Source organism: Mytilus trossulus, chromosome 12 (assembly GCF_036588685.1).
Source record: "Mytilus trossulus isolate FHL-02 chromosome 12, PNRI_Mtr1.1.1.hap1, whole genome shotgun sequence".
Classification (NCBI taxonomy): Eukaryota; Metazoa; Mollusca; class Bivalvia; order Mytilida; family Mytilidae; genus Mytilus; species Mytilus trossulus.
The window spans coordinates 8,971,838-9,099,905 of record NC_086384.1 but is presented as its reverse complement, the minus strand read 5'-3'; the positions used below and the strand labels follow the sequence as shown (position 1 = coordinate 9,099,905).

Below are 128,068 nucleotides of genomic sequence, written 5' to 3'. Positions count from 1 at the left end.
ATAGATGACGTTCTTTCACTAAACAATTCAAAATTTGGTGACTATGTGAAACGCATCTATCCCATCGAATTGGAGATAAAGGATACTACAGATACAGTTAGGTCGGCTTCATATCTTGACTTACATCTAGAAATTGACAATGAGGGTCAGACAAAACTTTACGACAAAAGAGATGATTTCAGCTTTCCAATTGTGAACTTTCCATTTCTAAGTAGCAACATTCCAGCAGCACCTGCATACGTGGTATATATCTCCCAATTGATACGATATTCCCGTGCTTGCATTTCCTATCATGATTTTCTTGATAGAGGGTTACTGCTCACAAGGAAGCTATTAAACCAAGATTTCCAAATGTTGAAGTTGAAATCATCCCTTCGTAAATTTTACGGACGCCATCACGAGTTGGTTGACCGTTATGGAATAACCGTTTCACAAATGATATCGGATATGTTCCTTACGTTGTAACTACAATCCCCTTCCCTTTCATGAATTTGACCTACCGAATTAGACTATTTACCGGATTTGTAATCACATAAGCAACACGACGGGTGCCGCATGTGGAACAGGATCTGCTTACCCTTCCGGATCATATGAGATCACCCCTAGTTTTTGGTGGGGTTCGTGTTGTTTATTCTTTAGTTTTCTTTGTTGTGTACTATTGTTTTTCTGTTTGTCTTTTTCATTTTTAGCCATGGCGTTGTCAGTTTGTTTTAGATTTATGAGTTTGACTGTCCCTTTGGTATCTTTCGTCCCTCTTTTCCTTTACACCAGTGTTCTACATTTTACCGCATTGTACGATGTGCATTTAACTAAATTTGTTAAATCTTTGATAATTTATGTTAAATTCAGGATTCTTTTTTAGACGAAACGCGCATCTGGCGTAAATATAATTTGTTTATCCTGATATCTATGATGACAAAAACTTACATGTATTTCAAAAAAAGTTAACTAAAAGTAATGACAACAGCATACACTTGCAAAGAACGTATTCAGTTATGAAAGTTTCATCCTGTTGTTTTCCCCTAAAAACCATAGTTGTTATCTTTCAGTGTAATTAAGGTCTGAAGCTGGCATGTTAGAAACTACTAGTAGTCCTTTGTTAATTTTATGTATAATTGACATTTATCTTAGTTTCTTTTGTTCCCTTTTCTGACATGGGACTTCTTATTAACTGAGTTTTTACTGTGCGTACAGATGTGTGTTTGTTTTGATTAGATATTAAAAAGCATATTTTGCGCCTGTCCCAATATAGGAGCCTCTTGTCTTTGTTTAATAGTTTTGTACAATTTTCAATTTTAGTTCATCTGCACAAGCACAACTTTGTTGAGGGGCAAGTTGATGCACGCTTCCGGGTGCGGGGTTTTCCTCGCTGTATTGAAGACCCATTTGTGGCTTTCGGCTGTTTTCTGCACTTTAGTCGGGTTGGTGTCTCTTTGAAATAATCCCCATTCCCATTCTCAATTGTATCACCATAAGACACATAGGATAGATGGCTTTCGGTTATATCTGTCATTTAATTGCTTTCTCATTGAAGTTTCCCTATGATTTCCTTCATTTACATCCATAGAAGACGCACAGGTTATATTTTCATTGTTGACTTTACTAGAAGGAATCAAGTGGACCATTTGGTTCTATCACTCTGGTGAGTTAAGCCTTTTTGCTTTTAATCATATTTGTTTTTAGTAAATCAAATAAATCAGATTGTTAGTGTTTTCGGTTTCAGCTTCATAAAAAGAACTTCTTACTTAGCCCCTCTTTTACATTTGTCATTTTGTGGCATGTTATAGTTAAAGTTTTTACTTATATGTCATTTGGTCTATGGTGGAGAATAGTCTTAATAACAATCATTCCTCATCCTCTTGGTTGTACATTCAATTGGACGGAAAAAGAAAACATAACAAATTCATAAAATATAATTTATTTAATTAGTCAATACCTCTAAAACAACTTGACCCACATTTATACTTAATGCATAGATTTGTTATCTAACAACTTTATTAATAAATTAATCTCATCAATAAAATACCACATGAATCATTTCTTAAAATACATTACATAAAATTGCCATGTTCCTCCTTAAGGATGTTTGCTGAGAAAGTTTTAAAATTTTTATAAATTTTAGTAACTCCTCTGCATTTTTCTGGGTTATGCACTGAAACGTTTTGTTCAGTAACCTCTTGATTTTTTACAAATTTAAACAGAAACATGTAAAATTATTTCTAACAAATATTTTCAAGTTTTTGTTATTTCTGCTTTTTAGGTCACACAGATTTATAATACAGTTTCTCAAAACTTTAATATGCAAAAAAAACCAGAGACATTTGTCATACAATTAAAATGTTCAATTGCTTGTATGCAAAATTAGGCATATGGACCTTCTTTTATTTATCCATAATAAAGATATATTACAAATGTGGGGGATAGGACCTTTATCGGGACTCCGGGATTGGGTGTTTTTAAGCTTGGGATTTCAGGATTCGGGAATTTCTTTATTCGAATTTTGTGACCTCCTGATTTCGTTTTTTTAAGCCCAGGATTTCGGGATTTTGTGTTTTTAAGCCAGGGATTCCTATCCCCCCTCACAAATTCTTTATTGAAAAAGATTTTAATTGCAAAGTTTCTATTTTCATCAGCAGACATCATTAAATAGGTGATTAAAAACTAGAAAGTCAGGAAAATTGTTCTTTTCAAGTTACAACATATATTCACCCTTGAATTTAAACTAATTAACTTCTTTGATAGGACTTGTTTCGCTTTTATAAAAAGTGAAAACTTGCTGTTTTAAGTTTGTTGGCCATGATAAATAATAAAGATTCATCTTATAAATTATAAAAGTTAATTACCATACCTAAAAAAACTTTAAAGTATGAAATATGCCAAAAACAGCATGAAATTAATTTGTGTAATATAAATAACCATTTGTCCAATATCTAATATCATATCAATTTTTATACAACTTGTGTCCATTAAATTGAAATTGTTCAAATATTTAATATACTATCAATCTCAATAGTTCTGTTTTACTTTAAAGTAATCATTTAAATTTTCAAGGGGGCAGGGCACTGCAAATATCTAATTATGTTAAAACATTTTGTAGTTTGCAGAAATCAAAAATTTAAATAGACAACAGGCTATTTGTCAACAATTACAGAACACAAAGGCGGATTAGAGGAGGGCCCCCTTTTTCTGGGAAAAAATTGTTTCATTATATAGAAAATCACCGACGCATGACCACTTATGAAAATTTCTGGATACACAAATGGGACATCTCAGCCCTTCTCTTAAACTTGTATGGTCATAAGAAGACATTGTCTCTCAGATCAACAAATTTTTGTTCATTGAAATTATAAAAATAATAACACACAAATATATATATAGATTCTTACACTGCAACAAGTGTATTACGATATTTCTCCACTCGAGACAGTTAAATTTTATTATTTTTCTCACACCGGTCAGGAAATGTGAAAATAGTACAAAAATTCGAGAAATATATATCCCTGTTTACACCAATAAGGTACACTATGTTGTTCAATATCTCCTAAATAAATCAATAAATAAAGTCAAAGTATTGCACAAATGTTAAAAAAAACAATAAAAAATAACAATTTATGGTTCAAAATAGTTGGTCAAGTTAACAAAAAACAATTGGAACAGAAAACAAGTAATCAATAAAGAAAGGGATTGTTTTACATAGAAAACTCTTGACAAAATTTGACAAAGGGTTTCATTTGGTAAAGCCATTGAAGGAGACATTAGAAAACAACAAAATATTGTAACCATGTTATGAATGAATGAGTATAATACCAAACCACCAATATATAAGCTGCTTCAGATAGATAATTATCAAAGGTACCAGGACTATAATTTAATATGCCAGACGCAGGTTTCGTCTACAGAAGACTCATCAGTGACGCTCAGATCAAAATAGTTATAAAGCCAAACAAGTATATAGTTGAAGAGCATTGAGTACTCAAAATTCCAAAATAAAATTGACCATATGTAAATGAATATCAAAATATCTGTTAACCTTTTTCGGATTGAAAAAATTCTATACGAGCCTATATCTGTATGAATATTGAGTTTTTACAAGAACCATCATAACAGACTAAATTTAAATTTTGCCTTTTGATTTTGGACTTTCCTTTTTGAATTTTCCTTGGAGTTCAGTAATTTTGTGTTTTTACTTTTAACTTTTATTTCGTATTTGAATATTCAAAATTAATCAATGAGATATAATTGAACATGTCAATGTGCACTCGATAAATCAATTTCTATCCGACACAGCTTATATTATGAATTCTAATGATTCTGGATCCGAGTAAACAGACAATCAAGTAAAAACATATATAAAACATAAGATAGTCATGTTTACTGTTCAAACACAAATGATATTTTTTCACTTTACATTTTACATACCATTAATCTTTAAATCTACCATACATGTATACTGATCAGTAGTCGGAACTACTTGATTTAGAAGTCTGATGAATAGAAAAGAAAATCACAATTAAAATTGCTTATTCTCAGCTATGTTTTTAGTCACATCAAAATTGAATTTTATAGAAAGAAAAAAAATAAGCTTATTCTAGTCACTTTTCGTTGATATCAGCAAATTAATTTTAAAGGAGGTGATAAAATTAAGAAATAAACAAAGATCCAATGACAGCTACATTGATCTTTAAGCCAATTAAACCTATTTTAATAGTTTCATAGTCAGTTTTTTTTATGAAGATTTAAATTTAAATGATGTAATGAATTTCTAATGATCTGGGATAAATACTGTTCTTTATATAGAGCAACAAAACACCACATTCATTTGAATATTAAACATTAAATATTTGCAAAAAATCCCCCATTTCACTTATGGTTCATATAAAATCAACAGTTAAATAGGAAGCTCCCAGTTGTAGTTCAATGAATGGGTAAGGGGGTATCTGCACGGAAGAATGTGAAATGAAATTGCAATTTCACGATAAACGAACAATTAAAAATGTCTTGCAAATTGATCTTTTTACTGATTTCAAAAAGCAGGGTGGATAACGAACACCTTTTCACGGCTGCATGTGAAATAAAAATGGCAATACATATTGCACGAAAATCACCCTTTACCACCCTCTTCATAGAGCAAAATCAAAATGATGCATCGAAATCATTACAATGGTAACATTATGATAAACTTTTTAAAAATCTTATACTATGAATATACAATAAATACTAATGTAAACATATTAAGACATTGATTGTGTAATGGAAGACTCATTAGAGTTTGGAATGTAAAATATTCCTTTGGCAGTTCGTGTTTTATACATGTACATTGTATCTTCATAACAAAAATAATTTAAGGAATATCAGGTCAAATCAAGTATAAAGACAAATGTACAAATAATATTATCATTGGGTTCATTTAAAGAAAATCATCTTTAAATATGTCTTAATTTGATCAAAGTTCTTTGATCTACAGAAATACGTCCCAAAATTATTCAAATTTTCAAGATTAATGATTGCAAATTTCAATTGTCATTATTTCAAAAATATTACTTCAAAAGTTTGTTTAGGTTTTAAGTTACAAAAATAGCCCAGTTTACATTATTTTAAAAACATTAAATCATACATTCAAACGATTGTACATGTACTGCAATGACTATAACCTAAAAATAAAATATACATTTAGAAGTCTTGCTGATAAAACTTTTACACATTTGAACAAATTAGACTTGGAAGGTAGAATAAAGTATTACAATTTTTAAATAAGTTTCATGGATTATAATATATCAAATATGACAATATCTTTTCATATTTCAAATTTTATAACATATCAAATAATATATTTGATCATAAGAATGTGTTCAAAATTTGTATAACAAAAGGATGGAAGTGAGTATTTAGATAAGAGTCATCCATAGAGATAAAAAAATCACTGTACATAAAGTACCCAAACCATAATTCACAACTTGATATAATTCAATAGGCTCAGATATACAGATTCCTGCACTACAACAAGTGTATTATGATATTTCTCTTCGCCAGGCTTGTGATTTAACAATCAATTTGACAATCTAACTGACAATAGTGGAGAAATATTGTAATACACGAGTGATAGTGTTGGAATCTGTTTCTCTGATGATTTTTATCCTTCGTTTTCAAAGATTTTCAAAAACTTGTGTTCTTTAATGCAACGTCATCAGGCATGGTTGCCCATTTTTCATGACGTCACAATAGGATAATTCAGAAAAAACAAAACATTTTTATGTCATAATCAAATTTCGACTTATCATTTGCAGAGAACAGATATTACACTAGTGAAGAGAAATATTTTTCTCACACCAATCAAGAAATGTGAAAATAGCACAAATAGTAGAGGAGTTATGTTCTAAGAAAATATTAAAACTTATGCACAGCCTAATAAAATACTTTGAAACACTATAACAAAAGTAAATTCACAACCCTGATCCTGTAGTAAAACGTCTTCTGACTATTACAAAATGTGTTTACATTTATCCTTCTTTAGTATATTATTATATTTGTGAAAAAGAAATATGACAACTTTATGTATTAGATTTTGATTGTTATTTGCATAACTTATTTCTTAAAGCACAATAGGAATTCATAAAATAGGAAGAAAAACAACTGTTCATCATTAATATTTTGATGGCAAAAAAATGTATGTAACATCTAATTTTTACCTATTTTAAAAACATAAAATTAAAATGCCCTTTTTCAACAAATGGTCCACATGAAGTAAAACAAATAAAATTATTCAACATTAATATCTCATTACTAAATTAGAAAGACAATTTTGTATAGTCGCCGTCACGTAAAATTGGCACCATGATTTTTGTCAAAATTTTCTAAAATATCAATCGCGTTTACTCGAGATCATGTTTTTCAATTAGCGGAATAAAAATCCAATCCAAATATATACTACTGTCCTACCTTTTATTGTGTTTGCACTGTATAATCCTGACCTTCACAAAATCCAGGATTACTTTGTATGGTGGAATCCGACATTGTTATTACCGGAAGTGTTGCCGTGGAGTCCACGTGCTCTCGATTTTTTGTGTCTCTCGGTGCTGTGCGTCATCTTCATGTAAAAAGCGCGGGAAATCGTATCATCAATGACAATGATATTACCAGAGAGTAACGAATGTTATGTAGTAAGGGATCCTCATAGAAACCAAGATGGCGGTTTTACAATGAAAACAATCTTGAAAAATGTGAAGGTCAGGATTATACAGTGCAAACACAATAAAAGGTAGGACAGTAGTATATATTTGGATTGGATTTTTATTCCGCTAATTGAAAAACATGATCTCGAGTAAACGCGATTGATATTTTAGAAAAATTTTGACAAAAATCATGGTGCCAATTTTACGTGACAGCGACTATAGTGTGATTTATTTTTATATAAAACTCATTAAAATATTGTAATTTCACCTCTAATACACTACCATAAAACAAATTATAACATTGTCTTTGTTTTAGACATAAATAAATTAAATCAAGATGATATTTGTTCCATTAAAATATCAAATTCTTTGATCTGCTATTAATGTCCTCGCGCAATGAAATTAATATTTAAATATTTGTATAAAAATCTGGAAATGTCCCACTTATTGAACTAAATTCGATAATTTAAAAACAAATTGCTTATAATATTGTGCTATTAATTTGCTCAGCAGTGATTAAATCATAATCAAATCAATCGCTCAGCAGTGATTAAATCATAATCAAATCAATCGCTCAGCAGTGATTAAATCATAATCAAATCAATCGCTCAGCAGTGATTAAATCGTAATCAAATCAATCGCTCAGCAGTGATTAAATCGTAATCAAACCAATCATCTTTTTAGTTGATAGAGTTAGAAGTCAAAGCAAGTGCTGGAATATTCTGCATTAAGACATCTTCCTCTTCACTGTAAGTCACCTGACCTACAGGCGGCCAATCAGATAACTCCAATTCTTTTAAAACAGATTTCTGATGGAGAGGGCCTAATTTTTCTGGTTTAATTTTATGTATCAGTTTTTTTGTTATTTTGTTGTCTGTGATTGCATACTGAAATAAAATAACAAAGCATTAAAAAAGATAAGTAACAAGTAAAAAAAAATACAAGTATTCAAACTTTTAACATTTCTGTTCAAATAAGTAAAATAGACCATTGCCCCTACATTTCTGGATGACTAACTTAAGTAATCTTTATTTAAATGTTCAATAGAACATAGATTTTAATGCAGCATCATCTATATGTTAACTAGCAAAATTACTTCTCTGAACAATTACTGTATATTCAGAAATTATTGCATGCATTAATTGTTGTGATTTTTATTTTTGCGATATTGAGAAAAATCCTATTCAAGTTATATGCTAAATTTCAAATGTGAGTTAAAATTATTGCAATTTTAACCCTTTTGCAATTTTCACAATAAAAAAACATTGCAATAATTTTTGAGTTTACAGTAACTGCAGTGAGTGAATCACGGGAATCAGAGAGCATTATCTGAACAATATGTACATTCTAAAGTAAATGAACATGCACACAATATAGGGCCTTGTATACAGAAAACATTAGAGCCAATACAGTAATCCACCTTAAATACTTATTATAATCACCCACTTTGAAATAGACCTGGTCAGAATGCTTAAAATACTGTTTTTATGAACCCTGAGAACATGATAAACTTAATACAGTAAATTCATAAATTATTTCGAGGTCTCTACTAATGTAAATGATGTAACTTGATGAGTATCACATTAAAAAGAACTCAGGTTCTTATATCTATAAAAAACATTTTAAAGCAGATTTCCCTGAAATCACGATTACCAGTCTCGCATTTGTGTGATTTCTTAAACAAGAATGTGTCCAAAGTACACGAATGCCCCACTCGCACTATCATTTTCCATGTTCAATGGACCATGAAATTGGATAAAAAATATAATAAGGCATTAAAATTAGAAAGATAATATCATAAGGAACATGTGTACTAAGTTTCAAGTTGATTGGACTTCAACTTCATCAAAAACTACCTTGACCAAAAACTTTAACCTGAAACATACACTTTCATTTTCTATGTTCAGTGGACCGTGAAATTGGGGTCAAAAGTTTAATTTGGTTTAAAAATTAGAAAGATCATATCATAAGGAACATGTGTACTAAGTTTCAAGTGGATTGGACTTCAACTTCATCAAAAACTACCTTGACCAAAAACTTCAACCTGAAGCGGGACAGACAGACGAACGGACGGACAGACAGACGGACGAACAGACAGACGGACGAACCCACAGACCAGAAAACATAATGCCCCTCTACTATCGTAGGTGGGGCATAAAAAGTACAATACATGTAGTAAATGCAAGCAATAATTTCTGAATTTACAGTACCCAAGTATGCTTGTAAAAGCTTAAAAAAAATCATTAATAGGGAAAACAAAAATTGTAAATATATGAAAGCTTGAACACCACTGTTCAGAGTATAAACCATATAATGTTACCTTTCCATAATTGTCCAAAAAATTGTACAATTGTCTGGTTAAAAACCCATGGATGTATATCTGTATTGTAAATTATTTTTAAAACATCAAGGATAAATATATGGGCCTTCCTAACTTTAAGGGTCACTATACTTTAAGAGTTAAATTTCATTTATGGTTATGGTTAGGTAAGGGGATGTTTTAGGTTAGGGTTAGGTTTTAGGGTTAGGACTAGGGTTAGGGTTAGGTTTTAGGGTTCGGGCTAGTGTTAGGGTAAGGTTTGGGGTTAAGAATAGTTTAGTATAACTCTTTATGGGTTGGGACCCCTAAAGTAAAAGACATTTCTATCCATGTTATATCATTGTATGCCTCTGTGCATACTGATGTTCAGATGAAACAGATCACTTTTGGTAAATAATTGATGTATAATAAGTATTCATAAATTGATCTTTAGCTTCTATTAGAACTTAACTTTCACATAGTTCGAAATCTAAAGCATGGTGAAAAATATTTAAAAGACAAATGGCTATAACTGAAAAGTTCAAAAGATTTGTGACAAAAAGGTGATTGTGTGGTGAGGTTGTATTATCTAATTTAGATCTCAACCCTCCCCTTGTGAATCTTCAATCTGTTGAAAACATCAGTTTTTCATGAAAAATTCAAAGAAAGATTCAGCGTTAATGCATGAAAGGAAGATGCAAAACATTTGTTAGCTACAGACCGTCAATTTAAGCTGAAATTTTAAGAACAATATTATAGTTTGACAACAAGACTAATAATTCACTCATACCTGAATACATGTACAACCAATGATATTTATTTTTTTAATGTTTAGTTTAATACTTCAATGCTTGTTTACAACTTACCTCAAATATGCCACATGAAATAAAGTGGATAACAGGAAATAAAAATAGAAACAGTCGGAACATAAATGGTTTCTCATCCAGAGGCATCACCTGTATAAAAAGAAATCATATTATTTCATTTCTTATTTTGAAAAAAAAATACCATAGAGATGGGAGTTCAAAGAATTTTTATAATAATATGTTGAATAAAGGGCTGCGCTTTAGCGCATGATACGCCTGTTGCTCTAAAAGATGGGCGTATAAGTTATTGTCCCAAAATTGGAAAATCCCCCTTTTTTAAGCATAAAAATTCACAACACGGAAATGTAAAATCTGAAATTTATAAAAATTGAAAGGTGCTTACATCAATAGATATAAACAATTCACCAAAGTTTCATGGACATTGGTAAAAGCCTTTTTGAGTTATTGTCCGAAGTGTTAAAAATCCCCCTTTTTTTATGAATAAAGCCCCATAAATCCAAAATTTAAAATCTGAAATTTATAAAAATTGAAAGGGAGCTTATGTCAATAGATATAAACAATTCACAAAAGTTTCATGGACATTGGTGAAAGCCTTTTTGAGTTATTGTCCGAAGTGTTGAAAATCCCCCCTTTTTTATGAATAAAGCCCCATAAATCCAAAACTTAAAATCTGAAATTAAAAAAAAACCGAAAGGGAGCTTACGTCAATAGATATAAACAATTCACTTAAGTTTCATGGAAATTGGTGAAAGTCATTTTGAGTTATTGTCCAAAGTGTGGACCACGGACGGACCACGGTATACCATAATACGTCCCGTCTAAAAGACGACGGGTGTATAAAAACCAATATCTGTAAAAATAAAACTTTTCAGTTTCAGTTTTGGTAAGGTTGATTCCTATGTTATGAATTGATTATAAAATTAATATATTGAAAAATTCATTCTTTTAATGTCATGATTATCAGCTTTCTAAACTTAATAATTTGCCCTTCAATGAATTGCAGATTCTATTTTTAATCATGTATTCAAATCTTTTAATACAGTGTATCAAGATAAAGATACATTTTGTAGTTGGGTTGTTATTATATTACCAAGATATGCATATTACTTATATATACTGCTTACAATCATTGAGCAACTGAGATGACCCAAGGCATTAGGTGGGGTTGTCTGCTCTGCCTTTAGTTTGTATGCAGTGTTTTGTAAACAGCTATTTGTCTTAACATTGTATTTCATTTTTTGTCATCTTCTTTTATTTATTTAAAAATCTCTTTTCCTGTTATGAGTTTTGTCTCTTCCTTCAGTATAGTCCAACATTTTTTAACAATGTCTATGAAAAATCATAATACTTACTGAAAAAAAGTTCAGTAGTGGTCGTTGTGGTAACAATAGTAGGAATGTCGAGAACGAAAATAAAAGCATCAACGTTATCAAGTATGGTACTGAAATAGAAATATAAATATCAACAATGCAATGTTAACTTAAAATTGAGAATGGAAATGGGGAATGTGTAACAACCCGACCATAGAAAAAAACAGCAGCAGAAGGTCACCAACAGGTCTTCAATGTAATATGTATTTGATACAAGATATGAACTATCCAGGTTTTCTACCTTCTGAAATATAAATCTTCACAAATAGTTAACTCTATTGTTATAGATTATCAATGCTATGTCTTGCATTGAGCAAAATTCATAAAAAGAAAAAAAAAGTCACTTAATATGAAAACAACTTAGACCCATGTACAAACAATTATGGCATTAAAGGGGATTTATTATGTTGGCTGAAAAGTTACTTATCGGGACGGTCTCAAAGAGTGGTTATGAAAGATTCACTATCCACATTGGGCTGTTTAAGAGCTGGTGTGCCCCAGGGGTCGGTACTTGGTCCATTATAATTTTTGATTTTCATAAATGACATTGCAGATGATCTAAGTGGGTTCAGTAGACTTTTTGCTGATGACACATCTATTGGCCATACTGCACCCGATGTTACATTTCTCAACACTTTAATAAATATTGATTTAGATAATTTACAAAATTGGTCTGAGAAGTGGATGCTAAAATTTAATCCTAATAAAACAGATATCATGATTTTTAATACTAAGAATATGCAGAACGTCCTTACTTTTGATTTTGGTGGAGTCTCAATAGCTCCTGTAGATACACATAAACATTTAGGTATTATTTTTAGTAGTGACTGTAAATGGAATAAACATGTTGATAAACTGATAGAGAAGACGTCAAAACAAGTAAATGTACTGAGGAAACTAAAATTTAGACTAAAAAGGGAATATCTTGAAAAGATTTATATGATTTTTATTCGTCCTATTTTGGAATATTCATCTGAAGTTTGGGATAACTGTGGGCAAATTAATTCCGAAAGGTTAGAAAAGATTCAGATTGAAGCTGCACGTGTAGTTACCGGTTTACCATGTTATGCTAGTATCAACTCTATTTATAGAGAGACGGGATGGGAGAAATTAAGTGTCAGAAGGGAAGTTAAAAAACTGACCATGTTTTATAAAATTGTAAATAATCAAACACCGGATTATTTACAAGTATTGGTTCCTCCGTATGTATCAGATACTAATAATTATAACCTGCGAAATAGACATAACATTAATATACCATTGCATCGTCTATCAGTTTATCAACAGTCTTTTTTTCCATCTTCTATTACATTGTGGAATAAATTAGATTTGCATATTCGTCAAATTCCTACTTTCTTTTCTTTCAAGTTACAATTGCAACAACTGTATTTTCATAATGTAAAACCTCCTAGGTACTATTTTTATGGAGATAGACTGCTATCTGTATTACATGCAAGGCTACGCAACAAGTGCAGTTCACTTAGCGCAGATTTAAACAAGGCCAATTTAGTACATGATGCATATTGTGCATGTGGGTACACTAGTGAAAGTGTTGAACACTATTTATTATATTGTAATAACTTTGCATCGCAAAGAAATGTTATGCTTACTGAACTGACCCACTTAGACATTCCTGTTACAATTGAATTGTTATTGTTTGGTAATGACAACTTAGATAAAAAAGACAATTTTGTAATATTTTCTGCAGTACATAAATAGATAAAAGAAACTCAACGTTTCTCACTCTGATAACAACCTTGCTGGTTATTGTTTTATTTACTAGTCTAAAGTACAGACGATGCATTGTTCGAATGATTGATTTATTGTTCATAACGGGTAACATAATGTTTCGCCTCAATGGATTTCAATTATTGAAGTTATAACAAAAACGATTCTTACATTAAATATACGTTCTTGTCATCCTTTTATCCGCATTTTTAACGTCAGAATTTAATGTCCGTATCACAATTATATATATTCACAATATTGCATGTTACTTTTACAACTTATACAGGTAAATATTATAGAAAGTCATTTAAAAACACACTAATAACAGTAGGTGTTTTCCCTTTAGACCGATCGTTTGGGTGTGTTTGATTATTTAAAAGAAGAACGTTTGATATTCATTGAGCTGTTTCTATTATTCTTTGTGTATAAATATTATAATAACAATAGTTGTGATTTATTTAATTATTTTTCATGCCTTCATGCTTATTAGAAAAATACAAATTTATGTTATGTGCTATATAAATATAATGTAAATATAATGTATATTCATGTATATTATGGAGAAGACGGAACTAAGTTGGAAAACTTGTGTCTAATCCATTTGTTTTCAACAATAAAATATGTTTAAACTAAACAAACAATTTCCCTGAATATATAACTGAAATCAACCATAAATCCACTTAATTTGAACTGAAAGAATTGAAAAAAAATATATGTTAAGTTCTTATAAAATATATAACTAGCTCTCTTTACCAATACTATGCAATGTAATGAAAATTTAGTTCAAAGTTCATGGATCATAATTCTATTTTCTCTGTATAATGCTGACTTATTTTTCCACACCTTATAAAAGATGGCAGACCAATAAAGACTACCTCCATTTCTCAGCAACCAATAGAGACAACTCCCCCCTTTATCTGATATTTGAAACCCTAAATAGCAGTTAGTAGATATAGGAAGATGTGGTGTGAGTGCCAATGAGACAACTCTCCATACAAATAACAATTTAAAAGGTAAACCATTATAGGTTAAAGTACGGCCTTCAACACGGAGCCTTGGTTCACAACGAACAACAAGCTATAAAGGGCCCCAAAATTACTAGTGTAAAACCATTCAAACGGGAAAACCAACGGTCTAATCTATATAAACAAAACTTACAATTAGTATATATAGGTTTTCTGAATGGAGGACCTTGTGAGAAACAGAATGCCACAGTTATATACTGATAGGAGGAAATGAGAAATATTGTAGTTGTTTCCCATGAATCTACATTATCAGCATCCTTACTTCCCTTCGACATCACAGATGGGTACCTAAAATTAGAAACATTTAACTACAAAACATTTCAAGGATGGCATTTTAATCTATATAAATATATCATAAAATTATGAAAGAAAAGTACGTGTTAGCAGCGATAATTTTTTAGTGGCACCTGAAAGTACATAGTATTTTCGTTATCTTCAAGATAATTTGACAAACTACCGATCTATGCATGTTATATGGCTTTGTAGTAGAATTAAATTCTCTGAAGATCTTTGGTGTACCACAAACACTTTGGTGTACCACAAACACTTTGGTGTACCACAAACACTAGTATCATCCAATAAATCATTATAAGTATATACATTTGAGCCAAATATTATAAAATATTGAAAACTTTTAGATTATTTGCACGAATCATTGCATGTTTCCTATTTAGAAAGGGGTGGCAAAACAAACGTTCTTTTTAAATCTTCTAAAATTTATTTGTATAAATAATTGACAAAACTTACCACTTTTGAGACTGAAGAAAGAAGAAAGCACTAAGTTGAAACAAAAGTACTAGCAATACTTGTCCAACTATAGAGATCAGGTTAGATAACTCTATCAGACTACTCTGTGGTTGCTGGGCAACCAAATGTCTATATGCACCAGTATATCCCACTGAAATGTAAAACATCATTATATTTGATGTCTTTGAAATGCTCAAATATATTTCAATAACTAACATCTATTATTGGCTTCGCCTCACCCGATATATATATATATATGACTGACCTGATAAATTCTCGTATTAGGACAATTGCACACTGTGTAACAACATGTAATATAATGCCTTTCTCACATCATTTTTCGAGTAAAAAAGTCAGGCTATAGTATATATTGAAACATTCAAAGATACTTCTTGAAGCCAAATACAGGATTTCTTTCTTCAGGAAAGAATATAAATCAAAACATGGTAATCACCTTTCTGTATTACTGAACTTTACCTAGTTATGATTTTTAAACCACCAAATTTCCACCTTTTGTTCTACATTCATACCAAATAAATGAATAAAACCCAATTATCATTTATATGAGACACAGAAAAACCATTGGTTCCATTTATATGAAAAACACAAAAAAATGTAATGACATGGTTATTGTGATACACCTTGACATGGTTATTGTGATACACCTTGACATGGTTATTGTGATACACCTTGACATGGTTATTGTGATACACCTTGACATGGTTATTGTGATACACCTTGACAAAATGTGAAGCCTTTTTAAACTCATTTACCACACTTGATTGACAAAACCTAAATATTATCAGACAAAAACTGCAAGAACATAGATCTTTTTTTAGAGTCTATCCTCATGCAACACTTATCAAGGGAAGGTTTGGGTGCTCACAAACCTGTTAAATCCTGTCACATTGTATATGCATCAGTTCAATGTCTGAAACCTGTATTTTAGTAGTTATTGTTGGTCACTTTCTGGTTGGTTGTTGTTTTGGTTTTTTTTGGGGTTTTTTTTTTGGGGGGGGGGGGGCGGTCACAATCAATCGTGCAGCTGTTTTTCTAACTTTATTTGTTTCACATTTTGTCATATATAGGCTTATGGCTTACTAAAAGGTACAGATTTGGTACATTTAGTTGTTAAAATCAACATCATTTGGTCAGGGTGGATAGTTGTTGAAATATTTATCATGCCACATCTAATTAATGTTGTTTTAGATAAAATCTGTGGCAAAGTGCTAAATTCAAGTGTTCATCCTCATTTAGTCAACCAATTATACTTTCTTTGAAGAGTACTTTAATGAGGATAAGGCCAGTAGAAGTACTGTGCCAATACTGTTATAAAAGTTTTGTAAGAACTTACTGAGTACTGCAATAGAGGTAGTTATGACTAGATCTATATATAGGAACTGCATGTCCGCTAAGTTACAGGAGTACTGCAAAAAAATATAAATACTTAGGCAACACAAATAGCTCATCACATATATTGCAGTTTCATAAATTCTAGTTCATGTTACAAAGTTGTTAAAATCTAGCTTACTTATGTTACCTTTAACTGGACAGTGAAGTGCATGTCTGACATCCAACCAAATTTTGTTGCATAATTTTTGTAATGTTTAAGAGTTCTTATGTTGAAAATGCATATAGCTTTGTGTGCTAGAAGTAAATCAAAATCAAAATCTAATTTCTATCATAGAAAAATTAAATACTTAGAAATACTTCTTTATTCTCTTGTACTATTTCTACATTATTCTTCAAGGGATTTAGGTTAATTAAATTATATATGCATCTACAAATAAAACTTTAAAAACAATATCAGTAAGATAATGCAATGCACAATATAGTATATAATATGCTTAGCAGCTGTTTTATAGGCATATAAAATTTAAATTAAAATTCATTGAATCTTAATTAAAGGGGTCTGCAATTTCATTTCATAATATTCCAATAATTGTACTCACATTGTAGAGTATTAAGACAGATATAAACTGGATAAAACTGTATAATGCCATGTACTTAAAACATCCAAAGGACGTGGCTAAGGCACACCTTCCTTCCCTGTAACAAATAATTTGTCATCATTAGTTAATAATCAATCTAAATAAATAATTTTCTTTGCAAAATATTCAAAAAAGAAAAAACAAGTGAAATATGAGTTACTGCTCACTGATGATACCCTAACCGCAAGTGGATAATATTAATAGTTTAAGAATATGTAAGTTTTTGGTAAACAGGAAGTTGGTGAGTGATGAATCTAAAAAGACCTAACACAGTAAAGATTGCACTTTGTAAATACAGCTGTTTCTCAAACAACGCCTCCTTTGGTGAGATTTAGAATATTCATAGAAAATTAATTTTGTTTACATACTGGTTCCCAGTTATGCTCTCTGTGTTCCACTTCATAAAGACATAACTTAGGAATGTTACCAATAAATATACATGTGCATATTGTTTACATTGAAATGTGTGGTAACCCATCATTCGAGGTAGGGGTGGTTAGGAAAATTAGTGTTTGTTTAAACTCTGAAAAGTTTTGGGCATATAAACGTTGAAAATATGCTGCACAGCCCTATATTTTGACCTTTGAAAAAATTGTAGTACATATGAACTTTCAATTCTAGGATAAGATTTTTTTCAAAACTTCATAGTAAAAGTGGCACAGTTTTAGCTGTAAAAAGAGTTCCTATGGGAAATTGCACTGTCAATATTTACATAAATGCCACCTATAGCTGACTATATAAACCCTGAAACCAATCCAAATTTCAGAAAGCCTTGAATCCTTGTTCCTTAGAAAAATGTGACAAAAATTTTCAACTTGGCTATTAAAATGTTACAAGAGTTTGGTAAGCAGGAACAAAAATATTCAAAGGACAGAAGGACAGACTGATGGACTGACGGACACACAGAGGTAAAACAGTACGGTATACCCTGTTTTAAGCATTCAAAGAATTAAAACAGAGGAAACTCATTGAAAATGAAATACAATGTCTTTTGCTCATTTTAATTCTTTCCTATTTTAGTCGACAAAACACACAATGATCGTCTTCCTCTTGTCCTTGGTGTACATAAGAGAAACTTTTTAAGACTCCTTATTTCTAATGTACAATTGCATCAACCTCAACACCTAATCTGTTAACAAGTTTTATTTACTATTCATTTACTATATTAGGTGCTGCCACCTACCTCATGACAGTAACTACACATTCTATATTTGGTATGTGTGATGTGAAAGGAGCTGCTACAGAAGCCTCAGCTTCTGATAGAGATATTCCAGCATGAGCAGCTTTCAGGGCCTAAAACAAAACAAAAGATGTTGCAGCTAGATTCATTCATTTACTTAGCAACTCACTGAATTTTTGAATAGTTGAGAAAAAGAAATCTGATACTTTTAAAGTAAATTGCATTAATTTACCTATGATTGCTTACATCCACTGCATTGAGAATTTGGTGGATAGTTGTCCCATTGGAAATCATACCACATCTTCTTATTTTCATATAGCATGTGAAGAATAAAAAACTAATTTATATTTTCACTGAAATTTGTTCTTATCAAATAGGATTGAGGTAAAAGTTCTACTTCGGTGTACATAAAAACATGGGAAATGCTTTATAAAAAGTCTATATAATTCATTATTTGCCTACCTCACAATCATTGGCTCCATCACCACACATTCCAACCTGGTACCTGTTAAAATATATTTAATCATTGAGGAAATATGCAATAAAGTGTAGTTTTCCACAACATTTCCAAAATAGCATACATGATACAGAAATCAAAATAATGAAGAATAAATTGAGTTCTTTTTTTAAACATTACACTACATTATCAGACTCTGAAATGGTCCCAAATCCAACCAATCACATAAATCACTTTCTACTTTTATAATTCAAACAAATTACATATATGTCACTCATTCCCCTTTAAGGTGGTATGGGAGTCTAAAATAAAAATGATAGAATTTGTTCATAGTTTACCAAAACGTAGTATCTATTGATATATGTTGAAAAATATAATAAAAATTATAGGTCACCACACATTTTCTCAAGCTACAGGATGTGACAAAATGACACATTTTGTATGGATAATACAGAAAAAACACCATTTTGTGATTAGAAACTAAACAAATTGATAGAAATACTTAAAGAAAAGATAGCTTTCAGACAATGCTTACAAGAAGGATTGTGCCTGATATTCATATGATGAAATCATCATCTTTTAATCAGTTTAATTGAAGTCTGGAGCTGGCATGTCAGTTAACTGCTAGAAGTCTGTTGTTATCTATGTATAATTGTCATTTTGTTTATTTTCTATTGTTTGAAATTAGTATGGCGTTCATTATCACTGAACTAGTATATATTTGTTTAGGGGCCAGCTGAAAGACACCTCCGGGTGTCGGGATTTCTCGTTACATTGGAGACCTGTTGGTGACCTTCTGCTGTTATTTTTTCTATGGTCGGGTTGTTGTCCCTTTGATACATTTCCCATTTCCATTCTCAATTTTATTTGAGAATATCAACAGAAAAAAATGGTCACCGTACGTTTTTTTCCGGCTAAAATACAAAATAGGAAAATTCCATGTAGAATCCTTCAGAAAATGCACTGTTTTAGAGTTACCTCCACTTAAAATGCCAATTAAAAAAAAAATACAAACAACCCAAAATAATCAACATTTGCAACAATATTAATATTTATAAGTTACATATTCTTATAAACTGCTTCTTTTAAATGAAAATTCACATTAAATATCTGCATTCCTGCATCAAATTTTGTCAACTTGATAGAAATTCTGGACCTTTGGTTCTCTGTTTTTTACAATCCAAGATGGAGGAAGACACCCATACCACCTGAAGGGGGCTCGCGGGTCTAAATCAACTTTTTTATTTAATATAAGATTTTGCTATATTTTTCTATAAATGAAATTTGTCTTATACTCAGTAGAGAAATGAAATAAAAAAAATGGGGTCACCGTTCATTTACGCTCACAATCTGCCTCCAAAAAAAGCATTAAAATATGTTGATGTCCTTTTTTTCAGTTGAACCAATAGGAGAGAAAGCGGTAATATCGAAATTAAAAAAGAACTTAATGACAGAAATCGCTTAAATATTACAATTATTTAGTTTATGTACAGCTTATTCAAAAACAACAATAAAACATAAAGGTCACCGATGAGATAAAAAAGATATCTCAACTGTAATGCCAAAAAATGGCATTTTTACACCAAAGGAAGATAATTTGGAGCTTTTTCAATGATATCAACATTTTAAAAGTCACCTCTAGCCAACACAAATCAATTTTTTGGAATGGTTTGTGTACCTTATGATAAAGTACCAACTACTTAAGGTAATTAATAAAAAATTTAATGAAAAATAAATGTTTATTTTTTTTCTGAAAATATTATACCCGCGAGCCTCCTTAAATACAAAATTTTCACTGAATTGCATTCTCATTAAATAAGAATTTTTAAACAACTCTTAATCAACAAACTTAGAATTTATATAAAAATTTCTTACTCAATTTCTTGCATTTTTTCAATAAGTTGACATTTCTGGTCAGGTGACATTCTACAGAAAACAGATCCTTTCACACAAATCTGTAATAAAATGCAACATCATTATAACACGTCTAACAGTTGTATGTTGGAATTTACAAAGAAATATCTTATTTGAAATTCCCTTTGAATGCATTTACACATTAATCTGGTGTCTAATAGTTCACCATCCTTATAATACTGCTTAGAGAGGCAGATAATTCAGCCAATTGATTTCTATGGAATAAAGAAAAGACCACACATATATTTATTTTATATCAAAACTTTCTACTCAATTTTCACTTCAATATTGACAAAGGAGTAGGTCCCGTAAGAACCGATTTTGGCCTCAAATTTCAGGTTCATCTGACGTAAGATTTTGACCACTTTTTAAACAGTTAAGTGTCTATTTCATTTGAATGAATTAGTTTATGTGAAAGATTTTAACTGATTTAGTCATTAAAATTGACCTGATTCAAGCTCAAATATGAAAAATCTAACAAATATGCCGAAAAATGTCACTTTTCAGATGTTTTTTGTCAAAAATGACAGTGATCCGTGTTCATCCTTAATCTTTATATATGTTATGTATTATCATAAAATACAACTTACATTTTAATATTAAGGATGAACACGAATGTGGCCACTTTCGTTTCACACGAAAACCGTCTAAAATTTAACTAAAATGCTAAAAATTGTGAAGATTTCAGTAATTTAGCATGACTAACTGGTGCTAATACCCGATATATGTGCATTGTATTGTAAAAAACAGCCCATATTTATGTAGCAGAAGCATTCTACTGTACAATAAATAACTGGAGGTTTACATTTTAACAATTTTGAACAACTGCTATATTTTGGGGCCAAAAGGGGGTCTAACTGGACCTACTCCTTTAAACTTTCCATTGGCCATATAAACATCTTCTACAAATCCAATGCAAACTATGTCAAAGTATTTCCACTTGTCACTTAAATTTCAAACTTGTTGAGCATTAAAGGTGTTTACAATTAAACTTTTGAGAGTGCAAAAAGAGCCTTGTGTATGAGATTAAGTGATAAGATCTGTTTTATTAATGATTTTTATACAATATGTAGACTATTTAATCTTTAACTTTTTCTAATGATCTGCATACAGAAGTATTCATTTATGTAATGTTATCAGCAATGGTCACCTTTTTGTTAGACTTCACAATAACAAATACATAGGAAGATAAAACAATTTGACGTCATTATTGGTGTTCAACTAATAAAGAACTGAGATCAAACTAACCACAGTATCTTTGATAAGATAGTCAACTGGTCGAAAACCTATAAATTGGCTACAAACTAGATAAATAATTACATACCCTAGGTATAAGATCTTTGAAGTAATCTGTAATAACTTTCCATGATTTCCCAGTAACAGCCAGGTGAGTTCTCTCCAGGTTTTCTCTCATATCTACTGACTGGTAACCCTATAATATACAAACCACATGCATGTCACCTTTTGACTTAGTTTGGATTTGAATGACAAATGAAACATGTATAACAAACACCCTTTACCCTGTCCACCTATCTCTTCTTGCTCCTTTTGAAGTTATTTTGTAATTTTGTACTTTCATCTTTATTTGTATCTTCTTAATGTATTAATGAACAGAGGTAAATAAACACTGCTTCAAATTTATGTCAACCACAATCATGTGTTTTATAAATGCCATATTATTCAAATATTTTAATATTTTGATAAACCATGCAACATAACATTTCATATTCACTTTTTTATACCATTCCATTTAGCTATTTTCTCTTTAAATCTGTTATCAATGAGGAGTCATTTTAACCACTTTCAACATAAAAGACAGATTAGATAATGGGAAATATCTGTCAAATATGATTTTTTTTTAATTTATAACTGAAAATATTTTTCATGCAAACAAACAAATATTAACAGAAAAAAAACTCATGTCGATTCAGAATTTTTTAACTGAAAGAAAACAAATCAACAATTAACTTACTTTATATATAATTCTGTATTCCTTTAGTAAGAAACCACTTATATAAGCAACATTATAAAAACGTTTGAAAAATTGCTAATTAATTCAAAATGGCTAGACATATCAACAAACTGAGATGAACTGATATTTATGCATCTTTATTGTCTGCTTTAAATAGTTCCTATTAAAATAACTTAAGCAGAAAACTTAACATTGAAAATTGCTAATTATTTGAAGCACTGGATTATGAACTAGCAGGCAGTACCTTGAAATGGTTGATAACTATACAAAATTTCATTGTCTATCATCATAATTCCCTATCTAACTAACTTAAGCCAGAAATTTAACGTTGTAAACTAATTAATTGAAAGTTAATGGATCATGACCTAAGGGAGAAGGGCCTTAAAATTGTCGTCAAACTGATATGTACTGATAGTAATGCATCAACATACAAAATATCAATAATATATCGCAAGTAGTTCCTACCAAACTAACTTAAGCAGAAAGCTTAACAATTGTTGTTGCTGTCAAGGACCATGATGTCACCTATGTCTAAACCTCCTGCAACTTCTGTCAAAGGCAAGACAAAATAGATACTAGGCTAGGGGTACATTAAATTCCTTAATTTTTTTTCTTAATAATATAGGAAAGAAAAAATATTTCATGATTAGCATAAAATCCTTCCTTTCTTAGTATATATAGTATATCTGTTCTCACCTGAGATTCCCCTTCTGGAATGTTATCCTGAACTGGATTCTCTAATGGTATCCATTCTATCCTAGCTGGTCCCCGACTGTCTGGTGGATGAGCATCAGCTATAACAACGTCATCACAAGGAGGTATCATACCACATGTCCTAGCCACACTCACAGCGGTCTGCATCATATCACCTGCAATTACAATTTACATACTGATTACTGAAATTATTCATCTTGAATGCATGCATATGTCTTCAAATACATATCATAACTGTGTAATATTATAATAGCAAAATCAATTTGCATTTGACAAACAATTTTTGTAATTTATTTTTTGACAACTACAATTGATTGTTTATTTCTTAAAATATCTACCACAATACCAAATCAATCAGTAGGTGATATAATTTTTTTTATGACACATGATACAAATATTGTTTTCTGTTTGATATTACATAATTATAAGCATAAGGGGCTTAATGTTTCGCCTGCTAAAATGTTTGTCAAAAAACATCTATTTGTCAATGCAATAGGACATCACAAGGTACCAGCAAATCTCTAAAAGGCTGTCTCAGATTAGGAAAGAGACATATGTTTGCTAATTATAAAAATTTATAAGTGTCCTAACAGGTGTCAAGTTCCTTAAAAGTCCAATTTTAAATCAAAATATACTTTTACTTTTTATTCCTCAACTTAAAACATACCTGTGATCATAACAGTCCTGATGTTAGCAGCATTTAGTATACCAATCACAGGTTTGGTTTCCTGTTTCAGTTTGTTTTGCATGAACAGGAGACCAGCAAATGTTAAACTGTGCTCCATTTTATCTCTGAAATTAGAAATGAAGTTATTAAGGTGGTACCCAACACTTTCACTAAAATTAATTTGGCTTGTTCAATTTTCATAAAATTTTGTCAAAGTATTACTTTTTACACTTTAGCAAAATTTAAAAAAAAATAAAACTAGAGGCTCTCAAGAGCCTGTATCACTCACCTGATTCTACTTAGGTTTTTGAAATCATATAAAAAGACAAAATTTAGCTACAAAGTAACAACACTTGGCCAGCACCTGATTAAGAAAGAAACATTTATGCTATGTTTGCTTTCATTCAATTCAGTGGTTCTCTAAAAGAAGACATTTGTATGTATTCCCCATAGGGTCCTATGCTAAACCAAGTCCCCTGCTGGAAGCCACCTTGGTTGATAGCTTGGCTACAAAGTAACAACACTTGGTCAGCATGTCATAAGGAACATTGCCATGTTTGGTTTCATTCCATTCAGTGGTTCTCTAAAAGAAATCATTTGTATGCATTTCCCATAGAGTCCTATGTTAAACTAAGTCCCCCGCTGGCGGCCATCTTGGATGACGGATCAGCTAAAAAGTAACAACACTTGGTCAGCACCTCCTAGGGAACATTCATGCCATGTTTGTTTTTATTCCATTCAGTGGTTCTCTAAAAGAAATCATTTGTATTCATTTCCCATAGGGTCCTATGTTAAACTAAGTCCCCCGCTGGCGGTAATCTTGGATGATGGATCAGCTACAAAGTACCAACACTTGGTCAGCACCTCATAGGGAACATTCATACCATGTTTGGTTTCATTCCATTCAGTGGTTCTCTAAAAGAAATCATTTGTATGCATTTCCCATAGGGTCCTATGTTAAACTAAGTCCCCCGCTGGCGGCCATCTTGGATGATGGATCAGCTACAAAGTAATAACATTTGGTCCGCCATGTTTGGTTTTATTCCATTCAGTGGTTCTCTAGAAGAAGTTCAAAATGTAAAAAGTTAACAACGAAGACGCCAGACAACAGACGAAACCGGACCACACCGGACGCCAAGTGATGAGAAAAAATTTGAACCAACCGTTTTGTCAGAAAAATTACACTGGTTATATAGCAATTTGACAAACACCAATTATGATCATTAAGAAGCTTAATATTCCTTTTACAACACAACATAAATAGAACGTTAAGCTGACTTCACAGAGTTATCTCCCTGAAGTGTTAGGTACCACCTTACATAAATCAAAATATTTTTTTTTGAAATTTAAAATTTTGAAAATAATTGACAATATACTTCAATATACATAAAAGATGATTCCCAGTGTACCCTATGCTGCCTAATGTAGTTAATGCAACACTTCTACCCTTTACTAAATTGATTGCTTTCTCTCCTGAATACATAATATGAGTAATACCTTGATATTCTCTGTGCCTGATGCCATGATAGTTTAGGGTCTAATTGTCTGTAAGCTAGAGCTATAATTCTGTAGCCTTGCACTGAGTATTGGTGTAATATTTCATGAAAATTATCAGGAACTACAAAATAAAATATATTCTTCTATTTAAGAAAAGTGAGGAAAAACCAAGACTGAGTTCTCACTCAAAAAATGTCCTAACATTTCAACCAAAATAGATATTTTTCAAAAAAATATTACCAACTAACTGTATGAGCGATTTTACCAAAATACCAAGATACCAAAAGATGTAAAAATGTCTGAAGTTTTATTGTTTATTTAGTCATAATATTCTTGAGTTTTGTTTTCATCATCTGATAAGTTAAACACAAATGCAAATTTTTACGATTTTAATTTGCTTAGAATGATAGCAAACTTTTCAAGATTTTTTTTTTCATTGTGTTTATCTCGTCAGAAAATTAAAATAAGCATGAATAATATCATAACCAAATAAACAAAAACTTCAGATATTTCTACATATTTTGGTATCTATATTTCATGTATTTAGAAAATTGCTCATACAGTTTTTTTGTAATAATTTTTTGAAAATTATCGATTTTTGTTGAAATGATAGGACTTTTTTTGACTGTGAACTCACTTTATATATTTGATAGTATAAAGCAAATATTGAATCATTATGGCAAAACTTTAACATGTAAACTATACATAACATTAACACTGATATTTAGATCAATCAATGATAACTTTAACAAACAAATCAGTAATCAAAGCATTGTCAGTGCTTTGATCCAGACATTTTTAAGCTAACAGTAGTCAGAACCTTTCTTTTATCTTGTTTTCAATTTTAATTTCTTTAAACAAGCTTCTGTAAGACATTTATTGATTGAGGATGAAGTTCTTTATACAAGCCTCTGTAAGACATTTATATTGAGACAATTATTACAACTTTGTATAAGTGATTTTAGTCCATAATGTTTTCACTTGTATTTAAAAAAACTTTTCTTTAAACTGAGAAACCAATGGACTGAAAGAAACTGACAACACAAGGATGATTAATTAGAAGTTAGAACATGTAATCTTAGCCATTATTAATTCAATAAAAACAAAAACAAAAATTCAAAAAGCATGTGAATCAACATTGATATCAATACACAATTATCATGTACCAAATTTTATTCAAAAAACTTACACAAGGATAAGATACTAATAAAACTCTTATCAACTGATTAAATTTGATATATTACTTTTTCACATTTATTAATCCGCGTTTTATGTTTCTGCAAATTGGCATTACCTTTCTGGAAAAAAAAGATAACGTTTCCGGAAAAAAAAGTTTACGTTTCCGCAAATAAATATCTTACTTTTCCGGAAAAAAAGTAACTATTCCGGAAAAATAAATTATTGCTCTTCCACAAATAATAATGAGGAATACCTGTTGATCAAAAGCAAAGCCATAATATAAAATAAATATTAAGTAAGTCAAAGGTCATCATAACATGCAAGTAAAATTCATCATTTAAATCTATGAAAACGTATGTTCAAAAGTCAGCACTAATCAGAAATATCTTGATACGAGTTCATAAGTCAGGTCTGTCAGAATATTTGTAGCCAACACGCCTTACAAAGTCCATGGTAGTACATTCACCGTTTACAAGTTTTGTATTTTGTTCGAGAAGGAAGTCCATCTTCTCCTTTTCACATTTCCAAACAAGTGCTTTTACAGTTAGAGATCTCATCTTTATATCAGATGTTGTTTGCAGTTTCAATAACACATCGTAAAATACAAGACAAATGTAGTTACTATTTTGACAACAATGTATCGAATAAACTCAGTTGGTAGAAGAATTTCGGACAGGATTTAAATGTGCCATCTTTGAAAATATCAGTCATTCCATTACATAGACATACCAAGTTTGATAAACATGAAAGTATAACGATTCCTGAATCAAAATCATTGACCAATTAAAAGTGAAAATAAGTTTCAGTTTTGTTAGTGTTCACAAATCTATTTGTCTTAATGTTTCGTGAATTTCTAATCTACATTTAGGTAATTTTGGAAACTGCTTTCGCCTGTCTCTGTATAAGGACATAGCAACATTTTCCAAGTCAATATATATTCAAATATTTTTAATTTACCAGGTTAATTTCCGGAAAAGTAATAAATACAAATTGCAGAAATGTTTACTTTAAATTTGCGGAAACGTAGCATTGGGACTTTGAAAAATTAGCGGAAATACAATACGCCCAATTAGTCAATAGTAATTTATAATAAAATTTTGATTTACAAAGAAACTGTATGCAAGTATATATCTAAAATAAAGTAGCTGTAGACCAACATTTTCTTCATTTAAGGACACATACCATGTCAAAAGTTGGCAGTTGATGATTAAAATAGGATACAAAAAGTTTCTGTAAGTCTAAAATTTTAAAAATTGTTTCATTATATGTCTTCAACTTATATTACTGAACTATCTCAAAAAAAGACATCGATCAAGCATTGCTGCATGAATCAATAAAATGTTATAAAATATCTAGTAAATGACTGCAACAGCTGTATTTGTTAGACTGATGATCGAATTTCACATCGCATCTAATAAGGCTAATAAGCTAACACTGAAAAATATATTAAAAGGTAGGAAATTAGCATTATCTTGTCCTATCAAATTTATTTATCATAGTTAGGTTTATATTTTTCAGAGGAAATATATATAGAGTTTTACAATAAGATTTTGAAATGAAGGATTATAAACAATGGCTTAAAGGAGTCAAAATGTTTACCTTGAAAAAAAACTGGCATAAGAGAGGGTTTAATTTTTTGAATTATAACAGGTTATAAAAAATACCAGAGAGATCAAATTGGAGTGTTCATTCCCACTAGTAGAATATTGCAACAAAAGCTATATTTTAAACTTACTTTCGAAATTCAACGTTCAATCCTTAAAATGTTCTGCTTATGGAAAGTGAGATTAAATTTTCAATGATAATTTTTTTTATTTTTCAATTAAATAATATTCAGCATCAGTGTGAGTAATGATTATAAGTCCCCCCACCAATCAGATTTAACATTTTTACAGTGAGGTATTATGCCAACAGAAGATGATGGATATTTTTCTGTTATCTATATTTCAACAACCATAAAAATATGCTTCCAGGGACATTTTTTTTTACATACTTAATTCGCATAGGATTTTTCAATAAAATGCTGAAAATATGCCAACTTTAATAAAATATTAATTACTTTTGAAGTCAATAATTCAAAATTTACAAAAATTATTTTTAATATTGTTGCCATGGTAACAAATATATCCAAATATAATGGATATTGTTAAATTTTGAGTTTACTTTGTAATATCAATTCGTTTCTAAGAAAAAACAATGAGATAAGGGGTAAATAACCTGAATGAAAACTTTTTTTTAAAAGTAATCATTTATTTCCTCATAGAAACAGAAGTATTTTCCATAGCAACCAAAGAAAATTATGATTAAATCATAAATTTAGAAAAAAAAATTTGGTGATAAACATTGAAAAATAAGTCCATGGTATGTTGAACCCCCTACTATAGACCTCAAATATCAAAAATTCTAGCTGTTCTTACCATGGGGTATAATGACAACGGAGTCAATTTTCCATATGGTATTTTGACCTCAAGTTCACTTTTCAAGGGGTTCAAATATTACGACACTAGAACAAAATTCAAATTTGATCTGTAACTCATCATGATCAAACTATGCACCAATTTTCAAGTTAATATCTTTAGGCATGACAAAAATAAATTATTTGAGTGAATTTTCTAAATCCAAGGACCATAACTCTGCACAAATTTATCAGACCAGAACAAAATTCAAACTTGATCTGTGACTTGTCATGATAAAACAATACAACAAATATTATTTTTAATGCAACAACCTTTGTAACGTTCACTTTGATTGGATACACGTCACTTATTTACATGGCATCAATTGACAATGCTTTGGTATGTACGCGCAAGCCCAGACAGCATATGTCAGATTTTAAATACATGTTTTAACGTTATTTTCTGTCAGTTTCATTAGAATGGAGATAACAATATTGTATTTTAAGCTCCGACTGCATCAATTAGGGATTTGATGGTCGCAAATACCTGTTTACTGTCTCCAAGAATGTGCACCAGTAAAATTAATTTGCGACCATCAAATCCACAATTGATGCCATCAGAGCTTAAAATCTAGAAATAATTCCTTCATGTCATGCTCTATGCTCATTTTAACATGGGTAGGCATTATATTTGTCGATATTTTACACTGAGCGTTAGCTTCTAGCTGGTGTATGGATTGTGAGGAATCATTATGTTCATACTGTGTTTCTAGCCACAAATCATTTAAAGGATTCAAGGATCATCATATTGTTGATATAAAATTCAGAGACTCCTATTCCATGTTTAACATGAAATGTGAAAAACATGGTAAAGAGCTGGAATATTACTGCACTCAGCACGAAGAAATGTGCTGTCGAGATTGTCTTGCTGATCATCACAAGGCTTGTACAAATACAATGTCACTAGAATCTGCTTCAGACGGAGTTCAAGAATCGTGTTTACTTTCAGATTTTATAGATCGCTTTGAACATATTTCTAAAACACATCAAATGATTGCTGATGACAGAGAAAAAGTTGCTACAGAAGTGATAAAAAAAGGAGAGGAAATTAAAAATAAATATCTCTTCATTAGAAATCAAGTTATCAACAAAATAAAACTATTAGAAAAAAAATGCAGTGAAAATGTAAATGATAAAATGGACATCATGACTGCCCAACTGAGGTCTCAGAAATTAGATGCTATCCGTTGTAAAGAAAAGAATGACTTACATTTAAAGGAAGTTCGTTTTATCAGTGACCATGGGTCAAATAAACAAGCCTTCATTATGGTTCATCATATGATTAAGTTCTTACAAGAAAGTGAAAATGAATTACAAACGAAAATGTCAGAACTGAAAAACAAGGACTTTACTTATAAAATCAAAGACAACATCATAGAGGCTTTCAACCCTTTTGGTCATTTAGCAGTAGAAGAAAGTTCATGTAAGATTGCCTACAGCCATTCTAAAGCACAGCAAGCTCAACGTCCAGTCTGACATGCATTAAAAAAAATCAGTTCTTAACATTCATTTATTGCAATAAAAAAACTTTAGAAGAACACATTTGTCGAAACTTATAACCTGTAACAAGTATACCGGTATAACCTTATAACTACTAATAAATGTTAATGACAAGGTAAAAAAAAAGATTTCACTGAACAAGTACACATTTTTGTTTGGGGGCCAGCTGAAGCCAACCTCCAAGGGCAGGATTTTCTCAATGTATTGAAGACCTATTTGTGGCCTTAAGCTTGGACTGTTTTCTTCTCTTTTGTAGGGTTGTTTTCTCTTTGAAACAATCCCTGTTTCCTTCCTCAATTTTATTTTGACAGTTATGGCCCGAGAACACAGTTATTTCGTAGTGCATTTCTTTTAGACAATAAATTCAAATTAAAAAAATCGCACCAGCTCTTTCTCAAAAAGATTTTTACAGTGTAGTGTACTACCAGTGAGACAAATAATATCAGAATTATAGAAACTTCTACCAGCTCTAACTCAAAATATTGACAATTCTGTGTTAAGGGGGTGTAAAAGTCAGTTTGACAGCTTCAGACGTGATAAAAATTGACCTTTTAGAACTGGACCAATTCACTACTTAACAGAAAGATTCAGCACCCAAATTTTTTTTGGACATGTAATAACATCCCCCTACTTTTTATTTCATGCATTTAATATCAAGAAATAAATTGGGAAAGTGTATCAAATAAAACATGCAAGTTATACTGTGAAAGTACTTTTATTCGTGGGGTACCAATTTTCGTGGATTTCGTGGATGACTTTATCAACGAATTTAAGTGTCCCACGAAATAAAACAACCAGTGTCCATTGAATCAAGTCATGGAAAGATCCATCGTTTGTTTATGTTACTGTTTTTTTTTAGGTATTATGTTTATGGCATAATTAACACCTTTGATGGTCTTTAATCTGTTGATCACTTTATCATTGGTTAATTAGTGTTATCACTACGATTTACACAGGTCAATGTTTACATTGCAATTTCCTAAATCCAGACTATTTGTAACCTTTGTTTCTTAAGGCTTGAATTTTTCATTTTTTTTTTAGGAAACTAAAATCCATGAATTTAAAAACCCACGAACATGTGAATATTGCTCAAACCACGAAAATTGATACCCACGAATTAAAGTACTTTCACAGTACACTGTTTACACTAGGGACTATATTCGTAGACAACACAAGAGTGCACACGCTGAAATGTCTCGCCGTCTTTACTAATCATTGATATGATTTTAATAGTCCTAAGTATAAAGCTTTATTAAAAACTGTCACATAACCAAGATAACTAAACAAAGACCAATGAACCATGAAAATGAGGTCAAGGTCAGATAAACCATGCCAGGCAGACATGTACAGCTAACAATGCTTACATACAACAAATATAGTAGACCTATTACTTATATAAAAATAGACCAAAACACAAAAAATCTAACACTGAGCAATGAACCATGAATTTAAGGTCGAGGTCATGTTAAACGTGTGCGACTGACATATAGATCATAAAATACTTCCATACACCAAATATAGTTGACCTATGGCATATAGTATTAGATAAAAAGACCAAAACTCAAAAACTTAACTTTGACAACTCGACCATGAAAATAAGGTCAAGGTCAGATGAAATCTGCCCGCTAGACATGTGCACCTTACAATCATTCCATACAACAAATATAGTAGATCCATTGCATTAAGTATGAGAAAAACAGACCAAAACACAAAAACCTAAATATAACCACTCGACCATGAAAATGAGGTCAAGGTCAGATGACATCTGCCCGCTAGACATGTTATAATTACAATCATTCCATACAACAAATATAGTAGATCTATTGCATAAAGTATGAGAAAAACAGACCAAAACACAAAAACTTAACTATAACCACTGAACCATGAAAATGAGGTCAAGGTCAGATGACACCTGCCAGTTGGACATGTACACCTTACAGTCCTTCCATACACCTAATATACAAGCCCTATTGCTTATAGTATCTGAGATATGGACTTGACCACCAAAACTTAACCTTGTTCACTGATCCATGAAATGAGGTCGAGGTCAAGTGAAAACTGTCTGACGGGCATGAGGACCTTGCAAGGTACGCACATATCAAATATAGTAATCCTATTACTTATAATAAGAGAGAATACAACATTACAAAAAATCTGAACTTTATTTTCAAGTGGTCACTGAACCATGAAAATGAGGTCAAGGACATTGAACATGTGACTGACGGAAACTTGGTAACATGAGGCATCTATTTACAAAGTATGAAGCCTCCAGGTCTTCCAGCTTCTAAAATATAAAGCTTTTAAGGAGTTAGCTAATGCCGCCGCCGCTGCCAGATCACTATCCCTATGTCGAGCTTTCTGCAAAAAAAGTTGCAGGCTCGACAAAAACTGGGTTCATTTTAGTATTGAGATTTGGATGTTTATTTTTGACGTATAAATTAAATATCTTCAACTGTCAAAATTATTCCTAAAAATTTGAAATTTGGCAAAAATTTGAAATTTGGCAAAAATTTGATTTTTAATGCTCTTGAATATTAGATATTAAGTATTAAAAGTATCTGCATACTCATTTTATATATCAGATGTATTGTAATTATTCCAAAGTCAAATTTAAATGAGCCTATGCCTGAAAATAGAGATTTTCCAATTCAGGGAAGCCTTATACAAATATGCATTTTTCTCAGCCAATTTGATTTTTTTGTAGTTTTTTAAGCCTGTATTATTTTTTCATACATATTAAATGTACTTTAAATGTATAGAAAAGTTACAAAAAGTATACCACATGAGTATAACATGGTCTTGGACCATGTAGTACTGAGAATTATTTAGAGTCGATTTAGGCGGTAGTCCATATTGACATATAAAAATGCACACAGAAGCTATCAGAAGTGAAAATGTGTTACTTTTTGCACATTTCTATGCTAAGGTGTTATGATACTGTATTACAAGAAGTCTAATTGCAAAAGGACTCTTGCATTTATATTTTTTGAAAGACAATATGGTCTGACAGCCAGTTTTTTTCACTTTTCACTGGAAAACTTGCATTTAGTTTTATTCTTTTTAGGCATAAATTTGAACCACTTACTATCATACAGGAAAAAAATAAGGTAGCCTATAAAGGAGAAAGGTGTACTGAATATAGTAAAGTGCCTGTTTTACAGATTTAGTGAAATATTTGTGATGACTACAGATTTGATGTACAAAGTGCTTCACATTTTACATACATTAATTAGGCCGTTTAACCAGGACCATGAATACAAAATATGCTGCACTTTTTTTCTGTGATAATCTACTTTTCTCTATATTCAGAGTTCACAAATGGTTAATTAAATTTGATTTAAGCATAGAAACACAAATATCAGGAACAAACCAGATGCTCTGCAGGGCGCAGCTTTATACGACCGCAGAGGTTGAACCCTGAACGGTTGGGGAAAGTATGGACACAACACTCAAGCTTGATTCAGCTTTAAATTTGGATTGTGTTTAAATAGTTGACACAGTATAGGTTTCTGACACAGAATGAATATGGTCTAATTAATGAACTTAAATTTTTTTTTGCCTTTGATCAATTCACTTTGCTGTTGAATATTAATCCTCTCAAAATAATGTTTGAAGAAATTTTCTTTTTATTTATGAAATCTGAAATGAGAAAAATGGACCCACCCCAAAAAAAAATTTCACACCCCCTTTCCCTTATTCCAAAACTGATCTCACTTCAAATTTCTAATGGAGTTTGCAACAATAACTGCTCATTTAAATACATCATCAAATATTAAAATGTAAAAAAAAGGGCTTGTTATCACTGAATGGTAAAGATTGTTTTAATTTATCAGTTGGTAGTAAAAGTAAAAATACATTGTATAGTGTATAAAACAATGATTTAAGTTGATTCAACTACTATTCTGGACAAAGAAAGATAACTCAAATTTTCAAAGAATATTGAAAATATTTTGCTATTGCACAAATATCTATTCTGGACAAAGAAAGATAACACCGATTGAAAATTGATTGTGCAATTAGATATTTCTTCCTATTGTGCAATACTGTCAATTGAAGATTTCTTGCTATTGAATGAAACTGCGCAATTGAAAATTTCTTGCTATTGCACAATACTGTGCAATTGAAAATTTATTGCTATTGCACAATACTTAATATAATGATTTTGAATCCTGATTTGGACCAACTTGAAAACTTTGCCCATAATCAAAAATCTAAGTACATGTTTAGATTCAGCATATCAAAGAAGCCCAAGAATTTAATTTTTGTTAAAATCAAACTAAGTTTAATTTTGGACCCTTTGGACCTTAATGAAGACCAATTTGAAAACTGGACCAAAAATTAAGAATCTACATACACAGTTAGATTTGGCATATCAAAGAACCCCAAAGATTTAATTTTTGTCGAAATCAAACAAAGTTTAATTTTGGACCCTGATCTGGACCAACTTGAAAACTGGGCCGATAATCAAAAATCTAAGTACATTTTTAGAGAACCCCAAGGAATCAATTTTTGTTAAAATCAAACTAAGTTTAATTTTGGACCCTTTGGACCTTAATGTACCGATAGACCAATTTGAAAACGGGACCAAAATTTAAGAATCTACATACACAGTTAGATTTGACATGTCAAAGAACCCAAATTATTCCATTTTTGATGAAATCAAACAAAAGTTTAGTTTTGGACCCTTTGGGCCCCTTCTTCCCAAACTGTTGGGACCAAAACTCCCAAAATCAATTCCAACCTTCCTTTTATGGTCATAAACCTTATGTTTAAATTTCATAGATTTCTATTAACTTATACTAAAGTAATGGTGTGAAAACCAAGAAAAATGCTTATTTGGGCCCCTTTTTAGCCCCTAATTCCTAAACTGTTGGGATCTCAACTCCCAAAATCAATCCCAACCTTCCTTTTGTGTTCATAAACCTTGTGTTTAAATTTCATTGATTTCTATACATTAATACTACAGTTATTGTGCAAAAACCAAGAATAATGCTTATTTGGGCCCTTTTTTGGCCCCTTATTCCTAAACAGTTAGAAATAAAACTCCCAAAATCAATCCCAACCTGCCTATAGTGGTCATAAACCTTGTGTCAAATTTTATAGATTTCTATTTACTTAAACTGAAGTTACTGTGCGAAAACCAAGAAAATGCTTATTTGGGCCCTTTTTGGCCCCTAATTCCTAAAACGTTGGGACCAAAACTCCCAAAATCAATACCAACCTTCCTTTTATGGTCATAAACATTGTGTTTAAATTTCATAGATTTCTATTTACTTTTACTAAAGTTATAGTGCGAAAACTAAAAGTATTCGGACGACGACGCAGACGACGACGCCAACGTGATAGCAATATACGACGAAAAAAATTTCAAATTTTGCGGTCCTATAAAAAGCTGTCAGTTAGAAAGTCAGCATGCCTCTTAGGCATAAAATGTAAACTGCTTTAATATGCTTATTATAGCCGTAGAATGCCAAAATGGCACATTTTAACAGAATTTCTGTAAACCAAAGATGTAAATCCTTTATTTTTTTTTAGTTTGACAAACTGAAACCAGCAAATCATTCAGGAAAGTTTCCAAAGTACAGAATCTAGATTTCAGGAATCCATCTCTTAGGCCCGGGAACACAGTTATTTCTTCTTCAGTTATGCTCTTTCTCAAAAAGATTTTTTCAGTGTAGTGTACTACCAGTGAGACAAATAATATCAAAATTATAGAAACTTCTACCAGCTCTAACTCAAAATATTGACAATTCTGTGTTAAGAGGGTGTTAATGTCAGTTTGGCAGCTTCAGATGTGATAAAAATTGACCTTTTAGAACTGGACCAATTCACTACTTAACAGAAAGATTCAGCACCCAAATTTTTTTGACAAGTAATAACATCCCCCTTCTTATTATTTCATGCATTTAATATCAAGAAATAAATTGGGAAAGTGTATCAAATAAAATATGCGAGTTATACAGTGTTTACACTAGGGTTAATATTCGTAGACAACGAAAACCAAAGGACGATAACTGTGTCCTTGGACCTATTATAATTCAAAATGATAATCCCAAAAAATGTTATCAGGATTAGATTGAAATTATTGATTTATAAAATTTATTATTTGAGTGAATTTCTAAATTCAAGGACCTATAATCAAATTTGGCATTAAAATAAGAAAGATTATACTATAGGGAATATATGTACTAAGTTTCAAGTTGATTGGACTTCAATTTTATCAAAAACTACCTTGACCAAAAACTTTAACCTGAAATTCCCACTTTCATTTTCTATGTTCAGTGGACTGTGAAATTGGGGTCAAAAGTCTAATTTGGCTTTAAAATTATAAAGATCATATCATAAGCAACAAGTGTAATAAGTTTCAAGTTGATTGGACTTCAGCTTCATCAAAAACTTTAACCTGAAACTCAGACTTTCATTTTTTTATGTTCAGTGGACCGTGAAATTGGGGTCAAAAGTCTAAATTGGCTTTAAAATTATAAAGATCATATCATAAGCAACAAGTGTACTAAGTTTCAAGTTGATTGGACTTCAGCTTCATCAAAAACTACCTTGACCAAAAACTTTAACCTGAAGAGACACACAGCTGGACAAACGGTCGAATTGACGCATAGACGAACGAACGGAGCCACAGACCAGTAAACATAATGCCCCTCTACTATCGTAGGTGGGGCAAAAAAATAAATTATTTTTTAGATATTGTCAGTTGTTAATTTTTTTTTCTTCAAAAAAAAACTAATAGCTCAATCTGAGTGGCAAAAAAAAGCAATTCATGATGTCAAATTTCTTTGAAGATTATAAGAATCCTTGAGAAAAGATAAAATTGATGTATATAGACAGAGTGGTGTTCAAGGTTCAGTGTCAATTTTAATACAAAATAGATAAAGGAAGATGTGGTATGGTTGCGGATGAGACAACTCTCTATCCACATAACAATTTTAAAAGTAAACCATTATAGGTCAAGGTAAGGCCTTCAACATGGACCCTTGGCTCACACCGAACAGCAAGCTATAAAGGGCCCCAAAATTATTATTGTAAAACCATTCAAACAGGAAAACCAATGGTCTAATCTATATAACAATACCTGTTTCTGGATCACAAAGGGAGGTAACTTTCTCTGGAGCACCTTTACAATACAGAACCATGTGATCATCGTCAATCTTCCTCGTTATGACACTCATTCTTTGTAGAGACGAGGAAAATGTAAACTGTCGGATGATACCAATCTCATAATCAGACTGAAAATATACAAATATAATTTTATCCAGATTTCAAAAATATTGCATTTATCATTTTTTTCAGTCATACCTATATACCCTTTTGACACTTTCCACTTTCAATACTGTGGATTCATTTATTTTTGCACTTTTGTGCTGACATGAATTATCATTGATATGGTTATATTTATAAATTAACTATTTACAAAATTTAGATTTTTTGAAATACTAAGGCATTTCTACCTCAGGCAATGATTACCTTAGCTGGATTTGGAAAAACTTTTAGGAATTTTGGTCCTCAATGCTCTTCAACTTCCTACTTTATTTGGCCTTTTAAACTTTTTTTGATTCGAGCGTCACTGATGAGTCTTTTGTAGACGAAACGCGCGTCTGGCGTATATATAAAATTTAGTCCTGGTATCTGTGTTGAGTTTATTTTTGAGGATACAGGATTTTTTCAGAGTACTTAATTTCATGGTCTTTGTTCTTACTCCTTAATGATGTGTGCTTAGAAAAGAAACGGCAATAAAACAATTTCAAAGTCTTTGATTAAACATGAACAGGGATAGAATCTCTAATATTCTGCACTTTCCAAAAGACCACTGTTGGGGTTACACTAATAACAGAATTTATTACAGCTTTTCTATAAAAGCATGCAAAGCAAACCTTTGATCAACTTGCTTGCTATGTTTGTTTTGGTGTTTGTAAGCTATAGGTAGTCTGTTTCAGTCTGTTAACTATATACTGGGATTTGATTGGACTATATAAACTAACTTCATTCAAAGGGTAATTTCCACATTGTATGTCAATTTTTATTGTCCAATCAAATCCCAGTATATAGTTAACAGACTAAAACACAGCCTAGCTATTGTTTGCAACCATTCAAGCAAGTGGATCAAAGTTTTGTTTTGCATGCTTTTATAGAAAAGCTGCAATATAAATATGTCACTACAAAGATATTAAACTTAATTATCTTTATTCTTATAATCGAATCTATATCATTTTTGAATCATAAATTATTGTGAGGAGAGTAGAAAAAGTCTTTAAAGTAAAGATTTTTTAATGACAAGAGTTGAGTTGTCCTATAAATTACCCTTAATGCATTTTAATACCTTCAAAGAATAACATGTTAAGAAGCATGATAACTGATAGCTCAAGTGCTTGGAAAAGTGTTGACATCAATTATATTTGGTAGTGCATGAAATATTACTGTTCAACATAAAAGGTGGACCTTTCAGTTTTTTTAGCCAAATTTTAGAAATATTTTATACAAATATATCATGCTTACAAGGGGTATTTGCCAAAAATACCGGTTGAGAGGTAAAAATTTCCAGAGCAGTTAGGCGAGGGAAATTTGATTACCTCCAAACCGGTATTTTGGGCAAATACCCCTTGTAAGCATGATATAATTGTTTAATTCCACCGAATGTTCCACCTCAAAAAATTTATTATAATCAGGTATCATATGAAATTTTGACTTGAATGTATAATTTTTGTATACACTGCAGCTGTGCTATTTGCGCAGTCAAATTGCATTGACCGTATGATTATTTATTATCATATTACATTTTTATGTACAGTCACTGTCAGACTGTATATATATCTCCCTTTTTATGATAAAAAGCTGATTCTCGGCTGACTACTACCCTTTGTTCATCAGTTTCAGTGAAGCGTAATACAAGTGAATTCCAGTTTTGTGTGTCCGGTTGACAATTCGTTTCTTTTCAGTTTTATTTATGACGTCATTTCCGGTATTTTTACGTTATTCACTCCAAATTCAATATAAATGATGCTTTTTATCCTAAATATTTCATCTGGAACCATATATCTAGAATGACCATGAATTTGTCATATTAGAATAGAAATAATTCATTGAGTTATTCAGGTCTCAGACAGGGTAAATACTGTGACATTCCCGGCTAAAGAGTTTATATCCCTTAAGCCGGGAATGTCACAGTATATACCCTTTCTGAGACCTGAATTACACATATATACCCCTGACTTAATGTTATAAACAAGTGCAGATATTTGTTGACAACACATAAATAAGTTGCAAAACCCAACCTGATATGTTCGGCATACGTGAAGGATTTTCTAATTTGCTGTGAACATAATTTTATCGTGTATGTAATAATTTATTATAACACTTTTAACATTAAATTGGGTGATTTTGTATCAAATGTATTATTGACTGAAGCACGTCATTATTTTCCCTCTGTAAGCCTCTGACAGTCTGATAGCTTCCGTCACATAGTTAGGTGTTATGATGACGTTTTTGAGGTTCCAATTAGGGATAAAAACGTCGTATATACCCTGGCAGTTTTCTGAATATATACTGACATCTCTGTGTTGTTATCCAATCACAAACCTCGACACATTTGTAATCCGTAATATAAAATAATATTTGATATAAGACAACAATTAATCAGAGACAGACCAAATGGTGTAGAAACATATTGATTGAACCTTTAATTCTGCAAATTAAAGAAATTTTGAAATATTTATGATTTCAGGGTAAACTGATCCAATTTAAATCAATGATGCAATACCTGACATAAAGGTTGTTTATACCATGTGAATATAAAAGTGTGGAGGTGTGGTATTGATTGCCAATGAAACAACTATACACAAGTAAGAGCTAAAATGAAGTTGAATTAGGTTATTAAATGCCAGAGTACAAACTTAAACAATGATACAAAATGTTTACATAAAAAAAAAAAAAAATTGAGGCTGCACATTCCTAAAATAAAAGGAAACTCATTCATTTCACAATTGAAATTTTAATAGTTATCATGGCATTCTTGTATATCAAAGTAGCAATTGTCTTCTAGATATGATAAGATTACATTTTGCACAATGTAAAAAAGCTTTCAGCCATGCAATTATATTTTGTTTTGCAGTGCATTATCTAATTTGTAAAATTTATTACTTTTTTTTAAATATTCAACTGTTCTACAAATTTGTATTTTGCATGTTGATATATACACACATTAGAGATGTGTTTGCAATTGTTTTGAATGTTGTCTTGCTTGAGGTGTAATACCACCAAATCATGGTACGTCACATCCGGTTGCATACAAAAGTAGGCCTAAAAAAATATTCCCTTAAATTTGACAGTTGTAGAAAATTAACCCTGCATTTCAATGCACTTAAATTTTTCTGAGTCGTAAATATGTATGTTGGATGTCTGAAAGCATCCTTCTTTTTTTATTTGATGGTCTTATAAAATATTTTGGAACGTTGAGGTTACATAGCTACCAAAGCAGGTAACCAGTAAATAATAGTGTAAAAATTGGGTTGTTTACTTCCGGTGATGATTATTTTCTTATATGCAATGAAATGTTGTGTGAAATTTTCACTGTATCACTGGAAAGGATTAAACTTTACACATGCAAAGTATTTCTTTGGTTGAAATAAAGGTAAATACTGTACAATTTTTTTAAAAGTACCAATTTAACAAAGACTAATAGGGAAAAATCAATGGTGGTATTACACCTTGAAGCTCATCGTTCAATGTGTTTTGTAAATATTGGTAAAAAAGCAAATCCCAAGCTATTTTTTTACTTTTTGTTCATCAAGTAATAGCCATTTCATATCACATTTGCCAATGCAGAGTCCTACTTTTGAAAACCATTGTTTAACTTTAGAGGTGCTTAAAGGGGGTTTCATGAACTACTATTGAACAGATATATGTTGTTTTGTAAGGTTGTATATAGTAAAACACACTGCAAATTAATGACATCTTGATGCTATGCAAAAATGAAATCTACAATTTGTGTAACTTATCAGAAATCTGTGAACTATTGAACTTTAAAAAAATTCACCTGTTCTTTTAATGGAATTAGTCAGGAACAAAGTGAAAAAGATATTAGATATATTTTATTAAGTCCCTAATTCCTAAACTGCTGAAAAAGTTGAAGGTGAAGATGTTTATGTTCTTAATAGCAAATGCATTTATTACAACTGCATTCTAGCTAATGATGCAAGGAAACATTAGCATAGTTAATTCAAAATGCTTCTGTAGAAATAAAAGAACTCAGCAGATTTTAGAAAATTTAGTTGCAAATTGACTACTTACTTTTTGCTATAAAACATTAAAAAATTAATGTAACTTTTTATAAACAAAAGTTTGAAATATAAATATATCATGCAAACATATAGATGATCTTATGTAAATGAAGAATAAATGGCTTCTTGAAATAAAAAATAAAATATATTTAAGCAATGCAAAGAAATATAAATTTTACTTAAAGCCATTAAGAGTAAAACAATTTTGTTAATAATCCATCTTAATCTTTAAAAAGAAATTCATAATAAATTTACATCAAACCATAACAAACCTCTTTAGCGTTAGTCAAGAACGTATCCTTTGTACATGGTTTTACAACAGTTGGCATGATGGTATCAAACTTACTGGTATCCCTGCCTGGTTCTTCTAAAATCTACAAAACATCAATGAAATGAAATTACAAGAGAATTGGTTGGTGACAAATTCAGACAAAAGTTCACTAATCTGTTCTTTATCTTAATTCTTCTGTACTTGTGAAATAATTCTTGGAGAAATCATATCATATTTGTGGACACCACCACCAACAGAATGTAGGATTGCTCTGGTTTTTTTGCAACAAATATTGCAGGCTCGACTAAAATAATCAACAGGTCAGGAAAGGGATACACTGATTTAGAATTTAAGAAATTTATTTATACATTGTAGTAAAAAAGATTCTTTCACCTGAATATATGTCTTACAATAAAAGCTTTAATATGAAATACTTTACCCATTTAGTGGATTCAAACATGATAAGGTCTAAAGGATCACCAGACAATTCTCCATCTATCAATGTTAGAGAATGACAGGTAGCCATACATTGTATCACATGGTTTCTCTCTAGCTCAGCTGGGTTGTATACCACTCCTATAAACCTGTAACATACATGTGATGGACTGTGAAACTCAGATCAGGAGATTTGGAAATTTTGGTCAGGAGATTAGGACTCAGATCAGGAGGTTTTTTATCGACATAAATTTTGTCGTAAATGTAACCGTATGAAGTAGAAATTGTGTTTTTTCTACAAATTGTAATATGTTTAAAGTACCCTTATTGCCTTTCTATTTGAATAAAATAAAATATTAAGAAGAATCTGTTTCCTGTTTAGTTTTGCTTTGTTTTTGATAAATGATTGTTCACTGCTTGCAAATAAATCATTATATTTATCTATCTTATCTGTATAAATTTTTATTCATGTCTCCATCTCCTTATCATTGGTAAATGTATAGACAAATAAGAAAGAAATAAGCTCTACATGTTTGTTTGCAACATAATAAATTAATTAAAAAAATAACAAACACTAACAGTAGTACTGCATGGCTTTTAAGCATTATGAAAGTCATATTTGTAGAAAACTTAAAAAGACTTTTAAAGATTGTAAAATGTTTGGCTATTTCAAGCTTACACAATAAAATCTTATATATTCTAACATCTTCAATTCTCAAACCCAAGGTTTTAAAATCCCAATTTAACTAACTAGAACTTTTATTAGTCTAAATGTACATATTGTACATATCAGTCACAAAATTGATAAACAGATTTAAAATATAAACTTTAATTTAATCCTTGAAAGGAGGTCTAGATTGCTAAAATAATTTATAAATTTATATTTTTTTATTTGTTCCAAAACATTTAAATTCATTTAATCAACATCCTTTTATGATTATTCGATTAAAATATTAATCATTTATAGTCTTTTTACAATTTACATTTTTAAAAGCAAAATAACTGAAAACAGGATAAAACAAAGGGAAGTAACAAAAATGTATTTCAATATTCCCAATACACATCGTTTTTATAACACAACGGCAGTTAGCCAGAGGTAAACATCGTTGATTACCAGTATGTTTGACACCCCAGCTGTCAAGTGAAGCCAATTAATTATACATCTTCTTTGATGTACAGGTAAAATTTAACACAGGTGTCAATTACACCCGTACAGTAGTAAGAAATGATCAAATATGGCGTCTGAAAATTTTCATTCATGAAATATTTCATACACGGGAGTTTTTTCTCCTAAACGGGAGGACGGGAGGAGACCCCTGAAAACGGGAGTTTTGTACTCCCGTCGGGAGGTTCACATGTATGCTGTAAATAATATAAAATGTAAGAGAATGACAGGTAGCCATACATTGTGTCACATGGTTTCTCTCTAGCTCAGCTGGGTTGTATACCACTCCTATAAACCTGAAAATAATATAAAATGTTAGAGAATGACAGGTAGCCATACATTGTATCACATGGTTTCTCTCTAGCTCAGCTGGGTTGTATACCACTCCTACAAACCTGTAAACAAATTTAGAAGACATTAAACTATATAAAAATAAGTAGATGTGGTATGATTGCCAATGAGACTAACACAGTTCTCCACCAGAGACAATGATGCTATAAACTGCAGGTTTCCAAAAAAATCAAACAACAAATTAAAAGGACTGATTCATGTACAAACCAGGAATGTTATGTTACATTTTTCATAAATTGAAAGATGTAGCAAACAGGAGTTCATTCCATGCCATGAAATCCCAAATACCTGGATGTCAACAAAATAAAATGATTACTGTGGATTCATTATTATTCATTGGATACCAATTTTTGTGGGTTTCATGGTTAGAGGTGAACCAGAAATTCAAATGTTCAACGAATAACATACTTTCAATAGGCTTTGTATACAGAGATTGGCAAACCACGAAATCAAATATCCACAAAAATCCACAAAAAATTGATACCCACAAAAATAAATGAATCTGCAGTATGCACAATTCTAATTTAACACTTTCTTGACAGATATATAAATTTCCTGACTTTAACTACTTTATATGTTATACTACTGTGGATTCACTATTATTCATTTGATACCAATTTTTGTGGATTTTGTGGGTACAGAAGAACCATGAATGACTATTTTTTATAGGCTTGTATACACACTATGGCAAAACCATGAAATTAATTATCCACTGATATATAAGTTTTCCTAATCCACAAAAAATGGTACCCATGAGAAAAAAAAAATCCACAGTAATATAAAGTGGTCAGGTCTTAACATGTTTAAAGAAAAACCGACCGTGCAAGGGCTGTATAGCCAGTCAAGGTCGTTCAAAACTTCCATTTGTTGTTGTTTAAGGACTGCTTAATGCTGTGCTAAAAATCTGATATGTGTTTTCATATATAGCTATAGGTTACTGAACATCTTATTATTTCTTATCATTACCTTTGATCATGAACAGGTAAAACTCCAGACATATCCAATCCATCTTCTGTAAGTGTTCCTGTCTGAAAATAGAAAGAAAAAGAATTTACACATTGCTGTGCTAACCAAACCTGCATTGGTAATTCAAAGTAATCAAAAACAGGAAGATAGTGTCAGACAGATTATAAATGTGCATACTTATAAGGGGGTCTCATTGGGGGGTGCCGATCCCGGATTTCGCTTACTGTTTTGTCACATTCCCGTTTCCCGCTTACACTATGTACGTAAGCAATTCTCATTTTTTTGTCATTTCCCAGATCCTGCTAGACCTCATTTCCCGTTTTCACGACACAATAGTTTGACTTTCACGTTTCACGCTTACAAAAAATGGACAATTCCGCATCACGCTTAGACCCCAATGAGACCCACTTATAATTTTCATAAATTTTGTGGTTAAATGTAAACCACTCATTCAAATGTTTAATAGAACACATTTTCTTAGGCCTTGTGTACAGACTTTCGCAAACATCCTCAAAAAGACATGTTTTCTTCAATCCACATATGTTGGTATAAAGAGAAAATAAATGAATCTACAGAATATAAGACAGTCCAAGGTCATATAACCTCTGTCAAACTTAATAAAGTCATACCTTATCAAAACAGAACAGATCAAGTCTGCCACAGAAGTTAATCCTTGGAGGACTAATACAAAATATTCCTGTCTTTTTCAATCTATTTTGAGCATAAACTGTTCCAATCGTCATGGCAGCAGGCAAAGCAGGAGGAACTATCACAGTTATAATGTCTAAGGCACGTAATATTATCTTTGGTATCACAACCTTAAATAGATCATAAAAATTATAATCTAAATAACATACATTTTAATAAATTAAAATTTGCAAAAAATTAATAATTATAAAATTTGGCATGGATGGAATTTAAACAACAACTTTACTTTGACATCAGAAAATGCTGTATACAAATAATGCTATCAAAATATGAAATAACAGTTGATTTATTTTGCAACAACAAAAAACTTTCGAAAATTACTACAAAACTGACAGTAATTGAAAACGACAAGCAGAAGTCAAAGTTAATTATGACAAATGTATGATTTCATGAGGCATGATAAACTGTATGATATTTGAAGTTTGGTTGTAATCATGGTCGTAATTATCTACCATAAGAAATGATTGGCACAAAATTAGTGTTTATTAAAGTAAATATGCTGTGTGAGTCAAGGCTCCATGTAATAGGCCGTACTTTGACTTATAATTGTTAACTTTTTATACATATATATAGTGATTTGGATTGAGAGTTATCTCATTGGCACTCATACCACCTTATTTTCACATAATAATTATCTTTTCACTGTAAAAACACTTACTCCTTTTCTGACAAGTATTACAACACTATATGTCATTCCCATTAAAGCTATAGCACTCAGAAACAACACAAACTTCATTGCATCCTGGTAAAATTTAAATCCTAGAGGTTTGGGGTACAATATTCCTCTTACTAACTCTCCTTTGGCAGTTTTAAAACCTATAAAATAGCATTAAAGCATATGTCAATATTAATCATCATGATAATAACTTTAGCAAAGTATCAGAAAATACTAGGTAGTAGTCATCTAACATACTCATACTTTTCAAGGGAAGCTACTCGAATTTATTCGACATACATAAACAACTACATTCAAAAACCGATCAAAGATATCAGGTTATTATTTATTAGGCAAAGTGTTTATTTGGTCTACGTTTGGTGCTTTGAATCAAAACAGTTGGAATACAAATTAAAAATAGAGTTGAAGAATATTGAAAAACAAAGCTTCCAAAAAGTTGTTCCATATCTAGCATGGCACATCTATACCTAGGGGAAGTAATACTGAAGTGCTTTGAATGATTTTCATGTTTTATGAACATAAACTGGATCATTCAGGGTGGGCAGAAAAAAATTTAGATGTATTTATATTGAATATTTATCAAAACAATCTGACTTTCTTCCAATAGCAAATATAGTGGTATGACATCAACCATCCTAACAACAATAACTGTAATGATGTCTGATCATAATGTGTATTCCTTAAAATCCAGCCCCCAAAAAACAGTGTGTTGTGTAAATGTTTATAAAAATAACCTGTTCTAACAACCACAGCTGTGACTTTAGCATGACCATAATATCTAGTCTGTAAAACTTTGGTTCCAGAAAACAATGTGTGACGTTTATGTAAATCGGCAGAATATACTTCTGAGTCTTCTTGATGAGACAACTGTGTTTTAGTGACAGGAACACTTTCTCCTGAAATAATACAGAAAACAGATATATGTATTTATATTAAAGAAACAAGCTTGATAAGATTTCCTTGCTGAGAATGCCTTATCTCGTCTTTTAAAAAGTTAAGATACGAGAATTACGGAGCAACCGAGCAGGATGATATAGGTGCAGGGAAGCACCATAATAATTTATTTCAGTTTGTAGCTTGTATGTTTTGATTAACCATGTTGGTGTGTTAACTTTAAAAAAAAATCATCTCCAGGAATATTTAAAGAGCATGGTTGTCATTTGATGATGTTGTTCATAAGTTTTTCTTGGTTTTTTTTATACATTTGAATGATGATCAATGTAAATTCAGAAATTATTGCGATGTTTTTATTATTCTGAAAGTTTAAACTTGCATTTTGAAATTTTATTATATTAATAAAACAGGAATTTTATCAATATCACATAAATAATCGTATTTTAGTCTGAAAATAATTTACAGTAGTTGTTTGAATGGTTTTACAGTCATTTGACAGGCCCTTTATAGCTTGATGTTTGGTGTGAGCCAAGGCTCCCTGTTGAAGGACCTACTTTGACCTATTATTGTTTACTTTTACAAATTGTGACTTGGATGTAAAGTTGTCTCATTGGCACTCATATCGCATCTTCTTTTTTTTGTGGTTTTGTTCTAATTTTTCATTAAAAATATACCTAATACCTCTTATTAATCAAATAAACATACTTTTTGTCCAACTTTTCTATATTTAACTTCACAATAACCATACCTGTAAGCATGCTTTCATTGACAATACATGTCCCTGCTGTGAGTACTGCATCACAAGTCATGACACAACCATTATGTGGTATAGATATAAGATCTCCAGGAACTAAATGACTAACAGGAACATCTTCATGTGCTGGAAATATATATTTCATTTAATTGATTGATTATTGCCTGCTTAACTTCTTCTTTAATTATAAATAATTATCTGGACCAATGGTTATCAGGAGCTACAATTGTTAAAGGTTGGAAATGGTGACCTGTTCCTACAAGAATATACAGCATTAAAAGAAGTTAATTGCATTTTAAATAACAAGGTATCCTTTTTATAGCATTCTTAACATGATACCCAAGATGATCTCCTGCAGGAGTTGATGGTCTATATATGCTTATACTTATGCCCCTGTTTTAAATACATGAAATAAGGGTTAAGATACAAAATAGATGTGGACTTTAACTGGTTTGATTTACAGTTAAGGAAGTACACCACTAATTCATGGTCCCATTACTTTCTATGTTAAATTCCTCCATTTCAACCAGGCACACCTCTTTCATTTTAAGTTCAAATAAAGTGGCAATCATTACATGTCAAAGCAACACTTTATGGTGTCTTCTACTGAAAAAATCAACATACCTTACATGGCATATAAGAAAGAACTGGTTCCCAGAACTTCGGATGTACCAAAACAGGTACTTCAGATCTGACAAACAGACTAAATGTACCCTCTTTTTAAAATTTGGTGCAGTTTTTTTAATATTCAAAATTAAAAGTCCAAAAGTGTTCTGCAATGATCACCAGTCCTTCAGCTTTCATTTGATACCAGAAATACCTAAATATTCTTCATATTTTGAAAGTTACACTCATGCGTAGGAACTATTTTGTGTTAAATATGTACTACTTTCTGGCCGGGCCTGAATTAGTGGTGTTACACCTATAACAGAACAAAACTTGCTATGTTGACTTGAGCTTAACTTTATTTCATTCTCTGATCAATTTCAAGCAATAAAAAACATATAAAGCTTTAGTCCAAATACTATTTTATTAATTTTAAGCTCAAATTGGACTGGTAGTAACATATGGGTTATTCAAAGAAAACTGCATATGTATATTACCATTGGCCAATATATTTTTTTTATTCTCAATATCATTGTTTTATTTATTAATTTCTATTAGGAAAGCTATGTGCTTACTAATAGTCATATCTTTATTAGAAGTTCTTCATTAAATAAAAATATCTTAGTCCAAACCTAAGACATAAATGAGAAATTATCCCCCCTTTTTTCTTGAAATTGGAAAAAGGCTTTATTTTGTATGAATTATAATTCTGTGGTAAAACAGAGAGTAATAGGAGCAATTAATATATCCCTCAGCTAGATAACTTGCTAAACTGGTCCAAAATTGCATGTACAGTGAGATTTTAGAATTCTTATATGAGTATATACCATTTGCCTAGATTGTAAAAGGCTACCATAAGAAAAACAAAAAAACTTGAAAAATTATGAGATTATTTTTGACCAAGAGCTATTTTTTTCCATAAACAAGTCATAAAATACATGTTTTATTGATTTCAATCAGAAAAAATGCAAAAATGAGAACTTGGAGTCAAGTCTTAACTGCATCCATGTTGTATGACCATAAAAGGCTAACATACTTGAGTATGCCATTTTAAGAGCTTAAATTTCCCATAAGCAGGACGGTTGACCCCAAAAAGATGATTAGACATGATTACTAACATCATATTTGACTTATTTTCATTGGAATAGGTACAACTTCTAAAAATTGGATTTCTGGTGATTCTCTGTAATAGGAAGTACACCACTAATTCATGGTCCCATTACTTTCTATGTTAAATTCCTCCATTTCAACCAGGCACACCTCTTTCATTTTAAGTTCAAATAAAGTGGCAATCATTACATGTCAAAGCAACACTTTATGGTGTCTTCTACTGAAAAAATCAACATACCTTACATGGTATATAAGAAAGAACTGGTTCCCAGAACTTCAGATGTACCAAAACAGGTACTTCAGATCTGACAAACAGACTAAATGTACCCTCTTTTTAAAATTTGGTGCAGTTTTTTTAATATTCAAAATTAAAAGTCCAAAAGTGTTCTGCAATGATCACCAGTCCTTCAGCTTTCATTTGATACCAGAAATACCTAAATATTCTTCATATTTTGAAAGTTACACTCATGCGTAGGAACGATTTTGTGTTAAATATGTACTACTTTCTGGCCGGGCCTGAATTAGTGGTGTTACACCTTAATTACATCTTATGTAAGAATCCGGAATTTTGATTGGTTGATAGCCAGTGTATTTTCACCAATTTACTGTTATCAAGTGAATATCGTTCATTTTTAACGCCGCCGGGGTATTTACCAAAAGGATATGCCTAGTTTATCCTGTCTGCCGTGGTATTTGCCAAAAAAATACTCTATCCGATACGATCATCAATGCGTTTTAGTACATTAACACTCCGTGTAATTAAACAGATATATCATGTTCTTGAGTTTTTTTTTGCATCTAGATGTCTTTACCCCAAATTGACTTTTATCTAAATAAATAAAATATCATGATTTGCCTGAACAAATTAACTTAATGAAGCTTTTTTCATTCGCTTCCAAATTAGTTCACCTTGGGTTTTCCATTAAAATGAACTTGTGGACCGCGAGTAGGGAAGTTTGATTTTTGGACATTGGTCATTCACAGTTTTATGTCCATTTAATGCATGAATAAATTATATGTTGGTTGTGGTGGTATGTTGGAAGTACCATTCTACCTTCCCCCTCAATTAAATTGAACACGTTAAACCTTTTCCGCCTCTACATTCATTAATTGTCAATGATGAGAATGCTACCCTCCCCTCTAATTAAATGAAACATTCCTTACCTGTTCCCCCTCTACATACACTGATTGTCGATGTTGAGAAAGCTACCATATTATGTAAGGTAATACTTTGCTAAAATGGAGAAATAAACTATGTGAAAACAGTTAACACTGAATTATTCATAACTTACAACACATTGATTCATAACTCGATTTTAAAATTTTAAAAAGTCTTTGAACCTGTTTTTTTAAATTTTTTATCCAAAAATTACTGTATTATGTATACAGAATTGTGTCAGCTAATAAGAGTATAAAGGGACTACTTGGATAACATAAAAAGAGATTCTATTTCCACATCTAAACAATTCAACTATTTATTCATTTTTGTTAAATTTGAAGGATCATATGACCTCAGCTAAAAAAAATTGGGGAAGTTGCCTTAACCTGTATTGTTTCTCTGAATTAAAATTATATGTTGAAAAATTAAAATGTCTATTTGTCTTACCCTTTTGGTTTCATACAATGACACAGCTATGGATACTAGTGAGATGAAGGCTATGCATGAAGCATATATATAATACGAATCACAACTCCATAATATAATACTGCAAATTTGGAAGATGTAGAAGGGGTTGATCACCTGTAACAGAAACAGCATGACATTAAAAATGGCAACAACCAAAATATAACATTAAACATGTCTGGCAACAAATCCATAAATACAACATACATGAAATATATATAAGGCTTGAAAATAAGGGAAAACAAATTAGTTATAAACAATAAGAAAATCTGGTATGACTTCTGATGAGAAAACTATCAATTGAATCCGTATTCATGTGAACTTCAATTTAACCCTTTAGCTAGAGAGCTATAATATGAAATTAAAACAGACATGGAAAAATCCAAATGCATGAGTCTGATATCTATTTATATCTATATTTATGTTTATATCGTTTATATGGCAATTGGAGGTCTTTGGTGGTCAACTCAACAGTTAATTAGAGGGCATCTACACTAAAATACACTAGAAACAAAGCTACATATTATCAAGCCTATGCCAAGCATATTGGTTTTTTTTTTATACTTTTTATAATTTGGATAAATGTTTTTACATGGCTTTGACAGCTAGTGCCTTTAAAGGTATTATTACTTACTTCTTCCATAAAAAGTTTACCATAGGATTTCACATCTACATCTATAACATTGTCACCATACACCAATCTCCTACAAAATATAACAAAGTCAGTTATGTATAACATTGTCACCATACACCAATCTCCTACAAAATATCATAAACTATATGAAGTGTTCAGTTTCTTTAAGTTACTGGTGAATGGAGGGTTTCATTTTAAATAGTTTCCTGTATGCAGACTTTAGTATAGAAAACTTTTTCAGGAATTAAAATAAGACAGATTTCTTCATCATCATGAAGGTTTCTGGTTGTTTATGTTTCTGCAGGGTTCAGTTTTAATAAGTTTCCATGTACAGTCAAACCTGGGTAAACCGGACCCTGAATAAACCGGATTCCTGTCTATTCCGGTCAAAAATTAAAGTCCCAAAAATTCCCCTTCATAACCTTTGTAAAAATACCCTCTATAAACCGGTCCCTGTGTATTCCGAATTCCGATCTCATTAGGAAGTCCCATTACACTTAATTGCATTATTAAATACCTGTCAAAACCGGTCTGTTTAATTAATTTAACTGTACATCATGATAAAGTATTGATCGATGTCTATCAACACAATATTGTTTACACAAGAGGGTCCTTATGGGTATTAAACTATTGAGGCGTTAAACCGTGAACTTCTTGTAGTGAACTGTTTTTATAAACAATATTAAGTGGTCATTAAAATAATTTAGTTCAAACAAGAATGGAGAATTTATTTACGCCTAAAAAGAGAAAAAAAGATTTTGATAACAATCTTAATACACCGTCGCCGAAAAGGTCTCGCAAAGAACTTACATTGAAACTAAAGTACGATCTTATAACGGAATATGAAAAAACACCTAAGCCAACGCAAAAAGATCTTGCAATACAGTTTGGGATTGGCAAGACAACTGTTTCAGACATTTTAAAGAGAAGTGGTGAATATAAAACGACAACACAACATCTGCAAGAAAACGACATGATACGGGAAGTAAATACGGAGAGCTAAATGACTTAGTATTTCAGTGGTTCAAGCAAGCTAGAGCCAAAAACATTCCGTTGAGTGGTCCAATTATTCAGGAAAAGGCATTAGAATTGGCAGAAACCCTGGATTTAACTGATTTTAAGGCATCAAATGGGTGGTTAGAAAGCTGGCGGTCAAAATTTTCGATTGGCTTTTTTAAAGTTTGCGGTGAAAGTGCCGATGTCGATCAAAGTGTAGTTGACGATTTCAAATCTAAACTGGAAAATATTGTCGGGGATTACACACCTGAAAATGTGTTTAACGCAGATGAAACGGGTTTATTCTTTAAAGCATTACCGGACAAAACACTTGGTCAAAAAGGGGAAGCATGCAAAGGTGGAAAATTAGCTAAAGAAAGAATAACAGTGATGCTAGCATGCAGTAGCACAGGAGAAAAGTTACCGCCGTTAGTGATTGGCAAGGCAAAGAAACCAAGATGTTTTAAAAACATAAACGTTAACAATTTGCCTGTCATTTGGCAATCTAGCAAAAAAGCGTGGATGACAACTTACATCTTTACCGAATGGATACAGCAGATTAATAAAAAAATGAAAACTAAAAAGAGGAAAATATTACTGTTTCTTGACAATGCAACATCGCATTCTGATTCAGTTACTCTAAGTAACGTGACGATTAAATTTTTCCCACCGAACACTACGTCTAAACTTCAGCCTTTAGATCTTGGGATTATTCGTGCATTCAAAGCCAGATACAGGAAGCATATGTTAAAACATGTCATAACAAAGATCGACAATTGCACTGACAACACTTCTCTGACAAAAGAAATTAATGTTCTCGATGCTGTTCATTGGATTGATAAATCTTGGAGTGATACGAAAGAATCAACAATCGCATCATGTTTCCGTAATGCTGGATTCCCCGTTGTGAACCCCGATGAAAATGTTGACCCTGACAATGAAGAAGACCCGGATGATGACATTCCACTTTCGGAATTAATGGGGATGGTACGACAATTTTCCGGCAATGATGATATTTCGTTCGATGAAATGCTTGCTATTGAGGAAGCTATGCCTACGGGGGAAACATTTGACGGAGACTGGGAAAAAACTTTGGTTGAACAATTTAAAGAACGCGAGCATGACGCCAATGAAACGAGTGATAGCGAGAGTGAAGTTGACGAGCCTGAAATGGATGCTCCTGGTGCCGATTTCTCGTACGAGGACGTGTTGAAAAACATTAGATATATGATTAACTTTTCAAATTTGAAAGATGACCGAATATTAAAATTTCTCATGCCAATGAAAACTATGATAGAAGACACTATAGTTCGTAGCAAAATGGTCAAAAAGCAGGGAACACTTGAGCTGTTTATGTTAAAATAATTGTACACATAGCATGATTTAAACTTTATTAAATACATTTATTTTCAGCATTTTTGTTATTACATGTTTATATAGTTTTTAATTGGATTAGGACATTGCATTATAAAAATCCGGCGTACATTCCTACACTTCCGGTAAATCAGAAAACCTGAATAAACCGACCCACTGCCCAAACCGGCCTATTTTCTTGGTCCCATAGCTGGCTGGTTTATACAGGTTTTACTGTATCAAAATATGACTGATTTTTCCTTTATAGAAGCTTTTAAAAGGCCATTATTTTTTTTCGTTTGAATTGTTTTACATTGGCATTTCAGGGCCATTTATAGCTGCTTTTGTGGTATGGGGCTTTGCTCATTATTGAAGGCCTTACGGTGACCTATAGTTGTAAATTTCTGTGTCATTTTGGTCTCTTGTGGAGAGTTGTCAAATTGGCAACAATACCACATCTTTTTATATTATAAGGTACCATTGAGTAATGTTTCTAGTTGTTTATAAAGGGGTTCAGTTTTAAAAAGTTTCTCAAGAACCTAAATAAAACAGACCCTTCCATTAAAGCAAATACAATTATGTCAGGTTTCTGTTATGTATGCAAAATTTTGTATAGACAAGCTCCCTTGTACACTTACTTTTGTTCTTGTTCTTTTGATGTAAATCCCTGGAAATCTTCTGTTATAGAAATGCATGATACATTGGTCGACAAATCTCTGTAGAAAAAGTGAAATTGTTTTAAAAAAAAATTGACTTAGACTGTACCTGATTTTTTAAGGTTAATCTCCCCAAGCAAATCATTCTAATGTATCTGTTATCTTTGGTGCTTTTTTCCAAATAAATTAGTTGGTCAAATTGTTGTAGATATTTTCAAATTGTCATATTTCTCATTGTCATATCATGCCATGCATTTTAATTTGAACACATGATACTTTCATTACATTCTCTAATTTTCCTCATTACAATCAAAATAAACAAGGGAAACTGCGAGCAACTGCTCACTGATGATACCCCCGCCGCATGTGGATAATTTTAATAGTGTAAAAATATGTAAGTGTTTGGTAAACGGGAAGTTGTCAAGTGATGAATCTGAAAACTCATCACACAGTATGGCCCAAGACCACAATTAATGACCCCGCTTTTCGTTGTCCACGAATATAGTTCCTTTTGATTAGAGTGTATTTTTCCTTAATTTTTTTCTTTCCTTTCCTCACTCATTCCTTAAATCTTTTTGGGTGGAAATGAAAGAAGAGAGGTCAAATAAATTTTTGGATGTTGTATTTTAACTGATTTTGATATGGAATGAGTGATTAGGTCAAGTGCAAAAAGGTGATATTTACAGTTTTCGGAACTCTCTTGACTTGTCACTGGTAGACCTATTTGGAAAATCACCGCGATTTTTGGACACGATTCTGTGAATTTGGCCAATCTGCGCAAAACGGAGAATTATTAGAGATTCATCGTAAATTTGCTGGTTCACAGAAAATTATGCAAGTCATGCGGAGATTTTCCGTGTCGCCGGGAATTAGCCAGTTGTCCAGTAAAACTGGTGTGTATTGAGTGACTCATTGATAGAACCAGTGATGCGTGAGCGACGGTTATAAATAGATCGCAATGTTGTACACGCTTGTCAAATATGGCGGTTATCGATAGACGGAAATAATTATCTATTTAAAATCTCTGCAACTATTTAAGTCGTACTGTCATACATATGTTAGTACTGTTCTTCATTTTTATTTTTTTAAGATTTTATAACATGAATTCACTATCATTTAATTAGTTATAATTAAAATGAAGAAAGGGTAAGTAGATGCCGATTTGTTCTTAATTGGTTCACTTCAATTGTGGAAAGTATGTTTAATTGTATTGTATATGTCACTAATTGGTATAGGAAACTAATTTCGTATAAACTGAGTAAATAAAATAAACAGTTTAGTCATATCCCTAGTTAAATGTTGTTATTGGCAGTAAAGTACAAAGAATATATTATATAATCTGTGAGCTAAAAAATATAGGCAATTAAGAAAAGTTCCGTATCAAAGGAAAGTTATTTGATTGAACTATCAGAAATTTTCAATTTAGAAGTTTAAAGTTTTAAAACAAATTTAAACAAATTGATTTTTAATTATAAATTTCTAACGTGCAAATTTTGTAAGCAGCATTTAATTTCAAGCATTTAAAATTAATGCGTGCGGAGTGATCTTAATAAAAATCTATCAATAGGACCAAAAAGCGAGTTTAACTTGTAATGAATCCTTCAGAATATAAAATACTGCAAGATTATGAAAATATTATATTAGTTTAATGATTTGCGCAACGGTATACCAATTTAAGAAGAATACGGTGATATACGAAGAAGTGGAACGTTGCGCAAATCTTTAAACTTAAAATGTATTTGTGAGAAACGTATTGAAGAACATTCTTTTCTTATTTTCCCATATATTTGTTTGGTACAAAAGCTTACAATTGATTTTATTTTACAGGAAACGTAAATTGTCCTAATCGAAACATTCATTTAAAATTTAATTAATTTATTTTGGTTTTTTTTTTTACAGCAAAAAGTTATTGTTTAAGGACAATCAACGTACTTCCTTTTCTCCTTCTTTTCGTTCGATAGATAGTTAGTTTCGTTGATCTATTGTGTTTATATTTTTTTATTTATTTCACTAACGTACTAACATTTATTTCAGTTGGTGTTTCACACTTTGACCTCGTAATTAAAAAAATCACTAACATGAAATTTAATTTTTACATCGTTCTTTACGCTTGTACTTGTGCGTAGTCTCGTTAATTTTATGGTTTCAAGGTTATCTTTAATTTATTAAGTTTATTCAAATGATGAAACGAAACAATCAATGTTTATGTTTACATTTATCAAACCGAATTGTATTATTAAAAACATCAAGAAAATGCTCTAATTAAAATTTCTTTCTTATTCTTCTGATAAAATTGGATTGAATATAAAACAATTGAATACACCTTGTTTTTTTTTTTATATTTTTAATGCTGCAAATTATTTTATCTGTATTTTTTAATATATATATTTTTTTACTGCAACTGCCAAGAAACCACATTTGGCAGTTGTGTAACTGGCCATGGTGTATTGTTATGTTGTTAAACCCAATTAACTAATCAACTAATCAACGCCCCCCCCCTTTGAAAGTTACAGGTGTTCAGTTTGTTGACATTACACATGTCAGTGATTGCTAATCAGGTAAACAAACTCACTATTTAATTAGAGCATTTAGTACCAGTGTTCTCATACCTTTATTATTATTTCAAATGGATACTTCAACTACAACATGTTTCTGTGTTTTGTGTGCTCCGTTTGGTGGTAAAAGACTCACAGTAAAGACTACTTGGGAACACGCAAACCGCATGTTTGCTCAGGGTTTTCAACCAACAGACTACAGATGGTTACAACAGTTTATCCCATTAAAGAGTACACCAACCAGGGTAAGTGAGATCAATATACAATCCGTATTTATTTTGACAATATTCCAAAAAAATAACCATTAACACCAAAAAATACTTAAAATAATATTTACTAATTTAGACTTTAAAAAGAATAGAAAATATGTATAGAATTGAGGTTATAAAGAATAATTGGTGAAGAAAAAATATAAAGAAGAGAAATTAAAGGGACTAAAAAGAAAGAATAGAGGATAAAAAGAATAAAAAATATAACAAATAGAAAATAGTGGTCTAAAATAAAGAAAACGAAAGGGCTTAAATAATAGAAAAGAGAATACATAGAACAATTTTTTTTTTTATAGAATCATACAGGCTAAAATAAGAAGAGAAATATAGGGGATAATAAAAGAATAGATAATGAACAGATTGAAAATACCAATGTATATAAAAATGATCATATTAATTGAGTTCTAAATAAGAAAAATAATAGCCGATTAAAGGTATAAAATATTAATACTAGCAAATTATAGGTGAAAATATAGAGAATAGAAATTGAAGGGATTACAAAAAAATGTATATTAGAGAATAAAAGGGCTTAAATATGAAGATAAGGGAAATATAGAGGACAGTTTTTAAGAATAAAAAAATAGCCGGGACTAAAAGATATATATCTTTATGTTTATAAACCAGAATAAAGTGGACAACAAAATAAAGAATAGAAAAAAAAGTATCTTAAATATTAAGAATTTATAAAAATAGACTAATCGTAGTTAAAATTACAAACATTTTGAATATTGCATGGCACGGACAAAGTTCACTACCGGTTAAAAGTTAATACATTTGTACTCTGGAACAAAATGCTCACTGGTTTTTGACAGTGTAACTGTATAGAAAATTTCATGGGAATATCTTCTAGCGACAACCAAAAACAGTGTGGAAAACTATTTATAGGAGTGAATTTTCAAAGTCTAAAAGAGCACAAAATAATCAGACCAAAATAAACATGTGTAATTTGTCATAATTAAACTATATACACATAATCTTCAAGCACAATGCAAAAAATGTAGAAAACCGTATAATTCAGTGAATTTGGTAAGTTCAAGGACCATAACTCTGCTCAAAATCATCAGACCAGAAAAAATTGATCTGTTACTTTTCACGATACCAAATCATTATCTGCAAACACAAAAAAAAAGTGGGAAGACTGATATGCCGAATATAGAGACAGAAAACAGTGCAAACCTAAAGTCCTTTTTAAAAAGCATATGAAAAATACAGACAACAGAAATGAATGGCCATCTTTCTTACCCTTATTAAAATGAGTGATACTAACAGTGTTTTGGTTCTTATGTTGTACTGTCATACCACTGTCTCAGGTTACGGGGAGAGTTGGGATCCCTCTAATATGTTTAACTCAAACACATTATGTGTGATTCCTCTTTCTTGCAAGAAAAGTTGTGGAAATCATGACAGTTATGACCGAAAGATACTCATTTCTTATGTTGAACTGTTATACCACTGTCCCAGGTAAGGGGGAGGGTTGGGATCCCGCTGACATGTTAACCCCGCCACATTATTTATGCCATGATGTGCATGTCCCAAGTCAGAAACATGTAATTCAGTGTTTGTCGTTGGTTTATGTGTAACATACTCGTTACAGCTATAATTATTAATTTCTGTGTCATTTTGGTCTCTGGTGGAGAGCGGTCTTATTTGCAATCATACCACATCTTCTTTTTTTATAGATCAATGAAATTGGTACTATTTCTCACGAAAGTGTAAACAATGAAGGATCTGATTTATCTAGATCCAATCCACATTGCAAATCTCAAATATTGACTTGAATTTTTGTTCATTCATTGTCCTGTTGCAAAAACAATATAATTAGGTTCTTTATTAAATCAAATTAAGGCAATGACATGGAGGAATAAGGTACAGTGACTAAATTATAGTATATTCAATAGAAACATGACTTTTGTCCTCTGTCTGCCGGCCAGTATGAAGTATGAGCAATATAGCTCCTTTTCAATACTAAGAACTAGCTACAAAAAGTACTTGGAATGTATTTTATTTTAGTTATCACTATAACTATTGATCAACAATAACAAAAATAACAATAACAATAACAAAAATAACAATAATAACAATAACAAGTTGAATATCCTGTATAAGATTATACAAGATATAAAGTCCAACATGAGTGAAGTTAAACATGTTTGAAGTATGATTAGTCACTAAAATGAAGTCTTTCCCTTTGGTCCAGATGTGGTGTTGACAAAAGACGGATAACATTGCAATGGTCTATCACACTTGTGTCCTGAATTCTTGGCCATATCTTTACACATTTTAAGCTGGTGTCTTTTAAAAATTTAACCTCCAAAGGCTGTATGTCAATAACCTTTAAAGAACAGAATAATAGATATATTTTTACAGTTTGTTCAATACAAGTATGACGGTCAATTTCATCATCAATATCAAATATTTCTGTTTATGCAAGGTAAAGATTTGTATTTGAAATGTCTGCCTGGTATTTCTTTCATGATAATTTTATATTAAATCTTATTGCTCTTTTCCATATTGATTCAAGTGTCTCTGAATTAAAGATGTGCGTGTTGCATTCAAAATCGATACTTTTGATATCTTACCTAGCACAAAACTTAATCTCCTTTAATCTAGTAAAATGTTCTCCAGAGAAATCAAATATTTCAGTGAGGAACATGATTCATACTTATATCAGTATATACCTCTTTTGGTGTATGTATTGAATATTTTTGTATAAATAACAAAATTTCTTCCTATGTGATGTATAAATTTTCTGACATCAGGCATGCAAAGCAATGAATGTGTTTTTAATTTGATAAATTCTTTGGTGTTCTGTTAAATTGTTTCTTTTAAGATTGTAACATGATGATGACTGCTGTACCCATATTTTGACTGTTTGTTTAGTTCATGCATCGTTGTAAAAATAACAGAATTTTATGAAACTGTCGTACAAAGTGAGAGGTTTAGCGCTATAAAACCAGGTTTATTCCACCATTTTCTACACATACAAATGCATGTTCCAAGTCATGAATATGACAGTTGTTGTCCATTCGTTTTTTATGCGTTTTGTCATTTGATTTTGCCATGTGATAAGGGACTATCCGATTTGATTTTCTTCCGAGTTCAGTATTTTTGTGATTTTATTTTTACAATTATAAAACTTACCATTGCATAGAATTTTTTACTGGTTCCATTCTTTTTCTCTGAGTGAAGAATAACTTCAACATAGTCATGCAGTTCATATCTGAAATTACAAAAAAATAAGTTTTAATTCAATTTCCCAAATACAATACGTAATCTAGCAATGGAAAATTCATTGACTATAGTCTGTTAAATATACAAGATTGTATGCGATTAAATAAAACTCAAATGATGATTATTTTTACTTTTATAATTCTCCCTTTGTAAACAATTCTAGTGGTGGATCAAGAAACTTTCATAAGTTGGGGCTGACTGTCTCGGATTGACCTGCTTCAGTCATGCTTCAGTGATTCCCTATATAATCAACCATTTATTTTACAGAAAAGGGGGGCCTGGGCCCTCTGAAAAACCCTCTAAATCTGCCTCTGAATTCGTCAGCATTGTATGTCCTTAGTATCTAGTATAATTTGACTGTAACAATATAAATAACAATCAAAATTCAATAAATAGTCTGTCTATATGGTGATTTAATGTATATTTATGTCCGTTTTTAACCGGATGGACTATACGATTTTTATAGTGTCTACTGACTGAAGTTCCCTTCTATGCATTTTGAATTTCTGACTTTACATTTTGGAGTATTGTGACTTTAATATAAAAAAATGTGAGATTTTCTAGTTTTGGTTTATGGGTAGTATTTATTATAAATAAGCTCACTTAATATTTCTTTTCTATTAAATGTCTGATAGTTTTAATAAAGTTATGAAATTGGCAAAACTCAAATAAAAGAACTATACCTTATAGTTTTTGATACATCTTGGTCGGCTTCTATTTCTGGTTCTACTACTGCTGGTTCTGGTTCTACTACTTCTGGTTCTGGTACTTCTGGTTCTACTACTGGTGGTTCTGGTACTTCTGGTTCTGGTTCTGGTACTTCTGGTTCTACTACTGGTGGTTCTGGTACTTCTGGTTCTGGTTCTGGTACTTCTGGTTCTACTACTGGTGGTTCTGGTACTTCTGGTTCTACTACTGGTGGTTCTGGTACTTCTGGTTCTACTACTGGTGGTTCTGGTACTTCTGCTTCTACTACTGGTGGTTCTGGTACTTCTGCTTCTACTACTGGTGGTTCTGGTACTTCTGCTTCTACTACTGGTGGTTCTTGTTCTACTACTGGTGGTTCTGGTACTTCTGCTTCTACTACTGGTGGTTCTGGTACTTCTGGTTCTACTACTGGTGGTTCTGCTACTACTGGTTCTGGTACTACTGGTTCTGGGTCTACTTCTGGTGTATCTTTGCGCTGCCTTTTTCTTGCTCTCTCTAAATCTCTCTTATTCTTAGCAGATTCTTTAATAAACTGAAAAGAAAAATGGTTTGTAAAATTTGTCTCTTCTTTCTTCCAAAAAAACCATTGAAAGTTTATAAAAACTTTATTTCTTGGATGTTCAATGACATAAAAGTACTTTTTTTAAAGATTTTTTCTTATTCAGATATGATAATAACATAGGCGAATTTAGAGGGTTCCTCCGCCTTTCTTGGAAAGCATTGGTTGATTATGTAGGTAATCAATGAAGCATGACTTGAGTGGCCTCCTCTTAGGCAGTTAAAGCCCACTTATGAAAATTTCTGGATTCCCTACTGAACATACCCTTTTTTTATATTACAATATCCACCATTTTGAATTTTTTGGTTTTTACATTTTTTCTATATATTAACCTGCTTGAAGTCATATGAAATGAGTGACTGGTGAAAATAAATGTTTATCTAATTTTAACCAATGCATGTATATCATAAACGTCGTCTTCTGTGCACAATTTTATCATTTTTTTTATCAAATTTCATCTTATAATTGTCAAATGTTTTCCTCTGTCTTGTGCCAAAAATGGCAGCTTCCTAATTTTCGTGTTTCGAAGCTGTAGTTTACCAATTGTCACCTTAAAGTAATTAATCAACAAAAAAGCATGGATATTGAGCATGTGTGTATCATGTAACAATCAGAGAATTGTCTATTCTAATGACAGATCCATCTGACATTTTATTTGAAATCACACTTATGTTTTGCTATAAATTTGAACAAACAACACATTTCATGTCGATAAAGTACTTTCCTGGATCTAAATTTATCAGGAACACTTGCAGCTGATTGCATTAAGTGTGTAGGCAAAGTTTACTGAATATCTTTGATTAGCTTGCTTGCTAGCTGAACTATGAAGTCATTGTTAGGTAAGGTATACTACCCACCTTCCTTCACACAGAAAGGTTGGTTATATGTCGAAGTTGTCTACTCTTAAAGGAGGGTAGTTTACCTGACCTTTCATAGACAAATAAACATTTCCACTGTGTTTAAAAGAGCACTGACTTACCTCATCGTATCTTTCAACTGGCACCAAATCTTCTACTCTCCATCCTGTTCTGCATCCTTTCTATAATATATACAAAACATATAAGAAATTCATGTTTAATATTGTGTATTCTTTATTATATACTTTACTGACTTTTTCATTGGAATAAATTACAACATTGAAGCAACAATTACATCCCTTGGATACATTGGTTATAATATATATATACTAAACATACATTTGCTAAGTTTTCTCTTTTTTAATAGAAATATTTTTATTTTACGTTTCTACATTGTGTTGAGTCCTTCAGGTTCTCATTTTTTTTTATCCAAATGGCTTCTTTAGTTATCTGTAAATTTCGGTTCCAAATACTCTATTTTACTTTAAACTTTTGATTGTGCTGAATGAAGTGGTTGGCTACTGGATCTTCTGTTTTCTTTGTGCATATTTTTGAAAAGTTCAATAGCATCTGTTGATATAGTGAAGCACCCGTTTGTCCTACATATATAACTTTTTTTTTCACATTTTGTACAATTAATTGCATATACTACGCCTACGGTTTGACAATTGTACAAAATGTGAAAAGTAGCCAACCACTTCATTCTGTTTCAAAACAAAAGGCTTTAATAAACAAAAAACAATGCTTATATATTAAGTAGTATATAAATGAAGTAACTAAAAATGCAGGTGTAAAATTAAGGGTCAGTGCACTTGTCCTTGAGGCATATTCAATTGAAAACTTGGTGGTAAATAAGGCTTTTACATTGTTACATCATAACTATATCAGTTTAAAACCGGTAGCTATATAGGTACAACTGTTATGTATACTGATTTTCCTCATCATACTATTATATTTAAATTTGAATTTAAACTAAAAGACCAGTTTTACCATAAGTTTCTTACGGTCTCCTGAAAATGTATACTTTCTGTAAAAACTTACTCCTAATTGTTCCCAACTTCTTTTCTCTTTATGCCATGGCAAGTAATCAACCTTGGAGTTTTTCTTCTTCAACTCGAGCTGAATAGTGGCAAAGTCTTTTCTGTCGTCATCGCTCATTCCTAACAAATAAAGTTTCAGTTAAAACAATGACACAATTTTTTTTGTGTAAATTTCAAAAGTCACGCAAGTGAAAATCATTTTAATGCAGAAACAATTTTGAAATAAAAAATGAAAGATCACAAATAATTTAACATAATTGTGGATACTGTCAGATAAAAGTAGTTATTATAGTATAAGTTCGTTAAGTGAAAAGCTAAATGTGTTCATCATATATAGCAAGCTCTCATGATGATCTAGCCTTGAGGTCAACTTTTGTACTCATAATCCAATATCAACCAATCAAAATGCAGGATCTCATGTTTAGATTTTTAACTCTTGTTTCATTACTTCAACCAAAGATTTTTGAGAAAAATGTGACATTCATTTCATATTAAAATAACTTATAAGTAAAAATTCTCTGAATCTTAAAAAAATAGTGTTCCAGCCAGGATTTGAAAAGGGCATGCTGCTTGATAGAAAAGTGGCAGTTTTACGTGTAAATGTCAATCTTTTGTTTATTTTTTGTGCATAAATAAGGCTGCTAGTTTTCTCATTTGAAATGTTTTACATTGTCATTTCGCAGCTTACATAGCAGATTATACTGTAGTCTTTGCTCATTGTTGAAGGCTGTAAGGTGTATCTCTGGTGGAGAGTTGTCTCATTGGCAATCATGCTACATCTTATTTTTTATAAATAGTCATAAGTGCATTACAATCGGAGGTATAGATATCATATAATGTATGTTCATAAAGAGTCAAGTGGAAAACATATCATAACCAGCAAAAAAAGTACATACCATATTCAATTGAAGGATATGCAGCTATCTTGGCTTTACCCACAGGAAACCCTTGGAAGGTAACACACACTATTTTGCTGAAATGTAAAAAAAAAACACTATTTAAATGCATTCAAAACATAGACTTACGATGAACATTTTGGATCTACATATATATAAAACTAGAGGCTCTAAAGAGCCTGTGTCGCTCACCTTGGTCTATGTGAATATTAAACAAAGGAATCAGATGGATTCATGAAAAAATTGTGTTTTGGTGATGGTGATATGTTTGTACATCTTACTTTACTGAACATTCTTGCTGCTTACAATTATGACTTGGCCCAGTATTTTCTGTGGAAAATGTTACCGGTAGTAAAAATTTACAAATTTATAGAAATTGTTTAAAATTGACTTTAAAGGACAATAACTCTTTAGGGACCCAATTGACCATTTTGGTCATGTTGACTTATTTGTAAATCTTACTTTGCTGAACATTATTGCTGTTTACAGTTTATCTCTATCTATAATAATATTCAAGATAATAACCAAAAACAGCAAAATTTCCCTAAAATTACCAATTCAGGGGCAGCAACCCAACAACGGGTTGTCTGATTCATCTGAAAATTTTACAGCAGATAGATCTTGACTTGATAAACAATTGTACCCTTTGTCAGATTTGCTCTAAATGCTTTGGTTTTTGAGTTATAAGCCAAAAACTGCATTTTACCCCTATGTTCTATTTTTAGCCATGGCGGCCATCTTGGTTGGTTTAGCGGGTCACACCACACATTTTTAAAACTAGTTACCCCAATAATGATTGTGGCCAAGTTTGGTCTAATTTGGCCCAGTAGTTTCAGAGGAGAAGATTTTTGTAAAAGTTAACGACGACGGACGACGCCGGACGCCAAGTGATGAGAAAAGCTCACTTGGCCCTTTGGCTAGTGTATTAGAAACTTAATTGTCAGTTTAAAACTTCAAGTCATAAGATTGTGTGATTTAAATGCAAATAATAAATTACCCTGCAAATGATGGTTTAGACTGCAAATAATAGTTTAATCAGCTGAAATTTTGAAAATACTTACCCAAATTCTAAAGCATCTGGAGACAGATGGTCATCAAAGTTAAGGTAATCTGTTGGTTTTCTGCTAGGTGCTGGCTTAATCTTTTCACCACTGAAAATTAAATAAATAAGTTTTATATACTTATGTATAATTTTTGGAAATTTTGACTTTTTGAACAATACAGTTCATTATTTTACTTACTTTAAAAAAGACCTTATACCAATATCAGTAGGATTATTCTTTGCAATGTATTTGATGGGCATGATGGTATAGACAAGTCTAGTAAAAATTCTCTATTGACCATTTTAATTAACTACTTTCTTCACTTTTGCGATTTTTACCATGAAATCAATTGGTATTCTTGTCTCAACCGTATATTAGAAAGTAGTCTGTTATACAGTAAATGAAATGATAAATCAACTGGACATTTTTTTAAGGCCCCACCTACAATAGAACAGGAGCATTATGTTTTTAGTCTGTGCATGTGTCTGTCCTGCTTCATGTTAAAGTTTATGGTCAAGGTAGCTCTATGAACTTGATGTCCCAAAACTTAGTACATATATAAAAAAAGATGTGGTATAATTGCCAATGAGACAACTCTACACAAGAGACCAAAATAACACAGAAATTAACAAATTATAGAAAACCATACGGCCTTCCACAATGAGCAAAGCCAATACCTTATATACAGCTGTAAAAGAACAATGTAAAACAATTCAATCCAGAAATGAATGGCCTTCTTCATATAAAAAAGAATTGTAAGACCAAATTACAAGTTATTACCCCAGTTTCACAGTCCACTAAACATAGAAAATGATATTGCAAGTGGTCTTCCGTGTACTATGGACACATTCTTGTTCTGCATAAATTTTAGCATATGTTAGCATATATATCCAAATAATCCCAAATATGATAAACATTTGAGTTTGTTCAGGAAAAAAACCTATAAATTTCAGGATCAACTTAATTTTCATGTTCATATTCTAATTGTGATTTAATAGCAAACAATTTATTTTACTTTTGTTAAAAAATCACTATAAAGTAAACTATACATTATAAATACTCACTACATTGCTTCTTTTTTCCGTCTGTAGTTAATATTCTTTCTAACTGATTCTCTCACTCTACGAATCACATCACGCTCTCTTGAGAGATTGGGAATATATTCTTGAAGCTACAATTTAATAAAATATAGTTAAACAATAGAAATAAATTTAAAGTAGAAAATCTGTAGATGAAAAATATTCAACCAAAAAATATAGAATGGTACAACCTATCCATTTTACCTGTTTTCTATAAATTAATGAAAATCCTTGGTATTGTCTGAAATGAAGATCTGTTTTGCTTATTGAATCTCTATCTGACAGTTTCAGTGTCAATTTATGTTTGTTAAAACTTCACATTTTTGTCTTTGTCAGGTTATAATTCACATAACTTACAATTGATAACAATATTCAATTTTTACCAAGCAAGGATGTAGATGGGGGTTAAAGTTAATTGTCCCCAATAGGCTATTTGCCAATTCACATAATTGACCCTGTAATTATAGATCCCTCTTTCAGTTGTCTCCCTTATGAGGGACATTAATTTTCATTTATAATGGAGAGCTAGCAAAACGAGCAAATTAACATGTGCAGAATGTGAGAAATATTTAAAATATTAAAATACTTAAATACTTTTGACATCAAAAATTTTTTTTTATGAAAAATTAGCTTAACCGCCAATACATCACTTTCAATTCATCATACTTTGCATTGGCAAAAGGGACTGACCCCCTTTTGGGACATACATTATATAAGAAAAAAGAAAATATTTTATACCTTCTGAAGACAAGTGTTGAAGGCCTCTCCCTTCACAGTCCGTAGGCCTGTTTCCTCGACAACTTTTCTAACAAAGTACTGGAATGAAATTTAAACATGAAATAAGTAAACATTATTCACAATATATCTTTTTTTGATTATTTCAAGTGGGTTATATATAATGATGACTAAATAAGATTTCTTTTACGGTTTTTTTATTTAATATTTTCATGAATACTAAACCTTAGTTGTTTTAGTAATAATAAACTTATTTTTAAACTTTATTTTCAAATTTGAAATTATATTTCAGCTGAAGAACCATTTTTCATCCATAATATAAATTAACTATAATAAAATGTGTTACTATCACTTTTGGAATAACATATATAATATATTGTCAACAATTTTTCTAGTGGATGTTATTACATTCTAGACAAACTATCATTTGCTATATTATATATTGTTTAAGACTCAATGTTTTGACCTTTTCCATTTTGTGCTGAGGAACATCACTGCCCAATAACTGAATTTGCCATTATATTTTTTAATATTCTTTATCTTATATAAAAATATATTATATCTCCACTCATAAGCTGGTTCAATGTAAGATTCTACTTTCAACAATTTCATTTTTGTACAATTTTTCAAAATTGTAATATTTAACCTTTATTGGCCACGATAATTGGACAGCAAACCCAAGCATAAACTTTTTTTCATTCCTTTCGCAATGAAATAAATAAAATTACAAATAATATCTATTAAACACACCTGAAATAAGCTTCTTTCTGCTAATATTTTGTCTCTGGCAGCAGGTGACACATGCTCAAATTTAGACGAATCAATCAGGTTAGCCATATTTAGGGGTGTGGGTTTAGCCCATGCAGCCATTGGAACATGCTGCTTCCTGGCAATGACATCGACATTCATCTCATACATGTATCTGGCTGGTACTGGCAAGTCTGGGGATTGTCTGTTTAGATCATATGGCTCATTATGTATCATCTGTGCTCGTTGATAGTTATTGCTAGGATGGCACTGAGGGTAGAATGCTGGTCTGTTAAAATCATATGCATACTGGTAATACTGGCTTTGCTGGTAATTACCTGGCATTGGCTGTGTACCTGGGTGCATAGCCTGCGGTGTATATACTGAAAAAGAAATAAAGACCTTTTCAACTGATTTTTAAAGCATGTAGGCCTACTTAGTGTAAATGTCTAAACTGTGCTGAAATTTTTTTATACGACAGCAAAAATTGAAAATTTTTGGTCGTATATTGGTATCACATTGGCGTCTGCGTTGTCGTCACCTGTCGTCGTCGTTCAAAGACATTTGGTTTTCGCACTATAACCATGATAACTTAAGTATTAGTAACTATAAATCTATGAAATTTAAACACAAGGTTTATGACCACCAAAGGAAGGTTGGGATTGACTTTGGGAGTTTCGATCACAACAGTTTAGGAATTAGGGACCAAAAAGGGCCCAAATAAGCATTTTCTTGGTTATCGCACTGTAACTTTAGTTTAAGTGAATAGAAATCTTTGAAATTTTGACACAAAGTTTATGACCACAAAAAGAAGGTTGGGATTGATTTTGGTAGTTGAGATCCCAACAGTTTAGGAATAAGGCGCCAAAAAAGGGGCCCAAAATTAAGCTTTGTTTGATTTCATCAAAAATTTAATAATTGGGGTTCTTTGATATCCCGAAGCTTGAATGTTGTGTCCATACTTGCCCCAATGTTCAGGGTTCAAACTCTTCGGTCGTTTAAAACTGCACCCTGTGGAGCATCTGGTTACATATATATCGTACTGTGTGGCTGATTGCATTTTAACCGCAAGGTTATAATTATATCAATATTGCCATTTTAAAACAATTCAATTTGTAACTTTTTAACATGCATAAAATACAGTGGAAATGCTTAATTCATTGCATCATTGGTCATGAAAACTAGAGTATTTCTCAAAGTCAGTTCATACCAGAGTTGTCTTTTAAACGTGACAGTCACATATAAATTTCTGATAACTATTGATTAATTTAAATTTTCATTAGCTTACCAAATATCATTGACTTAGCAGTTCATCTTAAACTGCTCTAAAATTATAATCTCAAACTAATACATGTAAATTAATTTAGCCAAAGTGTCAAGGTCAATAGACTGTGACTGAGGGTAGGGTCAAATATTCTCTATGGAAATGAGTTGCCCTTATGCTTATTCAACTGAAAACCAATGAACATTGGCCAATTGCTAATGGCTCCCTTTGTGCTGACATAATAACAAACTATTGCATACATGCTAATTTAAAAAAAATTAAATCCATATTAAAATGTAAAAATTGATGACAAAGTAATATTAATTTAAACAAGAACCTAAAATAAAATCTATTCTTGGTAGACTATTTTTATTTTAAATCCTCAAACTTTTCTTCAATAAAGAAAATTAACAATTAGTGAACATTATATGATTTTCCAAAATTTCTAAACAAAACTACATAGGCGTTGCATATTAATTAATCTTTATACTCTTATGATAATTTGGAATATATATATTTAAATTTATTAAAAAAAGACTAAAAATCTAAAAAAATAATTCTGATTAAGTTGTAAAGTACACTGTAATACATCCTGCCTGAGGCACAATTATTAAAAAGGTCACACCTGGCCAAATTTTAATTAACATCCATTTATAATATAACATCCTGTAAAACTTAAATCACAAGGCCCTCTGAATTCACTATAAAAGTTATACACGAGTTTAAGAAAGTTGGCTTTCTTTTTACCTGTAAAACACACCTGTACTAAGGTAATTTAACCTGATTTAGTCCTCTTGTATTTTAATTCTGACAAAAATATTTAAAATTTCATTAGTTTAAATTTCTTATGCAACTTTTGTTATCATTTTCCTTTTTTTATCAAGGATTGCTATGGAAAATATGTCCAATTTTGTAAGCTTTTATGCTTAAATTATTTTAACTATAAATATAGAAATGTACAAACATTGTTGAAAAGCCTTTTTTCCACATTAGTAATAAATAATTATAGAAAATGATCAGAAAGAATATGTTGGCTTCCATGTAAGAGGTTGCAAATAAAGACGGAATGACAACTTATAAATTTAAACCTGTACTATTAATTTTTCGCCAGTCTATTTATGCTTCTTAGTGTCTAAAGAGTTGGTGTACAAATTCTTTTTAAATTTAATACACTTGAAAACAAAATAATGTTACTGCATTTATAATTGAAAACTACCTTTTCAGAATTTCAAACCAGTATTCTTATTACTTTTTAATTCCTAGGTTTTTACAAATGTTTCCCCAATAGGCTGGATTTTTTTTTGGCTTAAAAACACCAATAAAGAGCTGTTTTAACTGATTTTAAAAATACATTAAAAGTTATTGCAAATTTCTGAACATTCATTAAGTAACTTGTGGATCCAGAACATTTTGTAAAGGGAAGGGGAACACTGACTGACCTAGGGGGGAGGGGGGGGGGGGGGGCTGCTCTGGTCATGCTTCAGTGATTCCCTATAAAATTAACAATATTTGATTTTCAGGAAGGGGAGAAGGGGCAGCCGAGGCAGCCCCCCCCCCTTTTTGATCGGCCTATAAGAAATTTATTTGAATAGCGCAATTTGAGACTTCATCATCATGATCATATACGTAGAAAACGACAATAATGTCTGCAATAAAATTCAGCCTTGCTTTACAACAAGTGTAACAGGAAAATAGGATAAATAAAGTTATATACTCTGTCCGAACTTTGGACATTAGTAATAAATATAATCAAAAAGTTACCACTATATAAGTCTGAGATTATAGAAATATGAAACACCTGAGGGGGAATAATTCAAATAAAGGAAAATGTGGGCTTATAGTTATATCTGTAAGTTTTATCTGTAAAATGCATAGAAATCTTTCCTAAGTGCAGTGTTCTCCCCAGAAATTTTGGATAGCATCACATTTTGCGTAAAAATAACTGTATTTTTTTAATGTCATTTGTCGCGTCGCATTGATGCTCTATTTCCTTTATATGTTTTAGTTTACATTGTTCAATTTGAGAATACAATTAAACTATAACCACAAAAACAGTGGTTTCAGTTTATGTTTTCTTTATTCATTTATAGTTACAGAATTAACTGAGTGAAGCTATTAGTTATGTGAGCTATTTTAAAATATATCAAACAGATATAACCTTTTTTTCAAACAAGTTGGAATTTTAATAACACTTGAACTGTTCCCCGATATATTCCGTTACAAACTTTTAAGTATTGTTGTGATTTATTATGAACATTGGCAGATCCAGAAATTGTCATAGGGGTGGGGTACTATCTGCTAAAGAGGAGGCTTGTCCCTCTCCAGTCATGCTTCAATGATACCCTATATAATCAACCAAATTTTTCCAAGAAAAAAAGGGGGGGTCTCTAAATCCTCATGGTTAATGAATACATGTTGGTGAAAACATGAGGCTTAACTAAATTAACTAATGTCTTAAAAAATTTAAATATATGAAAGGAATGAAATTAGTACTTAACATTGCTCTTAAAAAAAAGACAGCAACATAAAAATCCTGAAATAAAGTTATATACCAAGTTATGGTTGGTTGGGGGTCCTTCATTTCTGTTACCTATAATTTTGGATGTTAATATTCTTGCTGCTTTATAGACTTTTTCTTTAATCTGTAAACCCTTAAAATTCTCTTTTCTCTATCTCATTGCCATAATCATTCTCTATTCATTATATTTGGTGCCAAACTATTTGTTTACTCTTTATATATTATTTCATTGCACTTTCTATTCTTTCTATATAGCCGATCTCCCTCTATTCTTTATATCTTAGACCAGTGGCTGATCCAGAGGGGGGGTTGGGGGGGTTAAAAACCCCCTTTTTTTGGCCCGATCAATGCCTTTGAATGGGAGCATATAGTTGGAAACCCCCCACCCCCCTTTACTCTGGGTTGGGAACCCCCCCCCCCTTTTTAAAATAACTGGATCTGCCACTGTAGACACCATCTTTTACCATTCTTTATATAGTAACCCCTGCTATTTTATATTCTTAATATATGCCCGAATCTTTCTCCAATTGTTATATTCAGCCCTTTAGTTCTCTTTATTTCACCTCCTGTCATTATGTTTCATTCTTTAAATTTTAGTCCCTATATTAATATATAGTATCTACCTTATTTTAGCATCCTCAAATGACTTTTTTCTCTATTCTTTATATTTTATATTAGCCTTTGCTATTTTTTATTCTTTATATCTAAGCCTTTGATTTTTTCTATTCTTTATTTCTAAGCCTTTGTTACTTGCTATTCTTTATTAAATTTGAGCATATTCATTCTCTACACTCAATTTCTTATACATATAAATGATCATCTTTTTTAATAAGGTGTATTCATGGTCATACAGGTATTATTTCCCTATTTATCTCTTTTTGGTCTTAATGATTGTTTATTTTTCATATTTAGGTTCTTAATTCTTATACATATATTCTTCATTTTTTAGTTAATATCCCTTTCTTTCTCTATCAGTCAGGGGCATTACTTAAACAAGTAACAATTAAAATTACCTATACAAGTAATGTTGAAAACGAGGCTTATTTAAATATAACTTATATAAGTTATTTTTCTGAATATTATTTTTTTCTATACACCTTTATGACATACTGCACCAAGCTGTTCAATAGGTGTTGTATGTGTTTAATATGTTATATGTGATCCCTAGAATTTGTAGTGAGACTCACGATAAAAATTCTTGGTGATCCATGGAAAAAAAAAATAGCTTGAAAAGTAAAGTACAACTCACCTTTTTGTCTATCATCTGCTTCATCTGTATCAGTTTGGTCTGTTGACATAAGATCATCATACATGGTGTCTTCTTGTAAATACTCAGGAAACATACTTGTTGAAATAAGTGAAGAATTCATGCTTTACGGTTCGGTTGAAAGCTAAGAATAACATAATTCCTCTATTTCCACAATATTATCATCTTTCATAAATCCCTCCCACTTGGACAAGCACATTTGTGATTGGTTGTCTTCATTATGTTCAGTTAAATTCTTGATTTTGATTGGTTCAAATAGCAGTGCTTATTTACTGCAATTCCCTCATCTTCAGGTAAGTTTTATTGGTACCCTTTTCACACCTTTATTACACAGGTTCCAATTAAGTATCATCATCAACAGGTAAAACATTAATTAATCCATTGTTTCACACCTTTTTTTAATCGCTAAGGATTAGGAGAAATACACAGTGTCTAATAAAACTGTTACCTCAAAGACTTTTAATGATTTATTAGCTGATGTTTCACACCTTTAGTTTTTCTTTGAAGAAGATATTTCTTGTGTCAGAGACAAGATTTATTAAATTTTAAAGAAGCAATATATATAAAGTAAAATATATAATGAATAGAAATTATACCTCCCCCTCCCCCTCCAAAAAAAGTGAGTGTGTAAATGAGATAATTTATTATAAGTAAAAAAACAAAATCATGTCATTTATTCATGTGTTTGGCCAGGAGCTTCTGATTTATAAAAGTAGGTGATTTCTCTAAATTTGAAGTATTTGCATATATAATATTATAGGAACACCTTTGAACAAATCTTTTTGACTTTTAAATATAACAAATAATTCCAATTTCAAATTAAATGTTAAATTTAATGTTTAACATTGTAGGAGCAACCCTTAACAGGTCTTGGACGTCTCCTTCACAACAGAGATGACTCTCGCAGAAGGCCTGTGCACAAACAGACAGATATTTCACAGATAACCTTCATAACATTAATACTAAAGGTAAATCAATTTACATAAATGTTTTTGATTTTTAACAACATATCTACAAATCCATGACTAGGTCACCAGGTACCAAAATTAATTGTTTTGGAAATTTTTTATTAGTGTTTTTATTTATATAAAAGTTCATCTTTCAAACTTCTTTTAAATTCTATTTACATGTAAATTCCTTTAAACATCCACTATTTTTCACCAAAAAAAAAGGATATCAATCCAAAACTGAAATTCATGAATGGATCAAATTGATAATTATAACAATTAAATAATAAGAATGAATGTATGTTAGTTATATAAATACAACTGGTGGCCTTGCAATTAATAATTAATATCTATGCATAATAATTTTTATTTGAAAAATTTAACTAATGCAGTTAATCATTTTAATTTATCTAGAAAATTCAGTCTAAAAGTTTCTTTTTTTTTTTCAATTTTAGTTGAAGTATAAGTACAGCATAAGCGAGGAAGATCTTCTTGAGCTACTCCTTCTGTTCCAAAAGATTGCTCCAACTGACAATATTCTTCCACAGACAACACATGACATGTAAGTTGTTTCAGAAAACTGAGAACACATGGAAGCAGTGTTTTAATATCAGATAAATAAAGTTAGATGTTTAGAAAGACAAGCTAAACAATTTTCAATATGTTGTTGAATGCAACAATAAAAGTCACTAGTGAACAAACAAGGACATAACATTTTAGAGTTCACATATCCACTTACAAGGAAATTGAGGCCATATTAATAGGAAAAGGTACTTTAATTTCGTTCTTCCACTTTTTCCAAAATACACATTTTTTCTTTTATTTCTTAATATTGGGTAGCTTACATTCTCTTCTCAAAACATTGTTTACTATCCACAGCAGTTAATTTTTTTTAACCATTATTTCCAAACCCAGGATAACGATCGAAGAGGGAGTGGTCAAACTGTTCCCATTCAAACTCATTGACCCTTAAAGTAAAAGAAAAAGGGTCAACCCCATCACCTTTTTTCAAGATCCCACAGTGCACGCTGATTATTTGTATGTTTCTACAGAGGGAACGTTTTATAAATCAGAAATTGCCTACGAACACGTCAATCGTGGTTCTGCGATGGAAGTATCGACTCCCGCTCCCCCCTTTTTATAGGGACTACATGGATTACACTTTACACTGTGACTAAAACAGTTACCAGTTAAAGAACTGGATACATTTCAGTTATAATTACTAATTTTTGGGAGATGGTACTTTTGGCGTATTACGCCGTATTTGGCAAGACATTTCTAAATCGGTGTCTCCACTTAACGGAAGTCTGGGGCGATAACTGAAGTTCCCGCCACAATCCGGTTCCCTAAAAGTTGCGGCAGTAACAGTTTAAAACGAAAATTGTCTCCAGGGTAATTTCAGCAAAAAATCTCCGTGTGATTGAATGAGTTCTTTTTTAACTTCCGATTGAAAATGATCGTAAATATGGCGATCGTGATTATTGTAAGTCAGTGAAAGGATCTGCCAATGTGTATATGAAACGTTTCTGAATTATTTCCCTAAATTATTACTTTTTTTTTAGCTAAAAGGGGGGATAGGACCTTTATCGGGACTCCGGGAACGGGTGTGTTTAAGTTCGGGATCCACCCCTGCAAACCCCTGTGGTTACACTGTAATGGAGCTCTATGGGCACTAGGTTTTTACCAATCAGAATACACAAATTACAATTGTGGAAAAAAAAAGTTAAAATAAAATTTGTTGGTACTGATGATAAAATACACCTTATCGCTAATCCCGGCTGACTGGCCGCTAGAACTTTTGACGTAAAAAAACAATCACTTTTCCCCTATATCCACCTCTGATGTATATATATATAGTCTCTAACAAGATTCTATGTCACAAAGGTTTAAGTAATAAATATTTTTTTGTAACCTTTTACAGTGACCGTCTTACAAAAGACTTGATTGTAGGCCATGAGGTGCACACCATATGTTCTTGTGAAGAGTATCGCTTTGGAGATCGACAGACCTGTGAAGTGTGCAATAAAGACCGTTCACATGGAACAAAGTGAGTGAAATAAACTTATAAAAAAACAAATAATATAGAAATTAATGGGTATATATGCCAATGAGACCGAGAAACATTATCTTTTTTTACTAGTACTCACTTGTTGAAGTTTCATAACCATGATAACAAATAAATATTAGAATGAGCCACAAAAACTTTAAAATTTTTTAAATGTTGGTACAAAATGTACTGATGACAAAATGGAGACTTATTGTTCAAGTTTCACTATCCAGGAGTTATGAATATAAAAAAGAAGATGTAGTATGATTTCAAATGAAACAACTATAAGAAACCATACAGTCTTCCGCAATGAGAAAAGCCCATACGGCACAGTCGGCTATAATTGGCCTGAAGGTTATAAAATTTGGATATTGCAAAAGATTGATTATTAATGCCAATGCTAAATGTATGATAAATTTTGAAAGCCATTTTTTGCCTATTTCTTTCACATCAACTACCTTGAAGAAGGAGTTCCATGACCTATTTTTAGCTTATATTCTTCCTTAACTTATACGTTTTTTATGATATATAGTATCAATTTCCAAATCCATATTTTTTGTAGTGTTACTGGACATTTTTTTTTAATTAAGAGCTATTATAAAGTTAACATTAACCATGTCCCAGCTGATAGTCAGAAAGATATAAATCATCAATAATTTATTTTAATTTCCCGCAGGTATTACACCATTCCTATTGGACCAAGGCTTCAACAGCTTAAAGAGGTAACAACATTAGCTAAAGTCACAACTTTATTGGACACCATACCACAGAAAAGCCGCTTTGTATCTGATCTGCACCACTCATCCAGCTGGAATGCCTTTGTGACAGAGATGGGAAGTAAAGCTATTGCCTTGTCCTACTGTTCTGATGGTTTCAACCCATTCCACCATATTATAACTCAAGGAACCTACAGCATTTGGGCACAGACTGGACTAATCCTCAACCTCCCAGCACACATGAGAGTTAAGACTGGTACAACTCTGTTATTAGGACTAATATCTGGTAATTTTATTTAGTTTTTATACACCCATTTATGGGATGATTATGGTATTCTGTTGTTCTTTTGTTTGCCCATTTTAAATTTTAGTTTAGGTTTTGGAGTTTTGAATTTTATTCCCAAAAAGGGGGGATTTTCCTGTTTTTTCACAAGGAGGTCTCATTTGGGGGGTTCTGATCCTGAATCCCGCTTACTGTTTTGTGAGATTCCGGTATCCCGCTTACACTATGTACGTGAGCAATTCTCTTTTTTTTTGGAATTTCCCGTGTCCGTGTAGACTTCATTTCCCATTTCACAGCACAATAGTTTGACTTTCGAGTGTCACTCTTACAAAAAATTGCCAAGTCCGAGTCACGCTTAGACCCTAATGAGACCCACTCACAATCATCAAACATGTTGGTGACTAGTTTATGTCTATTAAAAACACCTTTCTAGAATTTATCATGAATTTCTGATATTACATTGAGAAGTTATCCAACTGCATTGAAATATTGACAGCATATATATATATACCATGCACTACTTCATAGCGCAACTGTTTTTTTCAAATTTTACAGCTTATAGTATTTGAAGCATTTGCATTTAGAACATGACCAGCTTATACTTTTTCTGTTACTTAAGGAATTCTAGTGTGCATTCATTATTGCAAATTTGTTATTTTGGACTAAATTTTGAATGTGATTTAATTTTTGTGATATTGAGAAAGGCCTGTTTAGTTAAAAAAAAATACTTCAAATAAATTATTGTGATTACAACCCTGTCCTAAAGATAGTTAATTCTTCATAATTTTGACAGTATAACTTCACATTTTTAGAATCCAGCCCAGATTGTGTGTCAGTCACAGCAGCATTCAATTGGGAATTAAATATTATCAAATTTGGACACACAATAAAATGCTATGTTTTCTTTCAGGACCTCGTGCACCTAAAAAGTTAAATCTTTACAACGAGATCCTGGTAAATGAGTTGGTGAAACTAAAAGATGGGTTACAAGTTTACAATGCTGCCAGCAAACAACTAGAAATGACCAGAGTTGGACTGTTGTACATGGTTGGTGATGTTCCGGGTATAGCTAAGGAGCAGAATCGTGTCCAACAGAATGCCCTCAACTCCTGCAGTCACTGCATCATGCAAGGTAAATTAAAAAAAAATATTTTTTTAATATTCATGCTATTAATTAGAGTTTGCTGATATATAAATATCTCATTTGGACCGAAATCTGACAACAAAAAACAGCATCTAAACAGTACTATAAAATTGAGAAAGGAAATTGGGAATGTGCCAAAGAGACAACAAACCAGACTACATATGTATTTAAACAAAAATAAAGTGTTTCAATTGTATCCCAAAACAGAGTTTCAATTGAAATTTTCAATCTGAAGTTAAGGTCAGATTTAGATTTAAGTAAACAAGGATGATTCATTACAATGTGCTCTTTCAAAATGGCATAAGTAAAAAGGAAAGAGTAAATAAGCATGTTTCCCATAATTTAGGTATTAAATTACTAGCTTAACTGCTAATGATGCCTTTGAAAATATATTGAAATTGCATACAATCATGCAGTCGCGGATTCAGAAATTTTCATGAGTGGGGGCCCACTGACTGCCTAAGAGGGGGCCTGCTTCCGTCACGCTTCAGTGATTCCCTTTATAAGCAACCAAATTTTTTTCTCAGAAGGGGGGCCGGGGCCACCTGCCCCCCCCCCCCACTATATCCGCCTCTGACAATAATATTGTAAGAGAAAAGCTGTAATTACTGGCTTCATAATCGAGGAGCATAAGGCAGACTATATTGATAGACAGTATCTCTTTTTAATGTATCAATTTATATACTGGAATCAAGTTTTCTTTGAATGATATTTTCTTGAACAGTTTTAATGAAAACTACTTTATTTCTTCATGTTAATTTGCTTACTAAATTGATGATAAAAAGATTTGACAACCCAACATTTTACATGAAATCAATAAATAACAAGATACATGAATGGTAATGAATATTGCATTTTTATCATCCATTGAGTTTGATTTATAGATTATTAGTTGGTATATGTTGTTTTTATCTTACAGGTCAACATAGTAAGATACTTGACAAGACAGTGTACCCCGGTGGACGAATTTTTCTACACCCAGATGATGCACTTCGTCAAGATACAACTTTTCCATCTGGTTTAGTAGAAGAAGAAACTGTTACTCTTCGAAGTTCCAATGTTGAGATTAGTGATGCCAGATACCTTGACTTGTTAAAACATGAAGGACAGAATGAAGGGTAAGTTCATGTGAAATGTTTTATTGTGAAAATTTCAGATACAACAGAATTAACAGCTCTTAATTAAGATCCATGTTTCATCTTGTGATCAATTTATTTGGCAATGGTTTATGTCAGTCGGCAGGGTTTAAGAACATCAATTGTTTCACCTGTTAATCAAACGTGTTTTTATAAACTATACTTTAAACTTTTTTGGTCGGTAATTAGAAACTGTTGTTTGTGCTGTATTCAGACCCTTCAACCAAAAAAAAGCTTTACATGCACATAGAAATTCCAGTTTTATTTATTGGTCATGAATGTAGTTTTCAATTCAGACTTGTTTATGTAAAGATAATCCTAATTATATTTTTAAATGTAATACTTGCTACTGACTGTAAAACACATTAATACCATTATCACCATTATCATTGCAATGATTTTAATTTTAATTGTTTTTAAAAAACAATTATAACGGTTGAATACGACTTTTATATATCTTCTAGCATTATGTTTCTGTATTCTAATGATAAACTGATCATTTTTTTATCCATTCTTTTTGAAGACGCAACAATCATGACAAATCTAAAATCAAGTAATTTTTCTGTAGTTGTCAATAATACTGATACCGTTATATATTTGTCATGATTTAAAATTCAAAAATTCAAATATTGAAAAGTAAAACTGTAAATAATTACTGTTACAGGAAAAAGACACAGACTTTGTCAACAGCCATCACTCAACACACTGGACGTTATGGTAGCAACCACTGGTTCAGACTTGGATTGGACCTTCAGCAGAAGAATGCTCCTGTAGAGCCAATGCATGCAATTAAGGTAAGAAATCACTAAAAACTTAAACTTAAATCAGCATCTAGTCTAAGTGCCACTTCTGTGTTGAACACAAATAATATGTAAATCAAGGGAGTTGGAATTATACACTGGTGCCACCAGAATAGTGCTCTTTTATAATAGTCCATATACCAATTTGTTGCAATTTCACCAAAGTATACTGTCAATGGGTCATTAAATGGCTTCAAATTTTTATTTAATTTTTGTTTAAATTCTGTTTTTTATCGTTTGTAATGCAAATAAGAATGGAAAGTGAAAACTAAGAAATATGAACAGGTTTGAATCTTGCCATGAAATATCTGTATGAGTGGTGTTTTCACAAGGCTTCATATTTGAATGGAGATGGTTTTGAAATCATCCCTAAATGTCTGTATCCAAAACCATATGATTGCCTGAGGCAATTCATTTATTTTTGTTTTATATGAATTGGAAGTAAGGGAGTAGTGTGATTTGTGATTGTATGTTTTAATAATAGTCGCAATTGTAAAGTAAGGCATTTCTTTACTTAAAAGATTTTAAAAACTTTAAAAAATCATCAGCAGGTCAGTGATACAAGGGACAAGTTGCATATATCAAATTGTAATAACTATCTAAAACATAACCTAATACAAATGAATGTGTTATTTTTATCAATGCACTGGTACCATATATATAAATTTAAATCAGTATAAACTTTGGTACTATGTATGCAATAGTTAGTTATCCACTTTTTAAGAATGGTTTTGAATAATTTACATTTATTTCAGGTAGTAGCAGAACACATTATCAAGCTTATCAATGGCGATGAAGACAACGTTTAAGTGAGAGCAGCTGAAAGATCTTGTGGTAGAAGTACCGAGTTGTGTCCAGATGCTGTATACAGAATATATGCACAGGAGGTAATGTATAATTTTTTTTACAAAAATAGGAATATATGGTATGATTGCTAATGGGACAACTCTCCACAAAAGACCAAATGAAAGCAATTATAGGTAAATTAAAGTCATCAATGCAGAGCCTTAACTTTTTACATAGATTTTTTTTTTCTGTAAATACTAGGTTTGATGTTGCATTTTGTGATGTTGTCAATGACAAAGTTTTCTCTTTCAATTTTAGTTGAGCACAGGCATGTTATAGACTTGCGAAATTTTGTTAAAACATTATGAAAAATTGTCCAATCAGTACAGGTTGATTATTTTCAAATGTATAGAAAGCTTTTTTTGTGTAAGGATGCCTGTATAATCTTGTTATATTTATAAAAAAATAATGTGTAAAGCAAACCTGAGTCAGCTGCCATCAACGGAGTAATATGTCGGTATACTTGGAATAATTTACATATTTTGAGCATTAGATAAGAAAATACTATATCGTAAGATTAAATCATTAGTGTTCCAATCCTGAAATGTTTCTTTTTTAAGTTCATTTATAATACATACGTATAAAAGTTTTTAATTGTTCCTTTATTTGTGTTTCAGAAGAAGACCATTGGTCAGAAAAGATCACGAAAAGAGCAAACCTCTTCTGAAGATGTAGTTGAGACTAAGTAAGTTTAAATTTGGCTTCAAATTCTTTTGAAATTAAAATTACGGTGGTACCCAACACTTTCACTAAAATTAATTTTGCTCATTTAATTTTCATAAAATTTGGACAATGTATTTTCTTTGACCGTTTAACAAAAATATAAAAAAATTTAAAAATTTTGAACCAACCATTTTGACAGCAAAATTACACTGGTTATATAGCAGTTTGACTAACCCCAACTTTGATCATTGAGAAGCTTAATATTCCCTTTACAACACAATGTAATTAAAACGTTTAGCTGACTTTACAGAGTTATCTCCCTGTAGTGTTAGGTAGCACCTTAAGTAGCCTGAGAGAGAAAAAAATTATGTCATCGTGCAATCAGTTTAAATATAAACAAACTTACTGGAAAAGATAACCAGAAAAACCCATCTTACATTACACAGAGTTTTGACCCCTCACACTTTGGGTGGAAAGGGGGGATCTTGGTGTAATGAAATAACAGGGGACAAGTTTAACTACTTATTTAATATTGTGGATGGGCATTTAAACCTCTTTTGGTATGGTTATGCTTAACTCAACATTTGTGCATATAGGACAATTAAAAATGATAAAACAAATTGTTTTTCAAAATGTGATGGGATAATTAATAGAACTATGGCAGTAAACTGTAAATTCGGAAACTATTCCTTAATGCGAATAATGTAATTAGTCGAGTATCGCTAAATTCTGATGTCTTAAAATTATAAAAAAGTCTGTATGCAGATTTTCCCAAACTTGCAAACCTTAGTCTACATGTCCATCTACCAATATTGCAGTAATAAATTAAATGCACCCAAAAATTTATGAATTTGCAGTACATGTAATATTTTTGCTGGAGAGTTTAAAAAACTTCCTTTTAATAAATATTTTATATCACGTTTTTTTATTTTTTAAGATTTCCAAAGAACCAACTGCCTCAAGCTCCCTATGTGTTGACACCAACAGAGAAGCACCAAGCAGACCAAAGACTTAACCAGTTGAGAGTGCCCCTAAATTTTGGTGTTGTTCCTACAACTCTTTTTACGAAAATTGTTGGAGGAACAAAGAGCCATACATGGTTACAGGTAAATACATTTTACTTATTTAATGGGACAAAACATCAAAAATTCTATAGCAAACTTTTTTTAGTGTTTATATCATTAAGTTATTTTTAAAGGAGAAATTACAATTAAATAAATTTTATAAAGGGGGAGTTCCCAACCAAGGACAAAAAGGGTGGGTGGGGTCCAACCATATGACCCCATTCAAATACATTGATCGGCCAAAAACATGGGGGTTCCAACCCCGGAACCCCCCTGGATCCGCCAATGCAAGTGTCTTTGCTCCAATTATTCTTTTCAGTGAAAAGGAATATTCTAAATAAATATAAATAAATGGAAATTGAGTCTTTGTCAAGTTTGTAAATCAGTGGCAATTTATTATTTTTTAAGAGTAATGCCCCTTGTAAACATTAACTATATGGAGAATTGCATTGTTGTTGCTTTCATGTGTACAAATTTTGCCAGAATTTTTTTAACACTGGTTCATAGGTCTATATCAGCAATGTATTCGTTGATTTGGAAATCAGTGCTGATAAATAATTTTTAAAAGAGTTATGCCTCTTGGAAATAATAAATATATGAACACTCTTATGTACACAATTCTTGACAGACTTTTCTGAAATTCCTATTATAGGTTTATATGGGCAATAAGTTCTATCCAATATTTTTGGAATGAGTTATGACCCAAGGAAATATTAATTGGAACTCTCTTTTAGTTGCAATATATAGATAAATTTTCTTTTTTACAGCTATTCACCACTGGTATGGTGAGATTCTGTATAAGGGATATGCTTGGTGAGCCACAAAGAGCAGCATTGGTAAACTTTTTATGTTTATTGGAAGAGGCATATGGTTCCACTGTAGATATGGACAAATTTGACGATTTTGAGAAGCGGTGGCATCAGGGTTTATGCATGCTGGAAAGAGATTTTCCAGTTTCTCTCCAGGTTTGTTTTATTCATTTAAAATATTTAAATCATTTAAGTAACAATTGTTAGGAAAAAAAATACCTTGTAAGATTATGCTTGTTTTATCAAGTATTTGTTTTTTTTGCAAAAACAATCAATATTAGAATTAAATTCAAAGTCAATATTTCTCTCAAACAACACTTTTGGAATTATTGATATGTAAATTATTATATAATCCTTTCAATTTTGCATACCTTATAAACATTAAAGGAAGATATAATTAGCAAGATTTAAGTCAATGTATCTTAGGAATGTGTGCTCTAAGCTTTTTAAACATCAATTTGAAAAAAAAATAATATTTATGTATGTTATACCAAGGAAATAGATAAAGGAAGATGTGGTATGAGTGCCAATGAGACAACTCTCCAAGTAAAAAGCAAAAAGTAAACCATCATGGGTCAAGGTACAGCCTTCGACATGGAGCTTAGCCCACACCAAACAGCAAAAAAAGTGAAAAATTATTAAAAATGAATTTTTGTTTATCAGTCTAAAATTAAGGACATTAATTATGTGTATAACTGCTTTTACATGATAATACTTGCAATTTAAACATTTACATTTATATTTCAGACTTTCTACTTCCATCTTTTGCACCACTTGCCCCAGTATATAAGGATGTATGGTCCACCAAAGAACTTTTGGATGTTCCCGTATGAGAGGTTCAATCATACGTTGACAGAAGCAATCTCTAACAACCAACACCCAGAAGTCAGTGCTGTGAAAAAAATTGAGGTATGTTCGGGTTGTAACCCAATTTCTTTTTAATTGAATGTGAAGTGTGTAGCCAGCGTCATATAGTTTAAAGAAGTACAGCAGAATCGTAAAACAGGACTAGTAATAGAGCAATACACTGATACATAGTAGAACAAAACACATTTAAATAAGTGATGAGTTATAATTTTTGCTAAACGGCATTCAAATTTAGAATAAAAACAATTAATTTCAAATGATATAGCAACCTCATCAAAAAGGACTAAAAGTACAAAATGATTTTTAAGACAAAGAGGAACTAGAAATTTGTACCTGATTTGGTGTTAGGTCGGTGGTTTTGTTTTGCTAGAGTCCATCATTTTCGTATCTATTTAACAAATGTTTTTTGACAAAAGTGTCATATCAAATTTGGAAAGTGTTAAAAATATTTTGGCATTGAAATACTATAGTTCTACCTGTCTTCAAGTTTCATAATTTTTTTTTAATTTTTAGGTACAATGGTTACTCTCCATGTTGGAGCACAGTGGTTTTTTGGAACCACTGAAGAAGGCAGCAAAGTTTATAGAGAGCAGTCTATATCCTGGAAGACACAATCCAGTGACACGTCATGCCTCTCCAGAGGAATTAGTAGGCATACATGCCTACTTCAAGGAAAGATCTGTTTCCTCACTCATAACTACCTTCCACCATGCAAAAACACCAAAAGGTAGTTACCGGGATACATCCATCGAGAGTGACACACAAAAGGAAAGAGGGTCTATGGTGATGTTTAGTAACTGTATTGGATCCATTTCAATGTTCTTCAGTTGTAGTGGTGAAGATCTTGCCTTCATAAGCTGGCTAGGTTATCTTGATTATGATATTGGTTCTAGGTGTTATTTTGTTAAAGCTAGCATGAACTTTCCAAATTGTGTTGTACCTGTTAAAGATGTTTCAGCCCCACTGTTGTATGCTGAGGAAAATGGGGTCATTTGGATACCCAAACTTCCAGACTTGTAAATGACATGTATGCCTTGTGGGTTGACATTCGTCAGTTATTAATTCTAATATGTTGTTTTTGTTTATCATTTCTTTTGTGAATATTTAACAGATATATCATGTTAAGAAGGGGTATTTTTAAAAAATACAAGTCGAGAGATTGTTTAATTTCGTGAGCCGTAAGGCGAAGGAAATTCATTCTCAAGACTGGTATTTTTTGTAAATATTCCTCAAGAACATGCTATATCTTTTTAATTACACCGAATGTTAATGTTCAAAAACGCATTGATGATCATGACGTTACAAGCGTCCAGTCGGATAAAGTATTTTTTAAACCCAGAATTCTTACATAAGGTGTAATTATGTAATAAATGAACTGTATCACTTGTAAATATTTTAATATAAACTGAATTGTTTCATTTGTAAAAAGTTATATATCTTATACAGTTAAATTAACTTCTTTGTAGACCGCCCGAAAATTTGCAATTTGATCTTTTGATATTTAACTTATTATTAAATTTAGACATAAATAAAATATAAATATAAAATATTATTTTTTGTCATTTTGGTTCCATTCATGCTTAGAAAATAGTACTTTTTTGTTATTAAAATTTGTCCAAAAAGGCGGGACTAATTAATTATATAAGAATTTGTATTATGCTATATGTATACATGTAAATAATAAATGAAGCATGTTGTAAAAATTTACACGTTTTTGAGTTATACATCTTAGTTTATTGATCCTATTGTGGAAGTCACAGTAAGTTAATATCAGCAGTTCTTATTTCCTTGTCTGTGAATTCAGGCCCTGTTGAAATCAAAACCGGTTGATTGACTTCTGTTTTTTCCTAAGCTCTCTGGTTTCATGCACACAAAAATGTGATCTACCTGGTAAAGCCTTAAATTGGGTTAAACACCTTTAATCCATTTTATACTATTTAATTTGTGGCTTTTCAGCTGAATTTCAAGAAAATACCAACTTTTCACTGTGAATCATAACCACGGGATATAATAATCCTTTTTTGCAAACAATTATTCTTTGCCGGATTCTCTGTTTATTGTCTTTAAAAATCTTTTCTATTCAAATACCACCTGGGTACATGAGTTTTTCTTAGAAATGAACAGAGAACCATGTCAAGGGTAACCATGTCTGGTGGTGAAATAAATTAAGACCCAATTGAAGAACATTCTAACAGGAATGCATTTGCAATCATTCTTAAATGAAACACAAAAGGAAAGAGAGAAACAGAGTTTAAAATGATTGCTCCAAATTTTATTCTTTGCTCTATTTAGGTTTTGTTTAAATCCCCCATTCATGGCAGGACCTATTTCTGGACATTGCGATCGGTTGTTTTTAAGCTTGTGTTTTCGGAATTGGGATCCTGGAATTCATTTATTTTTTTATTTTTTCGGGGTATCCGGATTTAAATTACTTAAAATTCGGGACTTCAAGATTTCATGTTTTTAAGCCAAGGATTTCTGAATCAGGACCCCTCTGACCCCCCCCCCCCCTCATTCGTTGCAACTTTTGAAGATATTTACTTTTAATCATATACAGGAAAAAGAAACGCACATTAAAAAGCTTTTTAACTATAAATTCTTTGCTCGCCTGTTGGTTGGTTTTTCTCTTTTGAAATGTAAGAGGACAACCATTTGGTAAAGCTACCGGGTCATGCAAGAGTATTTTTTATAAGTTAACCAATAAGAGAGCTACCATTTAATTTTGAGAGGGGGTGCTAGGCTGAAAAATTGTGTCCTCTATTTTAACATGCCAATGTGGGGCGTCTGTTTGGCTATTCGGGATGTATCAATTCAAGTTTGCAGCCACTTCCGGTCATAATGGGGACGTTAAATCTGATGCTTCGTGTAATAGACAAAGTCCCACGCCATAGCACGTTAAGAACCCTTGCAATAACTCTTTGAGGAGTTCGTATGTGCAAGGCTAAATTTCTGTACCAATATATCCTCATTTTCCAGTTTTAGTCCAAATTTCCCGACCAGGATCCCGGGTTCCTCTACAATACCAATCTATTAAAATTGAGAGGGGAAATGGGGAATGTGTCAACTTGTCAAGAGACAACAACTCGACCAAGGATTTGTACAAATCTGTGACTCGACCATAGAGCAGAACCGCCGAAGGCCACCAATGGGTCTCAGTCGTCTCTCCGTATAAGCTTCCTTTATAAGGAACACCAAGGATTATCTCCAAGTAAAAGTACTATATACATATAAAAATATATGGTGTATATATTTTAAAAATTAATATCCAACGGTTAAAATACCGGGTCTTCATGATCAATGTAGCGCGAAACTCGCACTCGGAGGTGTCCTTCAGCTGTACATGTTCCCTAAACAAATATGTATACTAGTTCAGTGCTAATGGACGTCATACTAAACTCCGAATTATACACAGAAACTAAAATTAAAAATCATACAGACTAAACAAATGCCAGAGGCTCCTGACTTGGGACAGGCGCATAATTGCGGCGGGTTAAACATGTTTTTTAAGATCTAAACCCTCCCTCTATACCTCTAGCCAATGTAGAAAAAACATATGCGCAACAGTAAAACTTTGTTTAAGAGAAGTCTTGAGTTCGATGTCAGAATATGAAACAAAAGGAAATAAACAAGATGACAATAATACACAAATAACAACAAACTACACGCAGCTATTGTAATTGTTCCAAACTTGTTTTTGTCCTGAACATGCATGAAATATATGCAACTGAACGTACAGTAACCAACGATAAATCAATATGTCTTACTGACTGACTATTCTGTTCTGCATTTTTTTCATTATATTATCCTGACCCTTTTTCAACCTAAACCTTCATCCCGTTTTATTTATTTATTTATTTATTTATTTATTTATTTATTTATTTATTTATTTATTTATTTATTTATTGTTAAGTGTTCCCTCGGTACTTTTTTTACTCAACTCCTGTCCTGAATTTTTTTTGTCAAATTTCATTCTTGTACCGGCCCTTTAAATTAAAATGCTATTACTCTTATTTGCATCCTCATTACTGCTTATTTCTTTATACATGTAGAGCAAGACTTTAGTTAGCTTGCATGCTTTGTTAGTATATTATACTATTGTAATTGTGATAACTTCCAGTCAAACTAAAATATATAATATATACAGGGTTTAATATGCCTATTTGAATTATTTGAAGATGTCAATCTTATTTATAAACTTGAGTAAACTTTTATACAAACAGAGCAAGGAAACTTATCAAAGATGTAGTCTACATGCATTAGGAAATTAGCTCTAACACTTGAGAAAACCTGCAATGGAGCACACAAAAAAACATGTTTGATAACAATGACTCGTAATGACCACCACCCCACCCCCATTAAAACAGGAATGCTTAATTAACTATCTACACATGCTGGTTAAATATTCCGAACATTACATACATCAATAAAATATTGAATTGAATTGAATTGCGTTTTAGTATTCCGTATCATATCAGAAGTGACTGCTTATTTATCCTCCACAGCCCATCCTCCTCGGTATGATTTATGGGAAGACCTAAATGCATGGAATGTTTATTAGTACAATATTTCAATAAGGTTAATAAAACTTTTATTGCAATAATTGTTAATGTTGTATCTTAAATAAACAAATAGTTTCAACAAACTGAAATAAAACATAACAGGTGGGACGAGGAAAGTGTGATAAGTCCGACTTTGAAGTACGAAGTATTATATTGATTTGTTTCTTCATTTAGAATGAAATAGATGATAATGAATGTACAATACTGACGCGCATTTCAAATAATTATCGCGCTTTCCCCGATTTTAAGCATACCTGTAAAAACATATAAACCTGTAAAAAAAAACAAAAAAAAACGGATGATTTTATTTGTTCAACTGCTCAATGTTGTACATGTTCGATTGTTGTTGAAAACAGAATATACTTTTATAAAGGTAATTAATAATATACAAATTGCATATTTAAATAAACAAATATCCTGATAAGTTTCTTTTAAGTATATAAATTGTTGATTGCAATTAGTACAGAAAATAAATATTACTTTCCTTTAAATACGGAACTTATCTTTATAAATTTTCGATATTTTTTAGCTCACAAATTATTTAATATATTCTTTGTACTTTACTGCTAATAACAACATTTAACAAGGGATATAACTAAACTGTTTATTTTCTCAGTAATACGACATTAATTTTCTATACCAATTAGTGAATGTCATAGATATACAATACAATTAAACATACTTTTAAATCGGCATCTACTTACCCTTTTGTCATTTAATTATAACTAATTAAATGATAGTGAATTCATGTTATAAAATCTTAAAAAAATAAAAATGAAGAACAGTACTAACATATGTATGACAGTACGACTTAAATAGTTGCAGAGATTTTAAATAGATAATTATTTCCGTCTATCGATAACCGCCATATTTGACAAGCGTGTACAACATTGCGATCTATTTATAACCGTCGCTCACGCATCACTGGTTCTATCAATGAGTCACTCAATACACACCAGTTTTACTGGACAACTGGCTAATTCCCGGCGACACGGAAAATCTCCGCATGACTTGCATAATTTTCTGTGAACCAGCAAATTTACGAGGAATCTCTAATAATTCTCCGTTTTGCGCAGATTGGCCAAATTCACAGAATCGTGTCCAAAAATCGCGGTGATTTTCCAAATAGGTCTACCAGTGTGTCAATAGGGGTATGGATGTGTATTGGCTAAATTTGTAAAAGTGATTGCTTCAATCTTTCTGAATTTTGGATATATATTTGGACTAAGACAATACATTACACACACAAAAAATTTGACAAAAGTGCACGGTGCAATTTTTTTAATGATGCAAAAGGTTATAAAGAACTGATAGAGGAATTAATTGTGGTCTGTGGCCTAAGAGGTGCATTTCAGCAAATTTTGAATTTTTACTTTGGCATCTTTTCTGAATGATCTATTGGTATTTATTTGTCAAACTATATGAGAAGAAATCATTTTCACTTTCATTTGATAGAAATTTTGTGAAAAAGTCACTTTTCAGGTTAAATGCCTAAAATGTAGCTTTTTCACTTTTTTCACTATTTTTTCAAAAACAGCATGCTTAATTTCTCTCTGACAGTTTTTTTCTGATATCTATTTGTGTTTGTGGTATTTATTTCAGTTGTTTAACTTATTTGTGAACTCTGAACACAAAAAAAAGTAGATAAAAAAATAAAAAGAGTGCAAAATGTGCTGTTTTAATAGTCTAAGTCTAACGGTCAGTATACACAGCAGGTGAAATGTGAAGTTCTATGCACTTAAAAGTTGTATTCCAAAACAGATTGCACTGAACCTACATCAAAAACACTTATTACTGGTTGCTTAACCATTTCTGTTTCACAGACTACCTTTACTTTCTTCTGTTGGATAGCTAGTGGTTTAAATATTGGCCTTTTGAGGCTGAAATTTCATTCAGTTTTTAAACAGTAAAGTTAATAAACTTTGCATCAGACCATACTGTCTGCATATATAGTTGAAAGTGACAGTCTTGTTACATCCAGGCTCCATGTTTTATCCTATCTGAGCACAGATTTTAGCAAAAAGAAGTATATCTCCATCTCCCATATCATTTATATGCTTTTAAATATGCAAATGTGGGGAACGGCCTAAACTGGCAATCTGTTTTTTTAAGCATAACATTGCTAAAGACCATTTTATCCACATGTGTTATGCTATTTGAAACTTATATTTCCATTTAAAGTACATTTATAACCTGTTAAAGTTTGTTTGATAACTTAATAACTTCAGAAAATTGTGGTAAGTGAAAAATATTACATTTGATATAAGGCCTCACCCTAATTGAAAACCTCTATTTTTTGGCACAGGCTCATATAAAATTAACTTCTGGCCATTTTTCATAAGTCTGATACATGAAGTATGCTTGCTGTTGCTTTAAATAGATGTTAACTTATACATAGAGACATTAAAAAGTGTTAGTTTTGGTATCTTTTGTTTTTTAGAAGCTCAAATTTGATAGTTTCAATTGTTCTAATTCAACGCCACAATTCAGCACCCAAAGTTCAGATATAAAAAATGTCACATTTTTTTAATTTGGTATCATATGGCTTTGAAACTTTGTAACCTGTTTTATAATATACTAAGCTTGAATCATGCCAAGTTTTATTAGAATTGGTCAAGTTTTAGGCCCCTAATAGGCCCAAGACCACAATTAATGACCCCGCTTTTCGTTGTTCACGAATATAGTTCCTTTTGATTAGAGTGTATTTTTCCTTAATTTTTTTCTTTCCTTTCCTCACTCATTCCTTAAATCTTTTTGGGTGGAAATGAAAGAAGAGAGGTCAAATAAATTTTTGGATGTTGTATTTTAACTGATTTTGATATGGAATGAGTGATTAGGTCAAGTGCAAAAAGGTGATATTTACAGTTTTCGGAACTCTCTTGACTTGTCAATAGGGGTATGGATGTGTATTGGCTAAATTTGTAAAAGTGATTGCTTCAATCTTTCTGAATTTTGGATATATATTTGGACTAAGACAATACATTACACACACAAAAAATTTGACAAAAGTGCACGGTGCAATTTTTTTAATGATGCAAAAGGTTATAAAGAACTGATAGAGGAATTAATTGTGGTCTGTGGCCGTATGGCAGACTTATATAAACCCTGAAACCAAGTTTCAGAAATCCTTGTATTGTAGTTCCTGAGAAAAATGTGACAAAAATTTTCAACTTGGATATTGTTTGGTAAACAGGAAGTTGTCAAGTGATGATTCTGAAAATGCATCACACAGTATAGCAGACTTATATAAACATTGAAACCAAATTTCAGAAATCCTTGTATTGTAGTTGCAGACAAATTTTTAATGGACAGACGGACTGTCTGGCTGATGGACTGATGGGCGGACAGAGGGACAGACTGATGGACTGATGAAAGGACGGACTGACAGAGGTAAAACAGTTTTAAAAATTATAAACTTTAAGCATGTACAGTATCTAGTTAAAAGTCTTAAATTTATCTTATATACATTTTATAGTTAGACCATCTCTAACATCATACTTACAACAATTTATTGAAGTTCCTTGCTCCTTGGTCCCATATATACCTGATGTGTTGATAATCAAAGTACTTCAAATCACTCTCACTCTGAAATATAATTATATTACATTATAAGCAAGAAGATTGGTATAAAAAGAAATGAGACCACTAAAGTTTTCAAGCACAAAATATATGTTTACATATAAGAGTGAATGAATTCAATAATTACATTATCATGTTTAAACTTTTTAGAGAGTTTATATATTTCCCACCCTTTTTTAATTTGAATTTAAAACAAGCAAAATAATTCAATATCTATTCTTTCCTACATAAAAGCACAAGAGCAGTGCAATGCAGATCCTCTAATAATCTCACATAATTCAAATGACAATGCTGCCTTAAAACATTGTGTAATGCTAATAGCTTGGCCTTTGATCTTTGACATACATATCAAATGGAATGTATTTTCTCATCTATAAGAACCATTTAAATTCTTACAGGTAATATATAAATGTGTTAAAGCAATGTTGCTAAAGCGGTGTATTTGTTAGCATATTTGTCTTAATCGTAAATGAAATATATAAATATGGTAACAAAGTCACAGTAACAAGACAAGACAAGAGGTGATTATGATTACTGGTATGTACTCTGACTTGTCCCTTATTCCATATCACCAGGGTTTCACAAAGATGACTTACTTGACTTATATGCAATTTTGTTCAATATACAAGATGTAGCTAAACTAAACAAATCTCCAACACCAATATACTATCTAATAAACTATTTAATATACTACTGGATGTACAAAAGAAACCATTGGGGGATGATTAAATAAAGTTGTTGTTTTTTTTAGGGGATTAGGTTAAGACTGTCTCCACCACTTAATCAGTTACAGAGGTATACATTGTATTGAAGAAAGAACTTTGATATGAAAGCTTAAAAGTAAAAAATCTTTAAAGCGAAAGAAAGTAAACTACTTCTATCTCTACTATGTATTCAATTAAGGGGAATAATAAGCTGATATACATTTGCAGAATGAATTCTAGGAGGGGTTTTATAATTGGGAGACTTGATATAAACGTAATGTTACCATTACCTGTTTACAGTTAATAGTACTATAGTTGATCTAAAGGAAAGAAATTATATAATTGTAGGCTTTTAAAATAAAATTTATTTACTACTAAGCAGTAATAAAATGAGCAATGATAATAACAAAAAAATATTGTCAGAACAGATCACAGGGGCTTGTTGAGTGGGTCAGACAAGGTTTTACTGTCAATGGCAATTGCTATCCTATGGTGTTTTATAAATATAGGATAGCGACCTCCATTGACAGTAAAACCATGTCTGACCCACTCAACGAGCCCCTGTGAATAGATCAGCATGAACATTGTAATCAGTTTAATGAATTATTTCAAGCATTATATTTGGATGTTTATTTTGAATACCCAAAACTTTAAGTCTGTCTATTAATAAAAAAAAAAAAAATCTGGCTATCTGAAAACAACTCAAAAACATTTCAAAGCTTTACTATAGATACTGTCTTTTCTTCATAAACCCCAAATATTGATAATGCTTAGGAGGAAATGTAGGATGTCTAGTGTTTTACTCCTGTAAAGTATGATGCAGGCTCGACAAAAAACCACTTCTGATAGAAAATCAACAATATTTACTTCAACAAATGTGTCTATAACCATATTTTCTTATTTGAAGATGTCATATAAATATATAAAGTTAGAGGAAGCATAAATAAAAAGATTGTGCAACTGTAACATGACAACCAATGCATACACAGACTAATATAAAGGAGAATATCCATGGTATTAGAGAAGTTTTGAGACACAAAGATAATACATTCAAGATATTGTCTATTAGACATTTGTTAGCAATAATCTTGCTAATTGATATTATTCAGGGTGATATTAGTGATATAAAAAGCTTGTTGTCACAGCAAAAAGTATTTAGTAATCAAAAATAACAGGAGAAAAGTTGAGACAAAGTGATGTTAAATAATAATGATAAGAGAACAAGGGAGTTAACCCATGCAATGGATACAATTTCACTAGAGATCTAGACTACATTTTTTTTAACCTTAAAACTGGCGAAAGACTGGCTGTCAGAAAATTTATTATATTTAGCAATCCATGAACCAATAGGGCCACCTCCTTTCTAAAAAAAATATTTCATTAAGATTATTATTTATTTGTCATGTCTGTAAAAATACGGTTCCATTCATAGCAGATCTGTTTTGAAAACATGTACAACACTATGATTGCTAACTATGATTCCTGTTATACATCATGAAAATCTACAAACTGCATATGTGTCAATAAGTTAATTATTATCTTGGTATAAAAAAATTCTATCTTGAGAAAAAGCAGCAGAAAAATAAAAATAAAATATGAAAAAATAAAATTTGAAGGGTAGGTAACTCTTCAGGGTGACAAGATTTTTAAAAACATTCTCTGAACATGCTTTTAGTAAAATATTCAATATCCACACAGCTCCTTTTCTCAGTTGTAATTAATCCACAAGCATAAAAGTATTTATCAATATGTACATGTGAGTTGTTTTACATGGTCCACAAAGAGAACAAAATAAAGACTGCATTCATAACGTTATTATATGAGTAAGTTAGGAACCTGTTATTCAGGGGTTGCCATTGGTTGCTCACTGTTATATATTTATTTTTTCATTTATAGTTTTTTGTCAAAAAAAATCTGTATTTGTAGGGTTGACAATTGTCTTGCACAGAGGCAATTCTATAACTTATTATAGGTACGGGTTTTGCACATTGTTGAAGACTAAGTACAGTGTCCTATAGTTGTATAATTCCTAGTCCATAGCTCTCAGGAAGATAGTTGTCTCATTAAAAATCAAACCACTTCTTCTTATTTTCATATTTGCGTCTTATCAATTATGTAAAGAAAGAAAAACAAATATTTTCAGTAAAAGTATAAATAAATATTCCACGATTAAATGCATTTTTTATAAGTTTACCTGTCTTTTCTCCACCAATAATGCTTTATCACTACTTTCACTTGATTCTGAACTGGTATCATCTACAGGTGGCACTGGTTGGCTCAAACCAACATCGCTTGGTCTGTAATAATAACCATGAAAAAAGTGCTTTATAAATTTTGCAACAAATTTACCGTTTGGGGCTTCATGATGAGCCCAAGGATGTATAAATACAAAAACTCATGACTAACTATATAAACAATTGGACCTGAATATTAATAATAATAGAAAATTATCAAAAAAATGGCCAATAGTTGGCGAAAACTTAATGTGAATTATTAGGTATCTTTGCAAATCATGTAGAAAAAGACACATTTTCAGTATTTTTTTCTTTAAAGGGAAACTTCGCAAAAAAATCAAAAATTGATATTATGTTCATTCTGTATAAAAATGCTCAAATTCATATATTAAAGTTTTATTCTGCTAGATAAGAGATCACCATCGATTTTAAATTTAGAGTATCAATGCTCTGCGGTCGGCCATTTTGTCACCTTCTCCGATTTTCACCGCCGATATGTCTAAGGACCAAAACTACAGTAACCCGATGTAGTCGTAATTGCGTGTCGATATCTTGTCAATCGTACGGTTGTTTTATCCGACTAGTTTACTTAGTTGATACGGAAAATTTTCTTATCTTTTTTTTTTTGATAACGATGATCGACGTCATGATCTGTTATTTATAACAATAATGATAATAAATGGAATTAGTTGAAAAGTAAAAAATTCAAATCATAAATAAGTGTTCCGTGAAACTTGAATTGTTTTCGGAAATCTTATTAGTTCATAATTTTTTTATGTAATAAACTTTATTCAAATAAATTAGGATCTTCGTTCCACTGATCACCCGCATGGCTAAAGGTATTAATCCCAAAGGTATTGCAGGGGGTGTGAGGTGACACGTCCAGGTATTCAAGCGATTTCCTGTCGAGTTTGCAAATTCATCATCGTTTCACTTCTTAGGGTATTGATCAGTGTACACGGCCGATAACATATAACTTTCCATTTTGAACTATTAGGTGTATAATATGCATCTCTATCTTGCGTGTCCGAAAGTGGTGTACTAGTCATTACTAAACTCATACGCTTGTTTATGAATAGTATTTCTGGTGTAAAGAAAATTATTTATAAAAATATAAATAATACCTAAAAATAAACAACAGATTTGATGAAATAAAAATCTATATACATATTTTTTCCAAGGGTAAATTTGGTCAAATGTAATTTATACTCGTTGTCAATGGTGAAAGATAGATCGGACCATACCAGAAATATTGATTTAAAAAAATGTACGCACTTGTCGACCAGGCACCATTCGTATATACGCCTGGATAATAATTTACTGAACCATAGCGCAAATTCAAATATATATATGTATACATTGTACATAAGAAAGAAACATACATTTTGTGTAAATTGGGGTAAAAGTTTTGTTAATAGACTAGTCGACGTATGCCAACAGTATGTAATCATCAAATGTCGAAAGGTTATTGTATACCAAAAGAAGAAGAAGAATTGAAATATTTTGATGAGAACATTAATTCCTAAATAGGTGATTAAAGATAACTTTGGATGGACTAAATTATATAATTGCAATTGTTAATGATCTGTTTGAAATATTTAAGGCTGCCGATCCTAATCTAAAATAGTTAAATTTTTAGTTCATACACTCGTGATTAGAAGGCTATTTTTATTTATGAATTTATACTTCAATTAAAATATTTAAATATTTTATCGTTATTGAATTAATCAAAAGTCATAATTCATTTAAAAGTAATCTTATCATGCTTATGCAAAATATAAAAATATACAACAGCTATCCAGTTAGTGTGTGACCTTATTATTCCCGTTAATTAATTTTAATAATTTTTTCTACATTTCTGTGTCTAAACTTTGACTGACTCCCGTTTACATTTCATACGAATTGTTGTTCACACCTGCAATGCCAGTAATTCGTGACGCCTAGATTTCACTGAATGAGGATCAAAGGATTAGAATTACATAATGCTAATCTTTTGATTACCTTGAGTTAACCTACGCATTCAACATTCTTTAGGTGTCACAAAACAATACACATTTTATTTCCACCGTACAAGCAAGTGAAAATGTTTGATGGAATGAAGCAAAAAGGTCAGAATACAAACATGTATTTTTAATACACTATTGATCATTTCAATTTTATATGTTTGTTTAAAGTATTTGTAGAAAAAAAATCATAAAAATGTTCTATTGTATGAATTAATTTTATTATTAAAATTCGTTTTATAAATATCGACACGATCTAATTTTAAAAGTTGCATGGCTATCACTTATTTTTCGTTGGTAATAATAGCTACATCAAAAGTCGTCGATGTGCTTTAAATCGCGTTGTTAGATGGTTAACGAACAAGACTTAAATGAGATATTTTCACTCCCGGCATGCATCAAAGACTTAAACTACGTCACATAAGTCAGGAAGTTTCAAGAAATAAAATTAAAAATTCCCAATTTTCTTCTTTATTAGATTTCATATCAAAATAAAACTTGGTAAATATGTTTTTTATGGTATTATGAACATAATAAGATGAAAAGTGAAAAATCGCGAATTATCCCTTAACACTTTCACTACTGAATTTATTTTTTCCGCGGGTTTCTGTGGCCGAGGCAAATTTGCACGCTCAGATTCCCCAGCCTGAATTAATTTCGTGACCGGTGCCTCAAGAAAAGTTGCAAATTGAAAAACGTGCTCTAACTCGAGAACGCAGTCTCAGATCGCCTAAACAACTGATACAGAAGTTCAAAAGGCTGCTCTGTAAAAGATTTTCCAAGTGAATTAAAATTAAAACAAAGAATAATGTCTTTACAATGCTTGAAAGATCGGTTTTTGTTACCTTGTTAGCTCAATGTTGCCAAAATGTCGACATTCGGATGTACTTGTTTACGTTAAAAATGTGTTTAAACGGATAATATTCAGCAAATCATTATTACCGAGTCTTCTTATTTATCTTATCACTCGTTTTTGTCATTTAAACATCGTCTATAGCAAAACCGAAGCTTTTTATCTCTCATAAATTGACCGTTTGACTTTTCGTTTCCGACCGCCATTTGTATTGATGAAAAGACAACTCTGTCAATCGACGAACGACTACTCGTTTTCAAAGTGATAGATCAGTTTTACGATCATTTACGGATACCTTGTTGATATTGAAAACACTGGTATTAAAGAGTGTTTTTAAACAAACAAGATATGTTTGTTGTTTCATTTTCCCTGGTAAACATTACAATAATTTATAAAAAAAAAATTAAAAAAAATCTGCTGAAAAAAAATATTTTTAGTGCAATCAGACATATATACGTCTCTGGTTCAATTAGTACATGCTGCCTATTTTAGAAGAATAAAAAAGCAGAATATAGTTGGTCATGATCTTTTTAAAAGTAGATAAAACAAAATAGATTAATTAATTTACCAGGGTCAACCATTATAATATATACAAGTACTTTTGTAGTTGGTCTTTTTTTCAAAGGTTTGGTGTTTTTTCAACTTCCTCTATTACCAATATGCAACAGCTTTGTTCTAGATTTTCTGATTGTGTAATTTGAAAAACCTTAAATCACTGAGTATATACAATATATTAAATTACTATTTGAATTATGATAGATACTTTAGAATAGTTATCATATATATATATATACATTGTAAGCATGTGAAGAATAATCACTTACACAATGGATTTCTTTACACATGTCTGTCATATGTTTCATCCTTTCTTGATAATTCAGTGCAGTTTCATTTTTCACATATCAAGTCACAAAACTTAAGATTTTGATAAAAAATTAAGCAATATCTTCCCATTTATATAATCAGTATTACAATTAACTAAGAGAATTTGATAACTAAATCATGAACTTTCAACAATAAAATTTTAATAAACAACAAGAACAAATTAAATACAGTAAACTTGACTTTTCTCTTTATTGTTCCAGTTTGAAGGCATGTGTGTGAACTTATGTCTAGTAATGGCCTTCCCCTGCTTACCCCAGCACAAAATATCTATTTATCAATCCTTTTTACCAGCAAACAAGACAACTGAAGAAATTTTAGGTTGGATGAATGGTAAATAATAATTATGTAGGCATTACAAATTTAACTACATGTATCCCAAGTAAAATGAAACATACTTTTTTGAGCCCTTGCAAGGTTTTTTGATAATAACAATAATTAATACTAGATGTATTGGTCAGACACCCCTGTTTAAAGTGTAGTCAACAATGGCAAAGAGGTAGTTTAACCTCTTGCAAACTGGTCAACATTTATTACTCATTTAACTTGACCAATATATATATTAAATCAACAAGACATTTGTTTTGATCTTTAGAGTTTCAACCAATGAAACAACAGGTTTAATATTACAGAAAGGATCAACATTTTGTTCACTTAATCAAGCTTCATTTACCATGATGGTCAGAGAAATGAAGGTACCATAAAATATGGGTATACCTAGCTGTCCCTAATCATTGTACAAGAAAATATTGAAGTGACCATTATTGGATCTGTTAACCAATATAACTTAGTACTGGTATGCAAGACCAAGAAATGCTTTCATTTCTGATTTGTAGCTCCAAGGCATTTTTTTGTCATTTGGCCTTTGTCTTTGTAGTGAATATGAAAATAGGGAGATGAGGTATGATTGGCAATAAGACAACTATACAACAAAGTTAAAATACAGTGGATGTAAGCAATTAAAGGCAACCATATGGCCTTCATCAATGAGAAAAAATCCATAATGTAACTGAAGTCGGCTATAAAAGGCCCGCCAGATATGAGAAATATTAAACAATTCGACCAAGAAACTAACTGTCTATATATATAGCTACATGTACTTGATTACAAAACAATTTAATAATCTAAAATGAAAATGACAGAAGTGAACCAACAACAACCAGTGAACTACATGCTCCTAACTTGGGACAGGCACATAATGAGTGTGCCAGGGTTAAACGTTTTTGTGAGCGGTCAACCTTTCCCCCTTATCTGGGATAATGTCATAACAGCACCTATAAATATCAGGGGAAAGCTTAAAGTTATCAGTTTTGTTAATTTAGAATGCATTCAAGAAAAGGATTGTCCATATAAAGTTGCCTGAAATCTGACACCTCCTTTTCAGCACCCATGACATGACTTAGCTCAGTATTCCCACAAGGAGCAAATATTATGTGAAGACCTTTTTCAACACTACTAATCTCATTGGTTGTGCCACCAATCACCACCATCTCCTCACCAATTAATATTAACCTCCTGCTCCCCTTTGGCTTTCTCATTTATATTTGACTCACTATAGCCCTCACTATCATCTTTCCCCTGCTAATTCTGAACCTTTCCCCATAAAGTAAGACCTCTTGTCCGGCATTTATAATTACATCATTTTCACTGAACCTGCAAATTTTAGTTTCGTCTGATATCATTTTCACACTGCAATACTAGCAGACGAAGTTTCACTTCCTAAACTACTTTCCATTTCGTTCATTGTTCTCCCGTACATTCACAGCCCTATCCGCTTATTTCACCCGATACTAAATCAAAGTGTATGTGTCACCCGAGTACCAGCATTTCAAAGCCATATCTCTGTTCCCTCGAAATCGAGAATTGTTTTTGTACCAAAGCCATGAACGCGAAAAACTTACTTGTCTAGTTCCGATTTTTGGGGGGAATCAAAGGCTTTAAAAAGATCGCCATCATATGTATTTAAGATATATTGAATCATTTATTTTATTATATATTTAAAACTACCTAAGAATTATAAAGGGCTTCATCAAAACACAGAAAACAGCTGTACTTCCACTCCTCGTTATCGAGAGGAGCCATTCTGTTCTGTTTGAGAAAATCCCTCCTTCAAAGGAGCACTTCGCACAATGACGAATAATGTTTATATAAATATCTAAAAAAAAGACATACTACGTACGCCTCGTGAGATGAGTGTTGGTACCGTCAAAGACCCTTACGCTTGCTTGGCGGAAGGTTTTTAATAATTTGAGTTCGTAGTCCATGTAGAGCAAAGCAAAGCTTCCTTGTGATGTATTCTACAGTGTAGCAGATATCCATGCATTTACATTTACAACCACAAGCACAAATAAAGCTACTAGGGTCTAATATAAAGTTAGTGTCTAGTGTGATGTTACTATGGATACTACATTTCATGCACACATCAATACTACCAATAAAATTATCTAATTCTTGTAGATAAGGTGAACGGATTTCATGCAGAGCTGGACATTCCATAAGGAAATGATCGATCGTTTCTGGCTTACCCTTGCATAATAGGCATGTTGGATCAACTGTGTTTTGGTTGAAGGCAGCTTTGTTGCTTTGTAAGTAGTAAGTACCTGTCAATAGTTTCAACTTCGTCGGTAATCTACTAATATCTTGAGAAGAGGTATTTACGCTGGCTAAGCTTGGATGTGGCCTATTCCATAGCAGATTATTGGTGGATAAGAAGCGAAGCGATGAGTATAGACGAGCAGAAGATGTGGTTTGAGCTTTATAATAATTGTCCACAGCCTTTTTTACTATTGATTTCCAACGCTCCTTGCTGTATGGGTTATCAAGAATATCCTGTGCTGATGGGAGGTCATAAATAGCAAGGAGATTTCGAAGCTTTCCAAACCAGCTAGAAGAGGAAAATCCAACTAATGCAAGTTGTCTTGTCGCAAGATCCTTTTCCACGGATGTATCCATACTGCAGATCTTATTGAAGGTGTTGATAGCTGATTTGTGAATTGTCCCAATAATAGGAGTGACTCCTGCAAGTGTATATATTGCAACGTCTGCTGTATTTGTTGGCATGGACAGAATTTGCTTTAATGATTTGCGATAAAATACTTCTATATTTTCTAGTTGTTTCTTATCTGGGAGGAGAATTTCTAAGCCGTATGTTAACACCGGTAGAACGTATGTATGAAATATATGAAGACTTGTTGTAGGGTTAAGTCCATTTTTGCCATGGAGTCCAGCACCCATCAGGCTATACATACTTCTTCTTGCTTTCGATATGTTTTCATTTATGTGAGAGGTGATGGTCTTTTTAAAGTTAGCATTATGTTTAATTCCCAGGTGTACCGCTGAGTCTGGTTGAATAATTGCCTGCTCATTAATTGAGAAGTCTTGGAGAGAACTGGCTCTACTGTTACTGCCTATGTTTTTTAAGACAACGCTCTTAGTAGGTTGAAGAACATATTTTTCGTGTTTACTGTAATTTTCCACCGTTGAGATCATTACTTGGAGTTCTGTTGGCGAGTTTGCTACCAAGGCAATATCATCGGCACATGTTGGCGCTCCACAGTAGATGTCTCCAATATATTTTCCTAACCCGTTGTCCTCTAGTTGGTCAAGTACATCATTCACATAAAGTTTGTACAGTTCAGTACTTAAAATTCCACCCTGTCTAACTCCTTGTTGTATAAGGAATGGTTCCGAGGTAAGACCGTCCCATTTGATAGAAGTAAGTGCATTAGTACTTAGCTGTCGTATTAGTAGCCAGAGTGTACCTCCTACACCTGACAGAAATAGTTTTCGGTACAAGCTGTTATGGTTCACAACATCAAAAGCGGACTTTGCGTCCAGAAGAGCTATAAAAATTGATGTTTTTTGATCGAGAGATTCCAAAATAGATTCTAGAAGAATAAGGGCACTGTAGAGCGGGGAGACTGTCGGAGTAAATCCCCTTTGAAGCCTGTTTTGTAGAATTTTGATGAAGTCCCTGATAAGATCACGGAGTAGACATTCTAAAATTTTCCCTATAACTGGTAGAACCGTAATTCCACGGTAATTTTTTGCTTCAGATAGTATGCCTTTGTTTTTGAAGATTGGAGTAAGTATACCTAATTTCAGGGAATCCGGTACTGATGCTGTTGAACATATATGATTGATTATTGCTGTAACTGCCTTAATTAATGTATCTCCTCCAAATTTTATATGCTCTACCGTGATGCCGTAAATATCTGGAGCTTTTTTGGTATTAAGTTTGCCGATTGCTTGACAAATTTCCTCTTCTGTAAAAATAATTGGGGAGGCGTTGTGTTTGCAGATTTCTTCGATAACGTCAATATCAAATTCTCTATCTGTATATTCCACATTTTCGTTTGACATTTGTGGTGTTGCAAGTTGTTTAAAGTGTTTGTTCCACCCTTGAAGAATGTCGTCCTTTGACGAGTGAATTTCTCCTTGTACATTAAGCTCAGATAATATGGTTTTTCCTGATTTTCTTTGCGCATTTACTAGTTTATGGAACATTTTACTGTCACTACGTTGTGCCGTCATAATGGCTTGCATAGATTCATCCCTTTGTTTGGCAATCTCCTGCCGCCTAGCTCTGCGAAGTGCCTTTTTAGTTTTCTTGCGCTTTTGCATTGTTTCTCCATCAACAGGTTTATCCTCTTGTCTCCATTGATAAAGTGCCTTTTTGTTTTCTATAAGTGCCAGACCAATTTCATCATTCCAAATGTGTTTGTTTCTTTGTTTTGAGGGCTTCTTTATAGTAACAACAGAATCTTGTGATTGTTTAATGATGTCCAACAGCTTTTCAATGGCTAAAGGATCAGAAGTATAATCAATTGGATTACGATCAAGTCTATTTGTTAACTCAGCCTCATACTTTGAAATGTCGATTTTATCCCAGTTGACTTTTTGTGGTTTGATTGGTTGATCACTTTGATGTTTAAGCTTTAGTTCCATTTCAATTTCTGTCAAAAGTGGGTAATGATCAGATGTATTATTATGAAGCATATCTAGTCGTATTGTATTATAGACTTGAGCATTGATGGAATCATGAGTTAGGATGTAGTCAATAGAAGAAGACTCGTGACCGTTTGGATGAATAAAAGTGAGTGGCATAGATCTGAATTTCAGATTTGATGTTTCAATAAATTCTTTCAACCACAATTGTCTGGCTGATGTTGTGGAGCCATTTATTAAGTCACAGTTTAGGTCACCGCATAGAATGGGGGTGTATTTACCCGAGTATTTTACTATTATTTCATGAAGTTGGTCAAGGCAGTCTTTAAATTCTTCATTTGCATGTTTAGTACCACGACATGGCATATAGGCACAAATTAAAAGTATTGGCCTCGGGTTTACATTCAGTTTAATGCAGACGATTCTTTCTGAGCCATCATCTACTTTTTCGACAATATGATTGAGGCTATCCTTCCACATGATAGCAACTCCTCCGTAACCTCTCGGTTTTTGTATAGGTGGTATTGGGTTATTATCATCTACAGATTTAATTGTCCAGGAGACATTCTTAAAAAGAGTTCCCATATTTTCCTGCTCAAATTTAAAAAGCCAGTGTTCTTGAATACAAATAAAATCAGTAAAATCTAAAATATCATTTATACAGTCCTGAGAATTATATACATTTTTACAGTTAAAAGTTGATATCCTTATCAGATCGGAGGAGGTTTCTGTTAAGTTATCCTTTGATTCTGACCGCCCTTTGCTAAAAAAGACCTGTTCTGTTCAGTTGTTTCTTGCGTATGTACATCACCTGGCAGGATTTCTTGTTGTGTGTCCTCAAGATCAGAAGAATCTGAAGTATCAACAACTTCAATGGTGGTCATTGCTTCAGTAATTGAATCTTTGCTGAAGTCTACAATTTGTTTTTTTCCTATTTCAGTACTGTCAGCACCAGTGTCAGTTAACAGATTGTCTAATTTAGATACTCCAGGTTGAGCAACAGGCTCATCTGGAATCTCAATTGTTTCAGTGGTATTTGGTTGTTTTAGTTCAGGCTGACAAACCTTAATTTCATTGTTAGGTACTACTTCAGTTCTGCAAGCTTGTAGAGTATTTAACCTGTTCTGGTTGTTATTGTAATTATATTTTATTTGTGCTCCTTCGAAATGGGATACAGGTTTAAATTTTGGATCAGCTACACCCATTGGCTGTTGTCCAGCGTATGACGGTGGTGGTATGTTCATTGCCTGAGGAGGTAAACCATAAGGAAGATTTCCTGGTGCATATATTTGTTGTGCTGGGTTGTAAAGATGTTGCATGCCTACACTCGTTGGAGTAGGGAGTCGGTGGAACTGTGGATTAAACGTTGAGAATGGAGGATTGTACATTGCGAATGCTGGATGATTTGGAATAAAATGAGGATTTTGATATGGTTGATATTGTTGGTAAGATTTCTGATGTTCAAAAGCCATTTCTAAGTTTTTAAGTCTATTTTGGATAGATTGTAATTCCATATCCTGCATCTGTCTGTATAAAGTTCTAGTATTTTCTATATGTGCTATTCTATCTTTTAACAAATTATTTTCCAAAGATGAAATATGAGATTCTATACTGAGTTTTGTCTCATCGTTTGAATTCTGTGGTTGGCTATTATTCTTTCTAGTTTCTGTAGGTGGGTCTGAAGGTTGATTTTGAGTGCCAACTATTTTCATACGTAATATGCGGTTACTATTTTCTAGCTCTTTAACTTTGGCTTCCATGTTTACTGAGTATGTTTTTAGCCGTGATTGATCTTTAAGGGTGTCACTTATAGAGGCTTTTTCTTTTTTTAGTTCTTCTTCTAACCTCTTTAATTTAGATTCTCTTTGCCGTAGCTCTTTATCAGTTGTGCCTATCTCAGATGAAGTCCCATTGAGTTTCTGATTACGGCTCATGGACTGCTGTGGAAGTACAGGTACCTTTGGTGTTTTTAAACCTTCAACTGAATGAGTCCTAAGGGATAGCTCTTCATCTAGTAAAGCTTTTGCAGCCGTGGTAGTTTGTTTTTCCATAGGACTTACATGTTCATGTATTGGGTTGCCCTTAACATGTTTGTCTGGTGTGAACACAGAGTTCAAAGCTATTGGCATTGTTCTTTTACAATTAGGTTGTTTGGGCAAAGAAATGAAGGACTGGTCAGTGGTCTTTTGTTTTGAGACTTCTTTAGATGTTGGACTATGAGTCATAAGACTATTATCTGTGTCAAGACAATGAGAGCAGATGTAGTGCTTGTCACTGGCTGGATTTTCGAGCTTGTCAATGTCCCCTTTTTTAAGCTTTTCACAGGCATAATGTATCCAGTGTAGACCTTTTGCACATAAGACCCCTCTTGATACAACGTTGCGATTACATTTTGGACAGATGTCATTATGATTTGATGTAGGTTGATCATCAGTATGCACAGTGTTGGAGTTTGGTCTAGTTTTGGTTTTAATGCATTTGTCACTAATCTGCACACTGTTTGGTTCATGGAGGGATGATACTTTTGCATGTTTTAAGCATTCATTTCTTATGGTTTCATTCATGTAGGAGTAGTCTTTTATAACGTCCATTTTTGTGGCTATGGTTTGAAGTTCACTAAAGAACTGTTGATGGTTTCGCCCGTTTATTTCTGCTCTACATGTTGTATTATAGAGGTTTATTCTGTAGATTTGTCTTTGATTTTGTTGGTTTTTTATTGAAAAGGACTGTTCAACAATTTTTCCTCTACCATCCTGCTTGTCATGCAATTCAACTGTAACATCTGGGTGTGAATAAAAATGTTGAGCTAAAATTTTACTGAAGTGCAGGAATGCAGCTGCAGTGAATTCCAAAATAATGTTCCCCTTTTTGTACTGAACATTGACATCAGTTGGTCTGAGAGTAGTATCAGCTATTTTATCCAGGGCTTTCCGTTCATTTAGGATATAATTTTTTGCACTGGTATTTGCTTTAGATGGGGTATAAACCTGAGTTGGGATACGATCCCTTCTTGGTCTCAGAGCTGTTAATGGATCAGACATTGCGAAACTTATGACAAGCCACCAATTTCAATCAGCAAATATGGTATAGCGTGGAAACTCCCACACTTACCAGTTATCCAAATTAGTTTCAGTATAAATAAAGTTGTGAAAGAGCTAGGCAGTATAGATTTTTCGGTTTACAATTCAGGCAGTAGTAAATTATGGTATAGCGTGGTAACTCCCACACTTACCAGTTATCCAAATTAGTTTCAGTAAAAAATAAAGTTGTAAAAGAGCTAGGCGGTATAGATATTTTCGGTTTCCAATTCAGGCAGTAAATTATGGTATAGCGTGGAAACTCCCACACTTACCAGTTATCCAAATTATTTTCAGTATAAATAAAGTTGTGAAAGAACTAGGCGGTACAGATTTTTTCGGTTTACAATTCAGGCAGTAAATTATGGTATAGCGTGGTAACTCCCACACTTACCAGTTATCCAAATTAGTTTCAGTAAAAATAAAGTTGTAAAAGAGCTAGGCGGTATAGATTTTTCGGTTTCCAATTCAGGCAGTAATTTATGGTATAGCGTGGAAACTCCCACACTTACCAGTTATCCCAATTAGTTTCAGTATAAATAAAGTTGTGAAAGAGCTAGGCGGTACAGATTTTTCGGTTTACAATTCAGGCAGTAAATTATGGTATAGCGTGGAAACTCCCACACTTATCAGTTATCCAAATTATTTTCAGTATAAATAAAGTTGTGAAAGAACTAGGCGGTACAGATTTTTTCGGTTTACAATTCAGGCAGTAAATTATGGTATAGCGTGGTAACTCCCACACTTACCAGTTATCCCAATTAGTTTCAGTATAAATAAAGTTGTGAAAGAGCTAGGCGGTACAGATATTTTCGGTTTCCAATTCAGGCAGTAAATTATGGTATAGCGTGGAAACTCCCACACTTACCAGTTATCCAAATTATTTTCAGTATAAATAAAGTTGTGAAAGAACTAGGCGGTACAGATTTTTTCGGTTTACAATTCAGGCAGTAAATTATGGTATAGCGTGGTAACTCCCACACTTACCAGTTATCCAAATTAGTTTCAGTAAAAATAAAGTTGTAAAAGAGCTAGGCGGTATAGATTTTTTCGGTTTCCAATTCAGGCAGTAATTTATGGTATAGCGTGGAAACTCCCACACTTACCAGTTATCCCAATTAGTTTCAGTATAAATAAAGTTGTGAAAGAGCTAGGCGGTACAGATTTTTCGGTTTACAATTCAGGCAGTAAATTATGGTATAGCGTGGAAACTCCCACACTTACCAGTTATCCAAATTATTTTCAGTATAAATAAAGTTGTGAAAGAACTAGGCGGTACAGATTTTTTCGGTTTACAATTCAGGCAGTAAATTATGGTATAGCGTGGTAACTCCCACACTTACCAGTTATCCCAATTAGTTTCAGTATAAATAAAGTTGTAAGAGAGCTAGGCGGTTTCGATATTTCAGTTTACAATTCAGACAGCAGTAGATTATGGTATAGCGTGGATACTCCCACACTTACCAGTTTTCCAAATTTGTTTCAGTATAAATAAAGTTGTGAAAGAACTAGGCGGTACAGATTTTTCGGTTTACAATTCAGACAGCAGTAAATTATGGTATAGCGTGGATACTCCCACACTTACCAGTTATCCCAATTAGTTTCAGTATAAATAAAGTTGTGAAAGAATTAGGCGGTACAGATTTTTTCGGTTTACAATTCAGGCAGTAAATTATGGTATAGCGTGGAAACTCCCACACTTACCAGTTATCCCAATTAGTTTCAGTATAAACAAAGTTGTAAAAGAGCTAGGCGGTACAGATTTTTCGGTTTACAATTCAGGTAGTAAATTATGGTATAGCGTGGTAACTCCCACACTTACCAGTTATCCCAATTAGTTTCAGTATAATTAAAGTTGTAAAAGAGCTAGGCGGTACAGACTTTTCGGTTTACAATTCAGGCAGTAAATTATGGTATAGCGTGGAAACTCCCACACTTACCAGTTATCCAAATTAGTTTCAGTATAAATAAAGTTGTAAGAGAGCTAGGCGGTTTCGATTTTTCTGTTTACAATTCAGACAGCAGTAAATTATGGTATAGCGTGGATACTCCCACACTTACCAGTTTTCCAAATTTGTTTCAGTATAAATAAAGTTGTGGAAGAACTAGGCGGTACAGATTTTTCGGTTTACAATTCAGGCAGTAAATTATGGTATAGCGTGGTAACTCCCACACTTACCAGTTATCCCAATTAGTTTCAGTATAAATAAAGTTGTTTTGTTTACAATTCAGGCAGTAAATTATGGTATAGCGTGGTAACGGTACTAGACAGTACAGGTTTTAATATAGATAAAGTTGTCAATAAGCAGATAAGATATGGTTTAGCGTGGCAACTTCCACACTTACCAGACGATATTTGTTTTGGTATATATTTAGAATCTTATTCCTCTGTTAGTCTTTTAAGATATAATTGCATTTTGAAACCCCACATGACCTCAAAACTTGTTTCCGGTTCTAATTTTAGAAAATAAAATTTTCCGATTTGATTTATTTACTTTTCACGATGTTTTTAATGCTGTTGAAGAACTGAAATAATACCCTCAGATATCGTAGATTTTAATTGAAACATTGATTTTAACTGTTAAGAACGGTAAATAGCGGAAAATTGCGGCTTTTGTTGGGACAACATTTATGTATCCTGAAAGATACACTCGCCCTGCGCATCGTGAATCCTCAAGGATACATCCGCCCTGCGCATTGTGTATCCTCAAGGATACACTCGCCGCGAAAGGGTTAAATGCCGATATGGAGGGTCAACTTGATCAATGAACACTTATAAGGATGAAAAAAACTTCAAAGGACCATATATATATCTATATATGCCCATCAAATACATCTATCAGCATTGACTATCAAACTCTTTTATACACATAACATAAAGTTTTATGGTTTGAATGGTTTTTCATTTTGTCATTTTGGGCATTTAACAGCTGATTATAAGGTATGGGCTTTGGTCATTGTTAAAGAACATACAATCCTTTAGATGTTAACTTCTGTATCATTTAAAATTTGGTCTCTTGTGAAGAGTTGTCTCGTTGACAATCATACCTCATCTTTTTTTACTATTCTGGATTTAACATTTTTTTTGGAATTGTTGATTATTTATGTCCATTTTTATGTCTAAGCTTTGAAGAAGTTTATTAACAAAAATAAGTAGAGTGTCTCACACTCCTAAATATCAATATTCATAAATTATTTGTCACAATCTAGGGCCGGAGGTTACTGTAATTTAATTAGATCTGTAAATGAAGAAATCAAAATAAAGACATATAACTGTGTGTAAATGTATTATATAAATATAAAATATATACTCAATCAAGTTAGTATTCTGTTTGTAAAAGTAACGATAGGATTTTATGAAAACCAAGTAGCAGACAAGAATCAATCAAGACTGTTTGTTATGAAGTTTTATATAATCCTTTTTCCAAATAACTATTTGACGTCTATAGCCAGCTGTTACATCATATATTATTCTTAGTCATTAAGTATTGAAATTAAATGTCTATTCATTATCGTCTTTATCTAGTTAATTGTTAATGCTAGTATTTAAATGATTAACCTTTTGTCAGAGAAAATAAATAAATATTTACAAAATATAAGGTGAGGGGGTTTCTGTCTGAATATGATAATAATTTGCTCTCCAATTTAAAAATTAAACGAAATTTAAATCCTTCTGTTACTTTTTGAATTAGATTTTCAATTCTTTTTGATCTTTCAGATTTAGGAAACATGATCAGAAATTTTTCATATGAAGTAAATTTAACTTTGCATTGTTTTATGTTTTATTGTCAAGAATGTGTAATCTTATATCTGTACCTATATGGCCAATACATTTAGCTTGGAAAACAATATCCATGATAAAAAAATGGATGAAATTCATTGGCACCAACATAATTATATAATATTGATTCAATTTCATAATGAAAGAACAAGGATAATAGGCTGTTATAATCTTTCTTGTGATTTATTCAGCAAGGTTACCAAATTAATTAAAGTTGACCAATTTCACAAAGCCATCGATTGAATTAACAAAACTCAAGATGAGTCCTAAAGTTTTGCCATACAAATGCATTTGATGAAATAAATTTCAGGATTTTTTCAGTCAAATCTGACAACCTATCCTTAAACATCTAAGCTCTTTTAAATTATACAGTCAGATCATATGTTTCTGTACATTGTATGACTTTGTACATTTTGTACTATGCATGCTTTTTCAATGCAAATTGTGACGTCAAAATGAATTCTTAAAATAGCATATGGAAACCCATTAATCGAGGATACTTACATGCCAGCAGCAAAGTTTATAACTTTTATTTCACAGACATGACAATTATGGAAAGCATCCTGAAAATTAAATGGTAAAAAATTAGTAAAATATGCCAATAGACACAAATTTAATTATAATGGCTCCTAAAAATTTTCTGTTGATACTTTCATATTTATTGTCAAGCATCAGAAAAATTATGTACCAGTGAATAAGAAAATAAACCATATAAAATCACTTCCAGTTTGATTATCTCTTTATTGTCCTCTATTCTGTGTTAAGCTTTTGCAAGTAAAGTACAGCATTTGTTGCCATTTTACAGAATTTCCTGTCATTATTGTATATGGCTATATCATGTACATGATGTATCCTCCATGAAAAATGTATTCTTTGAACCAAAACTGCATACTTTTATAAAAGTGAATAGATTTCAGAAGTATTGGTTACCTTTTAACATTAGCAAGAGTTCTAACAAATGTAACAGTAACAGTAACAGTACCTGTACAAGTATATGATCAGCTGATTGCAAAGAACATTTCTTTTTTCTAAGGTAACATTGAAGTTGTGGTTTCCATGACATCAATAATAGAATAAATCCACCAGTAAAGAGGACCAAAAAGGGGAACACAATAACCCTCCATCGGCTGTAGCAGTAACCATAGCAAAGCTAAAATAACAATTGTTAAAAGCACAATGAAGTTCTGAAAAGATCGATTAATAAAGTGAAATCCATGTACATGGGGGCTAGGGGACCAACTGGTCTAAGTAGTCTGACTATTGCATCACTAGTCCGAGATTACTCTGACATCTGACGGCTGTTTTGCCACATAAGCTGGGGCCGTGGCTTCAGTGTTGACATGCCTGTCCCACGGCCCCTGAGCTTGTCTGGCAAAATAGCCGTCGGACGTCAGAGTAATCTCAGACTATTATATCACTAGCATGTCAACACAGAAGTTTTGATTCCAGCATGTGGCAGGTGCACTCAACTTCAATCTTCATTGACTGGGATTTTCAGTTTTCCTACCAAAGTCGTGGTTCTCTTTGGGCATCCTCTACTAAAAACATCTGACTGCCATGAAATAGCGCTTTAAGTGGTGGAAAACACCTATCAATTGATATGTTTTATGTTCTGGAAACATGTACATGTACATTTGTAGCATTAAAGGAAAAAAAGGTCAATTCTTTCAATAAAAAAACATTAAGATGCCTACATTGTAGATACATGTACATGTATGTTCATCACAGCATAAGATTCCAAACTGTTTTTTTAAAGACATGAGATGTCTTTACTGCTATATATATGATATACAAGGTATACAAAGCATTATAAGTCACATTTTCTAACAGTTAATAGGATTGGTTAACATACCAATTCATCTTCCGTTCCATCATTTATAACTGTCCTGTTTGCCAGTAACTGATCAAGTATCAACTGATCACTGCTCCTTCTTCTATTGTTTCCTAAAATAATTAAACAGATGTTCAGGTTAATTTTAGTTTAACAGATTTAAGGATTATTTTTGCATTGAATTATTAATCAATATATTAATCATCCCAAACTAGAAAACAGACATGTCAGTTAGGGCCAGCTGCTTGCACATTTTTTAGTGAGGCAAAAACAAAACAATACAAAGCAAATGTTCATAGGTTGTCTATTTCATAAATTTTGACACAATAATTGTTCTCGATTACATATTTTTGCTAAATTCCAAGCACTACTACAACTATGTATTTTGGTGGTCAATTTCGTACATTTGTAAATGATGGACAACCAATAATTTTAACACAGAGAATCATTTCATTTAAAGGAAATGATACATTTTTCATTTACATACTAGCCAAAAAATATAATTTTCAGAATTAATCACTTTTAACATGTTAAACAAAAATCAAATTTTCAACACAATTATCATGACTTGTTAGAAACTATTTGAACCAAAATGAACCAGAAGAGGATTTTTTCCAAAATTTGTGACTATTTGACAATATGTAAGTTTTTACAATTTGACAATCACTTTACTCATTTTCTTATTTTACCTTTTTTTCTTAAATTGAAAACTTAATACATGTACACCTATTCATCAATTTTGCTAAATTTCTATTATAAAGAACAATTTTTCCACATAATTAAAAAGCCAAATTTCACAAAAAAAATTAATTTGCATAATTACAAGTTAACATTGTTGTACAACAACACATTATGCCCTTCAATTAGGCATTATTTCATAGGGCTCTTAACCTAAACTTTCATTGACTTTTGGAATTTAACATTTTCAAAAATTGTGGACAAAGTAAAAGCTACAGTGCTCCCAATTATTGCCAATTGCTACAAATTTAAATTACAAAAGCATTTGATAAATATCTGGTTTATAAAAGCAAGTCTTTTTTTCCAATGAGCTAGCTAGAAACCTTGCACATAATTATTTTGACCAATGAGAGTAGATCTTATTTCAAGTTGTTTAGAAGATATATGATGGAATACAAAATGTAAATGCAACCAGTTGCTGATTATATATGAAATACTCTATTAAAGTTTCTTGATGATCCCTTTCTAAAGTTTTTCCTCCCTCAGCTCTTTACTGAAAAACCTCTATTTTCGGACGCTGGACCCAAACAGGAAGTTGTATAAATGACTGTTTTTCACAGATTGGACTAAATAGTGATAAGGTGTATTGGAACCCATTGTTCCCATCTGATATACATCACATAGCAGCAAATTGTCATGTTGGCTATCAATTATGTTCTAAAAGCATTAAATCAGTTGTAAAACTTGAAAAACTTTTTTAAATGTGTTATTAACTTTATAAACATAATTTTATAATTTATATACAATTGCATAAGACATGTATAAATTACATTGTGAGAAAATGTAAAAGTTTTCAATGATAAGTTTTAATTGTTTTTATACAGATTTAGTACTCTTTATATTCATGTGTGATCCAAATTCAATAAAAACAAATGACAGCATTTAAAATAAGATATATATTTTAAATTCTTTAATTTATGAATTCATTGTTGATATTAAATCTTTAATAACCAAAACATACTGTCACGACTGTGCTTAATCAAGCACAGTTTTTCACTTTGGTCAAGAAACGCTTTTAAATAGAAAAATAATTTAGAGCTCTTAAACATTGTTAAATCTAATATTTTGGAATTAAAACTTATCATTGAAACTTTTGCAGTTGAACATCATTGAACATGCTACTGTAAATCATGTAAATTCAGGGTTATCGCAATGTTTTTATTATTGTATAAATGTGATAGAGTTGTAATCGCATTAATTCAAATTCAAATTCTGATTTTTTTTTATAAGAATTAAACAGGATTTTTCTCAATATCAAGTACAAAAATTAAAATTGCATAGTCTAAATTGACAAAATTGCAAAAATAATTGACGTTAATAATTTCTGAATTTACATAACATTCATATACATGTACATTGATGTATCAACTAGGATGATACAATATACATTTTGTTTGTATATACATGTACATGTACTATATAACATGTATTACTAAATATATATACATGTAGATTAATGGTGAATGTCTTTTATGTAACCCAATCATTTTACCAAACCTAATTTAAATCTGATTTCTCAAACTGGTACTTATCATATATATATTCAATTATTACGAATATTTTAAGTGCACCTTTTTTATTAAGATTTACATGCCTCTATTGTCAGTCAGGAGCATTACTTAAACAAGTAACAATTAAAATTACTTGTACATGTAATTTTGAAAATGAGGCTATTTCAAATATATTACTTATATAAGTAACTTTTCTGAAAATTATTTTTATAGGTGTCCAATAATGCAGATGTAACGAACTTTGACAAATTTTCACAGTCATCTGTTTATTTTTCCAATGAAATATAAAAGCTTATCCTTCGGAAACACTAATTACCTTTCTGACGCACTTATCTTTCACATGGTCGATATGGATGCTTCTTGGTCAAAGTTTGGTCTCTTGGGACTATTAAATTATCATTTTTCCTCAAAAATCTTGATGGCAGAATGCATGGAATGATATAAATAGATAAATACTTGTGAACTGATGAGACTTTAAGTTATTTATAAATTGTAATCCTAATCAATCACATACATGTATGTTACTTAAAATAGTGGAATTACTTCAAATTTTCAAAAATGTATAAAATAACTTATTCAAGTAATTTTTTGGCATTAATTTTTAACTCAACCGTTTATCTCCATACTCCTCTCAAATCTAATAAATTCTTTATTTTATGATATAAAATGATGTAAAAATTCATGAAAACTACATTTAGTCTATGTTTCTATTGAAAATCAAAATAACTCTTTTTTTTGATAAAATAACCTAATATAACCTATTAGGTTATTTTTATCATTTTTTAAAAACAAAAATTACTTACATGTATATAAGTAACTTAAAAAAATAACTTATTCAAGTAATGCCCCTGACTGATTGTCAAATCCTAGCTGGAAAAGGGATTGTAATGTGAACAGAATTAAAGGTTCCAAGCATAAATTTGGAAGGTCTCCTCACTACTCTAAATCATGAGAGCTTTTAATCATTGTCACTTGAAATAAACAACTTAAAATTGAAAATGGAAATGGGGAATGTATCAAAGAGACAACAACCTGACCATAGAAAAAACAACAGCAGAAGGTCACCAACAGGTCTTCAATGTAACAAGAAATTCCCGCACCCGGAGGCATCCTTCAGCTGGCCCCATAACAAATATATACTAGTTCAGTGAATATGAACGCCATACTAATTTCTAAATTGTTCACAAGAAACTAAAATTAAAATAATACAAGACTAACGAAACCAGAGGCTCCTGACTTGGGACAGGGGCAAAAAACTTCCACTAATTAAGAATTAATTTTGAAAATTAAAAATCTTTTTAAATTTAACTGTTTGTATCCAGACGAGACGAATATTTGACCCTTTATAGGTCCACTGTTTTTTATCATGATGTGGGGTAATTTTTATTTTTCTACGAAATTTTGCTCAAATTGCTGTGGATGTCATCTTACAGTAAATACTAGCTATATAGAGTTCTCTCAAACAACTGATCAGATTATAACAAAATTTGTCAGTAAAAAATACATTCATGTACTAATTTTAGTTCTTTTAAGTACTGATATGACTGACTGTACTACAATGTATGTGCCAGGGTACTGTGACATTAATAATATCAATATATCATCAGCATGATCAGATCAAACAAAAGGTAATTTTTCACAAGAATATTTGTCTGTAGATACATACATCAGTAGTCTCTTGTTTTCATGCAAAGCTTCTGTTATCATGGTTACTGTATAATTGATTTAAATGACAGGTGACAGTACATTGTACATGTACATGTAAACTGTTAAAACAGGGTAAATAGTATCCTTCTTCTGTCATTCTTCTTCTTTTTCCTGTTATGATTCTCTGTAGTAGACTAACTCTGTACTAAAGTGTAATTGACTCGGGCGCATCTCAGCATTATATAACAGTAACATGTGAAATCCACTTGTTTAAAACCAAAAACCTGTTGGGGGTAGCACATGCTTCAATTTAGTAGTCTGAGATCAGTTCTAAGAGTTTGTGATGAAAAAGGGTCAATGGGTTTATCTGTTCAAATCTAAACTATACACCTTATCACTATTTGTCCACCATTACTGGATATCACACAGGTTCCTGTAAAATTTTGACATAATAAAACAAAATATCTGACGCCACAATGGAAAAGTGATTGTTGTTGACGTCAAAAGTTCAAGCGTCCGGGTCACCCAGGATAAGCGATAAGGTGTATTGGTCCTAGATAATGACTTATTAGTTATAAACGTATTTACAATTTCGGTATTTAGATGAATTTTGTTTCCAAATGACCTTAGATCGCCTCTGAATAACCTTCTGACGTCAAGCAACAATCACTTTTTTATTGTGACGTCAATTTTTTTTATTTGTTATGTCAAAGTTTACGGGAACCTGTGTGATTTAATGTAATTGGCGGACAAATTTGCATACAAGAGTAAATACGTCAATTGTCTTCAGCTAGAAAGAAATATCACTAATTTATCCGAAATTAGGGAAACCCGAAAAGAAAAACGCTAGGTGGTATCAACATTTTCATTTTGTATTTAGTCTGAAAAGTTATTCTCATACTCTCATACAGGTTTTGGGAGATTCAAAAAAATCCCCCTTTTTAATAAATTAAAATGTACGAGATAAATAAAACCCTTTCACAACCATGAGCCTAACTAATGGTTAATTACGATAAAATTGGTGATTAAACAATCCTTACTGTTCATTTCACGGTATTGTTGGTGTCATTCTTCTAATATTCCAGTCAGAAGAATAAATTCGTTGGACTTGCAAACGTCAACAGCAAAGTTGAAGTATTATCCGGAACTAAATATACATTGATAAAACCAAAGGTATTCCGTAAAAGTCTGGGAACTATTACCTCCCTTTTAACAAACCAAAATCAAAGTACTGAAGTACTGAACATCGGATAAGCGCAAGTTCTGGTGGATGGTCACTTTCAAGCACTTGTCTCAGAAAATAAAAATGACATCTCTTTACCTGAAAATGACAAATCATGTGTGGATGATAACTACTTGACACGAAATTCAACCACACCGTAATAACTATTAATTTGTATATCAGTCTATTCAGTATTCAGTGTTCTTGTCCTTGAAGAGTGCAGTGCAAGTGCATGGTGGACACTCTTCTGAAATAATTTTGATTTTTCACTTAAGATAGACACATATTTGATAGGACAAAAAGTCACAAATAATTTGTTTACAACTGTGTGAATATATAGAAGAAAGATCATGAAATTATATTCCAAATTTATTTCAGATATTTGTCGTGTACAAGTCAGTTGCGATTTTGTACAGCTTATAAAATGTTGTACATGTTATAATTTGTACAATGCAAAACTACAAGTTATAATATGTACAAAATGACCTCATGCATGTCATAAAATGTACAAAATATTGCTTAAAAATTGTTTTAACTTGTACAAAATTTAAAGATAAAAATATTTTTCTATTATTACAACACACTCCTTTAACCTCAATATTATTTTCATATTTTTTTTTATAGTCCATTCATGTTAGTGTGGTACCTTTTTGGTACAGTAAATGACCAGAGAAATAGTTTTTATGATTACTGAATACATAAAAAGGCTTTTAAAATACACATGTAGAGTCAATGACATTATTCGGTATTTTCACCTGGTATTGAAACAGAAGACTAAGAAGCAATATTTGAAGCAAGTTCTGCATTCAATGATACTGATAGTAATGACCCTCTTACCAAGACAGAACTTTGAGACACTGAAATTGAAACTGACAAACCAATGTCTATAAAATTGGAACCGGTAAAGTTGGACAAATTAATGGATACTTGAATAGAACAGTAGAAAGCAGGTTCAATTTTTTTGCAAATGCAACTTTAAATATGTGAAGTCCCAATGAGTGATGTCTACAGTGATATGACTGTGAAAGAGATAGTGCGTAAGTTATCATTGATTGGAGAGCAAGGTTTTATGCATTGTTGTTAAACAAGGGACGTGGTCGGGAACTTGTGTATCCCAACAATAAAAGACACTAAGTATTGATATGAGATTGCTGACAACATCTTGGTCAAACCATAGAAGAAATGGGAAAACATCAAAGAGGTATATCAAAATACAAGTAAAAAGATCATTGACTTCTAAATCAGCAACAATAAACAATGGTTGACATCAGAAACATTGAAAGTAATCGACGAAAGAGCAAAATTCAAAGAAAAGGTCATCAGCACTAGATCATCTAGGTTAAAAGAACAAACACAGAATGAATATGCAGAAAAGGATAAGGAGGTAAAGAAAAGAGCTAGAAAAGACAAAAGGAACCATCTTAAAGTACGAACCGAAGAAACAGAAAAGACTGCCGCCAGAGGTGATTTTAGTACTGTGTTCAGGATCACAAAAGAACTATTTGGACAATCCAAACCACCACCTCCAGTTAAAGACAAAAAAGGAAAAATCATTACAACTGAATGGGGACAGGTTGCACGTTGGGTAGTACACTAACTTCAAGGCTGTTTTGAATAACTAATTTCAGGGATCACCCCAACTTGAAGATCTCGATATAAGCACTGCCCAACCATCTTAACAAGAAATAACAAAGGCAATTAAATCCATGAAATCTGGAAAGGCTGCAGGCATAGATGGAATTCAAGCTAAACTACTGAAAGCTGACATCAACACAGCAACAGTCACACTACATGGTTTAAGACATATGGAAAGAAAATAATATCCAAGACTTGGCCAAAGGTCTTATAATTAAACTAACCAAGAACGGTGATCTTGGAAATTGCATACCCGTAGCCAGGGGGGGTTCGGGGGGTTCGGACGAACCCCCCCCCCTTGAAAACAAATAAGCACTGTTAAAGTCGATGCTCTGTCCGAATTGTGACTGTTAAAGTCGAGTTTGTGAGTCAAACGAACCCCCCTTTGGAAATTCCTGGCTACGGGCCTGAATTGTGACAACTGGAGATGAATAAAATTACTTTCAATCCCAAGTAGTGTTTTGCAGGATACAATTTAACAGAATACTCCCGATGATACTGGATGACAGGTTGAGACGGGAACAAGCTGGGTTTAGAAAAGGGAAAGAATATGCATTGATCAGTTATTTGCACTTAAGAACATCATTGAGCAATGTTTAGAATCATGAGAATTGAACACACCTCTATTTATCAACTTTATCGATTTCAAGAAAGCATTCGACAATTCACACAGAGAGACTATTTGGACAAATGAATCCTCATATCAGATGGAATACCACAAAAGATTGTAACACCGATAAAATGATTGTATACCAACTTTAGGTGTGCTATGATATTTAACAACAAGGAAACAGACTGTTTTGAAGTCAAATTTAGGGTACGACAGGGCTGAATCATCCCATTCATCTTATTCCAGGTTTCCATTGACTGGGCCATGAGGAAAACCACCAGTGACTAAAAAAGGAGCATCACATGGTCAATGTTAACAACCCTAGAGGACCTTGACTCTGCTGACGATTAGGACTCCTGTCATCTTAACAAGACAATATGCCGAAGATAGACATATCGGCTCAAAGCTGAAGGCACAGAATTCCAACAGATAGATACATTTATTTTTCTAGGAACTGTGGTTAGTACAGACGATCCAACACAAAAATATATTACAAGATCTACATTTCAAAGACAACGACCTATTTGAAAGTCCAAACAATACGACAAGAAAATAAGCTAAGACTTTATATTATTATAACAGTACTTTGAAATATGTCCTTCTGTATGGTAGTGAATGCTGTAGAGTAACGAGAAACACGCAGATATAAGATCTCTCTCAAAGTTCCACCACAATTATCGAAGGCGAATATACAAAGTCTTCCGGCTTAACCGTATTTCAAACGAACGTCTCCTTGAAATGACACATGTTTCCTGAAAAAAAATACAACATTGGCGCTTTGGATGGCTGTGGCATGTCCTCTCGCGTCGGTCGAAGTATGTATCCAATATAACCAGGATAGCTCTTAGATTGACACCCAAGGTTAAGAAACCAAGAGGAAGTCCCAAAACCACCTGGCGTCGAAAGATTGAAGCAGAGCTGAAGGAGCTTGATATATGACATAGGAAGAAGCTGAAGAAAATGTCATGTACAAGTTGCAATTTCGTACGGGTTATAACGTGTACAAAAATATTGTACATGTTATAATTTGTACAATGCTAAAATACAAGTTATAACATGTACAAAAGTACCTCGTACAAAATATTGGCTTAAAAATGGGTTTAACCTGTACAAAATTTGAAAGTCTTCCTAAATCAGAATATACATGCACGATTGAAATTTATTAAATCATAAAAAAACAAATTATAATTAAAAGCAAAATAATGCGCATTATTTATAGCCTGCAAAAAATACTACAATTTCTCACTCATTTTCGAAACAAGATTTTTTTATTTGTTGCTACTAGACAGGATGGGAGTAATGGGATACCTTCATGACGTATAACGGTAAACATTCTTGCCAAATGACGTCACGTATCATTTGGTGTATGACGATAAAATGACAAGTTACGTCAAGCTTAGGATATTTTGACGACAATCTAATTGAAATGTTGATCTCTGATTACGTTATACTGCATATTGAGATGATTATACCTCAGCTGACGAGGCTTATAAACTTGTCTGTTGATACATGGTTTCAAAGATAGAGTAGACTAAAAAAAAGCTCAAATGACACCGCTGCATACAAAGCATGATTCTCTTTTAAAATCCAATTACCGCCCGTAGGTGTTTTATCCATTTTTTCTAAAGTATATGAACAAGTTTTTGAGATATAGTTGTATGACTTTTCTATTCGACATATATCCTTTAACTTTACTTTCCGCTATATAGATGATTTTCTTTCACTAAATAATACAAAATTTGGTGAAAATGTTGAACGATCGCGAATCTATCCCATCGAACTAGAAATAAAGGATACTAAAGATACAGTTAAGTCTGCCTCATATCTTAACTGACAACTATAAAAACCCGATAATGAGGGTCGGTCGAAAACAAAACTTTACGACAAAAGAGACGATATCAGCTTCCCAATTGTGAACTTTCCATTTCTCAAAGCAACATTCCAGCAGCGCCTGCATACCGTGAGTATATATCTTCCAATTGATACGATATTCCAGGGCTTGTATTTCGTATTATGATTTCCTTGATAGAGGATTGCTGCTCACAAGGAAGCTATTAAACCAAGAGTTCCAGATGGTGAAGTTGAAATCATCCCTTCGTAAATTTTACGGACGCCATCAGGAGTTGGTTGACCGTTATGGAATAAACGTTTCACAGATGATATCGGATATGTTCCTTTTGTCGTAACTACAATACCCTTCCCTTTTAACGAATGTGACCTACCGAATTAGACTATTTACCGGATTTGTAATAACATAACTGCGGCAACTTCAACTTCAATTAGGTTACTTAATAACATTCGCAAGCAAACATCTCAGTCCAACGACGGGTGACACATATGGAGCAGGATCTGCTTACCATTCTGAGCACCTGAGATCACCCCAGTTTATTGGTGGGGTTCGTGTTGCTTCGTCTTTATATTTAGTTTTCTATGTTGTGTCTTCTGTACTATTATTTGTCTGTTTGTCTTTGCCTTTTTATTTTTAGCCATGGAGTTGTCATATGACAAAGAAGATGTGGTATGATTGCCAATGAGACAGCTATCCACAAAAGACCAAAATGACACAAACATTAACAACAATAGGTCACCGTACGGTCTTCAAAAATGAGCAAAGCCCATACCGCATAGTCAGCTATAAAAGGCCCCGCTAAGACAATGTAAAACAATTCAAACGAATTAACTAACGGCCTTACTTATGTAAAAAAATGAACGAAATACAAATATGTAACACATAAACAAACGACAACCACTGAATTACAGGCTCCTGACTTGTGACAGGCACATACATAAATAATGTGGCGGGGTTAAACATGTTAGCGGGATCCCAACCCTCCCCCTAACCCGGGACAGTGGTATAACAGTACAACATAAGAACGAACTATAAAAATCAGTTGAAAAAAGCTTAACTCATCAGATAGACAAAAAATACAAGTGGACGTGGCCGGGTACTTATACATCCCGACACAAAAAGACACAATGAACAGATCTGAGAGTACTCGCAGTTTATTTTCATTCTACGAGTTTGACTGTCCTCCTGGTATCTTTTGTCCCTCTTTTAATCCATACCAGTGTTAGGTGTTTTCGAAAGGAGCCATGGAAGTCAAATTAAACTGCTCAGATAACTAGAAGACTGGTATCAAGCTTTTATTAGATACAACTATTTCAATTCAGCTGTATTAATGGACATTTCAAAGGCATGCGAGTGTTAATCTTACAATGAAAATCTATATTTATCTTTTTTGGTTGAAATGTGTCTAAAAATGAGATTATGTTTTGCGGGTTTTACTGTCTGATGGTATGAAAATATCAGATTTGTTTGCTACGATTTGATGTACTATTTTGCAGAACATTATTAACCTTGTGCGTAGTCTTGTACTGGTGGCCAGTTTAATGAGTTTATCATGTCTGTCAGACTACTGATGCTATGGTCCTGTTACAGACACACCAGTATCTGGCAGCTGGACTTTGGACCATCTTGGTTTTAGAGGTGTGTTCAACTGTGTGCTGGCTCTTTACTGTAAACGAAATTCAATAAGGTCGGACTAGCGCCAAATATGCCTGAGTTTGATGTTCTGATATGATGTTTGTAAATTTCTTTCAAAGAAGTCCAATGATTTGTTGCCATTAACTGTGAGTTATGCTTAGCTTTGTATAGATCTGATGAGCTAAGTCATCATAATCTGATCAGTGGCGGATCCAGGAATTTTCATAAGTGGGGGCCCACTGACTGACTTAAGAGGGGGGGCCGCTCCAGTCACGCTTCAGTGATTCCCTATATAAGCAACCACCCCCCCCCCCCCTAAATCCGCCTCTGCTGATATAAACAGTTTGTTCTTATGTTGTGTTGACACACCACTGTTTCAGGAAAGGTGGAGTGCTTACAAGTATAACACAGATTCTGGTAAACAGTTCTTATTGATCCTTTAAATAAACTTATTCTCAAAGGTTACTAATTCAACACTGTAATTATATCATTGAATAGTATTTTAAGCAGTGGCGGATCCAGAACTTTTCATAAAAAGGGGGCGCTCCAGTCATGCTTTATTGATTCCCTTTTATCATGTATAATCAACCATTTTTATTTCCAACAAAAGGGCCTGGATCCGTCTATGATTTTTATTGGTATTAATATAAATTAAAAGCAAACTAAATATAATTGTTATTATAGATAATACATATGCACAGTCATAGATATACAATCTGTCGATCTGCTCTATGTGTACTGATGGACAATTTAGTCATGCATGATTTGCGTATTAGTTGTTAGCGGATTTGAACTAGCTGCCAGTAACTGCGAGTAATCTTAGATCTGTACTACTATACGTAGTGGTCTTTTTGTTGTTGGGGTGTAAAAGTATCCGACCACTTCCACTCCGTGTAATATTTCTATTTATATCCATCTTTTATAGTTCGTTCATATGTTGTACTGTTACACCACTGTCCAAGGTTAGGAGAGGTTTGGGATCCCATTTACATATTAAACCCCATCACATTCTGTGTGTATGAGCCTGTCCCAAGTCAGTGGTTGTTTATTGATGTGTTACATATTAAACCCCATCACATTCTGTGTGTATGAGCCTGTCCCAAGTCAGTGGTTGTTTATTGATGTGTTACATATTAAACCCCATCACATTCTGTGTGTATGAGCCTGTCCCAAGTCAGTGGTTGTTTATTGATGTGTTACATATTAAACCCCATCACATTCTGTGTGTATGAGCCTGTCCCAAGTCAGTGGTTGTTTATTGATGTGTTACATATTAAACCCCATCACGTTGTGTGTATGAGCCTGTCCCAAGTCAGTGGTTGTTTATTGATGTGTTACATATTAAACCCCATCACATTCTGTGTGTATGAGCCTGTCCCAAGGCAGTGGTTGTTTATTGATGTGTTACATATTTGTTTTTCATTCATTTTGTGTACATAAATTAGGCCTTTTTTTAGCTGTATGTGGTTTGCTCATTGTTGAAGGCCAATTGGTGAACTATAGATGTTAATTTCTAGGTCGTTTGGTCTCTTGTGGAGAGTTATCTCATTGGCAATCATACCTCATCGTTTTTATATTAGCCCCGTCATATTCGTGTTGTGCATATTCAAGTCAGGAGACTGTGGTTCATGGGTTGTTGCTGGTGCTTTTCTGTCATATATTTTTTCTTAAATGGTTTTGTTATAAATTATGCGGTTAAGTTTTCTCTTTTGAATTGTTTTATATTTTTCCTGTCTGGGCCTTTTATAGTTGACTATAAAAATAAAATTGAGAATGGAAATAGGAAATGTGTCAAAGAGACAACAGTCCGACCATAGAATAGACAACAGCAGGAGGTCACCAATAGGTTGTTTGTGGATATAGCTATATAGTATGTGTTTTTGTCATTATTGAAGATCGTAAGATCGAACTGTTGCATATAATTGCTTACATCATCTTCATTTGAACTTGGGTTGATAGTTGTCTAATTGTTTCTACACTTTTATACAAGAGTGCACAGCACTTCACACGCTGAAATGTCTCGCCTTCTTTACTAATCATTGATATTGTATTGTTAGTCCTAAATATAAAGCTTTATCACAACTGTCACATAAACTTAACATAAACAAAGAAAAACTAAACATTGACCAATGAACCATGAAAATCAGGTCAAGGTCAGATGACACCTGCCAGCTAGACATGTACACCTTACATGTCATACACCAAATATAGTAGATCTATTGTATTCACCAAAGAAAAACAGACCAAAACACAAAAACTTAACTATAACCACTGAACCATGAAAATTAGGTCAAGGTCAGATGACACCTGCCAGTTGGACATGTACAACTTACAGTCCTTCTATACATCAAATATACTAGACCTATTTCTTCTGAGATATGGGCTTGACCACCAAAACTTAATCTTGTTCACTGATCCATGAAATGAGGTCGATGTCAAGTGAAAACTGTCTGACGAGCATGAAGACCTTTTAAGGAACTCACATACCAAATATCATAGTTATCCTATTACTTATAATAAGAGAGAATTTAACATTACAAAAAATCTTAACTTTTTTCATGTAGTCAATGAACATGAAAATGAATTTAAGGACATTTGACATGGACTAACGGAAACTTCGTAACATGAGGCATCCCTATAAAAAGTATGCAGCATCCAGGTCTTCCACCTTCTAAAATATAAATCTTTTAAGAAGTTCGGTATTGCTGCCGCTGGAATATTATCTCAGTCTATGTCAAGCTTTCTGCAACAGAAGTTGCATGCTAGACAAACTAGAGGCTCCAAATAGCCTGTGTCGCTCACCTTGGTATATGTGCATATTAAACAAAGGACACATGACAAAATTGTGTTTTTGTGATGGTGATGTGTTTGTAGATCTTACTTTACTGAACATTCTTAGTACTTACAATTTTCTCTATCTATAATAAACTTGGCCCTTTAGATACAGAGAAAAATATTTTGTAAAATGAAAATGGTTAAAGATTGACTATAAAGGTCAATAACTCCTTAAGGGGTATTCTGACCATTTTGGTCTTGTTGACTTATTTGTAGATCTTACTTTGCTGAACATTATTTATAGATTATCGTTGATTATCTCAACGAGATTGATTTTCTCGCTTGAGCTGGAACAGCGAAAGTGAGAAAAGCAATCGAGTTGAGATGACCAATGATAATCTGTTTATCGCTATTTTACCTATGACGACGTTGTCAATTTCAATGTCAATTTCGTTAACAACGCACGTGGCGTCCTTAGTTTCTAGCGATAATTTTTCCATCTCAAGCGAGTAGCATGATATGAAAATTATCACAAAAAAAGATCAAAGGAAAAATGCACAAAATAGCGATAATGCTGTTTACAGTTTATCTCTATCTATAATAGTATTCAATATAATAACCACATGAGTGCACACACTGAAATGTCTCGCCTTCTTTACTAATCATTGATATTATGTTGATAGTCCTAAATATAAAGCTTTATTACAACTTTCACATAAACTTAGCAT

General features: G+C 31.9%; 4 protein-coding genes across 5 annotated transcripts; 2 read left to right on the top strand and 2 right to left on the bottom strand.

Annotated features, from left to right (window-relative positions):
* Positions 1 to 7,394: 7,394 nt before the first annotated feature.
* Positions 7,395 to 118,858, bottom strand: LOC134693259 (polyamine-transporting ATPase 13A3-like). The gene is made up of 33 exons (XM_063554005.1): positions 118,655 to 118,858; positions 113,740 to 113,831; positions 112,870 to 113,037; positions 112,392 to 112,450; positions 96,305 to 96,407; positions 95,396 to 95,473; positions 93,330 to 93,412; positions 55,161 to 55,238; positions 52,174 to 52,243; positions 51,522 to 51,656; positions 51,071 to 51,149; positions 48,194 to 48,316; positions 47,286 to 47,447; positions 46,534 to 46,691; positions 45,797 to 45,985; positions 45,168 to 45,229; positions 42,690 to 42,834; positions 42,252 to 42,353; positions 37,779 to 37,932; positions 25,558 to 25,678; positions 24,061 to 24,185; positions 23,376 to 23,548; positions 22,032 to 22,139; positions 20,669 to 20,748; positions 18,799 to 18,841; positions 18,340 to 18,449; positions 17,118 to 17,214; positions 16,520 to 16,592; positions 15,166 to 15,316; positions 14,552 to 14,706; positions 11,648 to 11,736; positions 10,335 to 10,424; positions 7,395 to 8,056 (listed from the first exon to the last, which is right to left on the bottom strand). The coding sequence occupies exons 1-33, from the start codon at positions 118,659 to 118,661 to the stop codon at positions 7,850 to 7,852; spliced, it is 3,669 nt and encodes a 1,222-aa protein (XP_063410075.1). The 5' UTR covers positions 118,662 to 118,858; the 3' UTR covers positions 7,395 to 7,849.
* On the top strand, positions 53,122 to 54,731 carry LOC134693483 (tigger transposable element-derived protein 6-like; the record flags this gene model as incomplete). Its single annotated transcript, XM_063554318.1, has 1 exon — positions 53,122 to 54,731. A coding segment is annotated over one exon (1,413 nt), but the record flags the coding sequence as incomplete, so codon positions are not given.
* On the top strand, positions 57,532 to 83,631 carry LOC134693258 (uncharacterized). Its single transcript, XM_063554004.1, has 11 exons — positions 57,532 to 57,978; positions 74,798 to 74,914; positions 75,349 to 75,455; positions 76,815 to 76,940; positions 77,617 to 77,942; positions 78,850 to 79,071; positions 80,003 to 80,201; positions 80,884 to 81,013; positions 81,775 to 81,906; positions 82,483 to 82,550; positions 83,466 to 83,631. The coding sequence occupies exons 1-9, from the start codon at positions 57,805 to 57,807 to the stop codon at positions 81,826 to 81,828; spliced, it is 1,455 nt and encodes a 484-aa protein (XP_063410074.1). The 5' UTR covers positions 57,532 to 57,804; the 3' UTR covers positions 81,829 to 81,906; positions 82,483 to 82,550; positions 83,466 to 83,631.
* Positions 60,023 to 76,694, bottom strand: LOC134693257 (uncharacterized). 2 transcript variants are annotated; one of them, XM_063554003.1, is made up of 12 exons: positions 76,081 to 76,694; positions 73,929 to 74,023; positions 68,901 to 69,280; positions 68,154 to 68,231; positions 67,401 to 67,507; positions 66,355 to 66,444; positions 65,294 to 65,370; positions 64,399 to 64,517; positions 63,480 to 63,539; positions 61,917 to 62,473; positions 61,144 to 61,222; positions 60,023 to 60,334 (listed from the first exon to the last, which is right to left on the bottom strand). In XM_063554003.1, exons 2-12 carry the CDS (start codon positions 74,020 to 74,022, stop codon positions 60,164 to 60,166), a joined length of 1,812 nt encoding a protein of 603 aa, XP_063410073.1. In that variant the 5' UTR covers position 74,023; positions 76,081 to 76,694; the 3' UTR covers positions 60,023 to 60,163. The 2 variants fall into 2 exon arrangements, with proteins under 2 accessions (XP_063410073.1, XP_063410072.1); XM_063554002.1 differs by having other exon boundaries at positions 73,929 to 74,267; positions 76,081 to 76,692.
* Positions 118,859 to 128,068: the final 9,210 nt, after the last annotated feature.

Bases quoted from the DNA above. Each gene is read 5' to 3' on its own strand.
- LOC134693259 (XM_063554005.1), bottom strand. The intron at 42,835-45,167 runs GTAATGATAAGA...TGTATGTTACAG, and splicing joins TTACCTGTTCATGATCAAAG to GTTTATAGGAGTGGTATACA. The intron at 25,679-37,778 runs GTATTGTTATAT...TTTATTTTGTAG, and splicing joins CCTTTGTGATCCAGAAACAG to TTCCTGATAATTTTCATGAA.
- LOC134693257 (XM_063554002.1), bottom strand. From the start codon at position 74,049: ATGAATTCTTCACTTATTTCAACAAGTATGTTTCCTGAGTATTTACAA. The intron at 69,281-73,928 runs GTGAGTTGTACT...TTTCTTTTTCAG, and splicing joins AGCAGATGATAGACAAAAAG to TATATACACCGCAGGCTATG. The intron at 68,232-68,900 runs GTGTGTTTAATA...ATTTCATTCCAG, and splicing joins CAGAAAGAAGCTTATTTCAG to TACTTTGTTAGAAAAGTTGT.
- LOC134693258 (XM_063554004.1), top strand. From the start codon at position 57,805: ATGGATACTTCAACTACAACATGTTTCTGTGTTTTGTGTGCTCCGTTT. The intron at 57,979-74,797 runs GTAAGTGAGATC...TTAACATTGTAG, and splicing joins TAAAGAGTACACCAACCAGG to GAGCAACCCTTAACAGGTCT. The intron at 77,943-78,849 runs GTAATTTTATTT...GTTTTCTTTCAG, and splicing joins GTTATTAGGACTAATATCTG to GACCTCGTGCACCTAAAAAG.